The sequence below is a fragment of the Bemisia tabaci genome, chromosome 8 (genome assembly GCF_918797505.1).
Source record: "Bemisia tabaci chromosome 8, PGI_BMITA_v3".
In the NCBI taxonomy this organism is placed as follows: domain Eukaryota; kingdom Metazoa; phylum Arthropoda; class Insecta; order Hemiptera; family Aleyrodidae; genus Bemisia; species Bemisia tabaci.
In genome coordinates this window covers 47422937-47528266 of record NC_092800.1, presented here as the reverse complement: position 1 = coordinate 47528266, position 105330 = coordinate 47422937, and the positions used below count along the sequence as shown (strand labels likewise).

Sequence of the window (105330 nt, the reverse complement as noted above, 5' to 3'; positions counted from 1 at the left end):
TGAAAGTAATCACTTATCGGTTCGAAGGAAATCCTTACTCCGTAAGCCAAACCGGATGTGTCACTTTACAATTGTTGTAGAAGCTCCTAATCGATGGTGAGGCGTAGACTTTGGGTGGTTATTTTTGTGAGAATAGGGGACATTATAAAGTGGGGGATGATAAAAAGGTTTAGACGTGAAAAGAGATGTGTAGCTTTCAGAAAAAGTTGAGGGTTATCTGTTGGGACAGAAGCAGCCGCATTAAGTACTTTCATAGGAGAGAAGGAATTTTTTTCTGGAAAGTACCGTGACACAACGGTGACGCTACGTTAACAAGTAATATGACTTTATGTGTAACTGTCTCCTTTGATGGGTTCCATGTGAACTTTACCCGAAAATTGATGTGTAATGACGATTCGATGTGTAGCTACCCGAAAAATTTGAGGGTTATCTGTTGGGACAAAAGTATCCGCATTACTGAATATCATATAAGAGGACGAATGTCTTATTGGAAAGCACCCGGACACGCCGGCGACGCTACTTTAACAAGTAATATGACTTCAGGTGTAAGTGTGTCCTTCGATGGGTTGCATGTGTACTTTACCAGCAGATGCATGTGCAATGACGATTCTAGTCCAAGCCATACTAAGGCGCACATAAGTATGAAAGTAGAGGATGAGACGGCTAGGGGACCACCACTGAGGAATGGAAGTCCACGGGATGTTGAGACGGAGAACAGGACAAACCATGTTTATTCAGGCATGATGTCGAACAAATAAATGGCTTTACAGAGTTGTAGGAAGGGGTGGACTCATTATGAAAGGAATATTGTATATAGATTTGTCAGAAGGAAGCACCGTTGGGGGGGGGGGGGCGGGGGTAGATGATGTTGTACCAACGGTGTCGCACGACTACTAAGAGAAAGTATGCAATTTGGACGCTTTGCTGTTAGTTGGATGAGGTTGTAATGGTTCAGCTATACTACTCTATTCTATTCATACTTGATATTGTACTTTTACCCTTTAAAAATAAAGGAAGTGCTTAGATATTAGGCACATCAATGTCGAATGAAATTTTAAAATGTTGATAATATAGCAATTTTATCGAAAACTATAAGCAGGTGTATCTTCTCTGTTATTATGATACCAACCGAGGAAATTATCTTTAAATTTAAATTTTGGAAGAAGTTTTTTGAAGCTGCGGATGTTACTTTTTGCCCGCCTAATGTGAAAAACAGGTGGAGAGAACCACATACCAGAATCGAGTTGCCGACAATTTATTTTCAAGTAATATAAGGAAATTTTAAACTTAGCAAAAGACGAGATCTGAAATCTGATTTTGATTATCTTCTTTTTCCCCCTCGGTTCCAAACACAAAGCTCCTTCTTCGTGTCCATTTTCAGGTTCATCGGATCAATATTCGTGACGAAGTAGGCGAAAGTAGATTTACAGTTTTTTGGCAATAACTACGCTAAGAATGGAAACTTCGACAAAAGGAGGTGGAGCCGACGTGGAGGACTAACTGTGTCCCATATCGGAAATATTTCCATACTCTCCCTCTAACGATAAAAGCAGGACAGCATTGTTCGCATTTTTTGGGCTTATGATTTTATGATATACTAAGATACGATTTGAAACAGAGAAGAATAGTACCCTCTGTGCAAACATTATGTTGAGAATGTTCCGCCAATCTGCTGCAGTTTTGAATATGCTGAGAATATTCTGAGGATATTGTAAGCACTTTCTTTGAAAACGTTGAGAACATATTTGGAATATGCTGCACACGGTTTCTGCAAAGAATATCCTAGGGTTATTCCTGATAGGGGGGGGGGGGGGTTCTTCAAATCGATTCTCACAGCATCTCACAGTTCTCACAGCCTCCAAATTCTGCTTTATTTTGGTCTGAAAGAAATGTGAATAAAAGAAGTCTTTCGTTTTCAACGGTAGAGTAAGAGTGTTAGTGTTGTCTGTAATAGTCATCAACTCACGAGCGGAACAGCAAAACAAATCACAAGTGTTAGGTTACTTTCTATTTTATGGACATCAGGACATCAAGAACGATCGAGACAATATGAAATCATTTGGTTTCAATGATTTCAATCCATTTACGACTTCAACGATGTTCGTGACAATCATTATCATCGTGCTTTACAACCTGGAGCAGAAGTTTATCGCCTCGTTGTGAAGTGAATTCTGAATATCCAATCTTACAACTCAAAACCTCACCATTCTATTCTCTCATTGTTCTCTCTTCATTTTTGGTTCAAATCAAGTGATCTTAAGTCGCTTCACTAAAATTATGTGATCCTGAATCCATTCAAGAGTGTGAAGGTCACATTTTTCTGGCATTACAGCCTTTTTTCTCCTCAAATTCTACGGATATGAGTCGATTTCGTTCAAGGCTTCTCTCAGCGATACCAAGTTTTTATACATTTAAGATAAGTGAGATAGTTCTTTTCTTTCTTCTCTTACCAGTTTTAGAGTAAATTAGGTATTAGATTACCTTCATCCCCTTCATCCAGTTTTGTTTCCTTGTTTAATGTTTGTTAAGAGTCTTTCTACGTGAACACTCAAGGACATACATACTTACGCTCAGGTACCAATACCATTGTTTTTCTCTGACGTCAGGATGTACCTTTAAGCTTGCTTATTTACCAAAGAAACTCCCCCACTGATAAATAATTTTAAGCTTCATTAGGAGGTGGAAACCTCTGTGGGGTGTCGCTAAATTTCTCAGATAAGTCTCAGTTTAGACACGTAGAAGGGACGTTCACTTTTGTCCGTTACGATCCCTGCTCTTATAGCTTCACATCTTACTTTCGTCTCCGATTCATCGATTAATGGCACTCCTAGTTTCATTCATCATCAATCAGTTCAAAGCTACCTCAACGATAAATCATCAAACGTTATATCGAAGAAGAAATTTTCCGGTAAAGGCTACGACTGAATTGACATTGCAACTCAACTTACAAAAGCATGAACCAGGACATAAGAATCTGTCTCAGAGGGAATATTTTTTTCAACTCATCAGTCAGTTTGGCAGGTCAAAAACGTACAGTTGATTAATTAAGCATTACCAGATTACATGCAAACTGCTTTTCCAATATTTACGGTAGGTAGGTATGTTTTTATAGATAATGATTAATGACGAAATGAATATATGAGTGCCATGGCTAAACTGGGAAACTACTTACCGCAATCCACAAAGTTCATCCAAAAAGACATTCAAAGTCGAGAATTGACAGGTATTTGAAAAAAGTTAGTGCAGGCAAGAAATAAGGCTTAAGCCAATAATTCCTTACATCTGAATGATAATAAATTTATACTCCACCTACATGGCGATACTGCTTCACGAAGGGGGGGGGGGGCAAAAGAACCCCTGTTTAAAGCCTTCCTTAAAACCTTTGAGTAGGTTAAAATCATATTATTTTCAATTTGCCCAGAATGTTCTCAGAATATTCTTAGCATATAAAAATTGCCATCGGAATGTTCTCAGAATATTCTGACAATGTGCTGGTGGATTCTCGGATTATTCAGAGCTTAATCATAGAATATTCCTTTTTACGGGTAGAATATTCTCAGAATATCCTCAGAACATATGCTTGCACAGGGGGTAAGTTACCTTTATGTACGTGACTAGTGTAGCAGATGAGTTACTGTTTATGACGGCTGTTCACAAAATAGTATTAGGGGTGGTGAGGGGAATTCTTTGACGGGATGTCGATGTTAATTCGTTGTTTTCTCTCATTGCAGGTTGAGTGATAAAGTCACGACAGAGGAAGTGGAGAAGATCGAGAAGGAAGCATCTTTTGTACACATGACGACGTTGTCGTCGGAGGAGAAGGAAAAGGGTAAAGGCGATGAAGCAACAATGAGAACGGTGGAAGAATCCATACAAGCACTCGGGTAATCGTCAAAGTTGTATGAAATATAAGGGTAGCTAGGTACGAGATGACGCCTGCCTATGGAGATCCGAAACGCGGGAAGCGGAGACTGTGTAAGTGGAGGAATTTGCCCGGTTGTCGCCTCCCGTATGGTCTCCTATGGTTACATTTTGGATATGCAATCGAACATGTAACAGTAGGCACCGTTTTTTAGACATTTGACGATTGGATACGTTCCCTTACACAAATGGAAAATTCTGAGAAGTTCGATGAAAGATTTAATTATTAAGGTGAATCCAGGCGTGTAACTTCGCGATTTTGACACCACGTCGCGCTGCTCAGAATAGCCGTATATATTTGCCGAAATAATAAAAACCATAATACTTATTCAAGATTGGGAATCGAGCGGATATAGCAGCATACTTGAGGAACACGCAGTGAAAAAGTCTTCTCTTAGTTCCCAAAAATAATGTCGCAGGTGCCTACGGCGGAAAGTAATTCCCATTGGCACAATCGGAAAGGGAGAGACAGAACATGTAGGAATCGATTGCGCTCTCGCCCGAAGCCGCTAAGATGAAAGTTTCAGCCGTACTTTCTCTGCGCTTGTAATTCTAATTGGCAATTTTTGGGGCTCAAAAATTCAAGGCAATAATAATCTGTATCCTGTGGATCTGGTTCTTGTTATTTGAATAATATATTATTTTATTAATCGTCGGAGGAAAGTGAAATTATCAGTGGTAACGGGTGGCGCTATCTGTAATCTTGAATTATCCCTAATCTAACCCTGGATTCACCTCAATGGGCCTGTTGGAAACTTTTGGTAGAGGAAAAACAAGAGGCTTATCCTATGGATGATGCCTCAAAAGTCACGATGGGCGCATCAAGCAAGACAAGCCCAAGATGATCTTGGGAAAACGATTAGAAGCGGAGTTATGAGTCTTGAAAGTTGACGCGGCGCGCGGGAACCTTGTACGTTCCGAGTCTCAAGGTCACCTGGGCGCCCCGGATTGCCCGCAGGTTGCAAGTTTTTGTGTTTTTATGCTTCTGTAGGTCATTTTTAATGTAAATCATTCAATGAAGATAGAATAATCGAAATTTTTTAATTTTACGGGAGGAGCGAGAGGGGGCTTAGAGTATCAACCATTATGACCATCATACCTCATTAAACATTTGCTGACGATGACGATTCAGCTATTATAATTTAGAGGAAACCATGGATCCTCAGTTCAAATGTACATATCGACGGTAAAACTACCGAACCACGTATCTCGTTTGCGGTGTTTAAAAATCTACGCTCGCATTTTTGAAGTAGACCAAATCAATATCATTCCTTGAGATTTTCACAGAATTTTCTCCGCACGAAGAGGAAAAATCACAGAAATTTTCAAGACTGGACGTTAAGTAGTTTTTCATTTAAAAAATAAAGTATGACAGGAAGTCTGCGACGTCGCAAACCGAGATACGTGGTTTGGTAGTTTCACCGTCGATATGCTCCATACAGAACTGAACCATTTAGAAATTATAACCCATTGATGCCAAATTTTGGGGTACCCCTAATTTTAAATTTTTTTAATTGAGCTATAAGCTACAGCGCTTGACGGAACTCAAATGGTAAAGGAAAATAGTTTCTCGTAGAAGCAGACGAGCTTTGAGCTTCAAAACAAGTCTTAGTTATTCTTGAGGGGGATACTTGAAACGCAGTTAAAAGTTTTCGACGTTAATGAGGTGTACCTCGCCCGAGGCGCATTGTGTAAAATTAAAAAAATTCTGATTATTCTATCTTCATTGAATGATTTACATTAAAAATGACGTACAGAAGCATAAAAACACCAAAACTTGCAACCTGCGGGCAATCCGGGGCGCGCAGGTGACCTTGAGACTCGGAACATACAAGGTTCCCGCGCGCCGCGTCAACTTTGAAGACTCCTTGTTTTAAAGCTTAAACGCTCTACTTTCATTTGAAATTGTTTTTGTCTTAATCCGTGCGAACCGAAAAACCGAAAATCTCAAAAAACGAAAATTTACGAAAGGGGGACGTTGTAAAATGCCCCAAAAGTGGGTCAAATTTTAAAATTTAATTAATTTCATACATATATTCTGAAAGCTCTCATTTTTTTTTGGAAATTTTGACACCAAGATCATCTTTCTACGACAAACCGTGGAGAAGTTATGCCAATTTCACGGTTTTGACTTTGACCCACTCTCCCCCTTTTCCCTGGGGGTTAGGCAAAAAATACACTGAAAAAAAATAGTATGCTCTTTTAGGACCTACGATGTCAAAAATGTGTCTGATGATCCCAAGATGCTGCCTTTACTGCCCTCGCAGTTAACTTTACATCCTACGAATGCAAATCCAACTGCGAGGTCAATCAAGGTAGCATCTTAGGATGACCAGACACATTTTTTACATCCTAGGTGCCAAAACAGCATACCATTTTTTTCGGTGTATGACCAGTTTTGAGTGTCTGGGAAGACCCTCTATCATCCCTGAGAAAATCGTACGATTCCGTGTTTAGGCCGATTCGGACGTTTTGTTGTAGGGTCCTTTCTTACGCAGATTGTAAAGTGATAAGTGCATTTTAGACTTTGCCGACGCGTTCATCGTAACTTTTGAGACATTATCTACAAGAAACAAATCAAAGTTTTGATCTACGAACAGTATGCAGCAGGCGCATATTGAAATAAGTAACACGTTATTGTAATTTGAGGTTAACCAGAGGTTTCGACTGTTTCCGGGAAAATATGAGTTACTATATAACGTATGGTAATTTTAATAGTCTATTAGGGACAGTGTATTCTGAATTCTGGAAGTTCCGTCGAATGTTAACGCCTTAGTTCTTGCGTTAACCGCGGTTCTCACGGCCCAAAGCTGCCAGGAAATCATAACTTATTCTCTGGACGAGAATTTTCCAATAAGAGATCCTTCCCTTAAAAAAAGGCCCTCCTATTAGTGGATCTCGGAAATTGCATCCCTTCGTAAAACATGTCTTAAAGCTCGCAGGCGCCTGTATAAAATGAAAGGCATTTCTAACGCTGAAAGTAATAAACGATACCAAGAGTTCTGAAACTCTCGCAAACTTTGGAACGATGCGATCTACAGATCTAAGACTCGTTGTTGGGATAACCTTCTAGATGAACTCGAGGTTGATGGCTGGGGGAGAGCATACAAAATAATACGCAGCAAGTTCAAGTCACCTAAATCTAATGACAATGAGTTATTATGTGAGGCCGAATTGAGGACAGTCGTCTCTGAGCTTTTCCCATTGCACACCATTATCTCTAAGCAGCAGACTACTGTGGACGAGGAAATTATCCCTTTCACACAAGACGAAGTTAAAACAATCTCTGCAAAGATGGAGGGGTTGTTACAAATCCATGTGCTTTATATGAAACGTTGGGACGAAGGAATGTAAAATAACGGAGATTGGGGGATTGAAGGGTTACTCCATACTATATTTTGTCATGAAGGTATGCATCCTTAGTCGGTTCGATGTAATTTACTGCTGACTAAGTACTTGAAAGCAGAAAGAGATGACGGGTCAGGGTTAAGTTGTTAGATATCGACGGTGAAACTACCAAACCACGTATCTCGGTTTGCGACGTCGCAGACTTCCTGTCATACTTTATTTTTTAAATGAAAAACTACTGAACATCCAGTCTTGAAAATTTCTGTGATTTTTCCTATTTGTGCGGAGAAAATTCCGTGAAAATTTCAAGGAATGATATTGATTTGGTCTACTTCAAAAAAATAAAATGTGAGCGTAGATTTTTAAACACAGCAAACGAGATACGTGGTTTGGTAGTTTCACCGTCGATATGCATTTTGGGCGCCTCAAAACAGGACTGGGAGGAGAGGGTTTCTTTTGACGTATCCCAGAAGGACATTACTTATCAATAGGAGTTCAAAGCTACAAAAATGAAGCAGATGAAATTGTTTGTTTGTTTTATGTTGGTATGCTTATGGATAAGGGGTGGGGCGATGTACGTAAAGGGAATAGAATGTAGTAACGTCCCAAAGGTTAATCAGTTACTTCGTATTCATCCACTTCTTTCGTCGATAGGGGGTCAGAGGAAAGTCACCGACACGCCCACCCCCCCCCCAAAAACCCCCTGTAAGTTGTAATTTTATTTCATTTTTAGGAAATTTTCCGTGGATATTTATCATTTTTAGACAAAGTGGTGAAAAATTGTAAAATCGACGGTTTTAAGCAATAATAGTAATTCTTCTTCGAGGAGACGTATTGGTCGGGAGGCGATGACCCCCGACCCCCATCAGATAGGGAGGGGAACGACAGGTAGTTATATTGCTCTACCTTCCACCCCACTTGAAGTGGGCCACTGCGCTCCTAAGGAAGACAGTTAGTCACGGGAGGAGGTATGGAATTATATGGAATTATTTCCGTAAACCTCGCGCGCGTTCACGAAACCTCGCGCGTGTTCACAAAGAAAGTCGGCGCGTGGTTGCGCCACTGGCGCGGAGCACTTCCATAGCGCGCGACATAGGTATCGCTGCGCGCTGTCAGTATTTCTCCGCGCGAGGTGTAACTCGACGCGCGCGAGAGCAAACCCGCCGCGCGCCATGTAGGATCGCATGGCTCAAGGTTGTATGTTGCCAAACGTCTTTTTAATTTAAGTTTAAAACCTAACCTAACCTAACCTAACCTAACGTAACCTAACCTAACCTAACCTAACCTAAACTATCCTAACACAACCTAACCTAACATAACCTAACCCAACCTAACCTAAAATAACCTAACCTAACCTAACCTAACCTACTATTAAGCTAAAATTAAATCTACATTTGGCAGCCCTGTCTCGACCTTGTTTAGGCTCTGTAGCAGCGGGCGCGAGAGATTTTCCCCCGCGCGAGGTATTGTCGTGACCTTCGACATTTCTTCGCGCGCGGTGAGATTACTTCGCGCGCGGAGAGATTTTTTCGCTCGCGCGAAGATTCTTTGCGCGCGCCGACTCTACTGCTCACGCGACGACTCTGCTGCTCACGCGCCGACTTTTTTCGTGAACGCGGGCGAGGTTTCGTGAACGCGGGCGAGGTTTCGTGAACGCGGGCGAAGTTTACGGAAATAATTCCATAAGGAGGGGCTACAATTATAGTTGGGGTAGCGGTTATTGTTTCGTACGATTTTTTTACCGAAAGCAGAACCGATGCGGATATTTTTCCCGCCTTTCGTCTGTCCGTGCCACTCTGAGTCGGACTTGTGATTTTTTGAAAGGAGGCCTCTTTCGAAGTTTGATAGAGGATAACTCGAGAGGAGGAAGTTTTAGGACATCCGGTGTGGGCAAAAAAATTTTTTTATTTCTTTTTCTTAATATTAGGTATCTTTTGAAGATGTATATCATGAAAGGGGAACATTTTGAAAATTTCGAGATAGTGTAAGGTCCTTGCAGAAGAGGTACTTCCCCCCGATTTTAGATGTGCCGAGAAGTAAGTGTGATTGATGAAGAAGCATCCCGAGAATTTCGTTTAGATAAGTGATGCGTTCAAACCTTAAGAAGGAGGGGTGTGTCTAGGAATTATAGTTCTCCCTGTATGTATAGTAGGTGATGTACATGAGTTCTTGTCTTTGAGATGGAAGAATGCTCGATTCAAAGTAGAAGACGATAAGATCATTTAGATTGTGAAGACACAAGTATTCGTCCGAAATATTTGGCGGAGGATAAATTATTCTTGTGGGACTGTTGTGTCCAAAGGATTTAGTAGTGAATCAATTCGATTCGATACACCCTCCTTCAGAAATGTCTACTCCGATTTCCCATCGGGATACGGGTAGGCTTCGGTTCGGAATGTGGAGGTTCGTAAAGATTTTCTTCTTACTTATAGTTACATGAATCACATTCATACTTTTAGCATCACTAGAAATGTATGTAAACTGATGGACGTGAACACTAGGAGTAGGTTGTTATAAGAAGAGGGAGTCGGTGGATGCCAACGAAGCCTGTATTGAATCTGTATTTTGGATATCCTATCAACATTACACGCTAACTGAGAAGGGAACATAAGCTGACAGTGAAATAGTTGTTTCTCCACTCCTACTAGGTTCGGGAAGAGATTCCTGTGCAAGGAAAGGTACTGATTCATTTTTCATTTTGTGCAGAGACGAGTTCGAAACGTCGTTCACTGTTGAGTTGACGTCAAGTTCAGAATCGTTGTCGGGAATGGAAGCTTCAGGACTTGCCGCATCAACACCGAAAGCAACATTCTCTCCGGCCCGGTGAGTGTTAGCCGCAAGTAGCAATTTTTTAGGTTGGTAATCGTGATTACGTTCATGGCAATTTATGGAGATACTAGCAGAGCAGCTCGTCCTCCGCACGGACAGTTAGCCGTGAATATTTTTGCACCAATTGAATGTAGGCCAATGAAGAGAATATAAAATCAATAATAATACATAGTATTAAAATTATTTTGCGTTTTTCAGATGATTCCCAAAATAAATGGAGAATTGGACAGTTTTATGCAATAAAGAAGTACGGTTAAATTTTCGTTTTTCTTTTTCTTTAAGATGAATTCCGTATCAGGAGGGTATTTACTTACTATTGAGAAAAAAAATCCTCAAAAACGATTTTTATCCGGCTTCAGCGACCCCGGAAAAATTTGCCGTCGCAGGATCACGGGAGGTTCATTTTGCCATTAGGACCTATACTATGGTTCCCTATTGCGTAATGGGAGACTCGGATTACCCATTGTGGAATTCGGAACTGTAGGCAGAATGGCAAAATGCTTTCGCGGCATTCTCGTCTCCTGTTCCATCGATCTTGATGATTTTTAGCAACCGCGGTACTTCTCCGACGCGAAACTGGAATTTCTAGTCAAAATTTAAAAATTCAAAAATCAAAGATGGCGGATGTGGCCTAAAAAACTATCTCGCCTCCTGTTCGATCGATCATGCTGATTGTCGGTATCAGGGAGTATTTTTAGACGGGAAAGTCGAATTTCTGGTCAAATTTTAAAAATCAAAAAATCCAAGATGGCGGATGTGCCTAAATGGTATCTCGGCTCCTGTCGGGTCGATCTTGCTAATATTTGGTGCCGTGGGGTATCTTTCCATGGGAAACTCGAGTTTCTGGTCAAATTTCGAAAATTCGAAAATCCACGATGGTGGATGCGGCCTAAAATGCTATCTCGGGCTGTTCGACCTATCGTTGTGAATTCCGGTGGTTTAGGGGGTATTTTTAGACGGGAAACTGTAATTCCTAGCCAAGTTTCGAAAAATTGCAAGTTTCCCCAATTTTGTCAATGAGCTTGTTCAGTAATTTCTGATTTTTGCATATTTTGAAGTATTTACTACGGATAAGCCACAATAATTTTTACCGATATTTTTGGCATTTCAATCCACGAAAAACAAGTTTGAGGTTGCGACTTCTGAGCTCCTCTTTAAACGCGTGTCTCCGAGGAATGACCCAATCGGAAAAAGACGTTGCATAAATATTGAGGCAAGCTTGAGGAACATTGCAGAATGTTGGTCAAGTAAAGGTAGGAAAAAAAATCTTGAAACAATATTATGAAAACCTTTGAAATCCTCGGTTAGCTAAAAGTTATTGTCTGAATATTTATTTTCCATTGAAAATTGAAGCTTTCGGAAATAATATTGTACCTATATTTTAAAATTTAGAATATTTAGAGCCTGCAATTTAAATATTGCTGCAATACTGTAAATTTGGAACCACTGCAAGATTCAGTATTAATCCTGTCATAAAAATTAATCTTTCAATTCAAAATAAAGCTTGTGTTTTGAAGATTGTGAAGAATGACGGCTGAAAAATGGTGAAAAAACAACAATAGACCTAAAGGTTGAGAGAGAATTGTACCGAGGGACCAATGGGCCTGTTGCAAACTTTTGCTACAGCAAAACTAATAGTTATTCCTTATAGATAATGCCTCAAAAATCACAATGAGCGCATCGGGAAAGTCTGAAATGCACTCATAACTTCACAATCTGCGTAAGAAATTTGCGGTTTTTTGAGCTTCCCGCTTTAAAAACGATACTACAGCATAGATGAACATTTTGTTAGAGGAGTCGTCCCATCGTCGGCAATATTCATCATTGCCGACGGTAATCCGCCAAAACACGTGTGATGGGACGAGATAACACCTCATCAGGATTAGACCAGATAACAATCGGCGTGTTTACGCTCATATTTTCTTCGCCCGCTCCCCGAATCACGCACGGAACTGCGAAAGCAGCGGCCATGATGAATATTGCCGACGATGGAACGACTCCTCTAACAAAATGTTCACCTGTGCCGTAGTATCGTTTTTGAAGCGGGAAGGTCAAAAGAACGCAAATTTCTTACGCAGATTGTGAAGTTATGAGTGCATTTCAGACTTTGCCGATCCGCTCATCGTGATTTTTGAGGCATTATCTGTAAGAAACAACTCTTATTTTTGCTCTAGCAAAAGTTTGCAACAGGCCCATTGTAGAAATGATAGGAAATAAAGAAAAGATGGAATAGGATATGAGGTTTTGAAGTGAGACAAGTGAAGAGCCGTAGCGACCCCCCAATTTGCCTTGGCTCGGAAAATTAGAGTGACGAGGGAAAGATTTGAGGAGACTGCAAAAATTGATTGTAATGATCCGGAGGAGAGCCTAGCTATAGGGGTTTTTATTTTTTCCTGACTCAGAGTGAATCGGCTACTATCCTGTCTTAGGGAACCTGAAAGGTTACCAGGCGTATAGTACCCCGGCTTCTGCAGTGAGCAGGAAAAGCAGAAGGGTTTGAATATTGAACGCTATGTGCTTTTGGACTTATTATAATTTCAGATTCCGAAGAATCGGCTTCTCCAAATTGTAGGTGGTTTACAAACTGTATGAGTCAGAAATAGAGATGACTTGAAGGTGAATAATTTTGAATGCTTGAGATGATGAATTTGCTTCGTTCTGTGTTATGATGACGGCTCGTGTTTTGACTTTGATGTCAACGGAACGGGAAACTGAAGTTCGGTCTTCATCCACAAAACGCCAATTTCTTTCTGAGCTACTCAGGAAGTTTCTTCAGCTGCTTGCTGGGCTTGATTTGACTTAATCCTTGATGAGAGCTTGAGAGTGAGGTGCTTCTTGGTCGACTGCTGCATTCAGAGTGAATTCATTAGCGATTTGTGGGTATACTTATATGCAGATTTCATTTGTGTGCGAATGCGGGAAACCAAGTTGCTTTTGATTGGTCGGTTCGCGAAGCAAGCGTGATTGGGCGGGAAATCTGCCGGTGGCCGCTGAATTTGTATGGCGGGGGCTCTGTTGTGGCGAAGTTCGAATCTCGTGCGCCGTCGTGACTTGTGATTGGCTGCGGCGGGTACGGCGATTGCGCGCTGACTCGTCATTGGCGGCGGCGCTTGCGTGCTGCTGAACAAAAGATCTCATTACTGTGCGGTTGAAAGTTGACGTGTAGTGTAGAGTTGTTCGCCCGATCACCAAGGTTAAGCTACATTGATCATAATGCTTGAAAAGGAGCCCGTTTGGCAACATCACAATTTTACATCATTTTACACGTTTTAATTTTGTGAATTGGTCTGATAAGAGTTGAGATTGCTGAGAAATTAATTTGTAAAAATTATTATAATTATTATTATTTATTATGAAGCGGAAGGCAGACAGATTGAAGCAACGATTATACTTTAAGATTAACTTAACCTTTACATCCCCAGGGCCACGCAAACTTGGGGCAATATTAATGAAATAAGCTTGGTAGTGATTTCCATGCCAAGGTTTCCTCAATATCCTGCTTGTATTGTAAACCTAAACTTTCAGTTTGGACCGTAAAACAATATCGATACAGTATTAGAATTTCAAAGTTGGTTGAGGTTCACTGAAAAATCTGAACTACAAATTGGAAATTAAATCCGAACCGAAGCTGACGTTTCAGAGATGGAAGCAATTTTCAAACCGCAAGTTTACATTAACCTTGGTTTTTCAACCTTGAGGCAATTTTAATTTCGGTTCCTTCTTAAAGTTTTCCAAAACGAGGTTGTCGTAATCAAAAATTTGACATTGGGGAGATTGAAATAATATTGTGGTAACCTTAGCGAGATTATGAGCAGATTTTAACAGTAAGGTTGGCCTGAGAATCTTGGTACAACACACCATTAATACTAAATATAACCTCAGTCTATTAATATTCGGCCATTATTAACAAAATTGGAAATCCAATGTGAGGTATCGCTTGCCGATTCTAATATTGTCACAATGTTGACACGATGTTGGTATACAATGTCGGTAACATAATACTGTCATAACATTATTTTTTATATTGTAGTAATATTCGCATTTTAACATTGCAACAGTATTAAGAAAATTAACATTTTAAGCTTCTGTTTGTAATATTGTCATAATATTGACACAGTATTGTGGACAGCGAGGACAATTCGACGGCGTTTTTCTGTATCCGCCATCAGGGCACGCTCACCGCGGATCTGCCGTTGCGGTTCCGTTTATGGGGAAATTAACGGGCATAAACTGCGTCTTTCGCTTTTTAACGTAGTAGGCACATGATCCACAAGCGTCTAACCCATGTTACCGATATTCTTAGGTCAAGGGCTCAAATGGTGCTTTTTGGCAACGGTCCGCGAGAGGCCGCCCCGTCAATGGGGTTACTTCTCGTTTCGCCTGGGCAGTGCGCTCAAGCCAATGAAAGCAGTCAAGGAAGTAACTGATTTTACTAAGTCTCTCGGCACTCCAACGTTCCGTGTGCCCTCCTTAAGCAGTGCGACCAATACGAGGCCATGACTTTTCTTCCGCAGAGATGCCAGATATGACGGCGTCGGTTTTGTATAAATGTTCATGGAATCTTCGCACAAGATTCAAAGTTCATTGAGATTCCAACCTTTAGACAAGACTGCATCTTCAACTTTGTCCCAATATTCGCCAATGAAGGTTACATCATGGCTAGATTGGTACAGTATTGGTACAATTTTGCCACAGGGTTTTGACTTCGTTCAAAAATCAACCATCTGACAATATTAGTGCATCAAAATTGTCTCAATATTTTCCATCGGCGGATAAAACAGGAACGTGTCATTATTACTACAATATTACTACGATATTGATACAATTTTCCTGCAAGACTTCGATGTCATCGAGACATCAACCTTTTGGCAAGCTTCAAGCACGAACCTTTCAGAAAGCTTCTCGCGGCAATCTTATCACAATATTCCGATCTCAACGATAAAAAATGAACAAAGCAAGATTGTCAAAACCTTGTGACACTCTTGTGACAACCTTCTCTCCCGATCTTGTGTCAGTGGAACCACAAGATTGACACAGACTCTTTTTTCCGATTCCGGGAAACATCCCCCGATGGGATACCTACTCAAATAAGATCATTTTAGGCGACATCCACCATCTTGCATTTTCTAATTTTTCGAAATTTGACCAGAAATTCGAGTTTCCCATCTAAAAATACCCGACGGCTCCAAAAATTAGCAAGATCAATCCAACAGGAGCCGAGATAGCATTTTAAGCCGCATCCGCCCTCATGAATTTTTGAATTTTCAAAATTTAACCGGAATTTCGAGTTTCCCGTCGAAAAATACGTCCGGGTACCAAAAGTCAGCAAGATCCATCGAACAGGAGCCGAGATAGCATTTTAGGCCGCATCCGCTATCTCGGATTTTTGAATTTTCAAAATTTAACCCGAAATTCGAGTTTCCCGTCGAAAAATACGTCCGGGTACCAAAAATCAGCAAGATCCATCGAACAGGAGCCGAGATAGCATTTTAGGCCACAACAGCCATCTGGGATTTTTGGATTTTCAAATTTTGAGCAGAAATTCGAGTATCCCGTCAAAAAATCACCCCCCCCCCCTCCCAAAAATCAGCAAGATCCATCGAACAGGAGCCGAGAATTTCGAGATAGCATTTTGCCGTCCTGCCTATGGTTCCGAATTGCAAAATGGGAAATCCGAGTTTCGCATTACGCAATAGGGAAGCATAGTATAGGTTTCAATTGCAAAATGAACCACGCGTGATCCTGCGACGGCAAATTTTTGCGGGGTCACTGAGACGGTATAAAAATTGTTTTTGAGGATTATCTTTTCCTCAATAGTAAGTAAATACCCTCCTGATACGGAATTCATCATAAAAAAAAAGAAAAAAAAAATGAAAATTTGACCCTAGTTCCTTATTGCATAAAGCTGTCCAGTTAAGCTCTATGAGGAAAGGGCTATGTCTTGTAAGGTGAAGTTGAGTAATGTTAGGTATAATGGGAGAAGGTTAGGTTAGGTTAGGTTAGGTTAGGGTTTGGCTAGATTAGGTTAGGTGAGAGTAAATAACACAAGGACTTGAAATTTGAAAGATGTTATTGAGGCAAGTTGTAAGTTTCGTTGACGTCGTCATCGTTAACACCGTGATCAGATTTAAAAAGAGTCAGAATTTTTTGTTATTTTTGAATGATCATGGTGTCAACAAGAACGAAGAAAAACCGTTTGTTGACACCATGATCGTTGACACCATGCTACGTAATCGTATCAATTAGTGTATATGCTTATGTTGGATATTTTGTTCAGAGAGCAGTCCATTCTTTGTAAAATTTCCGACACTCGTTCGAAACAATTTTAGATGACGAAAACTTGTCAGATGTTATTTCTAGTAGATAAGGATAGTTTCTTTTCTCCTCTAATGGCGGACTGGAAAATCTGTATTCAAATTAATACTTCTTTGAATACTGTGTTTGGTCTGCCCCCGTTAGGGGAAGCAATGAATAAGTTTGTTGGACAACTGAAGCATGGGGGAACGCTCCATATAAGTGACCAAGCGACAAACATTTACACGTGGGATCAATACCAGCTATCTCGAATGTATGGCTTTGCGCCTTGATTATTGTCATTGCGTAGCGTCATTTATTTGGAAAGTGTATTCTTTTCAATCGGAAAGGATAATTTGTAGGTACGATGACTATGGTTGGCGAATATACTGTTTCACCTGCACACTTTCCTGATAAAATTTCAGCTTCTAAGTATTTACCTTTTGTTCATTTTTTTAATGCCTAGTCTTGTACCATTGCACAATGCAGCTGGGTTTAGATTTCATACTAAAATTCTAGGTGCCCTAAAATGTAGATGTCAATTCATGTTGGGGTAATCCTGGTCCTTCCAAAGTATTCAAGAATTCCGTTAAGGGAAGTGTCGAAATTGAAATGATTGGTATTCTAGTTGTTCTATCGCATTTCCGTTTCAGATACGAAAGTGTCAATCGGGCCCGGCGGTACGTTCTTTTCCTGCAAAACATGTATTTGTCGACGGAGGTAGAGTAAGGTCCTTGAATGTATTCTGAGGGGTTATGATTGAACCCGGAGGATAAGAGACGGGATGAATCAGACTTGGGTCCCGCGGTGGAAGAAAATCCAACTTGGGTCGCGGCGGAAATAGTTGAGGGGGCATTTGCGTCCCGCGATGACAGATGTGGGTAGTCACATGGATATGGTTGTGCTCGTATGTATTTTAGTAAGTTTTTAGGTGGTAACGTGGATGGGTCGGAAGTGGTCTCTGCGCACATTTGAGGAGGGAATGTAGCATTTTCTTCAGTGTAAATTCGTAATATATAATCAGTGACTTTCGATATTTATCGGTGTTTTGAGGGGAGTTTGCAATCAAACAGAAAGCTTCACAGTCGCCTACTCCTGGTGGTGGAATGGAAAGAAACCCGAAAATGAGGTTGAAAAAATAACTGTCCCTCAGTTTTCGTCGGTAAATTTCAGTGAAGAGATGGTATTGAATCAAGCGGAACGTAGACAAGTCATTAATACCAAGTAAACGGAGGGGTTCATTTATTATCTATTCAGTAAGGGTCAAAACAACGTACCCAAAAAATCTCTGCGATTGAATGTATTCGTCAGTCAATTTTGAAGATACATTAGTTTAAAAGTCATTCATCAACGTTGCCGCAGTGCAGTTTCTCTTTCTTGCACTTGTTGCCAAGTTATTTTACAGCGAACCCATGTGATGGACCCTTCATTTACGGCGGGAAGCATGAAAGCCCCTCTTTTGGCATAAATGGACGGCGCGAAGCAGAGTAGAGAGGGCTTGATTTACGACCAACTTAGTGATCTGATTGATTATGTGTAATGAATGTAATTAACGGATTTAAGAGGACCAGTAAGCAGTTTCGAAAGGTTCCCATTATGTATTGATTGGATTAACTGCTTCTCCTCGATTAAGGAAAATGTATTGACAGAAATTCTATTTTCAACAGCCGAACGTTGCCTACTTCTTCAGGGCGGAGCGAAACAGGAAACGAACAAGGAAAAAGAAATCCAACTCGAGGAGGAAGCGAAACGGAGAGTGGAAAATTCGGCTCCAAAAGACCGGCCTCCTCCCCTCTTTCAGAGGATACAAGAAGGTAAGCTCAAACGGAAAGAGGGTTCTTAGTTAACGTTTCAATCGTTCATCGATTAAGTGGGACGACGTCGTTATGAAATGAAGCGCAGCAGGTAAAGGTACAATCGGTACAGAGGAGAATTTTCAGTATGTTTTTCTTTCACGATGTGAGGAATGCTTTGATGTACATTGTTCCTGCGTTTTTTTTTTTTTTTTTTCCTTTTTTTTTGGGGGGGGGCGGTCGTTAAGTGACTCATACCTAAACGGGGCCTAACTCGGTTTCGCCTGGAGAAGGTTAGTCACCCTGGCGCTAGGAAGGGGGAAGGCGAGGCATGCAGACGTCGCCCACGCGCTCGTAAGGTGAAGTTGAAATAAAAACGGTAATCTTTAAAACTTCCTCGGTATCCATGGGGCTGCGTCGAGTAATTAGTTTCCCTGATTCACTGAACGTGTACGGAAACGTAGCAACGTATTGAAATTGGAAATAGAAATTCGATTTGTCGAAGAATGAAGTGGGTAGAAAAGTTCCTAACCGTACGTTACCTAAACATAACGTAACCTAACCTAACCTAGGCTACCCCAACTGAACCTAAAGATTTATTTTTGTTTTGACCGTACTCATGAGGATGTGGACGATTTTCTCATACAACTCATGAATATTCGGTAATTTGTATAATTTTAAAGAAAGGCCATTGAAACGGTCAGTTTCGTAAGACAATTAATGCGAGTGATGTATGTGAAAAGTACGAGGCGATGTTTGTGATAGTATCTATTTCAGTTATCACTGCTATTTTAATTTATCAGTCGGAAGTCTTCATTTACCTACAGTCGAAAAAAGATTCGAATCAAAGTTGGATTTACGTACACCTTCTTATTTCCCCGTGCATATACATTATACAATTTACCGATACCTATACCGATATTGAAGCTGATGAATATGGAGCAATATTAAGAACAGGGGACTGATGAGAGGTTCCGAATAAACGAAGAAGGGAAAGGACGATCGATACGAATAAAACTCGATTCATCCAAATTACCGAGGGTTGAACTTAGGGGGATGATGGTAGCCAGGATTGACCTTTATCTTTGATTTTCCGTCCCCACGTACTTTATAAGATTTATTTTTAAATATGCTTCGCAACACGTTTCGGAGGAGGGTGGGTGAACAATCTTCGGGTAGGTAATTGTTCCTACCGGAACCTGAGGAAGAAGATTATTTGTCAAAGATACCCTGTTCTTCATAACCCAACCACGGATATGAATGTCTGATGATAACCCAGTTTGTGCACCTCTCATCAATGGACTCGCTTAGGAACGAATTGCTTTTATCACGCTTTCGGCTGGCACCCTTCATTTTGTGTAGCCGCGGGGAGTAAAGGTAGGACAGATTTTTTTAAGATACTACGGGGCCTTTGGTTACGGGCAAAGTTGCGTGGTAAAGGGAAAGGTCATTCAACCTAATCTTTTCAGGAGAACTGTTCTGATTGTCTTAATGTTACTGCAACAGGTCTTCCCCGGTGGACGTCTCGCTCCTGAAGCAGAACCTGAACGAAAGTTGGAGGGAGGATCACCGAAGAGAACCGTTACGGGCCCCTACTAAGGCACCTGCCGCTTGCGGGGCACCACAAGGTCTGACGCCACTCCCATCTTTCAAGGCATCACCCTGTCGCAAGACAATACCCCCTTACACGGCACCACCAGGTTACAATCCACAACCCGGAATCAAGCCGACAACGGTTGACAGGGGAACACACGTCTTCAGAGTATCAGCTCCCGCACAATCATCGACGTCGTCGTTCGTGAAGCCTACGACCGCAGACAAAGAGGCTGTCGCAGATGGAAAGATCGGAGCAGTCACAACGCAAAGGTACCTATTCCAATAGATAACTTCCTCGCTTCGAAACGGTACACATTTGAGGTTGTGCGTGGGACTTTTTGGAAATATTTAATAGGAATGTAGGTCGGTTACCCGAGGCTAGAGCCTTGCGAGGACATAGAGGTGAGCATATTAGGAAGATGTCCTTTAATCCCTGTATAGAATTTATACGGTATCACGGAACTGAGAGGATCAAGCCGTAAAAGAACGGAGAAAGGTATGAACTGACTGCGGGCAGAGACAAAGGGATCCTCCACGCGATCGTAGACGTTTGAACAGGGTGACGAGAACCCTCGGTAACTCCTGATGGGTGACTCTGTTTTATAGTTTTTCGCAAGGGGTCGTGGGTTGGCAGATTAAGTATATTGGAATGGGCCTGTTGCAGGGTGCTGGGATTTCCAAATTGATGCCTGATTCTTATGGCAAATTTCACGAAAAGAACGATGGCGCTACTAAAAAACCTTGAAATGACCTCTCAAACTCAGGAAAAGCTGTTTTTGGAACCGACCCATTCAAAACGGTCGTTTTTCAACCGCCATACTTGTGATTGGTGGATTCTGTGCTGGTGACGTGAAATGATATGACAGACCTGCTTTCTTCATCAGTCACAATGTATTTTCCCGTAAGGAAATGGCAGCCGCTTTTCAAATGCAAATATCGAGTCAATCGAAAATTTTCTGATCAAAATGGAACTCAGAAATGGATTCCTCGTTCGTTTAAACGTTTAAAACCTTCATCAGATAAATGAGAACCGACGGGATGAACCCTAATTTTAAGGAAGACGGAAGTCGATGGGCGGTATTGTGTACATCTGCTTAGCGATAAAAGACACGGACATTACGTCAATATTTAGCCTTTGTCATGAGATTTTACTTTTTTGTCACTATTTGAAGGTAAGTTTATTTCGTAAATTTATTATTCAGTGCCTTACGATCATGTTAAAAGGTATAAAGGTATACTTTGTTGCTTATTAATCCGAAACACACTCCGGCAGTCCAACGTTCGAATAATGGATGTTCTCTCAATGCGTGTAAATCATTCTCAACTCTTCGACAAGCAAATCAATATCATTCAGAACGTTCCCACATTATGTGAACTTATGTTTTTTTAAAATCCTGTGTGTTTTAAGTGTAACACTGTACAGAAAAATTTATCGATATAGTCTGGTAACCGAAGAAGGATCCCCACGTGTGCTTTCCTTGGCTCCAGCTAAAACATACCAGTCTCCTCATCTCATCACTATTGTCGAAGGTAAGTTTTTTTCATCATCAATGATTCATACTATCATTTTGGTGTCTTCAGTGAAGCAATAAAGGGTGAAATAATAGGAAATAACAACTGACTCGCTACTTCCAGGATTGAGCGTTGGACTACCGGAGTGGGTTCTGAGTTAATAAGTAACAAAGTATACCTTTACAGCTTTTAACATGATCCTAAGGCACTGAACAATTGATTTATAAAATAAACTTACCTTCAAATAGTGACAGAAAAGTAAAAACTGATGAAAATGGCCAAATATTGAGCTAATGTCCATGTCTGCTATCACTAAGCAGATGTAAACAATCGCCCATTGACTACAGTCTTCCTTAAAAATAAAAATAGGGTCTATCCCGTCGGTTCTTATTTATCTAATGAAGGTTTAAACAATTTAAACGTACGAGGAATCCATTTCTGAGTTCCATTTTGATCAGAAAATTATCGATTGACTCGATATTTGCATTTGAAAAGCGGCTACCATTTCCTTACGGGAAAATACATTGTAAGTGAGGAAGGAACCAGGTCTGTCAAATCATTTCACGTCACAAGTATGGCGGACCCTAAACGACCGTTTTGGAAATCCGAATTATGAAGCGTTCTTAAGTTGATTTTTCGGGGTTTTCCGGTGATCAAGAAACTCCAGGAAAATTCCTTTCACATCAGGAGCCTCAGTTCTTTCGATTAAATCACTAAAAAAAATTGGTGCAACAGGCCCATATTACGATTGATTGGCTCGCATAGGGTCGGTGATGGTAAGAGGCAGCACGGGGTAAAAGGCGGCACCCGACTTTTTTCCCGAATTTTTTTTTAGGTTGGCACCGGAACCGTGTCAGTTATGTTCGTAGTGGTGGTGGTGTCGTGTTGACGAAGTTTCGGACGGAACCGACGCGTTCCCTCGAAAATATGAGGAGAGTTAATTTTTCGTGAAGAAAAATCGATTTTTCCAGTTTTATTTTGGTGAATTTCACGTTTCATAATTGATAGAAAAATTCGGACGAACTATGGGTCACTGAACCTTGTTTATTTTATTGAATATTCTGAAAGTACCATGAGAGGAGATAACGTGGTGAATTTTCGGGATTTTCATGGAGCGAAAATCTTTGAGAAACCCGGTTTTGTATGTTCACGCTTACGTGTTTGAGTTGACTGGTTCGTAAAGGACAGTTGGGATGAGAACTTGCCGTGATTCTATTAGAAGAGTAAAGTGTACATTATTTGTTGGGGGAGATTGTCGTGTGGAATTACCGTGACGTGTAGGACGGGAAATACAGAATTTATTCAAGGAGGGAAATTCTTAAATTTAAGGGTGGAAGCCGTAGAGGATATCTCTCTTGCACTGAGCTGAAAATTTGGTTGGTGGAGGAAAGAGGCCATCGAATCGATCAGGAACCCGGTCCATTTAAGGATGAGTTCTTAACTGGCTGATCGAGCATTACAATCACCCGAAGCCAACGGAAATTCACGAATTTATGAGAAAATTCCGAAGGAACCTCGTCGAGGGGCTTACTCTCATTTTCTAAGGGAGCAGGGAGGATCGGAGAAGCTAAGAGCTAGAGGATGGGGCGATCATCTTCGAATAGTTTACTCACACCTTCGCAGCGGATAGGACGGAACTTGAGGGGGGAGTGAGAATTTTAAATTAGGAGTTCACATTTAGTCAGAAATTGAAAAAGTGAGTCGTCACTGCGGCAGGGAAGTGGGGGTCAATATTCCTTTCGCCGGTTGCAGGTTCAGAGGTTTCTTGCCAACGATGCGGTAGTATTTATTTTATAAAGCAATATTTTTTAATATTTAGCAAGACATATTTTCGCATAACTTATGTTCGTAACGTTGAATAAGGTACGGTGTCCTCAGCCAATGATTGGAAGTATGACGCCGTGCAAGGGATGTTGGGAAAAGGATTATCCCACAGGGATAGACGAGTGGATACTGCATTTTATCAGATCACACTAACGGATTGGCACGATGCAGAGGAAGAATGGCGGAAGTTACGTGTTTGTTAAGCGAGTGGTCATACGAGGTCTGTTCAATGAGTTTCAGGAATTTTGCCGAAATAACGCTAATACTGCTTCAATTTTACTTTTCTTGGGGTCAATAAAAAGTAGAAAGCATGACAAATACTATGGTTTTCACAGATTTATTAAATCAATATTGTTTCTCAAGTTACAGCAGCCGAAAGTGACGGACTCAAAGCCACGCTGCGAGTTTTAGGATTCAGAAATCAGTTATTTTTTTTTTCGTCGCCAAAATATTGTAATTTTTTGCTCGGCCAATCATATGAAGAAGGAAAGATATTCACAAATAAATTTTAAAGAATAACCTGATATTTGTGTCCCTTGACTGCTAAACCCCTTCAAAACACTGGACTTGGCCGACGATGCATTGCCGCCATCGATCTGCCAAATCACCGAAGGCTTTTTGAAAAGTCCCCGAGTTGATGTGCCGCAACGTTCGGATCGTGTTCATTTCTACGTCCTCGAGAGATACGAATCTTCGACCTTTTAAGGGTTGCTTCAGTTTTGTGGAGGATGTTCAAATGAACACGATCCGAAGGTTGTGGCATATCAACTCGGAGAGTTTTCAAGAAGCCCTCGGTGATTTGGCAGATCGATGGCGGCAATGCATCGTCGCCCAAGTCCAGTGTTTTGAAGGGGTTTAGCAGTCAAGGGACACAGATATCAGGTTATTCTTTAAAATTTATTTGTGAATATCTTTCCTTTTCATATGATTGGCCGACCAAAAAATTACAGTATTTTGGCGACGAAAAAAAAAAATAACTGATTTCTGAATCCTAAAACTCGCAGCTCGGCTTTGAGTCGGTCACTTTAGGCTCCTGTAACTTGAGAAACAATACTGATTTATTAAATCTGTGAAAAGCATTGTTTTTGTCTTGCTTCCTACTTTTTATTGACATCGAGAAAAGTAAAATTTAAGCAGTATTGCCGTTTTTGTGGCAAAAGTCCCGAAACTTATTGAACAGACCTCGTATAGAGGTCAAGGACGGATGCTAAGCCCATGAAAACGAGATGAAAGTTAGTTGACCTGTATATTCAATAGGAAAATTGTGGGGGCAAAGTGCCTAAAGTCACTGTATGGATATTTTGCGCCTGCTGCCTGTATATTGATGGGTACGTTTTCTTTGTTTTCTTCTGTTTGAAAAGTGGTAAGAGACGGAAGGTGCCGGTAATGATAACGTGCACATTTGAGGAAGGATCAGACGGAGAGTTCCGGGTTGACGAACCTACCTGCTCTGCAGAGGGGCGCCGACCCATTTTACGATGGACGGAAGAAGAGGACTCGAAGATAAAGGACGTCTTCTCCGACATCTTGGAATCGGGGCGGCGTCCCTCTCGTCACGACGTGGCGAGGCTCATGACGCCTGAATTTCTTAGGAGGGAGCTCCCAGGAAGGACAGCAAATGCCGTTCGGCAGAGGATATACTCTATCATCCGGCGGGAAGCGGAGCTGGACGATGATAATTTCGAACCCGACATTTTTATTGGAACGATGGTGTAGATAAGAACCGGGTGTTGAAGTTCCAAATTTATGTTTGGCAGTACCTAAAGTCGCATCAGATAGACGACCCACTTTGAAAAATGTGACAGCGTCGGGGGATGAAGAATTGAAATGTAAGTGATTTTCACATGTTGACGAGACATAAACGTTATTATTGCAATCGACTTTTCTTAGGGGGTTGTATAGCTTTTACTTTAAGAGGAATAACCGTTACACAAGGAGCGGAGTAGTATATGAGAAGATTAGGATTAGTTGAGGAGAGTAGATTCTGACGCTTCTTGGAGGTCTTTTAGAAGTACTAATTTTTGTAAAAGTTTTCTTTATAAGGGATTAGTACTTAAATTTGTCTCTTTACATTTCTATTCGGATATTTATCCTTCGTAACGTTTCCTACTTTTATAGTTTTTATTTCAAATGACGGTATGGATTTAGTTTTTTTCGTATGTACAACTATTATTTTCAGTGGTTCATCGGTTTTATTGAATGGGTTTGTTAACATGGTCTTGTTGCCGCTATTGTGGTATTAGGTAAGGATTCTCATAATTATGAATAATTTGATAAGACTTTCAATTGACATCTATGATTTGACGGTTCGCATAATCTTTTGAGGGATCATGTAATCGATATGGGACTGCTTATATAGGAGACGTGTAAAGTTTCCGTTATAAATGTTTTTACTTCGTCTGTTCCCTCGAGGAAAATTCCTTCGTATTTGTGTCAATGTGCCACTGAAATATCCCTAATGTCAGATGGTTTGTGAGATTTGAAAACATAGGTGGATTGATTGTGTAGTGGTACCCGATTATTTGTATTATTATAAAAAAAAAAAAAAAATAATTTTTATCCCCTTCTTTAAGTGTTGTACATTTATGTTCTTTCGGTGATGTGTCCATGCACCTACAGTTGATGTGGATCTGATCGGGAAAATTTCTTTTAGTGTGAATGATGTTCCTCGTATATGTTATAAGCTCACTTACTCTACTGATATTTGGTTTTGGAATTTCTTCTATAATTTTTATCTTTAAAGTATGGAAGTATGTGATTGTGTTGAATCTTCTTATGATTGTAATTTTTGTTTAGTTTTGCTTTACTTTTATGTCAAATATATTTCTTTCAGAAAACGAATCAAGTAAATTGGAAATTTTCCACAAATAATTCAATACATTTAGTTTCATGCAGAACCTTATATGGGGAAAGTTATTGCTTTATATTGGAGTTTTCTTCCCTCAAGTTTTTAAAGGTGGATTCGGGGATTTGTGGAAGTCGTCACAAAAGAATGAAATACTAGACAATGTACGAATTTAACGGCTGTGATATGTGTTTCTGAAACATAATTTCGCGTAGAAGACGATTGGCCCAACGAATATTATTGACACGAATTGCTAACTAAGATATTGACGTTTTTACTTCGCATTGGTTACGCGTAATTTGAACTACCCGCTCACAAGAAACTAGAAGTTATAGGTGAGTAAAATAGCGCTTCACAACAGTAGTAGCAAGATTTTAAGTCGAGGAATGTCCATTTCCCACCATGTGTTGCTCAAAGTATAAGCAATCTGGTATAGGTGAGGCGAAGCGACAAGATTAAGATTGCCACATTTGTATATCGCGGAGTCACTCATGAAAACGTTTTGAGTGGGATGTGCATCACGTAGAGGATTGAGTTTTCATGAGCGGGTGCTTTGAATTCGAAAATCAAACATCATTAAAAATGTTCGTAAGAAGTTGATAACGGTAAATTTCACGTGGGCATCGTCTTAAACGGGAATTTTGGTTTAAGGAACTTTTATCGGTATGCTGAAATCCGTGGAATGTTTAATGGTCCATTGGGAATAAGGGTGGGAGTTGCAAACTATGATTGATATCCAAATGAGGTTTGTGACACGAGGTGAATAGTAGTAGTAGCTATCAAAACGTACATCATGAAGTAGGAGTTGTAGGCGAAAAGCATGACGAAAATTATAAATCTCACTTTAACGGTGGAAAAGTGAAAGGAAATGTACAATAATGTGACGTTTATAATTTCACAAGAGCGGATTAATATTCGAGAAGGACCTACATTGTTTTGAATAAGGAGGCAACAAATCGATCAAGGGATCGGGTTTTTAAAAAAAAATTGATACACGATCAAATTCTCGAATCGATTACCATCAAAGTGTCGGGACACATCAGGAGTCAAGTAAAAACTTTTTGCCTAATTTTAAAAAGAAAGTTGCCAGATAGGTGTCCTGTGGCAAAAAAATTGAAGAATGAGGAGAGTGTAATTCTCATAAAAATTTGCCAGCCCGTGAAATTTTGATGAAGGATAACTGTTGGATGGTGACGATCAGTCATCGAGAGATCCACTTTGATGAATATTTGTTCGAAATTTGTTGGTGTATCGAGACTTTCGTGAGATAAAATAAGTCAAAATTATTTCCGGCGAGCCTGTGTTTCGAGAAGCCGTATGGAGTTCGATTGTGAATTCCACTGCCTACGACATGATGAAAACGGAGCGGGAGACGTTTGAGTACGTTTCCTCTCGAAAAAAGGGAGGAAAAATTATCTAATGTGACAGTTTCTCCGAATTTAAGGCAGGTGATAGGAAGTGTAAGTTTCAAATTTTACGAATGAACCTGTGAGAAAAATGCTAAAGAGCCGTCTTTTTCATCGCTTCGGAAGAACTTCGGAGGATGGAATGTCCTACGGACCTGACTCGAATGCAGATGATTGCACGGAGTGTTGGAAAATTGACGACACGAACCCAGCCCCCCAACCCTGATTTTTGGGAGTAATCGGGGTAGACATTTAACACTAGGAGTCTCCAAAGGTTGATAGACCCCGAAGTTTTCCGTAAACGCGAAGAGGTCCCTTGTGCATGGGAAGAGGGCAAAAGAGGGAAATTTTTCACGTAAATGGGAACTGATTATCGTAAGACGTTTCAAATTGAGGTCGGCCTACCGTTTAAGATGGCGGAATGTTATGTCGAATTGTTGGTCGAAGGATTTTACTGAAAGTCAGTACTAACAGGTATCTCAACGCTGGACATACGAATTTGAGAATAGATAATCCCAAAAAACAGAAATTATAGAAATTGTGTCTGCCTTGGAGTGAAAAACGGCAGTAAATGGGGGATGTCGGTTATTGGCGAATCAACACGTGTCAGACATCAGGGAAGGGAGACGTTCTTAGGCATGAAATTCATTATTTTTAAATCGCATTTGATGGAAAAAAACGGCTTCTGACCAATTTTGAAATTCAAATAGCGGCAATTTGCTAATTTTTGATAATTTGGAACTTAAAGGTGAAATTCGTTTATGACGTGTTTCAATTACACCCCCCCCCCCTTTCCTGACGGAATACACTGTTTCAGTAAAAACCATAACAGCAAAACATACATGACAATTTTCGGCAATGTTAAAGTTCTACCGGCGTCCTTTCTGAAACAGATGAAGATGTCGACTTCAAACCGACGAACAGTTATAATTCTTAGACTTATTTCAAAGAACGTATAAAAAGGTGTATCTTCCCACTTGAAATGAAACATTGGTGTTGGTATATAACGGGACACGCACGCCCCCCCCCCCACCCACCACCACCATATCTCGGGTAGAAAGTATCTCCTCTTGGCGTAGTAACAATAGGCCAAGCTTCCAAATTCCATATATTTTAGATGGAAAAAATTTACAGGGGGAGGTGACTTGTCGAAGATCCTATGTACACTAATTTACTGCGTACTGAGTTCGATATATTTACTTCAGAAAAGGAATAGCGTAAAATAGCTGGGATGCAGTAAAGGAAACGTCTGTCTTATTAGAAGTCGAGGGAAATATTAGGGACCAACGTTTCGGAAGACGTGTGGGTGGGTGTGGGGGGGGGTAGTTTAAATAGTGCCGAGTTAGGTGGTTTTGATGGAGACGTCTAACGAGTACCAACGGACCCGTAACCCAACACTTGCAACGATTACAGGGTAAGAAGTTGCCTTCACTCTTTTGCAATACAAGTTTCTGGAAGTTTTCCTGTAACATAGTGATAAATATTTATGTATGATTCCACGGCGGAAAGTTGTGAGTTGCATATGGACGGTGTAGGTAAGGCGGCAATCACATAACTCGGAAAAGACGTTTTTTCAGGAGAGGGAAAAAACTCTCTACTTTGTTCATCTTTGAAGGTATAGGGGAAATAATTCTTAGAGACAGCAAAGATAAGATGCTGTCTACGACCCTTATCATTTTGAATAATATTCCCGTCTGTCAGCAGAATTGACCGAAAAACCGAGTTATGTGTTCGTGGAAGTAAGGTCCAACACTGAATTACGAGATACGTGATTGCGAATGACTAATGCGAACCCATTCTTTGCCGAGGTTGACTGAATAAAGACTGAATAAGACTCCTCACACTATAAAAGTAGTCTACAGTTCCTTCTACCAAGCTTTAATTGGTAGCGTATCTGTAGAATGACACTGGAAAACGATTCGACGGTGTAGCTCGGCAATCGCATAGCTCGGTGTACGACGTCGCAGACTTCCTGTCACACTTCATTTTTTAAACGGAAAATTACTCAACGGAAATTCTTTAAAACTGCCGTAAGTTTTCTTTTATATGCGAAGAGAATTCGGTATAAACTGCAAGTAATGATGTCGAATGTGTCGTAGGAGAGGAGATTATCAGCCACCGTGAAGGAGATAATTATGTGATTGCGAACTTACGCCGTCGATTTACGAATTAAAATGAATTGAAGATAAAATTAAGCGGACGATCGATCAGTTATCCGTCGGATTAGACGTTAGTTGGTAAAACAATAAGAATTTTTTGGTTCTTTGAAGATTCCGTGACCTACTAACTTTTAATTTACCCTCATAAACTATTCACGGTTCTTCCCGGGAGAGGGCGCGTTGTGTAAAATTGCGGCGCGACGTCACGAGTTTTGGGTTATTGGAATTCACTCCTAGATACGTGTTTTGAGTTGTACGTTTTTGGGTGGATTCTAGGTTTTTTCCGACAGAAATATTTTCATAGCAGGTAAAGGGCATGTACCGCAAATCATTTCTGTAGGTAACTCAAAACGGCCGAAACTGGAGTTATGTGATTGCCGACTTACACCGCGGATATGGATCCGTGTGGATTTCCCCTCTTCAAGGACATGTAAGTTGTGGACGGACTTTGACTCGGTTCGAGGGAAAGGAGACTCTTCCCCTTTGACTGAAGAAGTAGGTAATTTTCTATTAGGGAACGACAGTAGTAAGGGAAATGGTTGGGGAGAGAGGTTTTAAACTGGTAACGTCAAAACGCAGCAGCCTAATAGGTTTCAATTACTAAGAATGTGCGGGAGAGGCTTCGTAGGAATGAATTCGCATGAGAGTATCAGGATAAGGGATGGTTCTAGAAAGTATGTGAGAATGTATGTTGTTTAAAGGGCCATGGCAAGACGAGTATATTGAGATATCACCGACGAAGATGGGACCGCTTCTAAATGTCGTCCCCCTTCGGGCGTGTGATACTCTGGATACGGTAGGTGGGGGTAAGAGTATAGGCACGAGGTAGAAGTAGGCCCTGCACTTCTTTTTTTTTTTGAATCACATTGGCAATTTGTGTTGGATGCTGGCGGCATTGAGTTTCACATGGAAAATTATTTTCAAACGTAAGGAGAATTTTTTTTTTTTTTTTTTTTCCACACAGAAAGTGGCTGGGCAATAATGGAACCGTTTGAGACGCGTTACAGTCTCTCTCCGGGATGTAACAGCAATTTGAAGGGGAGGATACGTTTTTCGGAAATTCATTGAAACTGGGTAATTTTACCCCACGCATTTTCGAGGTAAATTGAAAGTAGGACAGTCTACAGGGGCCTTGATTCGGACAATGAAGTTGACAAGGTGATGACATTACTTGGTGCAACTCCCGCGCAGTTTATCACTACAGATTTACTAAACGGCGAGGGCTCATTAGAACGATACCGACTTCCCGTTAAATAAACTTCTTCCTAGGGATAGAAAATAGTCACAGACGGATTGAATAGGTACCACTATTCCGATCTTTAATTATTAATGTTAGATTTTGTCCCTCGGAACGGATTAGTAGAGAAGTAGTATGGTGTAGAAGGGTCCTGCTTCCGACAGTGAAGTTAAGATGTTACAATTGGATAGGGTGTGGATGATCGCTTATAGAGGGTGATCGGAAAGTACCTTCCACCCCCTCTAAGTTTTTACCTAATTGAGATAATGATTTGAAATTTGGGGGATATTCCTATACGTTAAAGGGAACTCCGTTTTGGTCCCCTTAAAATTTTCAGGGGGCCCCCTTGGGGGGCAACGGACCCCAACTTTTAATTTCAAATAGGAAGATCCCCTTAGTGATAGCTCGTTCGCAAGAGCATAAAAAAGAAACCTATTCGGGTAAACCCGAAGTCAATATCTCAAACCGTTTCAAAATGGCGGCCTGTTAAATTTCAAAATGGCCGAAAATTCACACCGGTTATTTTTCGATGGATTTCTGCGGAAATCGGTATGTAGGGGTATTTTGACACGAGAAAAACGATTTTGACGTTACATTTTCCAAAAAACCGAAATATTCAAAATGGCCGAAGGTTAAAGTTCAAATTGACCAAACATAGATTTTGTTTTAGAAATCTCGGTTATCAAATTTGTTTATCTTATGGCAAAATACTCTCAAATTCCAAGTTTTAGGCGACTCCATCAGGAACCATGGAGGTGACGATTTTCGTCTATTTTAAACTCGAACCGGTGGCCATTTCGGAAATTTGTTTTTTTTTCTAAAATGTAACGTCAAATCGGTTTTTTTCTTGTCAAAATACCCCTACATACGGATTTTTGCGGAAATCCATCGACAAATAACCGGTGTGAATTTCGGCCATTTTGAAATTTAACCGGCGGCCATTTTGAAACGGTTTGAGATATTGAGTTCGGCTTTGCGAGGAAAGTCTTAAGCGATCAGCTGACAAGCAGCGCTTCTTAATTTCGACTTGACTCTAGAGTACTAGTATACTAGTGGTAATTCGTTTAAATGGCGCATCACCTCATGGATGTGTAGGCTTTTTTTTTTGGGGGGGGGGGGAGGGTTTCCATTTTTAAAATACATCAAGCTGTGAAAAATGTATTTTATGCTTCTAACGTAATGGGCAGGTGGTTTCGATTTCGATCGTTTGTCTATACGACAATTCCTTGGTGGTAAAGTAATTATTATCGAAATTGATCGTTGACATGAAATAAAGCCTAAAAAAAACGCGCCTGATGAGCTCAACGGTGGCTATCATTTTCGGGGAACGAAAATACGTGTCTACGGTTTCCTTGGTAACCTTTGTTTGCTATCAGCCGATGTTTTATTTCCATTTCCCACCCAAGTAGACGGAGTTTATACTTCCTTTCTGCACTAAATACATTCACTAAAACCTGAGCGCTTTTCTAATACGACAGTATTATAACTTTCCCGCTCTTTTTTTTGTATGCTCTTTGGAAGAAGCTTTCACAAAGGTGGTCTTCCCATTTGAAAAAGAAGAGTTTGGGGGGGGGGGGGGCTCCTGAAAATTTTCGGGGAGCCAAAATGTACCTCAATTTGACCTCGGAATATCCCCCAAGTTTCAAATCTGTACCTTTATTAGGTGAAAAGGTAGTGGTGGTGGAAGGGACTTTTGGATCACCCTGTATGAACTACTGGCCCACTAGCGGTTCGTATGGAAACGGTTATTTTTTGTCGTGAGCTGGAAGCGTCATTTTCCTTAATTGGAACTATTACTTATTCAGGATAGTGACGGCTATTCGAGTTATGTGCGTCTTGAATTTTGTGCGGAGTGCATTTTGCAGTAATTTCATCTGGTGCTTCGGGAATTGAAATAGAGTGTTTCCACATCGGCAAAATTATGGATGAATCGTTCACTCTACAGGGTTACTGAATCGTGTATGAACACCCAACCGGTTACTGTATTGCTTAAAGTCACAGTATCAGTAACCGAGCCGGTGAATTTGAGCTGGATGATTCGTTGGGATGATGCTCTGGGAGTTCGTGGAAGTTTCTGGAATTTGAAAGAGGTTCATGAGCAGAGCAATATTTTTGAAGTCTAGGGGGAAAAAGTAAAATGTAGTAATTACCTTTTTAATTTAATAATGTGATATGTGGTACTGAATTCAATGTCAAATAGTTATAGATAAATTTTACACGTATCGTTAAAAGGAGGTATCATCTGTATGTTTAAACGTCGGGAATTATTCTGTTCATTGAAAAGATGTTCATTTGTAGCATCTTGGGATTCCCTCTATATAAAGGTACGTGCATTGTTACTGCGAGTAGTCGCTTTTGGCGGGCTTCTAAACGTAACGGTTTCGATTGTACAATTTGGGGGTCTTTAACGATAGTAGTTGGAGTGAGAAGTTCACTTTTTACAGTATATTTCAAAGTTAAATTTTCCTCTGTCCTAGGAATGACAATAGATTTCCGGCGACAACACGAATCCCGCAACTGAACAGGACGATTGAGCAATCAAAACCAGGGGAGCCTACGACAAGCAGGTAAATTACCGCGTACGACTTGTTTCTTTACGGAATATTCTGCGAGTCTAATGAGAAGTATTGATTTAATACTTCAAAGAGAAGGTCCTACGTTGAAGGCACCTTCATTCTTTTACAAATTTGGAGGTAAAGGAAACGTTTCTTCAATCACGCTCCAGACGCCGTCCCTTCCATAGGCGGATCCCGCCTAGGATGTGGAATTTAAAATTGAAGAGGAGAAGAAAGAAACACACATGAAATAAAGCATGTGTCCGCAGCTCGGCGTGATTTACGTTGCGACAGATCTCAGGGATCGAGTATACAGGGCTAATGTAATCTCCGTCGGATAATGATCGGATAACAGCGTAGCGGAACCCTGAGAGGAAGGTTTAAAGGCCCGTGATACGAGGCTTTGCGATACTTGGTTACTTTTCCAGTTACTTGTCGTAAAAACGTCTTCTCCATAATGATCCTTCTGTACGGAAATATCACGAGGGAGTCTTTAAGGTAATAAGGATTGATAGGCGGAACCTTGCAGCAAGGGGAATATGTTGGCAGGTGTGACGTGCTGGCAAATGGAGGAGTTCGGTGTAAACTTTTCAAAGAAAAGTGTCGCGTCCGTAGACGGAGTGAAAAAGAGGGTTCGGAGGACCGTGAAAAATAGAAGGAGAAAACGAGAAAAATGACTAAAAAGAAAGAGAGAGGATCATCTCGGGGACAACCCAAGGCAAGTAGGCGTACCGCGTACCTAGGCATCCCACCACGAGAAGAATGAAGGAAAATACCGAAACGATGAAACGATAAACTTCCCAGGGGAAAACCGTCCTGGGGAAATGAGCTTCCCACGGAAAATCGTCCTGGGGCAAACAGGGGAATGAGCGTCCCTAGGGTCTTCTCAAGGTATGTGCTTCCTGAGGAAAGTGGAAATCATACCACGGAAAAACGTCGTGGCGAAAATATACGTAAATAAAAAGTGACGTCGAGCGTACCGCGGGAGAGACGAGATCTGCTGCGCCGGCTGGAAACTGAATGCTGGCCTACTCGTCCACGGGCTGCGGTCCGGCCACCGCGAGGCATGGTTGCGCAGAAAAGCTGCGCCGATGTCGGCGAGCCCGCTGCGAAAAGATAAGGCGGCGCGGGTGACAACGCGGGGAGAGATGAGAAGGTGGGCAGCACGGTAGAAATAGCGGGAAGAATCAACTGAAAGTACATCCACTAAAAATGACAAATAAAACTATCCTTTGGGTCTGAAAACCCAACAAAAAGATTCCTTGACAATTGGTGTATTCCCTTTGTAATAGAACGTTAACGGAGACTTTTAACTGTATCAGTGCAAAGCAGTTGGAGTTACGTGTTTTTCGACTGTGTATGTTGGTACCTGTATTCTTTAGGAGATTTTGTATCAAGTCGTTTTGTCTTTTTGTCCATAGGTTATATTTGAAAAAAAATCTGGAAAGGTTCACCTCCACGCCAAAAGGACCCTACTTCATTTGGATATTATTACCCTGCTTATAGAAATAAAACAACAGATTGTCGATCAATAAAAATAAATTAGTGAATAAATCATTGAAATGAAACGAATCCAATTCTAAAAGTCCCTTTTTTTGAGCCGTAATAAAATTGTTTTTTACTCATCAGCCAGCAAGACTGCATTTTGTATCCATCTCCATCCCTTAAAACTGGAAGTAGGTATCCTTTTCCTTCTAAGGTATAGAATTATATCAGTATTAGTAGTGGTAAGTTTATATTTAATAACTAGAGGGCTACGCCCCCTGGCCGCTCCGCGGCCCAACCCCCTCTTGAATTCTGTTAATTAATGATGAAAATATCACATAATTTTTTTTTTATACATCATTGTTTGTAGGGGTTGATATGTGCGATTTAATGACGCGCCTTATAAACACATTGTGTTGGAGTTCACTGCTTGTTTTAAGTTATATTCATAATAAAAAATGTTTTGTTCATAGTGACAAAATTAATTGTTTTGAAGATAATAATTACATACTGCATTCTTCAATTTTAACAGTAGAAAATAAACAAAGTTTTAGCAGAACTTCTTGATACACAATGTTCATTGCTGTGTTTTTATTTTTGTTGTCATCAAAATTAATGATTTTTATTTTTAAACCTTCTTTAGTCCTACATCTAGTCAATGCTACATACAGTTGCCCGTGAGCGAACATTGGTCTTTATCTTACTATAGTAAAAAAAAATAAGGCCTTTTTTGTGTGTACGTCCGTGTCATTTCGCATTCTCATTGGTCTTTCATTAACCAATCAGAAAACGTCATTGAAAATCCCCGGGAAATTTAAAGGTATTCTTCCGTAAATCATTCGATATTAATGATAGGTAGACACGGATAAAAATAGGATGTATTTCTTCTAATTAGCCAGGATAAAATGGAGGAATATTACCTATACAGGATATTCCTGGAAAAACGGGATGTACCTCTATTAATAAACTGGGATGAAGGGAAGGATATCGATCTTTATGTATCGCTCTTCGATATATCGTTTGATTAAAAGGAATATTGACTGGGATAAAAGGTGATTTCTTCTCATTAACCAGTATAAAAGGTAGTAATATTACCTATACAGGATAGTCTTAGAAATAAAGGGATGTAAAAAAAAAGGGAAAATAAAGGGAATATAGGGATGTGAAATAAAGGGATTAATAAACCGGGATAACAGGAAGGATATCGATCTTCGATACATCATTTGTTCTAAAGCAGTATTGACTGGGATAAAACGGGATTTCTTCATAATAACCGGGATAAAAGGGAGGAATTTTACCTATACAGGATAGTCATGGATAAAACGGGATGTAACTATGTTAAGAAACCGGGATAACAGGAAGGATATCGATCTTCGATACATCGTTTGTTCTAAAGCAGTTTTGACTGGGATAAAACGGGATTTCTTCATAATAACCGGGATAAAAGGGAGGAATTCTACCTATACAGGATAGTCATGGATAAAACGGGATGTAACAATGTTAAGAAACCGGGATAACAGGTCGGGCTACTCCGATTTTATCCCGGTCGTGATTTAGGGATTTTATCGTGAAAAAATGGGAAAATTGAGGAGAGGAACGGGTCCGCGGTTGCTAAGCAACCGCAGCATCGCCGTGTTGCGATTATGGATACATTCGATTATCAGTTTGATGTGTTTGATGTGTTTTATCGATATTCGATATATCGTTTCATTTAAAGGAGTATTGACTGGTGTAAAAGGTGATTTCTTCTCATTAACCAGTATAAAAGGTAGGAATATTACCTATACAGGATAGTCTTGGAACAAACGGGATGTACCTACATAAATAAACCGGGATAACAGGAAGGATATCGATCTTTGTGTATCGATCTTCGATACATCGTTTCTTCTAAAGCAAAATTGACTGGGATACAACGGGATTATCCATGACTAACCTGTTTAGGTAAAATTGTCATTGCGATTATCGATACATGCGATTGTCAGTTTGATGTGTTTGATTTGTTTGATTGTGTTTCATGGTGTGTTTGTTGTGTTTGATTGTGTTTCATGATGTGTTTGATGTGTTTGCTGTTTTTCATGATGTGTTTGCTGTGTTTGATGTGTTTGATTGTGTTTCATGATGTGTTTGTTGTGTTTGATGTGTTTGATGTGTTTCATGATGTGTTTGCTGTGTTTCATGATGTGTTTGATGTGTTTGATATGTTTGATTGTGTTTCATGATGTGTTGGATGTGTTTGCTGTGTTTCATGATGCATTTGATGTGTTTTTTGTGACACGAAACACACAACAAACACAAAAAACACATCAAACTGATAATCGCATGTATCGATAATCACAATACGGCGAGGCTGCCCGTTCCTCTCCCCAATTTTCCCATTTTTGGACGATAAAATCCCTAAATCACGACCGGGATAAAATCGGAGAAGCCCGACCTGTTATCCCGGTTTTTTAACATTTTTACATCCCGTTTTATCCATGACTATCCTGGATAGGTAAAATTACTGCATATTATCCCGGTCACTATGAAGAAATCCCGTTTTATCCCAGTCAATACTGCTTTCAATCAAACGATGTATCGAAGAGCGATACACAAAGATCCTTCCTGTTAACCCGGTTTCTTAATATAATTACATCCCGTTTTATCCATGACTATCCTGTATAGGTAAAATTCCTCCCTTTTATCCCGGTCATTATGAAGAAATCCCGTTTATCCCAGTCAATACTGCTTTAGAACAAATGATGTATCGAAGATCGATACACAAAGATCGATATCCTTCCTGTTATCCCGGTTTATTAATAAAGGTACATCCCGTTATTTTCAAGACTATCCTGTATAGGTAATATTACTACCTTTTATACTGTTTAATGAGAAGAAATCACCTTTTATCCCAATCAATACTCCTTTAAATCAAGCGATATATCGAAGAGCGATACACGAAGATCGATATCCTTCCCTTCATCCCAGTTTATTAATAGAGGTACATCCCGTTTTTCCAGGACTATCCTGTATAGGTAATATTCCTCCATTTTATCCTGGTTAACTAGAAGAAATACATCCCATTTTTATCCGTGTCTACCTATCATTAATATCGAATGATTTACGGAAGAATACATTTAAATTTCCCGGGGATTTTCAATGACGTTTTCTGATTGGTTAATGAAAGATCAATGAGAATGCGGAATGACACGGACGTACGCACAAAAAAGGCCATCATGTTTACTTTCCATCCATCATGTTTTATCCCATATAAACCGTTTCAAACAGATTATTCACCTTATCTTAAAATTCCAAACTTAATTGAAGTAAGTTTGTAGCTAAATTGATGATGATGTTTTGAATGAATAAGTATCTAACAAAACTTCAGCAGTATCAATAAAAATTACAAGAAAAATGGGAATTAAAAAAAAATTATGTGATATTTTCATCATGAATTGACAGAATCTACGAGGGGGTTGGGCCGCGGAGCGGCCAGGGGGCGGAGCCCTCTAGTTTATCTATAAAAATTCCCACTCTGTCAAACGATTGCCCTTGGCTTTTACTAATAGTCATAGCAAATGCTAATCTAACGGGGAATTGTTTCCTATTCAAAACAAAAGGTAGGTTTGTTTCTTCTTTTGTGTTAAGTGTAATTTTTGGTAGTGCAACTATTTTTCCTTTATTTTCTCCTTTTAAAACTGAGCAATGCAAAATGCATTTGTTTATTTTTAAGACAATTAATCTTGTCCCATTGCACAATCCATCCTCGATACAAATGTTGCGTAGTAACATAACCACTGCTCCTTCTTTTAACTTTAAATTTTGACTTGGCATTCCTGAAGGGTTCAATGAAACATGCGATTATCGATACATGCGATTATCAGTTTGATGTATTTGATTTGTTTGATTGTGTTTCATGATGTGTTTGTTGTGTTTGATTGTGTTTCATGATGTGTTTGTTGTGTTTGATGTGTTTGATTGTGTTTCATGATCTGTTTGCTGTGTTTCGTGATGTGTTTGATGTGTTTGATTGTGTTTCATGATGTGTTGGAGTGTTTCATGATGTGTTTGCTGTGTTTCATGATGTGTTTGCTGTGTTTCATGATGTGTTTGCTGTGTTTCATGATGTGTTTGCTGTGTTTCATGATGTGTTTGTTGTGTTTGAAGTGTTTCATGATGTGTTTGATGTGTTTGCTGTGTTTCATGATGCATTTGATGTGTTTTATCCCGGTTTCTTAACATAGTTACATCCAGTTTTATCCATGACTATACTGTATATAGGTAAAATTACTGCATATTATCCCGGTCACTTTGAAGAAATCCCGTAAATCACCTTTTATCCCAGTCAATACTCCTTTAAATCAAACGATATATCGAATATCGATATATAAAGATCGATATCCTTCCTGTTATCCCGGTTTCTTGATATAGTTACATCCCGTTTTATCCATGACTATCCTGTATAGGTAAAATCCCTCCCTTTTATCCCGGTTATTATGAAGAAATCCCGTTTTATCCCAGTCAATACTGCTTTAGAACAGACGATGTATCGAAGATCGATACACAAAGATCGATATCCTTCCTGTTATCCCGGTTTCTTAATATAGTTACATCCCGCTATATCCATGACTATCCTGTATAGGTAAAATCCCTCCCTTTTATCCCGGTTATTATGAAAAAATCCCGTTTTATCTCAGTCAATACTGTTTTAGAACAAACGATGTATCGAAGATCGATACACAAAGATCGATATTCGTCCTGTTATCCCGGTTTATTAATATAGGCACATCCCGTTTTTCCAGGACTATCCTGTGTAGGTAATGTTTCTCCCTTTTATCCTGGTTAATTAGAAGAAATCCCTCCCATTTTTATACGTGTCTAACTATCATTAATTCCTTTAACGATAACGATAACGATTAACAATATATCGAATATCGACATATAAAGATGGATATCCTTCCTGTTATCCCGGTTTCTTAATATAGTTACATCCCGCTTTATCCATGACTATCCTGTATAGGTAAAATCCCTCCCTTTTATCCCGGTTATTATGAAGAAATCCAGTTTTATCTCAGTCAATACTGCTTTAGAACAAACGATGTATCGAAGATCGATATCCGTCCTCTTATCCCGGTTTCTTAACATAGTTACATCCAGTTTTATCCATGGCTATACTGTATATAGGTAAAATTACTGCATAATATCCCGGTCACTTTGAAGAAATCCCGTAAATCACCTTTTATCCCAGTCAATACTCCTTTAAATCAAACGATATATCGAATATCGATATATAAAGATCGATATTCGTCCTGTTATCCCGGTTTATTAATATAGGTACATCCCGTTTTATCCATGACTATCCTGTATAGGTAAAATCCCTCCCTTTTATCCCGGTTATTATGAAGAAATCCCGTTTTATCCCAGTCAATACTCCTTTAAATCAAACGATATATCGAATATCGATATATAAAGATCGATATCCTTCCTGTTATCCCGGTTTCTTAATATAGTTACATCCAGTTTTATCCATGACTATACTGTATATAGGTAAAATTACTGCATATTATCCCGGTCACTTTGAAGAAATCCCGTAAATCACCTTTTATCCCAGTCAATACTTCTTTAAATCAAACGATATATCAAATATCGATATATAAAGATCGATATCCTTCCTGTTATCCCGGTTTCTTGATATAGTTACATCCCGTTTTATCCATGACTATCCTGTATAGGTAAAATCCCTCCCTTTTATCCCGGTTATTATGATGAAATCCCGTTTTATCCCAGTCAATACTGCTTTAGAACAAACGATGTATCGAAAATCGATACACAAAGATCGATATCCTTCCTGTTATCCCGGTTTCTTAATATAGTTACATCCAGTTTTATCCATGACTATACTGTATATAGGTAAAATTACTGCATATTATCCCGGTCACTTTGAAGAAATCCCGTAAATCACCTTTTATCCCAGTCAATACTTCTTTAAATCAAACGATATATCGAATATCGATATATAAAGATCGATATTCGTCCTGTTATCCCGGTTTATTAATATAGGTACATCCCGTTTTTCCAGGACTATCCTGTATAGGTAATATTCCTCCCTTTTTATCCTGGTTGATTAGAAGAAATACATCCCATTTTTATACGTGTCTACCTATCATTAATTCCTTTACGGAAGAATACATTTAAATTTCCCGGGGATTTTCAATGAAGTTTTCTGATTGGTTAATGGAAGACCAATGAGCATGCGAAATGACACGGACGTACACACAAAAAAGGCCTTATATTTTTTTACTATAGTAATAAGATAAGATAAGATATAAATAAAATTATTTTCCTCTACTTTAATTGAGTTGTATGTACCTACGTATAATCGTTTCAAAGTTTAACTTCTTTTTTTGTACGTGGTTTGGTCTTCCTAATTTACCTACTCTTCACTCGAGCTGATTTTGCAATGCAAGCAATGATGTCAGAGAAAAGAGGCTCCGAGTTTGGTGAAAGTAATACTAGCTATTTGTAAGTAAGTCCGTAGACTCAGAAATAAAAGAATGATCGTTTCTCAATTTGTGTGAGTTTGTTTTTCCCTCCTCCATTAAAATAGCCTGCGTCATGGTAATGGCAACCCATCTCTTATGGACTGTGACAGTATAGCTCAGTGACTTAGAGGGCAAGTGGAATAACAGTAGATTTTGTTATTTCTAGAAATATATGTTTAACGTTTCAAAATCATGCAGAGCTCTATTGAAGAAAGAGAGTTCAAACTTTGCTAGTTCAAACATAGATGCTAAAAAATTGGATTTCACTTAGTAGTTAATTTTTCGTATGATATATTTTAAGACTAGTTTAATGTGAAATCATTTATACCTATCTCAATTTTTTCAAGAACTGCACTTATGCCACTTTTCTTCCAAGCCTCTTTCCTTAAATACGTAATCTATACTCACTTCTCTAAGTTCATATCAAAATTTTGGAGGAAATCATCCCTCCCTTGCCAGGTTCATAATTTTGGCTTTCAGCTGCTGAACTCCTGTCCTTCCAAAATAAAAAGGAAAGAATTCCTGTGCTAGTATCCAGTCCTGCACCCTTCATAAAAAATTTAGAGGTCTCGGCATCAGTAACAGGACAAGTGAAGTAATTTCTCGTCAAGTGGGCCTTGATTTTTCCCCTCTTTTTCCTAAATTCCAAAAACAGTTCAAGGCGTCATTTGAAAGGAACTTTGGAATAGGTCTTATCTACTTCTCTTATGAGGTTCATCATGATGCATGTATTATATCAGTGACTTTGGCTTGTTACTAAATCTGCGATCATGCATGTTTTATGGCTTTCGAAAAAAAATATAATCAATGTATTTCCTTGAAATCCTCTTCGAATATTTTGACTGAGTGAATAAAATTTACTAAAGCTTCATTAAGAGGTTTTCATTTGTATTGATTTTTAAGGAAAAATACTTGAAACATGAGCAGGAATTTGCAACATCTCAATCTGAGGAACGGATTTTTTTACTTCAGCCATCAGTATGGATATGTCGCAGGCAAATAGTCAAATCAGACATTTCATCAAATGCCCAGGCAGATAGTCAAATTTTGATGGTTTACAAAGACTCGTGAGTTTTTGACGAGGAACCATCTAGTTTTCATTAATTTGAAAATTGAAAGTAATAATTCATCAAAACTACCAACTTATCTTGTATTTTGCGCTCCGGATGCTCCTCGTATATTTTAACTATCAGAATTTTAAAAAGTCTGTATTATATGACATGCTGAAAATCCCGAGATGAAAGCTCGTTTAAGGGGTACCTAGATGTAATTTATTTACAATTGTTTGATCCTAATTTTTACAAAAACTCCTTATGTTCTTGAGACAATAATTATTTTGTGTAAAATTAGCAAAATAATCGGAATTTCAATGGAAATAAGATTATTTGACTATTTGCCTAGGCATTTGTCAAAATGCCTGATTTAGTCAAACAAGACAAGTCCTGCGGCAGATACGTATCCTCATGCTGTTACCACCAACAACTTCTAAAGCATGAACTGGAATGCCTCTCTTGCTTTCTTCCGTTGGCTTTTATAAAGCAGCGAGCATGGATGGAACCAGGAATTACTTTTTTGAGGGAGGGTTAGGAGGCAAACTGACCATCCTTCGACGTCCTATCTTTGTTTATAAAATTGAAACAAATCCGTGTGACCATCTACAGGAAAAGGCACATTGATCCAAGAGAAAACTTTCCAATATGTAGTTGCCAAAGATTGCTCTACCTATTGGAAAAGTTTTTTCTTGGATCAAGCGTACCGTGCCCTCCCCCCCTTTATTTCGTACAAGGGCGGAACTACTTTTGGAGGGTCAGAGGGACACCTCGTCATTAAGGGAGGTCTATGTGACAGTAAAAAAATCATTCCTTCAAAGGGTATATTGGGTTTCCCCTGTTCCAAAGAAGGGCTCAGAGGATTTCCCAAGTTTCCAAGGGGGTCAGGGCCTCCCGCAGGAAAATGTCGAGAACTTGGGTCGTCTCAGGAACAATTTTTTGCTGCTCTACCAACAAGTTTAGAAATGGAATTAAAATTGAAAAGGAAGGTGAAAAATATCCCGCAGCCTTATTTAGAAAAATCTCACATTTTTCGGGAGGGACTGAGTAGATTCTTGGATGGGGAGGGGCGTTTGCCCCCTCCCCCCTAAATTAGTTCCGCCCATAGTCTCCCATCCTCTTCTCTCCTTTTTTTTTTAATTGCTGCGTGTCGTATGCCTCTCATCTATCTTTACCTTCACTGGATTATAACTTATTATTTCTTCATTATCTCTGCTTCTCCTCGCATTCGTTTTTCATAGGCATCAAGGACAGTGAGAAACCTCCCAGGAACGAAGATGGCGGTAAGTTAGCGAGCATAAAACCGATTACTATAAAATATGTGAAGAAGGGCGCGCGGAGACTATGACGAAATATCTCGCGGCCGCACGAATTTGAAGCAGAATAATTTAAATGCTAGGGGAGAATTGTGCGGATTTAACTGTATAGATGACCTCACTAGTCAATGACTCATTGACTCACCCTACCGTAGGACTATACTCAGCAAGCACGAATACGGCAAGTAGGTCGGCTTCAATTTCAGTTCATTCACCATGCTTCATTCATCGTGTCATTTTTGTCCTGATTTTATTCCGTAATGTGCGCAAAACCTCTGTCCAAATGAATGGAATAAGTTATGAGGACGCGGGCAGCTGTGCTCGTTGAAACGTCGAGGAACAAGGACCTGTGTGACGCGCCTGCTGTGGCGACCCCTCACACGATCGAAGTTGCTAGCAGCGCTCCTCCCAAAGGCAATACCTAAGCTTGAGCTCCGGTGGTCATTCGTTTCGTTCTACCAACACGCAGCAGACCTTAACGCACAACTCAACAGGTCTGGAAGAGGTAAAAGTGGAAAGACCAAGGCCAAGGGCAAGTCCAAGACCCGCTCACCCCGTGCTGGGCTCCATCCAATTTCCAGTAGGACGTATCCACCGACTTCTCCGCAAAGGAAACAATGCCGAGCCAGTTGTTGCTGGAGCTCCCGTCTATCTTCCCGCTGTCATGGAATACTTGGCCGCTGAAGTCCTTGAGTTGACTGGAAATGCCGCTCGTGACAACAAGAAAACGAGGATCATCCCCCGTCACTTACAACTTGCCATCCGTAACGGTGAGGAATTGAACAAGCTTCTCTCTGGTGTCACCATCGCCCAAGGAGGTGTCCTGCCCAACATCCAAGCCGCGTCATGGAGCCGGCCGGTTTGCCCTCATGGCACTTCTCATGGCTTATCCGTCCGTACATGCCACCCAGTGCAGCAGGGAGTGGAAACACGTCCACGTTAGGATCTTATGGTAACGGACAGAGTGGCATGAAGCGTAAGAAGGAAATCAAAAATTGGAAATTTCAGTGAAATCTTTCATGAAATTTCACGAGGCAGTGTGAGATAATTCGTATTTTTCAGGGGCCCGAGTATGCAACACGCATTCAAGCACCCGAAAGTAAAAGGAGAGTAACGATTTTTACAACCTTCGAAACATAAAAAGGAACTTGTATTTTTCAATATGTTTCATAAATATCTGAGATTACATGAAATATTTCCCGTGAAATTTTAAGATTTTATTTTTCATGAAATTTGGCCACCCTGGCGCAGAAACGAACTGCACCGTTCAATCTATCAACCGATGTCTTCGAGCGTTATCGCCGTTGTCTCTTAAATGGACTGACAAGGGGAGTCTACGAAGTGACATCCTGGGATTGGGTTCATTTTGCTTGTACATGAAGAAGAGACAAATCTAAGGTTGACGTATTTTTTTTCAGCCGCCACCTCCCAACCGTTCTCGAGATATCGATTTTTAAAGTTACGATTTTTGCACGTTTCCGCGCGGAGTTCCGGCGAGTCAAGTGAGCGCCGGCAAGCTGCACGAAGCGCGTTTCCTATCAGCGCTGCAGACCGGCCATTCTTATAAATAGTTCCGTGGCCGAGTGGTAGAGGGTTCGCCTACCGTTTAAAGGATCGCGAGTTCGAATCCCGCTTTGAGCCGTAGCTTACAGGGTACGCCGCAATGCGTTTTTACAAGTTTTCTTTATTTTTATCACACACCAAGGGGTCCGCCCCCTGGCCGCTACGCGGCCCAACCCCCGTGGCGAAAAGGCGCGCTTCGCGGCGAGCGAAATCATCGAAATTGACCGTTGACGGTTGCAAAGTCAGAGTAAAGAAAAAGTCATTAAGAATATAGTGTGGTGGGAAATTTTTATTTGAAACATCATTTTATCATTCAATTAAAATTATTTACCCAGTAACCGTCAACGGTCGATTTCGATGATTTCGCTTGCCGCGAAGCGCGCCTTTTCGCCCCGGGGGCTGGGCCGCGCAGCGGCCAGGGGGCGGACCCCTTGGTGAGTGATAAAAATAAAGAAAACTTGTAAAAACGCATTGCGGCGTACCCTACAAGCTACGGCACAAAGCGGGAATCGAACCCGCGATCCATGGAACGGTAGGCGAACACTCTACCACTTGGCCACGGAACTATTGATAAGAATGGCCGGTCTGCAGCGCTGATAGGAAACGCGCTTCGTGCAGCTTGCCGGCGCTCAGTTGACTCGCCGGAACTCCGCGCGGAAACGTGCAAAAATCGTAACTTTAAAAATCGATATCTCGAGAACGGTTGGGAGGTGGCGGCTAAAAAAAAATACGTCAACCTTAGATTTGTCTCTTCTTCATGTACAAGCAAAATGAACCCAATCCCAGGATGTCACTTCGTAGACTCCCCTTGTGAGTTAAGCAGAAAGGAGCCAACCTACATTTTGGAAAAAATTGAATTATGAATGGTTTTGAGCTCAACCACTGCTCTGCTATGTATCGCCAAGAAGTCGAAGTTTTTGTTGCAGCAAATTTTGCAGAAATTGAACTTGAAGTTTATCTTTTGCATTGAGTCTTATGGGGGGCTGAACTTTGAACCTCTTTTTCTCGATTCGATCCCGAATATTTTTTTTTTTCTTTTTTTTTTTGCACAATAGAAATTTTGTACAATAAACACTTTTAGACTTCATGTAAGTCTTTTAAAAGCTTGTCTTAATTGTCGAAGTAATATTAAACTAATTGTAGGTACGTTTTATAAAAAGTACTACCTTTATAATATTAAGGAGGAAGAAACAGACAGATTTACTTCAAAGTAAAAAGGCGTTATTAATTTATCTGTGTGGAATTGGGCTACCGGACTCGGTCAAAGCCCGAAAAACCTCCGATTACGTCTTAAGAGCGTAGGGAGGCAGGTGTGGTTTAACTGATTAAGGAAATTTTGAGAAGCCCTGGATTCCAAGCTCGTAGGGCTTGCGACGTCTTAATCTTCGACGACATCGGTCCCATTCCAAGAGCTCAACAGCTTCAGGGTTGTGGTGCCGGTGTAGACGAAATTCGTATGCAGTGTACATCTTGGTGATGTAGTCCTCCACTGAATCAATGTTGAGGTCCGTGCGAATATCTACATTCGTCTCGTACCATCTTGCTTTAGTAATACTTCTCAGGATCTTCATTTGCATGATTTCCATTTTATCTAAATTTGACTTGGCTGCGCAACCCCACAATTGGCAACCGTAACTCCAAACAGGCCTCAACATTGATTTGTAGAGGAGCAACTTAATATTTAGCGATAACCGTGACTTACGTCCGATGAGCCACTGCACATTGGAAAATTTCAGTCGCAATTGTGCTACTTTTTTTTTAATATGGTTGCCCCACCTGAGCCTGGAATCCAGCTGAAGTCCAAGATATTCGGCGACAGAGTTGTGTGGAATTTTATCTTCTCCTAAAGAAAGCGGGATGTGAATATATGGACGATTAGTAAAAATTACTTCAGCTGATTTTGAGGCATTTAATTTTGTTTTATCTCTCATTGTCCATTTATTTATTTTATTCAAGTGTTGCTGAGCTGTATGACGTGCCTCTGTATAGCTTTTAGACATGGCTAGCACGGGAGTATCGTCGGCATAAACTCCCAGTTTCCCCCTCCTTCCAGACTGTGGGATGTCTGTGGTAAAGAGAGAGTAGAGAAGAGGGGAAAGACAGGAGCCCTGTGGAACCCCCGCTCGTATTTGTCTGAAACCTGATGTTGTGTTTTCATATCTGACTCTGAACTGTCTTCCAGTAAGAAAGGACGATAGGAGCACACACAGGTTACATGGGAGCATGGTGAAAAGTTTATCGACGAGCCTCTCATGCCAGACTCGATCGAACGCTTGTGCTACATCAAGGAAACGAACTGCACCGTTCAATCTATCAACCGATGTCTTCGAGCGTTATCGCCGTTGTCTCTTAAATGGACTGAGTTAAGCAGAAAGGAACCAACCTACATTTTGGAAAAATTGAGTTATGAATGGTTTCGAGCTCAACCACAGCTCTGCTTTCTATCGCCAAGAAGTCGAAGTTTTTGTTGCAGCAAATTTTGCAGAAATTGAATTGAAGTTTATCTTTTGCATTGAGTCTTATGGGGGGCTAAACTTTGAACCTCTTTTTCTCGATTCGATCCCGATGTGGCTTGGTTCCTTTCTGTTAAACTCCGTCCGAATCGTCCATGGACAATTTTCCTAGAGGAAATTTAAAAATCATCTTTGTGAACGGTAACTTTGAACACAGGATAAGAAAAATCTTCGATTTCCTGATATGAGAGTTCACTTCTCATTTCAAATTCCTAGTTTCGAAACGTGTTCCTGTTCTTGTGAAGGTGTGGTGGCAACCCACCACTCCGCCAACCACCACAGCTCATTGGCTGGAGCTCGACACTGCCACCACGGCTATATCTAGCCGCGAGGTCATCTCATTTAACACTCCGCGCCCGTACGTCACACGGGACTCACGTCGTCGTACAGAACCCAGTGGACATCATGCAGCCGGCCGGCTCGCCCTTTCCAACGGCCCTTCTTAGGGCCATCAAACGATGAGCACCTCTCATGGCTTAGTCCGTATTAACATAAAAATCGGTCAGACCTAAAAAATACAAATGTTACCAAACCAAACTTGATAAATCCATTGTTATACGATTTTGAACGTCTACGGAAATTTCTCGTAACAAAAATAATATTTATTAATAAAAATAAACTGATTATAAAGAATACAAGATTATTAATGTAATTACAATCTAAAATTAAAACACCAAAAATAACCACTAAACAACGTTTACTTATGAATCCCAGAAAAGAAAGAAATCCAGCAATCCCTAGTCCAGAAGTAAACACTGTAAATTTTTCAGCCAAACTCACCTGACTTACCCGATCCTTCTTCCGCCAGTATCACGAGGAAGAATCATCTCCATTAATAGTTATTATTATGGTACATCTACATGTAGTGCCCATTCGAGGCAAATGTGCGTTTTGGAGCACACCTGCTCACCATTTCGATTAAGGGGTTCAACTGATGAGGCGCGTACGTGTGGAGTAGCTGGAGAATCGAGATAATAAGCGATTTCAGCTATAATCGGACCACATTTTGCACGAAGGAAACATTTTTGAAACAACATGTAAATCATCGGTTACCCTGTGCAGGAAGGTGCTCTCGTGGAAGAGACAGAGATTGTGGTTCCTTATTGCAAATTTTTATCCAGTTATTCTTGAAATATAATCGTGACGAATTCGCTGAAAAAATCCAAGTTTTAAGCATCCGATGTGAGTTCAAACTTCCTTTCTCCATGTAATTTTTTGTATCAGTGCAGTGGTATATGGGATTCCCGCTCGCCGCGCACTCTCGCGCCAACGTACGCAACTGCTTGCTCACGGCTCAACTTGTGTTTCAATTCTTCCCTATTCAGTCGGGCCTAGCTTTGAACTTTGAGATGGCACGAGATTAAGTCATTCCTTTGACTAATGATGCTAATCATGCTAATGCTAATGATGCTTTCTATTGCTAATGATTAATATCTTTTTTTTACTTATAGATTTAATATATTTAAGTGCTGTTTTATGTCAGCACTTAAATATTAATAGCTATATTACTTTATGTATATGTTATTCTACCTCTCCTTCTCTATTGCTAATGATTAATATCTTTTTTTTACTTATAGATTTAATATATTTAAGTGGTGTTTTATGTCAGCACAATCTTTATCTCAGCTTAATCTTTGGGTTCGTGATGGACAGAGACTAAGGAAATCAAACATGATTGTGCGGTTAACAGCTACGTTCCATGAATAGGTGAAGGAAGAATAGCCATTAGCTGTAAGGTTAGAGGTCCAACTCAATGATAGGAAACTGAAACAGAAGTTGAAGAAGTTGCGTACGTTGACACGAGAGCGCGCTAGTACCTACAGCTCGCTCATTGGTCAGTGATGACGCTAACTATTGCAAATCTATTAACGAGTTGCAGAGCTAACGCGCTCTCGCGTCGACGTACGCAACTTCTTGCTTTTATGGCAAATTTGTGTTTCAGGTTTACCCTGTCCAATCGTGCCTCTGACCTTTCATCATACTCACTGGTGATGGAATGGATGGGTCAAAGTGCTCGTAAATTTGGTGGCCCTGAAAAGGGCCGTTCTAAAGTGTGGAGCCGGATGAACAGATAATCTACTTCGAGCTGGTGTACTTGGTGACGGCCTTGGTTCCTTCCGAGACGGCGTGCTTGGCCAATTTTCCGGGGAGGAGGAGCCTGACAGCGGTCTGGATTTCCCGGGTGGTGATGGTGGATCTTTTGTTGTAGTGGGAGAGACGGCTAGCCTCGGCGGCGATACGTTCGAAGATGTCGTTGACGAAGGAGTTCATGATAGACATAGCCTTGGAGGAAACTCCGGTGTCGGGGTGAACTAGCTTCAAATCTTTGTATAAGTAGATGGCGTAGGATTCCTACCTCCTACGCTTCTTCTTTTCGTCACCCTAGGTAATGTTCTTCTGGGCCTTGCCGGCATTCTTCACTGCCTTACCGCTTGCTTTCGGTGCAATTGCGTCACTCTGTTCGGTCCATCTGCAAACGAATGACTGTGCTAGCTCGGCTCGGGTTTTTATATACAACGGGCCGCCTCGCTGCGCCCAATCCCGAGGCGGTCTAGCCGGCTCGCGGTGGGGCGCCAGGTGCTTGCCCATTTCCCCTCTCTACTCTTTTGTCCTCTCCGGTGGCGGGCTCGTATAATATTCCGTTGTACGTTCAGCGCAGACCGCTCAGTCGTAGAGTTTATTATAAATTCCGTATTTAAGGTTCTCATGCGCTACCTTCCGTATCATGAGTACCTCAGCCCGGCGATAACTTTTGTTGCGGACGTCTCGTTCTATGCCGTAAACTGTCCCGGAGTTGATCTGCTCAGCCCGAAACATTCATTCAAAATTTTTCGAAGATTGACCGGGACGCATTCAGCGAAAAGGAACCAGCGCGATTACAGTGCTTTCAAAATCGTGCAAATTCTTCTTTATTTTTAAAAATACTCAGTAAATGTACAGCTTTAAAATTCACAAAATTATTTTCCCTTAAAATCAACAATTTTTTGGGGTTGGAAACGAAAACTATTTATTGCGCTGGTTCCTTCTTTACTAAATGGGATCCGATTAATGTACCTTTGTTGCGGACGTTTCGTTCTACGCCGTAAACTGTCCCGGAGTTGGTCTACTCAGCTCCAAAGAATCATTAATTCCTCAAGTGAGTTTACGATTAAAATTTCAACATTAAATAATTCATTTTGTAAACTCCCGTCAGATCCATAGAGCACAAGTGAACCGAGTTCATCAGAAAGGAACCAACCCACATCTTTGAAAAAATCGAGTTGAGGATGCTTTTGAGTTCCTCTAGTTTCATATTTTCTTCTGCCAAAATATTCAAAGTCGAAAAAAAAATTATCATTTTGTGAAATGAGGCGTTAAAGTTTACTTTCTACACGGAGTCTTTTGGAGGAATAACTCGAAATCCAAGCCAGGACCAATCTGCAGTTTCTAGATGGTTGGTAGTGAATGCTGATTACTGATTATTCCGGTCCAAACCTTGAAAATCACAGGTCTAAACATGCCTTCGGAAGAACGGAAAAACTTTGCGAAACTAGGAATTTGAAATGAAAAGTGAACTTTCATAGCAGTAAATGAAGATCTTTCTTATCCAGTGTCCAAAGTTTTAGCGTTCACAAAGTTGATTTTTAAATTTCCTCAAGAAAATAAATTGTCCATGGACGATTTTAGAGACAACGCTCAAAGACCGTCGGTTGATTGATTGTACAGTGCAGTGGATCAGTGAGTGGAAACACGTACACCTACAAGTTGGGTTACTGTATTTACGGCAGAGAGTATAGAAGGTTAAGGCCTGCATAGACGATCAAATTCCCGAACCAATTCCGATCAAAGTAGCATCAAAGTGTCGGGAGTCATCAGTCTGAAATTCATTAATTTGCTTCATTTTAAAATGAAAACTTGGCAGAAATGTTACCTGTAGCAGAGAATGATGAATGGTTGTACTCCGGTCTAATCTTACCTTGATCAAAAAAGTGGGGCCCGTCCAAATTTGATGGTAGATGGTGACCACCAGTCATCAGCGTGTCTACTTTGATCGGAATTGGTTCGGAATTTGATCGTCTATCGAGGCCTTACGAGCCCGACTGGATAGGGAAGAATAGAAACAGAAGTCATTACCACTGCGCGCTGATCAGTTAAGCGAGAGTTGCCGACGGACGATGTATAAAAAATTGCCTATGTGGAGGTGGTCCGGCAGCAACATACCCGCCGCTAGTCACTGAAAAACAGTAGAAAATAGTAGTTGCGTACGTTGCCAGCGAGCGCTTCTTTTTCAATTCTCTAGCATTGAGTCGGGCCCTTATTATTAACCTTCTATTCTATACTCTCTGATTTACGGAGAGCACATTAATTATTCTACAACGTAAGTTTAAGTTGCTCGAAAATTTGGTGGCCCTGAAAAGGGCCGTTTTAAAGTGAAGAGACGATTGGAGAAAATCAGCTAATGCTTTCTTCTCGGTCTTCTTGGGCAGAAGCACAGCTTGAATGTTGGGCAAGACACCGCCTTGAGCAATGGTGACACCGGAGAGAAGTTTCTTCAATTCCTCGTCATTACGGATGGCAAATTGCAAGTGACGGGGGATGATTCTCGTTTTCTTGTTGTCTTAGCGGCATTGCCAGCCAATTCAAGAACTTCAGCGGCCAAGTATTCCATAACAGCGGCTAGGTAGACGGGAGTTCCGGCACCAACTCGCTCGGCATAGTTACCTTTGCGAAGCATACGATGGATACGTCCAACAGGGAATTGCAGCCCAGCGCGGGATGAGCGGGTCTTGGACTTGCTCTTTGCCTTTCCTCCTTTACCTCTTCCAGACATGATGAATTGAGCGTTTAGATCTGCTGCGTGTCGAGAGAGCGAAACGACAAACGAATGACCACAAGGTACCAAGCTTGGGTATTTATACTTGCGCGACTGCCTTCCGGCAGCCAATGGGAGGAGGGCGCGGCTAGCAACTTCGATCGTGTGAGGGGTCGCCGCAGCAGGCGCGTCACACAGGTCCTTGTTCCTCGGCGTCTCAACGAGTACAGCTGCTGGCCTCCTCATAGCTTATTCCATTTAATTGAACAGAGGCTTTGCGCACATAACGGAATGAAATCCGGACAAAAATGAAATGATGAATGAAGCATGGTGAATGAACTGAAATTGAAGCCGACGTAGTTCCGGTACTCGTTCGATTTCTGAGTTCAGTCCTTTGGTAAGGTGAGTCACTGTCTCATGAGTCCATCTATACAGTTAAATCCGCACAATTTCCCCCTAACATTTAAATTTAATTTCTGATTTCAGAGCGTAGCAAATTAGTAAACTCCACCAGGGAGAGGAAGAGAGATAATCTTGATGTGTTGCATCAATTTGATTTCTGAACGTCTAAGCGGAGAGGTTAGGCGCGGAAGTGAAATGGTTGCATTTGATACTAAATGAGGAGAAAACTTTCTTGAACCAAAGTATTAGAATTTCTTAGATGACTTATGTATCTAATAGCTTCCTTATGAGTATTGTAATTTGTGTGGCGGCCAATCACCGCCTCTCCAGCGCGGCGCATCCCGCGCTCGCCCGTGATCGGCCGACACGGTCGCTCCCCGAGGGTATAAGACCAGCGCCCCCGGCCACCCACGGCACTCGTGCTCAGTCCTCAAGTCAGTCAAGTCCAGTAGTACTAGCCACGCTGCTCCAGTCTTAGCCCGCTCCAGACGCCATCCATCCTGTCTCTCATCACCACCTAAAACGGCCCTTTTCAGGGCCACCACATCACTTGAGCACCCACAAACAAATCTGATACAAGTCTGGTTAGTCATCTGATTGGATAGAGGGTTTTTTTAATTTTTTTTAATAACGTACTGAACATGATCCTGCCAATTTAAATTCTTTTTTAACTTTTAAAGACTCTGTATTTTATGCCATACTGAAGATTTCCAGAAAAATGTTTGTTCAAAAGCTGAACATTGTTGTAAATGCCATCGGGTGATGTACATTTCTACTGAGAATTCTTTCTTGCAGGAGATACGAATTATTTCGTATGATATTACATTACGGACTTAATGAGAATTTCAAGCTACGTAAGAACATTTGGACTACATTTTGCAATAAAGAACTATAAATTTTACCCCGGTTTAAAAACAGCGTATGTGCAATTGGTTTCCCTATCCACAAAAGTGTTTTTTTCAGATGAGCCAGAATTTATAGTTCCAAATTGCAATATTCAGTCCATTTGACTGTCGGTCTAGGCCACAGGCATTTTGTCGAGTTAGTACTACTTTATTGATGAGATTTGATTACTGTTTGGGCGAATTTACTTACTATTCGCCTGCGATGTACTTAAAACCCCCCGCCGCTCGCAGGATTACCGGTTTTCAAATCGAGCGCCACTGCGAAAGGCTCCCATTGGCTGCTGTTCGACTGGGGAGCGAAATTGGCGGGAAGTTCTACTATAAATACTCGGAGCACCCTCCATGCATGCGCTATCATTTTGTTGATTCAGTCTTAGTCATCGCTCGCACTCGCACAGTGAACCATGGCACGTACTAAGCAAACCGCTCGTAAGTCGACCGGAGGTAAGGCCCCTCGTAAACAGTTGGCCACCGAAGCCGCCCGCAAGAGTGCACCCGCCACCGGTGGCGTCAAGAAGCCTCACCGTTAAAGGCCCGGAACCGTCGCTCTGCGTGAAATCCGTCGTTGCCAGAAGAGAACCGAGCTTCTTATCCGCAAGCTGCCCTTCCACCGTCTCGTCCGTGAAATCGCTCAGGACTTCAAGACCGACCTCCGTTTCCAGAGCTCAGCCGTCCTCGCCCTTCAGGAAGCTAGCGAAGCTTACCTTGTAGGTCTCTTCGAAGACACCAACTTGTGTGCCATCCACGCAAAGCGTGTCACTTATCATGCCCAAGGAGATTCAACTGGTTCGCCGCATCCGTGGAGAACGTGCCTGAGCGCTTTCACTGCCCGTGCATCATTATGAAACGGCCCTTTTTAGGGCCACCAAACCGCAGAGCAACCCCGCGCCGCTACAGGGGCCTTATGTATAAGTCCGCACCTCGGCAATGCACGTGAATTCCAAAGCCCGATCTGATATCTAGGCGACGTAAATTCGAATAAGTGAATTTTTGAATAAATCTTAAATCTATAATTTTTATGGGCCTGCAAAAACTCTAAGGAGACAAAATTTGCTCGTGCTGAAAAAGTCAAAACGATCAAATAATGCCTCCGCCCTTGAAAGTTTCACTTATCAGTAGAAAATTTCTGAGTGCAACTTGTGGCGGCCAATCACCGCACACCTCTGGCGACGCAGCCCATGCTCGCTCCTGATTGGCCGACGCAATCTCAACCACGGCTTCATATGCCGTGACCTCACCGTCCCTGGTCCAAGATCCATCCATATAGGTCAGTCATTCCCGAAACCCAAATGAGAATCTTCTGCGCATGACGTCAGCATTACTGCCGCGAAAACCAGAAATGTCGGAAACAATGCTTTTCTTATGGGAGAGGACAAATTTTTCTTAATGAATCATTTAAATTTCTTACTTTTAAATTCTTTGAAGCTTTCTGAGTGTCGAAAGGAACGTTTAGAAATTAGCGTCAAGGGTTTTAATTCAGCTGAATTTGCGTTCTTATATTTTTAAATGATTTTTGAAGTCAGCGATGTAACAAGCCATCTAGTGGTATAGATTCGCGTGTAAAAATGGCTGATGCAGAGTAAACTGTAAAAATGAAAGAACACAAATTCGGCAAAATCGAAACCCTGAATGCTAATGTCTAAACGTTCTTTTCGACACACAGAAAGTTTCAAAGGATTTAAAAGTAAAAAATTTAAATGATTCATTAAGAAAAATTTGCTCTCTCCCATAAGAAAAGCATTGTTTCCGACTTTTCTGGTTTTCGCGGCAGTAATGCTGACGTCACGAGCCAATGGAAAGGGGCTTACCCCGAGCGGGGAAATCTGCGCAATGACTGACCTATATGGATGGATCTTGCCCTGGTCACTCCGCTCCCGTCAACCACACGGACCACATCACCATCCAGCGGACCTCTCGCAGCCGGCCGGCTTGCCCTTTTCAACGGCTCTTCTTAGAGCCACCAACACAAGAGCACCACATCTGGTCTTTGGCCATAAACTCCTCCTTCCGTCAACAGTTGCGCCGCCGCCTACTAGTGCAGGACCTGAAGTGCCGGAAATCCATGAATATGACCCTCGGCTTATGACTTATGAGACTTGTCAATGGCACCCTCACATTAAAGTGATCTACGTTGTCCCTTTTATGAAAACATTATACAATTAAAAACGTCAATTATTAGCAGTGCAGCGGGACCTTTCTATCGAAGATATTTTTTTTTTTAGAGACGAATAGGCACCACGGAAAACAAAGAAATTCGGCACAGACTGGATGTCGAGATTTACTTTTAAAAAATTGTTTTATTTTAATATTTCTTACTGAATATCCCTTCAAATCGTCGTTGTAAGTGCAGATCGCGTCGGAGGAGTCCCGGGTTGATATGAGGAAAATCTCGAGCGGAAGTCGGCGCCGATTTTTTTAATTTTTCGTGGGTATGTGGTATTTTACATTGAAAAATAAGGTTCGAAATTTTACGGCCAAAAAATGGGGGGGGGGGGTTTGCTTTCTGGTGTGTCTCCGTGTTACTTTCCATGCTCAGCCCTTGAAAATATGAGAGATATGAGACTCATATATTTTCACAGCTTCGCGAAATTTCATGATATGACTCGCAAAAATTTCCGATCTTTCAATTTTGCTTTTCAGTTCAATGGGAACCCCGCCCGCCTCTCGAACGACCGATCCGCAATGTGTTACGTTTTTTCGTAGGCCACCACCAAACTACAGTTTCTATATGTACTTATCGTTATCCGTGTGCAATGTAAATAAAATGTTTTCATCCAAAGCACATTTGAAGCACATATTACATGTGGGGAGGGCGTTTTTCTCGTTAATTTTTTCGGAGGCAAATCATTGTAATAATCCCTCGCATGGGTCCATCTTCTAAGCTTAATGGTCAAATTTTCCTGGAGAGTTGTCAAAAATGTCGTCTGAAATGGGGGACTCTCTAAAATGGACGGATCTCTTTAAACTTCCCTTAATTCGAATGCAAACCTTAGGCGACTTCGGGAGCTGTTCCCGGTTTGGAATGATTCGAGGATTTACAATTGCGAGGACATTTTTTGGCGAATGGGCACCAAATGTGAGGAAGGAAAGCCATTTTAAGGAAGCAGTATGATCCTACGAACTGTCGGATCACGCACGCAGCATTTAAAAATCGCGCTGGTCGGAAGAGACTCCCTCTGGAAGTGTACAGCACAATCTACCGACCGTGCAACCCAGCGCTCCATGCGGCTGTTTGTCGCAGTTATTGCTGAGGGCATTTTGTAGCATGTGCACGACGACTCGATCTTTTCGATCTATTTCTTATATCGATTTCTGATTTATTTTTTGGAATTTAATCTGTTCGAAGCTACGGTTTCATCGTGTTTTTCGTGGAGAAAGTCAATTGTTCATTCAAAAAAGCGAAAAAATTTATCTTGAAAAACTTTGAAGCATCAAAACAAGCCGAATAAATTTGCAACACTCTCGGTGGAGGAAAGAGTTTCTCTTTACAGCCGTATCCAGTAGTGACTCTTCCACGGTAATATTAGCGTAGCGTGGGGGTTACCGTGATCAAGAAGGCGACTCCCCCAGGGCGAGGCCCTTCCGCTGCGCTCCGGTCGGGCTGACCCCTGCGAGTATCTCAAATGTGTAGATACGTCGGGCGCGTAATTTTTGGGAGTCGGGACTGCGTTCGCGCTGTCCCGGATATACGAACCCATTTCCCTAGCAGGAAGAGCTCGGTCAATACGTGTTACGCAGTTTCCTTAAACGCAGATCCGACGCGACGATCCGATGTTTCCCGCCGAACAAAACTTGCAAAATAAGCCAATCGAATATGCTGAAATTGTCGCGCGACGATCTTGAATCGGCTTCTTCAACAAATGAACAATGAGCATAACTAATTTTTTTGATAACAGACGATTACTGAACGTTCATTACATTAATATGTAGTGTGTGGAGATTTTTGTTTTGAGATCGGTGCTCAGCAGTGTTTTCCGACTATGCGGAGCTTTTGACGATATTTTCGTCCAATAATTAATCGTAACCAGTATTTTCCCCGACGGAATCTTCATATGACGATCCGGTCTTTCCGATCCGATCCTTGAGGCGTCGGGAAAAATTGAATGGGATCGAATCATTCATGAGAGGCAAGGACATCAGTATTTTCAGATCCCACGATCAAACCCACGATCAGTTTTTTGTAAATATCTCCTCAACGGTTAATCTTACGAAAAAAACAAAAATACCGGCAGAAAGGACATAAAATTTCCTACGGAAACCACTCTCCTTTCCTTTTCCTAGCTGAATTCTTTTTTTTTGGTCGTTAAATTAACGTTTTCGTCAAAAACTAGCTTTAAAAAAGCCACATTTTTGCTAATTTTAGGAGAAACTTTGGTTCATATCTCCAGCCAAGATTATCTCAGAAAAAAATTGTTAAACTCATTGAAAAGAGCGTAAAATTTACTTCTAGAAAACAATGACAAAAGTTTCAAAGCTTGGCTTAATCCTGTAAAACAGCAGTTTATTAACTCCGCCCTTACAATGTGATTTTATCGACCATTTTCCTTAGAATCAAGAAAAAAAAGAGAAAAATATCCTAAAAATGTGCAAAATTATAGATCTCTCGCCTTAATTGTCTGATGCTAATTGCCTGAGGCGAACGCTCTTCCCCGCAGTGTTCCCAGATGAAATGCCGGAGACCCTTTGAAAAAAGGCGGAGTTTTTTACAGAAAGGCCGGAGATTATTAAAGAAATGCCGCAGATTCCAAAAAAACACCTTCTGTTTGAGAAATACTAGTGAAAATAGATGTTTTTCCTGACTGCATCGACTCTAATCGTAAAAACGTAACGCAAGTTTCAAATCTTTAGCTCAATTAAGTAAAAAGTTAGAGGGGGGTATCGATCATACAGGGTGATACAAATGTCCCCTCCACCCCCTTTACGTCGGCATGTTGTATACTTAATAAATGTCAACGGTCGGTCTTGAAGATAATGTTATTATTTGATGCTTTATTATTCAAATTAAATTTGTCAAACAACAAATCTTTTTTTTTTTTTTCAAAGTAACTAGAAGGAAATGAATTAATACGAAATATAGAAATAGGAATGAGACAAGGATTTCTTCGTTTATTACCTTAAGCGGTGGAATCGTTTATTAATACCTATATCGACGGTGAAACTACCAAACCACGTATCTCGTTTGCGGTGTTTAAAAATCTACGCTCGCATTTTATTTTTTTGAAGTAGACCAAATCAATATCATTCCTTGAAATTTTTACAGAATTTTCTCCGCACGAAGAGGAAAAATCACAGAAATTTTCAAGGCTGGACGTTGAGTAGTTTTTCATTTAAAAAATAAAGTATGACAGGAAGTCTGCGACGTCGCAAACCGAGATACGTGGTTTGGTAGTTTAGTGCATTTGGGTAAATTTCTCGTTACGATAAGCAAAGAAATGTACAATTTGAGTCATTTTGGATCACATTAATTTATGGCGTCCGCCATTTTTGGGTCCTAAGGGCTCCATTTAGCCTAAGATGGCTGAGCCAGAGCCAATTAGAGGTGGTAACACCGGTGGCCATACTCTCTCAATATAGGTACTCTAATCTTTGGTGAAGACATTGACCTCCTTGTTCTAATGATAGCTTTGACGCCTGCATCAAGCGACGTCCTATCACTCAAACCAGGTATGAGGGCAAATATGCAGCCAAAATTTTTACCTCAAATCGATTGCGAACATCGAACGTAAATTTGAAGAAGAGCATTCTGTTTATCTATGTCGTCAGTGGATGTCATACTACCTACTTCAGCATTTCGTGGCAAGGGGAAAGGCAAATTTATTAAACTGTTAGAGAAATGTGGCGAAGACTCTTGTATATTGCTGAGAATTTTGATGAAACCGACTGCACTCAAGATGAGCTTTGTTAAGGGGGTGAGCAACTCGTTCTTTTGCTGTATGGTGGTGAAAAATCAGTTACCTACTGCTTTGAACAAATGCAAATATCAGCAGATTTCAATGTTTTAATCGTGCTTTGGCAAGGCAAAATCTGAGGTGAAACTGAAAACGTTGCCTCCAACTTCAGATGCGTGCAAACAAAACTTCTTACGTGTATATTATCAAGTTCAACTCTTGAGAGGAAGAAATCGGAATCCCAAGGAATGGGGGTGGAAATCTTCGGAACTCAGGCTTCTCCTTGTGCCTATGCTCAACCCGCGTGACCCCTCCCCCTCCCCCCCAAGAACTTTTACAAATCATCTCATGTACATGTTCGAAAGGCTGTAGTGCCCACTGCTATTGTAAGAGAGCTGGTGTACCATGCAGTGGCTTTGGTCTACATTCTTCCGGCTTGGGATGCAGGAATCAAGCTGAAACACTGATCGAAGAGGAAGCAGAGGATGAATGTAAACTCCCTCTTTCTATATTCTGTATTAATTCATTTCCTTTTAGTTACTTTGAAAAAAGAGGATTTGTTGACAAATTTAATTTGAATAAGAAAGCCTAAAATAATAACATTATCTTCAAGCGCGACCGTTGAAATTTATTAACTATACAGGGTGTTTCAGACGAACCGAACCAGGCCTTTTTCTCGGTTGTTTTAGGTCGTACGAAGTCGGAGACCGCGGGGCTGAATAGGGAATTGACCCCGAGGAATCCGAATTTTGTGGTCCCGAAACCCCCCCCACCCCCCTTGGGAGGTAAAGGGGGGTCACGATGCTGAAAGTCACGGTTCCCGACCGAATTGTGGATCGATCGTATCAGAATTGAAAAGCACGGAAAATTTCACGTGGAATTGACCCCTAAAAATTCAAAATCGGACCATCCAAGGCCCAAAAATGATCCCCTGAAGAGGGGGACAGTACCCCCCTCCATAATTTCTCTTTGGTCTGAAAATTGACGTAAATCCTCCAGAAAAAGACCGTTTCCCAGGTAATCGACCTCGAGAAATCCAAATTTCGTGGTGCCGAAGCTCCTCCAGCGCCCCTTGGGGAGTAAACGGGGGGTCCCAATTTTAAAAATCGGGGCTCCTTTCCGAATCGCAAATTGATTGCATCCAAATTGAGGGGCAGAAGACATTTACATCTTAAGTGACTCCTAGGAGTTCTAATTGACACCCCTGAACGACGGAAAGTAATCCCCTGAGGAAGGGGGCCTCGCCTCCGCCAAACATTTCTCAGCATTCCTCTTTGGTCGCAAAATTGACTTCGATTCACCAGAAAAAGACAGTATCCCATGTAATCGACCCCGAGGACTCTCAATTTCATGTTCCCTGAGCTCCTCGGGATGGATTACATGGCAGACGGTCATTTTCTGGAGAATCGACGTCAATTTTGCGACCGAAGAGGAATCCTGAGAAATTTTTGACAGGGGCGAGGCCCCCTTCCTCAGAGGATTACTTTCTGCCGTTCAGGGGCGTCTATTAGAACTCTTAGGAGTCACTTAAGATGTAAGTAAGTTCTGCTCCTCAATTTGGATGCAACACATTTGCGAATCGGAAAGGAGCCCAGATTTTTAAAATTGGGGCCCCCGTTTACTTTCCGAGGGGGGCTAGAGGAGCTTTGGGACCATGAAATTTCGATTTCTCGAGGTCGATTACCTGGGACACCGTCTTTTTCTGGAGATTTAACGTCAATTTTGAGACGGAAGAGAAGTTATGGAGGGGGGTACTGTCCCCCTCTTTAGGGGATCATTTTTGGGCCTTGGATGGTCCGATTTTGGATTTTTAGGGGTTAATTGCACGTGAAATTTTCCGTGCTTTTGAATTCTGATGCGATCGATCCGCAATTCGGTCGAGAACCGTGACTTTTAGCATCGTGAGCTCCCTTTTACTCCCCATGCGGAGGTGACGGGGTATCGGGACCACAAAATTCGGAATCCTTGGGGTCAATTTCCTATTCAACCCCGCGGTCTCTGACATCGTGCGACTGAAATCAACCGAGAAAAAGGCCTGGTACGGGTGGTCTGAAACACCCTGTACAACATGCATGACCTAAAGGGGGGGGGGGGGTTCATGATGAAAGGAAATTAGCACATATTTAAATGGATAATATGACTTACCCTGTTAACGGGTAAAACAAATTATGGACTAATAAGCCATGAGAGGTGCTCGAGATGTGGTGGCTCTAAGAAGAGCCGTTGGAAAGGGGAAGCCGGCCGGCTGCATGATGTCCGCTGCGTGCTGCGTGGTGACGTGAGTCCCGTCCCGTGTGACGTACGGGCGCGGAATCACAGGTGAGATGAGCTCGCTCTAGCGGTCCCGCTTGTTCTAGCACCGCTCAGACCTGCTCCATCTCTTCACCCTCTAAAACGGCCCTTGTTACGGCCATCAAGTTTCGAGCACCCTCAAGTTTATTTCTATTTACAAATATTCTTTTCTGTTACGATAACTTTAGGTAGATGATTAAAATGGTACAACAATCGATTTTTCAAGTTTGGTTTTGCAAAATTTATATTTTTTGGGTCTTGTTCGGTTTCACCTACAAAATAATAATCATTAGAAATCCAATCACAGTGACGAACAAGATTAATAATCATTAGAAAGCCAATCACAGTGATGATCCCGGGAGCAATAAGTTCCGCTGAATTCCATTGGCCCCAGCCTCAGAATGAACGCGAGGCAGCGCACCAATAACGAGCCGCGCGCGGGCGCGAAATTCAAAACGCTCAAAAAACTTAGTCTCTCAGCGCCCGCCAAGTTCAAACTCGCAGAACGGAGCTCCCACCAAGTTCAAACTCGCATAGCGGTACTCCCGCCAATTTCTCACACAGCGCGCGCGTCGACCAATCGCAGCCGAGCTCACGGCAAAGCGCTATCTCACGCGACGGGTATGAATACTGTGACGCTGCGCCGCTGAGATGGAAAACTTCATGAAAAATTGAGCTTTTGAAATTTCACTTGAAATTTCACTTGAAATTTCATGAAATTTCATTGAGACCGTGAAAAATTAAAATCTAAGCTTGATTTTCAGTAATTTTTTGATTCTAGTAATTTTTTCTGCCCAACTGCTTGCCACAACAAGACGAATATGCATGGGGAGTATTAGGGAGTCGTATCTCGTGCCCTCTTGCCGTCACGCAACAAAATGGCGGCTAAAATCGAAATGATTCAACCGTCGTTGTTTGTTTTGTCCGCATTCGCGCCATAGATTTTTGGTACTGTAGATTTTTGCCGGGCAACTGAGACAAAATGATCATAAAATTCCTACCTTTACTTTTCGTTGTTCGTATTCTTTTGGCTCTAAACTTCATGTATTCACTGCGAAGAAAATGATTTTCAGTAAAAAAAAAAATAAAAAAAAATAAAAAAAATAAAAAAACGGTAGAAAAAACCAAAAAAATAAAAAACAGCAGAAATATGTACTCCAACCAACGTTACATACAATGCACTGAGTACTGGGCTCTTCATCTATAATTCTTGAAATTTATCATTTAAATGCAAATAAAGTTTAGAGCAATAGAAAAGAAAGGTACTTAGGTACATACTATTTATTCTAATCTTAGAGAAGAATTTTACCTACTGAAATGAATAGCACAATCATGACTATTTTTCGAGGGACACAATTGTTTTACGATGCCATATTATTTATAGGAGAGTAACAAGACTAGCTAATCGGAAAGCAAGAAATAAACAGGCATGAGGAACAACAAGAAAATGTATTATTATTAAATTTAGGAGCATGAGTGAAAAAAAGGAATTATCGGGCAAATAAATCAATTTTTCAAAAAAATTGAAATTTATGAGGTCTTTTGAAATTTCAAGGGCGAACTCAGTGCGCCAGTGATCCGATGTCTAGGTGAATTCGAAATTTCAAATTGATGGATTTCAACGGTCTCTGGTGAGACCAACGAAGAAGTCGAATATAATTGAAATGAAATGCACAATCGTCGAATATCATTCAACGGTGAATGATATTCGATGGCGAAAATTCGCTTACTGTCTCTCTGCAGTTTTTGCTACGCACTCTCTCTCGCTCTCCACCGCTCTCTCTCCCCCTCTAAAGCACGCCAAATGTGGATGCTCTCCTCTTGCTCTCTCTCCCCCCTTTAAAGCACGCCAAATGTGGATGCTTTCCTCTTGCTCTCTCTCACTCTAAAGCACGCCAAACGTGGATGCTCCCTTTTCTTTCTCTCTCTTTTTGAGCACGCCACTAGTGGATGCTCCCTTTTCTTTCTCTCTCTTTTTGAGCACGTCAAATTTGGATCCTCCTTTTTCTTTCTCTCTCTTTTTGAGCACGCCAAATGTTGATGCTCTCTTTTTCTTTCTCTCTCTTATTGAGCACACCAAATGTGGATGCTCCCTTTTCGTTCTATCTCTTTTTGAGTACGCCAAATGTGGATGCTCCCTTTTTGCTCCGTCTCTTTCTCTCTCTGAGTATGGCATCAGATGTGGATACTCTCTTCTCTCTCTTGCACGTTTGAGTATGCCAGACGTGGATACTAGGTTTTTCCTCTCTCTCTTTTCTCCCTGGCGCTCGCTGATGAAACCCGCATGTGACTGTCTCGCGACGTCATCGCGACTCTGAGAAGGCCCACAATCCCTTCGGTGGATAGGCCTGGTCCTCCGAGTTCTCTCTCTGGCTGGGGCCGCGACATTAATAGTCCTGATTTTACTTCTTGTCATATGCGAAGAAGAAATCGTTGAGTGGAAATTTTTTGTTTTTTTTTTTTGACTGAATCAAATGTTCAAACGAAAATATATATTTTTCTCACTTAAATAGGAGAAAGTTTTTCGATGGACAAGTAGATTTTATCGATCAAGTGGCAATAATCTTCAAGTAATCGGAGATTAACCCTTTCGATGTTTTACCCGTATATGCCTCCCGGAGCCGATATCCCTTTAGAGAAGAAATCCTGGCATACATGTGCCTGACTTTTCTTGTGTTGTATGAAAAGAAGAAATGACCGAATGGGAAGTCCTTCTTGTCATTTGAAGTCGTAGAATGTCCAAACAGAAACGGATATTTTCCATTTGAATAGGAACGTTTTTCAATCGACAATTACATTTTATCTATCAAGTGAAATGAATCTGGCAATAAGCGGAAATTGAGAAATTCGTTAAGGCAGGATGTGACGGCAAATTTTCGGTCATCTGATCGGAAGGAATAGTCGATCGGGGTTGTCGGATCAGCAGAGATTGGTCAATTGCTGAACCAAAGTTGTTTACCATCTGAAGATAGGCAACCAGCAATACTTTGAAGTTGAACCATGTTTCGCTTTATTTGCAACTACTTCCGCCGATGCTACCTCCTTCGAGAGCGAGGGTAGGCGCTCTGCACATCAATCTATGAGTTGTAAGAATCGAACGCTTTCGTTGCAAGTTGTTGCAACCTGTGCTACTTGGGTAGATTGATGTGCAGATTGCGTAGTCCCTCGCCCGAAGGAGCTGCGGTTGTCCGAACTAGTTGCATGTAAGTGGAAACATGTCTCAGCTTCGAAGTATTGCTGGTTGCCTGTCTTTAGATTTGTAACGATTGGGGTGCGGCAATTTTGCAATCACGGCAGGTGGTAACTTTGTCTTCCGATCGGATCGCCGAGAAGCGGCACTTAGCCGCTCGTCGACGAAAAGTTGACCGGAAGATGAAAATTTCTTGGAAGTAATACGAAAATTCTGTCAACTTTTCGGAACTTTTACATTCAAAAAATGCAAATCGGTATTATTTGCAAGAATCAAACGCTTTTGTTGAAAGTTGTTGCAATCTCCGCTCCTTGGGTGGGGGGAAAGGAAAGCCGAGTGGTCGAAGACGAGACACGAGGAAGATAGTAAGGAGCAGGTTTTAATTGAAAAGATTTCATTTTCTTTTTACAACACGATGGGATGCCTATTACTGTAAAGGCAATGGTGGCTCACTCCTGGTGGGTGGTGTGACAGAATGTGACAGAATCGTTAGATGAAGGAAATTGAGCATCACCGGAGGTAGACAAGTTTAAAATTAAACGTTGACGATTTGAATGCACATATCATGATTGCGGGATCAGCTATGGAGCTCGGCATCTATGCAGCTTCTGTGAACACATAAGACAACTTCGTTAGAAAGACAATTATTGTATTATCGAAGTGGCAGCAGTACTTTGCCTTCAACAGGTGAACGTAAAGAATGGCAGAACTTGGCGATCTACGGCGCATAAGGAAGTCGATGCAGGTACCGAAATTGAATGGGCCGTAATCCGTACGCTGAAGGTTGACTAGGATCCAACCAAATGGGCTTTATTGCAGCCGCGAGGCGTACCCATCAACTGGAAGGGGAAGGCGGAATGGTGGATGCAGTGATGCATTCCAATAGTCACCTATCCGCAGGAGACACTTGATATGGTGTTGGCTGAACACCTCCGTTGAGTCGTCGATGGACTGAATGAGGAACGGTTGGAAGTGTCAGGACATGGAGTATTTAACATTAATTGTGTACGGTGGCATTTATGAGGTCTCCTCGTTAAGCTTGTACACGTCGAACAGGAGTGTATTCTGTAATTTTGTTTATTTCCGATTGGAAGGTAGATGAAAAGTGTGAGGAATGAGAAGAGGGTGTCTACTTGCATGCTATCGAAACGGTGCACTATGGTCCGAATAGCCGGTTTAAGCGGCATGAAATCGGATATGTATGTTTAAACATCGCAACATGAGTTTTCAGGGGTTTTTAGGGTCGCTGAGTGCAAAAATGCTAATATTCTTCAAGAAAATTCCATTTTTAACATTTTTATACTTTATATAAGTGTGGTAATATTTTGTTCAGAAACCTTAAATTGAGGCGTGAAATTCAAGTTGACGCGGTGGAGCAGTTGACATCGCGTCTCACTGGTCTTCTTGATATCCCGGGTTCGATGCTCGGTAGATTTATTTTTTTTTTTTTTTTATAAGTTTAAAAATTAATTTTACATTGGATGGACTATAAGAAGCTAAAAGTAGAGCCTCGTCAAACACTACTATCAAGGGAAGTCGAAAAAGACAGCTCAGGATAATACTTCTACGTTTCATGGCTCCAGAGGCCTACTTTCAAGTCCCACCGATTAGCCGTTTGAACTTGTTTTCGTCTGCCAAGCTAAACTTAAGCTTAAATATATCCATTTTGATAGATTATTTGTTTGAAACATGGGTAAACGTAAAAAAAAAAAAACGTTTACGGGACCTCAAAGTGGCTTCCTAAGACAATTTCATTGCTCGGGAGCCTTACTTTCAAGTCCCACCGATCAACCGTTTAGACTTGTTTTCGTCTGCCAAGCTAAACTTATGCTAACATATATCTACACTGATAGATTATATGTTTGAAACACTTAAAACGTCAAAAAAAAAAACTTTTACGGGGCCTCAAAGTAGCCTCCCGAGGCGATTCTTTGCTGTTCTTGAGCACAAGTTTCAATTGGTCCCGATCAACCCCATCAACTCGTATTATTCTCCCTGGGCAGATTTAGGCTCTAATGCATTCGATTTGCTAGAATATGACAATGGAACATGATAAAATGCATGGTCAATGGCATATGATAGCTAACAGTGGTGACTGCAAAGAAACGCGAAAACGTCATTTTTCATGAGAAATAACTTGAGGCCATGGTGGACTATGGTTCTGCCACTCAGACTAAAAGGTAGTCTAGAGTCATGACGATAACTTCCGAGTAAAAGTACGGGGTGCTCAGAGGTGCCAAGTATATTTTTTGGGTCATACTTTTGCGAATTTATTGAAAAAAGTGACTATGTCTAAGGGTTAATCTAGAACATTAGATATGAAGAAAAAGAACAGTTTCAGCATGAAACATCTTAAACTTATCTTATATTTTGTGAATCAAGTGCCCAAACACTTTCAGGTACGGTGAAACGACGAAAACAAGCCTTTAAACACACCACTGCCGCTCGTTAACTGGAATCGCACTCATAAAGTGCTCCGCACGCCGCACTTCCCAGGCTTGTCACATCTCTATTAGTGCTTTAATCGAAGTGAAGTTTTACAGGATTCTTCTCTGCTGCATGTACTATCGATCTACCGCTTAAAATCTAACTTTTTCCAAACTTCACTTTTTCGATTTATTGCCGCTTAAACGGGCTATTCGGACCGTAGTGCGGTGTGCTTGACAAGCTGAGGGCATGTCGGTGCGAGGCCGGACAGGTGATTGTGAACGTGATTAGGTAGTTGCGCATTCTTCTGAAAAATTTATCAATCTGCGGATTAGGTGTAAAGCCTCTGTGAAGAATTGGGGATATTTAATTTGATGACAATCATAACATTGTCCTTACGAAATGATCGATTTCCTTGGGGGTTTTCTTGTGACACGTGTAGTGTTGATCAACCGACATATTTCCCTTTGAGGAGTCTTATAATATATGGATGCAGAATCTTGAAAATTGTCAGTAAGTAAGTGGATTATTTAAGAATAATTACAGTACACGTGTCAGAGTCGGTACTCGCTTTGTTAAACGTATAGGTTCCTACTTATGGAACAGGAGATGTCGTGTTTTTTTGTTTCTTGTCGTTTGGAAATTAGAGGAAGCGGCTGCAAAATGGAAGAAGATTTTTGAAGATAATCTTCCCACACTGAAACCTATTCGGATTTTAAGCGCATCGAGTACGAGGTGCACCGAGCCCCGTATGAAATCCCAGTATTAATTAGGGGAAGCGAGCTGCAACGAATGGGTGAAAGGATGAAAATAGTAAAGAGGAACACCGAGCCGAAGCATGTCATGCATTATGCAGGGACAATTTTGCTGGCAATCAGGACAACCGTGGCGCTCCCATACATGTGGAAGAGGTAACGGAATCAACCGAAAGTGTTTAAAAAAAATTCAAACAAGCAGGACTAGAACCAAACGCAATGTAGTCGAGGTAGAAGAGGGAAGGGGAAGGAAAGCGAAATGAACGCCTGGTCTGAGCCTTGGGATTACCTAATTATCTGAGCACCAGGAGTAATCTAATAAAAACACACTAATCCTCAGGAAGGTCGATTCGATGCAGCTTGCCTAAGGGACCCGACGGAACGTCATATGAACTGCATTTTTGAAGTCGGATCTGTACATTGGAAGTCAAGTGGAAAAACTCTTATGTACATAGCAAATCTCACGTCACATTACTTGTTTTTAAGCAGGGCCGGATTTTTCGGTTTATGAATGAGAAATCTATTTCATAGGGTCGTTCGAGGAATTTCGTTAAAGTCAGCGGGAATCACAAATTATAAATCCAAAATCTTAATCTTCATTAAATTTCAACCAACGTACGACAGTTTAGTTGTGTTGACGATGCTGACGGCCGAAACGCGTCTCATGTGAGATCAGCGTACGAAACGGCTGGGATTCAAACGCCGACGTTTCCGGTTCGGGCCAGAATCAGGGGAGTAAAGGGGTCAAGTATTATGTTACCGCGTCAGCAGTATGCGACTTTTTCCTTTGTTCACCCAAACACCGGTAAATGTTTAATTCTAAAAGAAGGAAATGAGAAGGGAAAAGAAAGGAAGGCCAAGATCTTCTCTTCAGCAATAAGTGGGAAGGTTTTGAAAAGAAATTCTCAGAAATGGGTTAAACTGAGAGAAATTCGGTCATATTGATATGACACTCCCTTAAATCACTGAATCCAAACGGGATTGAGCTCATCTTTGTACAGTTTTTTATTATTCTTTCCCCGAGAACCGGGTGTACAGTATTTTGCAAGGGAGGCCTAACCAATCTCAACCAAGATCAACCGAACGAGAGCTAATCCCAACCAATCCTCAACCAAAAAAAAACAAGCTCAACCGAAGCTAAACCAATCGTAACCAAGCTGCACCAGACTCAACCAAACAGAAGCAACCCTAACCAATGCATACCAACCTCAAGCAAATCGAACTTAACCTAAGCGAACGAATCTCAACCAAGCTTAACCGGACCAAACCAATGCTCAACCAAGTTAAACCAACCCCCACCGAACTCAACCGAGAAAACCAAAACCAACCGAACTCGACCAGTCCGAACCAAACCCAACCAAAAGGAAACCAACCCCGCAACCGAGCTTAACCAACAAATAAACCATTCATCAACCAAGCTCAACCGAACAAAACCAATCCCCATCAACCTCAACCGAGCCGAAACGGAACCGAAAACCGACCTTAACCAGCTCAACGAAACAATACCAACCCAACAAAACAAACCTAACCTCAACCAACCTCAACCAAAGACTAACCTTACCCGGATCAAAAACCATCCTGAACCAAGCCGAAGCAGAACCAAAACGGACCTTAACCAGCAGCAAGAAAACAAAACCAACCCAACAAAACAAAAAACCAACCTCAACCAAGCTCAACCAAATCCAAGCTTAACCGAATCAAACCACCCTGAACCTAGCCAAAACCGAACCAAATCCGACCTCAACGGAGCTCGACCAAGCCAAACCGAGTCCTCAGCAAACAAACCCAACCTCAACCAACCTCAACCAAACCTTAACGAAGCTCAACCAAGCAAACCCAACCGAGACCGAAATGTGTGGTTTTTGGTTGGGTTGAGGGACAGGTGTCCAAGGCAGAGATGCATATACACGACCTATGAGAAGTGGAACAAAAAGGTGGTGAAGGCGTCCAACCGGGAATGAACGGCCCCAACGAACCTCAATCAAACCTTAACGGAACCAAAACCAAACCAACCTCAACCAACTCAAACCAAAAACTGAAACAAACCGAAACCAAACTGGTTTGGAATGAACGGCTCCAACGAACCTCAACCAAACCTCAACCAAAGCAAAAACCAAACCAACCTCACCCATTTCAAACCAAACCAAACCAAACCAAGCCTGGAAAACAAATCAACACTCAACCAAACCAAACCAAAACCAAACCAAGCTCAACCAATCAAAATGGGCCCAACCAACCACAACCAATCCGAACCAAACCAAACCAAGTGTGGTTTTGGTTCGGTTGAAGGACAGGTGTCCAAGCCAGAAAATGCATATACGCGACCTATGTGAAGTGGAACGTAACGTTGGTAAAGGTGCCCAAGTACGATTGTACTGGCCGAACCAAGCCGAACCAAACCGAAACCGACCTCAACGAAGCTCGACCAAGCCAAACCAAGTCCCCAGGAAACAAACCCAACCTCAACCAACCTCAACCAAACCTTGCCGAACCAAACCAAAACCGACCTTAACGAAGCTCGACCAAGCCAAACCAAAACCCCAGCAAACAACCCAACATCAACCAACCTCAACCCGAACCAAACCAAAACCAACCCCAACAAAGCTCGGCCAAGCCAAACCAAGTCACCGAACCAAGCGTAACCAAACTGAACCAGACGGAACAAAGCCGAACAAAGCCTAACCAAATCGAACCCGACCGAACGAAGCCTAACCATACCGTACCAGACCGAACCAGACCAAACCGAACCAGACCGGACCTAACAAAAACCAAACCGAACCGAACCAAAACCAAACCGAACCAGACAAAACCAAGACTGACCAAACGAAGCTTAACCAAACCGAACCACACCAAACCAAGCCGGACCAAGCCTAACCAAACCGAACCGGACGGAACCAAGCCTAACCAAACTGTACCGGACGGAACCAAGCCGAACCAAGCTTAACCGAACCGAACCCCGACCAAACCCAGCCTAACCATACCGTACCAGACAGAACCAGACAAAACCAACCGAAACCAGACCGAACCGAACCAAACCAAACCAAGCCTAACCAAACCGAACCAGACCTAACCAAGCCTAACCAAACCGAACCAGACCGAACCAAGCCTAACCAAACCGAACCAGACGGAACCAAGCCTAACCAAGCCGAACCAGACCGAACCAGAACCAGACCGAACCTAACCAAAACCAAAACCGGGGGACCGAACCGAACAAAACCAAGCCTAACCAAACCGAACCACACCGAACAAACCCGAACAAGCCTAACCAAACCGAACCAGACGGAACCAAGCCTAACCAAGCCGAGCCAGACCGAACCAGAACCAGACCGAACCAGACCGAACCTAACCAAAACCAAAACCGGGGGACCGAACCGAACAAAACCAAGCCTAACCAAACCGAACCATACCAAACCAAGCCTGACCAAACCGAACCAGATGAAACCAAGCCGAACTAAGCGTAACCAAACCGAACCAGACAGAACCAAGCCTAACAAAACCGAACCAGACAAAACCGAACCAGACCGGACCTAACAAAAACCAAAACCGGACCGAACCGAACCAAACCAAGCCTAACCAAACCGAACTAGAACAAACCAAGTCCGACCAAACCAAGCTTGACCAAACCGAACCAAGTCCGACCAAACCAAGCTTGACCAAACCGAACCAGACCAAACCAAGCAGAACTAAGCCTAACCGAAGCCGATCCAGACCGAACCAAGCCTAACAAAACCGAACCAGACAGAACCTAACCAAAAAAACCCAACCGAACCGAACAAAACCAAACCGAACCAGACCAAACCAAGACTGACCAAAAGGAAGCTTAACCAAAACCGAACCAGACCAAACCAAGCCGGACCAAGCCTAACCAAACCGAACCAGACGGAACCAAGCCTAACCAAACCGAACGGAACCAAACCGAACCAAGCCTAACCAAACCGAACCAGACCGAACCAAGCCTAACCATACCGTACCTGACAGAACCAGACAAAACCAACCTAAACCAGACGGAACCGAACCAAACCGACAACCGAACCAAATCGAACCGAACCAAACCAAGTGCGGTTTGGTTTGGTTGAGAGACAGGTGTCCAAGCCAGAGATGCATATACGCGACCTATGTTAAGTGGAACAAAAGGGTGGTTAAGTCGCCCAACCAAGAATCTACGGCCCACACCCCACTGAAACCAAACAAAACAAAACCAAACCAAACCAAACCAACCCCGAGATTCAACAAATCAAAACTCAACCAAACCAACCAAAAGCAAACCAAGCTCAACCAATGATAATGGACCCAACCAACCTCAACCGAACCGAACCCAACCAAACCAAACTGGTTTTGTTTGGTTGAAGGACAGGTGTCCAAGCCAGAGATGCATATACGCGACCTTTGTTAAGTGGAACATAAGGGCGGTTAAGGCGGCCAGCCAGAACCGAACGGCCCCATCCACTCTTAACCGAACCTCAACCATACCAAACCAACCAACCTCCACCGAACCAAACCGAACCAAACTGAACCAAACCGAACCAAGTGTGGTTTTGGTTTGGTTGAGGGACAGGTGTCCAAGCCAGAGATGCATATACGCGACCTATGTGAAGTGGAGCATAAGGGTGGGTAAGGCGCCCAACCACGATTGTACGGGCCGAACCAAGCGGAACCAAACCAAACCGAACAAACCTCAACCAACGTTAACCCAACTGGTTTTGGTATGGTTTACGGACAGCATATACGCGACGTATTAGAAGTGGAACGGAAGGGTGGTTAAGTCGCCTAAGCAGGAATGATTGGCACCTATGTAGCCAACCCAAACCGAACAACAGGAATTCGCTTATTGTTATTAAAGGGCAGGTTAGACGCCTGGTGGACAGAAAGATGAAGAACATTAGTCGAGGTATGGTATCGGGACAGGGAGTGTTGTGTGTATGATTTAGGGGGAGGTAGAGTACATTGACTTTTCATTTTTGGGGAACGGGTGCTTGCCGAGGTAAGGTATCCGGACAGGGTGTGGTGTGTGTTTTTTTGTGCGGGGCTCCACAGATGTTAAATGCCCGGTCCACACCGGTTAGATAAGGTACATTTAGATGAAAGGGAAAGAAAATCTGAAAATTGCGAAATACAGCTGTGTGACCCCTTAGCAGGGAGATATCGGTGTAGATAGCCACCTTCTTCGAACCCTTGCATTTTTATGAAAAGAATTCACGAATTGACTCGTCATACCTTCGAAACATGAACAGGATAGTTATGCAGGAAAATAAATCGCCATCGAAGAAGAAAGCTAGGCACCGAATGTAATATTGACGATAAACCTTGGAGCGGCATCGTCTTACCTAATCGCTCCATGTTGACAACATAACATGTCCTTGAGAAGCAAATATACAGCAGTTATTCACTGCGAAGAAATGTTTTCCCCCATCCAAATACTACTACCAACCTAAATAAGAGATAAATTCAAAGAATTACGGCCCACTAGTGGCAAATAAAAGTTATTACTGCTGTTATCCACTCCGCAACAAAAGGTTAAGGCAACTGAAGCGTCATGTGTTTAAAGTTCGACAAAGATTACAGGTTCCTGAACGTATCAGAGCAATGCCCTGAAGATTATTTCCCCGCGAAGCTCACCCTGTTGCTGTTGCGCATGATGAATAAAATGTCTGTACCAATACGTGTTGTTAGCAAAACGCAATACTGCAGTTAATAAGTCAGGGTCAGTCAAGTCGCAGAGAATAAGATGCCGGGATATCAGGTAGCGGTGAAGCGGAGCGGCGGAGGGATTGCGAAGAAATGTGGGTGGCGAGTTACGATCTGACGAACGACGATGCGACCCAAACCTCCTTCTTTGCGATTGGTGGGAGGAAAGCTAGGCCAAAGAAAACGGAGGTAGCCGAAAGAACGTGGTGGGAGGGGTGGCTGAGACCGTACACCGAAAAAAAAAGGCTGATTCACCTCAAAATGACTGGCTGAAACAGCATATCAACAATGAGATGATATAGTCCTCTGGAGGGGCTAGCTACCCAAACTTTTAGCTGGATTTACTTTAAGAGATGGCTGCTTTAGCCACCTGCTTATTGCCTAAACTGGCCTTAAAAAAACATTGCTATTCTAGTATAACAATAGGAAGTTTAGCTTTTTTGTTGAGCTGATTCAGTTAGTACAAATAGTTAAACCACCCTATTTTCAAGATTGCTGTAATAGGGATCTTATTTGAGCTAGAATGGTTTTTTTTTTAGAGGTGATTTGACTATAGTTGTTACAGCTGAACCAATATTTTTAAAATTTGCCAAATCAGCCTTACAATGAGTGTTGCATTAGCATTTTTAACGCTAATTTGACATACGTGTAGAGCTGAACCAACTTCTTCAAAGAATTTGTTGGCTCAGTCATTTTACGTGCTCTAGATAACCTTTTTCTGTTGAAGTGATCTGACCAATTCTAGAGCGGAATCAGTCTTCATTTCAAGAAACGGTCTGGTGTGCGGTGCATCAACTATGGTTAATACATCGCACTTTTTATCAAAGTTTGTATTATCGCTGCACGGAAAAAAAAGATTTCCTGAATTTAAGTAAACGCGTCTACTTGGATTTTTTACTTATTTCAAAGCGGGTTTGACTTGGAAGAAACCAACGGTTTTCTTCATGTAAGACAACATGATTCGCTTGAGACAAGCGAATCGTGTTTTCTTAAATAAAATAAACGTTGTTTTAAAATAAGCCAACTTTTGCTTGAATGAAGAAACCAGTTTCTTTAAAATTAGTAAACGGGGTGAACGCCTTCTGAGTCCGGCCGTTGCCTCTTTTTAAGTCAACAGCATGCTTGGTAGAAGAAAATACGTTGTGTCGAAAGAAGAAACCGGTTTCCTCAAAATTAGTAAACGGGGCTAACTCCTTTCGAGGCGACCGGATGCAATTAGCAATACGCCCGTTGATTTTTTACAATTCAACAGTTTGCTTGGTACAGTGAAACACGTTGCGTTTAAAGAAGAAACCGGTTTCCTCAAAATTAGTAAACGGGGCGAACGCCCTCAGCGGGGGAGGATGCAATAAGCCAGACGCTGTTGCCTTCTTTTAACCCAACAGCTTGCTTGGTAGAAGAAAACACGTTGTGTCGAAAGAAGAAAACGGTTTCCTCAGAATTAGTAAACGGGGCGAACGCCCTCAGCGGGGGAGGATGCAATAAGCCGGACGCTGTTGCCTTTTAATAACCCAACAGCTTGTTTGATGAAAGAAAACACGGTACGTCAGAAGAAGAAACCAGTTTCCTTAAAATTAGTAAACCGGATGGTGACGCCTCCTATGAGAATGATACATGCAATTGCTGCCAGATGCCGTTAGCATCTGCTTAAACCAACACCATTTATGACGGAATAAAAGGAGACGGAAGTTAAAAAATCAAGATGCCCATTATATTTGTCTACAAAATAATTGTTCTTTAGGGAGAAATTCATTTAATGTGTCCTTTGAGAAATCACTCATATGCTCGGCGTCGACAAAAAATTAAATAAATAAAGAAGTAAAGAAGGAGAGGAAGAGGAAATATTTGCGTTGTTTTAAATAGATCGGCACTATGCATTTGAAGTTTTAATTTTTATTTTTAAATGAAGGGGGCCTCATAAAGAGGACTTAAATACTTAAGTAGATTGAAGCCGGGAGTTTTTTGCATTGCCTCAGTTCAGTTTCATCGGACAATGTATTTCCTCACACTAAAAAATCGCAATTTTTTTTACTTATTTTCTTCCTTACTTTTCCTGTCCTGATGAATGAAAGATCCCTCGCAGATAGAATTAAAAAGGGTCAAATAAAATGCATGCTTATGCTAAGGGCCGAGGAAGAAATTAAAAAATGTGGAGAGAATCATACTTTTCAGCATGTCACCCACCAAGTTGACAGATGAAGATAATCGAATAACTCTGCTGCTACGTAGTGTTTACACTGTTCAATATCGATTTTCCGGGTCCCTTTGATTTATGAACGCAACGATGGAGTGGATCGAAAACAAAATACAGTTTTTTCTGTATTTTCGAAAGGAATTTGCGAGTGCAAAATTGTTGATATTTAAAACTTTGATTCATTTGTGTCCGGGGAAATTTTAGGTCGAAGGGCCTGTCGGGACCGATCTTTCCGCCCCCCCTCCCTCCACAGTCTTGTACGGATACTCATAAGAGCTCAACATTTTTTACCGTAATTGAAGCATTTGACCCTTTTTACCTTGTTTCCCTGCAAAATAGGGTGGATCCAGCACTTCTTTACCACCTTCCTATCAACTTTAGAGAGTGTAACGAAAATGAAGTGCAGCTATACAATAAAATATTAGAACGTCACGCGTGTGATTATGTAAACTGAGTAAAATATAAGAGTAATCGAAGATTGAACTTTTTTTATGAATAAATTGTGACTGTCCACGGAAAAAGATGCCTTAATCCAGAAAATCTCAAAGCTTATTTTTCAAATCTTATTTTTTAAAGTAAGGAATTAGAACTATTAATGTTTCTTTTATAGTGCTCACATTCTTCCTTTTCCGCCCGATGTGAATTAATTAGAACTATTGAATAGAACTATTAATATTCTAATTGAAATAGAAAAGTCTAATAAATGGTCCAGAATAGTCTTGAATATTATAATCGAATTGAATAGAACTAGTAATATTTAAAAAATGTAACAATCTCAGTCATCATAAATAAAAATTTATTGTGTTACAAACATTTTCGAAGAGTTTCATTCTTTATTCTTATTTTTTTAAAGTCAGCGATTCTTCAAGAAAAAATGAAGAGAGAAAATTTTAAAAAAGGCGCATTGCTTTAAATTCTTTTTAAAGAGATTAAAAATTAATATAAGATGGGAAAGAAACAAAAATAAACGTAAAAAAAGTGACAACAGTAACACGCGTATTTCTTTTTTGCTCCAAATTCATCTTTTCGGGTTCAAAAAATCTTAACCCATCAGGTCTCACGCATATTCACTATCACAATAATGGTGAGAGCCTAAGTCAATGACTTATATAGTGTAAATTCGGCCGTGGTAGACATAAGCCCCGATGGCTAAGTAGGTAGGGTATTAGGTTCGTAAACTGTAGGTCCCAGGTTCAAACCCCGATAGGTAGGCCAAAATTTGCAAGTCGGTACTTTGCCATGTCGAGTCTTCGATACTTGCAGATATACAATTGAAATTTTTTTTTCATCAAAAATTCGATAAATTAAACCATTTTTTGCTATTATTGATCAATAATAATACATATGATATGGGTGCAGTGTGCATACCTGCAGTGACTATTTACTAAATTTAAAACAACAATTGGCTAGAAATAAGTAAACACGCCTGAGAGTTAGGCAACATCCATTCATGCCGGGCGTCCCCGTTTACTAATTCTAAGACAACAGTTGGTTTCAATACAATAAACGCGCATTCCCGTCCAACACGCCGTTTACTAATTTTAAACAAACCATTAACTTGAAGCCAGTAAATGCACGTGGGAGTTACGCAACTGTTTCCTATTTCTAAGTAAACAGTTTACCTAGATCAATACGACGGATACTCACTTCAAACCAACGATAATTTCTTAAATTTAGGAAATATTTTCACGGCATGGAATGTTTCCTTTTTTTAAGTAAACGCTTTCTTCTTTTAAGGGGACGTGGAGCGTTGGATTGAGAAAACGCTATTTCTTGATCCAAGGTAACTCCGTTGTCTTAGTTCAAACCTCCGTTTCTTGTCGATACTTTTTAAGTATCCAGTTTACTTGGTCTAAGACGGCTCCGCCTTGTATTTAGGAAACATTTTTTTCAGTGTGTTCATCCAACGAGCGCCTGAAGTGGAGCGATTTGTACATGAATGTCATGCAATTTAACGATAATCACGTTTGAAGGCACTTAAAACCTATTCATCCTCATATGTGCCAGTAAATATATATTTCCAACGTACGAACCGCAAGTGTGCAACCTGATTTTTTTTATTTACGTACGTTTTGAAATTATGGGACCCGGGGTCCTGTCGAGGTTCGACACTCGTCGCGAATCTGGCAGCTCGTCAACCTAGCGTTGTGCAGCGCGTTGTGCAACACAAGTCACGTTTGTTGCGTAAGCACAAGTTTGGTTCCCTAGGATTTATCAACTGGCGCTTTTGATTTTTTGAAAGTAGGCCTATTTTAAATTTTGATAGCAAATATCTCGGCGGAAAATATTTGCACAGACCTTCATTTTAGCTTAAAAATTATCCTCTCTCCGAAAATGCAATATAAAATAGGGTTTGCCATTTGAAAAGTCTGAGTTAAGGCCCGCCTAGCAGTCCGGGGCGGTGGCCCCGAAATTTTAATTATGCTCAAAAGTAGGTCTTATTGACGTAGGAACAAAGTAAAAATTTCATTTGGCTAACTGCAACTGTTCAAAAGTCAAGGGAGGAACTGAACTTTTTGAACACCCTGTATGTTGAGGTTAGTAATCATCATTGTTGGACAGTTTCACAGTTATTTTGGCAGTTTTTATTCATTTTTGTGGACCTGAAATTTGAATCTGTCGCATCTGAGTCACTTGCAGATTTGACGAACCACGCAATGTGGCAACAAAGCTCAATTATTGTGTGATGTTAGAAGATTTGATCAACTAGATTTTCTTCACGTATTATTGGACTGACACTGTTTTACAACAATGGAGAACTTCTTGTTCAAAGGGTGTATGAATCTTGCATTGCTGCTAAGATTGTGCAACCTAGTGCATATAATCTGTAACTGACCTATCTCAAGCTCTGCAACTCCTCCCGTCCCCGTCCCCGTCCCCCACTACCCAAAAAAAGCACTGTATCTTTTTTTGTTTATTCATGATAAGCATTTGAGTTTAAGTGTATTTGGGTTGATGCAAATTATAAGCAAAATTGCACAATCTCAGCAGCGATGCAAGGCTCATACGCCCTTTTGCTATTATTTTTTGTCACTTATTTAGCTATGTGTATATCTCTGGTTTTTTCAAATTAAATTACTCTGCATTGAGTCAACCCAGTTTTTTTCTCATTTTCATGCCCGACACTGTCATATTTCATTCTCATCACTTTTCCTTGTCTTGCAATAGCCGGAGAGAAAAATTATTCCATCAAGCAGGCACGCTTGTACAGCTAAGTGTAAGAATGATTGTTTTCTTTGAAAACAAATATACATATTAAGATATATATAAATGTATGCACACATTTATTTAGAACTCTTACAAGTCAATCTATGTGTCTTTTAACCTTCTCAATTAAAACATAGCATGTACTTCCTACTGTAATAATAATGCCAACATCAGAGCCGGATTTTAGTTGTTTGCACCAAGCACTAAAGCTTTTCAGCATCTCCCATCCATAACGGACAGTGCCCAAAAACGAGTGTGGTCTGGATATTAAGTGTACAGTTCTTGCGCAAGTAAGATTCGGATTGAATTCTGCAAAGGTGGATGGGATAAATTGGAGAAAAGTCAAATCCCCCAAAGTTTGGTGCCCTGAGTAGCCTTAAACAGTGCTTGCGGAAATCCTGCTCTGATGATCATTCATCTGGGAAGCGCCATTTTCATCCCTGCATGAACTCATCTGCAATGCGGTGCGTGGAGACAGGATCTTTTGCTCGACTGAGGAAATGCCTTTTTCTTAGATTTTTAGCCAAGGCGTTGCCTTTGATGTAGCGATACCCAGTTCATTTAAGCCCTTGTAAAGAAACAATTCTCAGGTTGTTCGGCCTGTTAAGTCCAAACACCCTCAGATTAGATTCTCTTCATGGGTTAGATTCTCTTCATGGGTTAAATGGAGTAAGTTTTGCTACATCACAAGTTATGCCGTAGCCTGCGATCCACCATTTTTGGTGCCTTCTGGCATTTTGTCAGTCAAGCACAAGATAATTTCTACACGGAGGATTGCCGGTGAGTACAAGACTGCTTTAGTCAATCCTGAAAAGGCTGAAGGAGGTAATTTAAACAAAGGTGTAACAGTCCAGGCAATAATGCTAAACCAGCTTTGATCATCAGCTGAACTAGTGACTTTCAGAAAGCTCAACTGCTCTGTAAACTATGCAAAACCAACTCGGCAGTTGGATTTAATTACTCTCTTTTGATAAAGCTGAAAAGCACAGTCAACGAAGGTCGGGCCAGCCCAACAGATGAGCTGAAATAGCTATTTTGAAAAAAGGCTAAATTACCTCAATCTTTTTTGCCTAAATAGCTGTTGAGTTGGGCTAAAACAACCATATACAGGAGAGCAAAACCAGTCAATAAATAGTTGCTAAGTTACCTCCTCTTCAATTGGCTATTGTAGCCTTTGTTACACTATGCAGGTTTTTAGCCTTTTGAAAAAGCTAATCGAGTCCTCCAGAGGACTATTCCAGCATTTTTTTTTTTTTTCAGTGTAGAGGGGGGGTGAGGTAGCGGCCGGACGACCGCACGAAACAGCTGTACTTTACTCGTCGATGAAAGTAAGAAAATTTGAGAAAATCGAAAAAACAATTACAGCCTGTAAATCTACAGATCAGAAGCTTTCATTTAAAAAAACCCCATGCAAATCCGTCCATAGGTTCTCTCGAAGTTAATGTCCCAAAATTGTGACTTTAGTCTGAATTAATGGGAGAAAATTTGAGCCCAGCTGAACCTCACTCGTCGATGAGAGAAAGAAAATTTGGGAAAATCTAAAAAACGATTACAGCCTGCAAATCTACAGATTAGAGGCTTTCATTTTAAACACAAATCATGCAAATCGGTCCGGTGGTTCTCTCAAAGTTAACGTCCAAAGATTCGAACCTCAGTTTTAATACATCGGAGACAATTTGAGAAAATTATAGGAGAAAGTTTCAGAAAATCAAAAAACAAATTACAGCCAGCAAATCTACAGCTCAGGGGCTTTCATTTAAAAAAATGATCAGGCAAATCCGTCCGGTGGTTCTCTCAAAGTTAACGCCCAAAGATTCGGAACTTTCCATTTTAATATATAGGATTGTTTCTCAGCCACCCACCAAAAAGTATGGAGCTGGAGGCTGAATGCAAATTTAAGAATTTGCGGAGTAGCTTCCATCGTTTGAAATGTTTGAACCTAAGTAAGTTGGCTACGGAATGAAGTGAGTTACGAAAAAAAAGTAACATGCATAACATTAAGAAGTACGATGGAGGGCATACATGAGGCGAAAATGATTGACAGCTGCGCCATTTGTAAGTAAAAGTGAAAAGGGAATAATTTTTTGATTAAGAATGATACGTAAATTTCTGTATTTGAATTGTTTCTTGCCTTTATAATTTTAATATTCGATTCATTTTCGTAAATGAATAACCCGTCACAGAGATTTCTCACTGAAAATAATTGAATTCTAATGTTTTACAATTGACTATAATAAGTACCACTGGTAAGTATAGTGAAAAATGAGACCCCAACCTCACGCTCTAGGAGGAATCTATTCACCTTTTCAGGACCTTATCTGTGACTTACTCCTTATTTAATCCATGCAATTTGTTGTCATGAAAATCTCATTGTATCTACAGCAATTGGATTCATGTAAACTCACATTTCCTCCGTCTCACTCGAAGCATTCCGACATGGTAACACGGCAATCATAGAACTCGGTTTCCAACGTCGCAGACTTCCTGTCATTCTGTATATTTTTAAAAGAAAAGTAGTCAATGGCAAATATTTAGAACTACCGTGATTTTTCTTCTCGATGGGAAGAAGAGTCAGCATAAACTTCAAGAAAGGATGTTTATGTGGTCTTCTTTAAAGAAGTATCATAGAGTCGGAGATTTTAAGACAACGCAAAGAAGATATGTGATTGCCGACTTACTCCGTCGATTTCCTGTACTGACCATATTCAGATAGTTAATGAGAGAATCATTGATCGGAGGAGGGGAAGGGCATGGGCGTACCAGAAGAGGTCCGAACGAAACCAAACTGGTTGTAACCACGGACAGGTGTCCAAACCAGAGCTGCATATACGCGACCTATTTTAAGTGGAATAGAAGGGTGGTTAAGTGGCCCAACCAAGAATCTACGGCCCACACCCCACTGAACCAACCCAAAAAACAAAACCAAAACCAAACCAAACCAAACCAAAAAAACAATACCAAACCAAACCAAACCAAACCAAACCAAAACCAAACCAAACCAAACCAAACCAAACCAAACCAAACCAAACCAAGCCTCAACCAATCAAAATGGACCCAACCAACCTCAACCAAACCGAACCCAACCGAACCAAACTGGTTTGGTTTGGTTGAAGGACAGGTGTCCAAGCCAGAGATGCATATACACGACCTATGTTAAGTGGAACATAAGGGTGGTTAAGGCGGCCAACCAAGAATCTACGGCCCACACCCCACTGAACTAAACCAAACCAAACCAAGCCAAACCAAACCAAACCAAACCAAACCAAACCAAACCAAACCAAACCAAGCCTGGAAAACAAATCAACACTCAACCAAACCAAACCAAAACCAAACCAAGCTCAACCAATCAAAATGGGCCCAACCAACCTCAACCGAACCGAACCAAACCAAACCAAGTGTGGTTTGGTTTGGTTGAGGGACAGGTGTTCAAGCCAGAGATGCATATACGCGACCTATGTTAAGTGGAACATAAGGGTGGTTAAGGCGGCCAAGCAGAACCGAACCAAACCAAACCAAACTGAACCAAACCGAACCAAACCAAACCAAGTGTGGTTTGGTTTGGTTGAGGGACAGGTGTTCAAGCCAGAGATGCATATACGCGACCTATGTTAAGTGGAACAAAAGGGTGGTTAAGGCGGCCAACCAGAACCGAAACGCAACAACCACCAAACCAACGCCTCAACCAACAAGCCCAAACCAACCACTCAAACCAAACCGAACCGAAACCAAACCAAGTGTGGTTTGGTTTGGTTGAGGGACAGGTGTTCAAGCCAGAGATGCATATACGCGACCTATGTTAAGTGGAACAAAAGGGTGGTTAAGGCGTTTAACCAGAACCGAACGCCCCCAACCACCCTCAACCAAACCAAACCAAACCAAACCAAACCAAGTGTGGTTTGGTTTGGTTGAGGGACAGGTGTTCAAGCCAGAGATGCATATACGCGACCTATGTTAAGTGGAACAAAAGGGTCGTTAAGGCCAACCATCCTCAACCAAACCAAACTAAACCGAACCAAACCAAACCATGGTGGTTTTGGTTTGGTTGAGGGACAGGTGTTCAAGCCAGAGATGCATATACGCGACCTATGTTAAGTGGAACAAAAGGGTGGTTAAGGCGTTTAACCAGAACCGAACGCCCCCAACCACCCTCAACCAAACCAAACCAAACCAAACCAAACCAAAACCAAACCAAACCATGGTGGTTTTTGGTTTGGTTGAGGGACAGGTGTTCAAGCCAGAGATGCATACACGCGACCTATGTGAAGTGGAACATAAGAGTGGTTAAGGTGCCCAACCACGATTGTACGGGCCCAACCAAACCGAACCAAACCAAACCATGGTGGTTTTGGTTTGGTTGAGGGACAGGTGTTCAAGCCAGAGATGCATACACGCGACCTATGTGAAGTGGAACATAAGAGTGGTTAATGTGCCCAACCACGATTGTACGGCCCAACCAAACCGAACCAAACCAAACTCGTTTTGGTTTTGATTGAGATCTTGTTTCAGAGTAGTTTTCTCTTTATAGAGGCAATATATCCGGACAGGGAGTGGTGTGTGCGTTTTGTCGGAGAAAGGGAACATCGAGTTCTTATTTTAGAGGAGTTCTTTTTTTTAGAGGCAAGATATCTGGACAGGGGGTGGTGTGTGTGTTTTGTTGGGATGATACGATGGGTCGTGGTATTGTTTTTTGAGGAAGGGTTCACGTGGGGGCAAGATATCCGGACAGGGTGTGGTGTGTGTTTTATTAGTAATGTCAAGCGTTTTGTCGACATAGGTTAAACACGCGGTCCACAGAGGTTAAGCGCCTACTCCACAGAGGTTAAACACGCGGTCGACAAAGGTTAAGCGCCCAGCGACGGAGGTTATACGCCTGTTCCACAGAGGTTAGACGCCTGGTTCGCCTGATGTTAGGCGCCTGGTCCACAAAGGTTAAAAACCCGGTGACAGAGGTTAGACACCTGGTGGAGAGAGGTTAAACACCCGGTGACAGAGGTTAGACGCCTGCTCGACAGAGGTTATTCGCCTTCCTCCGCTGGTGTTAAGCGCCTGGTCCACAGAGGTTATAGGCCTGTTTCGGCTGATGTTAAGCGCCTGGTCGACAGAGGTTAAGCGCCCAGCGACGGAGGTTATACGCGTGCCTCGACATAGGTTAAGCGCCCGGTGGCTGATGGTCCACAAAGGTTAAACGCCCGGTGACAGAGGTTAGACACCTGGTGGAGAGAGGTTAAACACCCGGTGACAGAGGTTAGACGCCTGGTCGACAGAGGTTAGACGGCTGGTGCACAGAAAGATGAAAAAGAATAGTTTCGGTATGAAATCCGGACAGGGAGTGTTGTGTGTGTTTTGTTCCGGAAAGTAGGATAAATGGACTTTTCATTCTTGAGAAATGGGTGCTTGTGACTGTAATATATCCGGACAGGATGTGGCGTGTGTGTCTGTGGTGTATGTTATATAAGAAATCTTAAGCGCTTGGTCGACAGAGGTTATTAGCCTGGCTGAACTGATGTCAAGCGCCTAGTCCGCAGAGGTTAGATGCCTACTCCACAGAGGGTAATTGCCCGTTTGCAGAGGTTAATCGCCGATTGTGAGACGTTAAGCACCCATTGGCAGAGGTTAAGCGCCCATTGGCAGAGGTTAAGCGCCCATCGGCAGAGGTTAAACCCTGATTGGGAGAGGTTACTTACTTGCTGCAGGGGTTTATACTCCCTTGACAATCACAGAGATGTGTGAAGCGGACAGGGTGTGGTGCGTGTGCATTTTCCGGGAGAAAGAAAAAAAGGAAGACATAAACATTAAAAAGGTAAGTAAAAATTATGCATTGAAATAGACTTTCATTCCAAAAATTGATATTGGAACGGGATTTTCCGAGTATTGAATCGCAAATTTAAATAAAAATTCATGCTTGTGAAAAAAAATGTTTTTTTATTTAAATATTTTATGGCAAAATTGGAAGACTATTCTGGTGAAAAAAACATTCGGGTTTCTTCATCAGACATTAAAATTAAATGTAATGCAGAACAGTGGGAAGAAGGGGAAATAGGCAATTGAATTGGTTAATACGAGCATAATGGATACATGAAAAAGTGGAGGTTCATGATGACGTGACGAAGGTAAAGGAGGAACTGAAACTATCTTAAATATAAATGAAAAACAACTAATCACTCTAGCTAACAGCCTAACCTAACCTAACCTAACCTAACCTAACCTAACCTAACCTAACCTAACCTAACCTAACCTAACCTAACCTAACCTAACCTAACCTCACATATAGGCGTAAACGTAAAGCATCCTAACCTAACCTAACCTCACATTACGTCATGACCTAAAGTACATTAGGTCATACCCTAAAGTACATTAGGTCATAACCTAAAGTACATTAGGTTATCCCCGACAGCATGTCCTGCATCCGTCACCCATACATCCTGACTCCGCTGACGGAGGTCGGATAGTTCGTGACGTAACCACACCACCGGTAACTTGTGACTCCGTGCGAAAGCATGCATCTCTTGACTCCGGTTCGAGCCTAAGCCGAAGGTAACTTATTACTCCGCGCAAGTAAGGGTATCTGTTGACTCCGTGTGGGACATGCCACAACTCGACTCCGGTTCGAACCTAAAGGGCATCTCTTGACTCCGTGTGGGAAAACCCACAACTCGACTCCGGTTCGAACCAAAGCCGAGGGTAACTTATTACTCCGCGCGCGCAAGGGCACCTCTTGACTCCGTGTGGGACATGCCACAAATCGACTCCGGTTCGAACCTAAAGGGCATGCCTTAGTTTGACAAACTTAGTCTTTATTTAAAATAATTAATGTGCCCCTGCAATATAGGCATCCCCTTAAATACTCGCTTATGTAACTATTCGTGGATTTAGGCTTATATACCTGAGTTTGTCAAACTGAGGCTGCACTTAGGCTTTTTAGAATGCCCCTAAAGTATAGGCAACATCTTAGATGTCGGATAATAAATATATATATATATATGTATATATTTATTATAAAATAGCCTATCTACCGCGGTTTGTCAAACTGAGGCTGCACTTAGGCTTTTCAGAATGCCCCTAAAGTATAGGCAACATCTTAGATGTCGGATAATAAATATATATATATATATATGTATATATTTATTATAAAATAGCCTATCTACCTCGGTTTGTCAAACTGAGGCTGCACTTAGGCTTTTCAGAATGCCCCTGAAATATAGGCAACTACCATGATGTCGGCTAATAAATATATATATATATGTATATATTTATTATAAAATAGCCTATCTACCTCGGTTTGTCAAACTGAGGCTGCACTTAGGCTTTTTAGAATGCCCCTAAAGTATAGGCAACATCTTAGATGTCGGCTAATAAATATATATATATATGTATATATTTATATTATATATATAGTTTCCTCAAGTAAGAGTTATTGCAACTTGAGCGCATATGGAGTAAGCGTCGTTGCACCATGACGGAGTCGTTGCACCATGGGGGAATAGTTGCACCATTTAGCTTCCCAGAGTAGGAGAACTTGCACCCAGGGGCCGATTGTACTGCAGTGCCCTCTATATTAATTTTAAAGTGTTCCAGAGTTGTCCCAGAATTGCCTGCAGACTAAAGTACAATATTTTCTAGTGGTGGGCAATTTTATTTTTTATTTATTTTTATTTTTTTCTTTTTTACTTAGGTAGGTATTTATTTTTTATTTATCTATTTTATTTATTTTTTTTACTTATCTATTTTTTTACTTATTTATTTTTTTTTTACTTATTTATTTTTTTTATGTATCTATTTTTACTTATTTATTTTTTTATTTTTTGTAACGTGATTCAATTCCCTCATGTTCTTTCAAATGCTTACATCGGCCCTTTATCGGCCCAAAGTGAACCGAGGGGGGGGGGGGGGGGGTCCGTAAGATCTAAAAATTTTGGAAATTGGAAATACAATGAAGTGCTAATGTGAGGTATGTAAACAAAACTCATAGTTCCGAGCGATTTCCAGTGGTTTACGAGGTTACACATAATTTTTGAAATTAATTAACCCCAAGGGGCTTAAAAGCTAAAAATTTTGAAAAGGCATAGCTAAACCTACTATATAAGTGTGACATGTCTAAAAATTCCTCCCAACGACGGCTTTAACGTGGCCAAAGTGCATACTGAAAATTTTGAACTCCAGTGTCCCTAATGGGAGGGGGGGCGGGCTAAGGGCTCAATATTTTTGAAAATCGAAAAATTCAAAAACGTGTAAGTGAGGCGTGTCCAAGGACTCAAAGTACCGGACGTAGTTGCACAGGTAAGATGGTTACAAATGATTTTCAAAATTGACTGCCCCCGAGCGGTTTGATGCCCCAAAATTTTGAGAAATCACAGCTAACCCTACTACATAAGTGTGACATGTCAAAAAATTCAGCCAAACAACGGCTTTAACGTGGCTAAAATGGTTACTGAAAATTTTGAACTCCAGTATGCCTAATTGGAGGGGGGGGGGCCTAAGAGCTTAACATTTTTGAAAATCGAAAAACTCACAAACATGTAAATGAGGCGCGTCGGAAGACTCCGAGTGCACAGTTTTAGCGTAGGCTTTTTAACATTAAGCTCTTAGTCTCTAAATGCACCAACACCCCTCGGTTTTTTGATTTGCGAAACCGACGTTGCAAAATTTACCTCGAATTAGTAACAAAATACTTTCGTCTTTGCCGCCAGACCGTTTATCCTGCTTCAATCTCGGCAACTATTGGACCGATTTACCTCGGATTTTTGCAAATGAAAGCTCTAGGTCTCTAAATGTACCAACACCCCTCGGTTTTTCGATTTGCGAAGCGACGTTGCAAAATTTACCTCGAATTGTTAACGAAATATGTTCGTCTCTCCGATCGCTAAGAGATTGTCCTCCTTCAATTAATTTGACCTTTACTAAGGGTCCAAAGAGCGCTGCGGTCGGAAGCGATTCGATTCTGATCGGCGGATCCCGGTCCACGAGGTAGGGTCTTTCTTCTTTGTGAGATCTTTAAAGTTTTTCATGGAGCTCTATCCTTCGATGTGGGTATGAAAATATCCGAAAATATCTCTGCATGTCCAAATATCCATGCAATATCTAACGCTGCCGCGCCACGGCCTTTGATTTTGCGTCGGGCCCGCTTTTTTATAGACAACCTTACATACTTCCTTTTTTTTTGTAAGTAAACTACAACAAAATTTCCAGATCAATAAAAAAATCACTTGACATTCTCCCCTAAAATTAACGGTTTCAAAGAAGAATGATCAGAAAGTTCGTTGATGATAACAATTTTGTCGCCGCTCTTTTTAAGTCCTGCAATTTTGGTTACAAGAATATTTTTAATTAGATTTTTCCGTAAGTGGTCACTACCAAATTTTCCGCTCTTTAAGGAGATTTACAGACATTTTCCTCTTTAATCAATGGTTTAGAAGAAAAAGGATAAGCAAGGCGCTCATCGTAGAAATTTTTTCCGCAGTTTTCTTCACACCACAAATTTTTTTTATAATTTTTCCCTAAAAATCGATAGCTTTTAAGGGTCAAAATCGAAAGTTCGCCAAACGAGCTGAAACCAAGCATGTTCGCTTGAAAATGACCCGCTGAGTGCGATTTTCCGGTCGGAAAAGCTCCTCGAGTCCGCTGCTTGGCTCTATCTCCGAAAAACGCCTGGCAAAAACGGTGAAAAACGTGCAAGAAACACTCGTTTCAGACCAGTTTTTCGCTGTTTCTCGGCTCAGGAAGCCCCGCAGAGCCGCGGGATTGTGCGCAACCGATCCAGCACTTTCATCTACTTAGGATCCGACTGAAATCTCGGAATTTTTTCTCTGGACGAGAATCAAGAAAAATTGACAGGGGTTACATGGACTAAATTTTAAGGGTCAAAATCGAATGTTCGCCAAGCTGAAAACAAGCATGTTCGCTTGCAAATGACCCGCTGAGTGCGATTTACCGGTCGGAAAAGCTCCTCGAGTCCGCTGCTTGGCGCTATCCGCGAAAAACGCCTGGCAAAAACGGTGAAAAACGTGCAAGAAACACTCGTTTCAGACCAGTTTTTCGCTGTTTCTCGGCTCAGGAAGCCCCGCAGAGCCGCGGGATTGTGCGCAACCGATCCAGCACTTTCATCTACTTAGGATCCGACTGAAATCTCGGAATTTTTTCTCTGGACGAGAATCAAGAAAAATTGACAGGGGTTACATGGACTAAATTTTAAGGGTCAAAATCGAATGTTCGCCAAGCTGAAAACAAGCATGTTCGCTTGCAAATGACCCGCTGAGTGCGATTTACCGGTCGGAAAAGCTCCTCGAGTCCGCTGCTTGGCGCTATCTCCGAAAAACGCCTGGCAAAAACGGTGAAAAACGTGCAAGAAACACTCGTTTCAGACCAGTTTTTCGCTGTTTCTCGGCTCAGGAAGCCCCGCAGAGCCGCGGGATTGTGCGCAACCGATCCAGCACTTTCATCTACTTAGGATCCGACTGAAATCTCGGAATTTTTTCTCTGGACGAGAATCAAGAAAAATTGACAGGGGTTACATGGACTAAATTTTAAGGGTCAAAATCGAATGTTCGCCAAGCTGAAAACAAGCATGTTCGCTTGCAAATGACCCGCTGAGTGCGATTTACCGGTCGGAAAAGCTCCTCGAGTCCGCTGCTTGGCGCTATCCGCGAAATACGCCTGGCAGAAACGGTGAAAAAGTTGGAAGCTAAAAAGTTGGAAAAGTTCGATTTTGAGTTGGGCCCAGAAGCGACGGTTGATCATATTCAAGTATGTTACGTGTCTAGGTGTCCTTGACACCATATTCGAAGCTCATCATTCGTCTCCTTTGAGCCCAGGTCGAAATCTGAGGTAGAACCGCGAAAAACGCGAAATTTCAGCTATTTTCGCCTTCGGTGCCATGTTTAGGCCCCTGTTTCGCAGCCAAAAAACGTGAGTAGGTATCGGCAAAACTCGATTATTTCTGTCAAATATGCACCGTCAACTGCCGTATATCCAAAAATTTCTCAATTCCGTGGAGTGGCCGATTTCGGCCCAAGTCGCAACCCCTCCTTTGACACTTCTTTAAAGATATTTTAGAATATTTTCTTCTGAAATCAACGGTGTATTAGAAAAATGAGAAAAAAGGGCGCTAATCGCAAAAGTTTTGGCCGCAGCTTTCTTAATACTCCATATATTTGGTCAAAATTATTTTTGCGATTAGACTTTTTTTTTAAGTGGGTGAAAAAAATGCTCCGATTCAATAAACGATCAATATGAAGACATACCTACTCCTCTAAAACAGGTGGTTTGAAGGAAAAATAAGAAAACATGTCGCTGATCGTAAGAGTTTTTGCCACAGTTTGTTTTTAAGACCCATGTCCTCAGTCCCGAGAATTTTTTTTTAAAAATTTTTGTAATTGACTACTAGAATATATACACTTTTTGAAAAATATCAAAAAGGCGAAAATATGTCGTTTTCGATCCGAGGGAGATTTTGCAACGAAGATCATGAAAATTGAATAACTTAAGAGTTATGGCTCATCCAGATCCCAAGAGCTTTCGTCTAAAGCAAATCCGAGGTAAATCGGTCGAATAGTGGTTGATATCGAAGGAGGACAAATTGCCAAGTGGCAAAATCGAAATAAGTGCCCATCAATTCCAGGTAAATTTTGCAACGTCGGTCATGCAGATCGAAAAACCGAGGGATGTTGGTACATTTAAAGACTAAGAGCTTTCAGTAGTAAAAATTCGAGGTAAATTGGTCCAATAGTTGCCAAGATTGAAGGAGGACAAACTCTTAGCGGTCGGAGAGACGAACATATTTCGTTAACAATTCGAAGTAAATTTTGCAACGTCGGTCACGCAGATCGAAAAACCGAGGAGTAGTGGCACATTTAGCGGCTAAGAGTTTTTATTTCAAACAATTTTGAGGTGAATCGGTCCAGTAGTTTTCGATATCATACACGGAGAAAAAAACTTCGTGCGTGGGACCCGAAGTTTGTAGGTCATATGGTTCTCTGAAGTTTTCAGATTGAGCATCTAAACACTTTAGATCTAGCTGTCGAGGTTCGGATCACACATCTGAAACTTCAGTTCTTACATCTTAAGTACTTCAGATGTGAGAACCAAAGTTTTTCGGATGTGAGAACCGAAGTACTTTAGATGTAAGAACTGAAGTTTCAGATGTGTGATCCGAACCTCGACAGCTAGATCTAAAGTGTTCAGATGCTCAATCTGAAAACTTCAGAGATCCACATGACGTAAACTTCGTATCCCACGCACGAAGTTTTTTTCTCCGTGTAGAAGGACAGGACAAACTGTCTAGCGGCAAAGGCGAAAATATGTCGATTTCGATCCAAGATAAATTTTGCAACGATGGTCATGAAAATTGAATAACTTAAACGTTATGGCTCATCCGGCAGCCTGATTGTTGAATTTTTTGGTTTGTCGGGACGACATAGATGACACAGGTTAAAAGAAGGAGCGAGATTGGTCGGCTATGTCTTATCGCTGCTTTGTCGTGCCTTTGTCAGGTGGAATGGACGACATGTCGGAAACTTAAGAGGTGCCGTTAGCTTGTCGTGAGTTCAACCCGACATAGGCACGACAAAGCAGCGATAGACGTAGCCAACCAATTATGCCCCGCCATTTAACCTATGTCATCTATGTAGTCCCGACAAGCAAAAAATTTCAAAAATCAGGCAGCTGATCCTAAGAGCTTTCGTCAAAAGCAAATCCGAGGTAAATAGGTCTAAGAGTTGTTGATATCGAAGGAGGACGAATTGCAAAGTGGCAAAATAAAAAATTTATGGTTATCAATTCGAGGTAAATTTTGCAACGTCGGTTTCGCAAATGGAAAAACCGAGGGTTGTTGGTACATTTAAAGACCTAGAGCTTTCATTTGTAAAAATCCGAGGTAAATTGTAGTCCAAAAATTGCCAAGATTAAAGGAGGAAAAAGTCTGGCGGCAAAGACGAAAGTATTTTGTTACCAATTCGAGGTATATTTTGCAACGTCGGTTTCACAAATCGAGAAACCGAGGGGTGTAGGTACCTTTAGAGGCCTAGAGTTTTCATTTGCGAAAATCCGAGGTAAATCGGTCCAACAGTTCCGAGATTGAAGGAGGTTAAACGGTCTGAGGGCAAAGACAAAAGTATTTTGTTCCCAATTCCAGGTAAATTTTGCAACGTCGGTTTCGCAAATCGAAAAACCTAGGGCTTTTGGTAAATTTAGAGACCTAGAGCTTTCATTTGCAAAAATCCGAGGTAAATTAGTCCAAAAATTGCCGAGATTGAAGGAGCATAAACGGTCTGGCTGCATAGACGAAAGTATTTTGTTACTAATTCGAGGTAAATTTTGCAATGTCGGTTTCGCTATTCGAAAAACCGAGGGGTGTCGGTACATTTAGATACACTGAGCTATCATTATCTAGAATATGAGGTAAATCGGTCCAATAGATGCCGAGATTGAAGGAGGAGAAACGGTCTGGCGGCAAAGACGGAAGTATTTTGTTACCCATTCGAGGTAAATTTTGCAACGTCGGTTGCGTAAATCGAAATAGCGAGGGGTGATCGTACTTTCAGAGACTTAGAGCTTTCATTTGCAAAAATTTAGTGTAAATTGTTCCGAAAAATGCAGAGATTGAAGGAGAATAAACGGTCTGGCGGCAAAGACGGAAGTATTTTGTTACCCATTCGAGGTAAATTTTGCAACGTCGGTTGCGTCAATCGAAAAACCGAGGGGTGCTGGTACATTTAAAGACACAGAGCTTTCATTTGGTAGAATATGAGGTAAATCGGTCGTATAGTTAACGAGATTGAAGGAGGATACGCGGTCTGGCGGCAACGACGAAAGTATTTTGTTACCAATTCAAGGTAAATTTTGCAACGTAGGATTCGCAAATCGAAAAACCGAGGGGTGTTCGTACATTTAGAGACCTTTAGCTCTCATTTGCAAAAATCCGAGGTAAATTCGTCCAAAAATTGCCGAGATTGAAAGGACTATAAACGGTCTGGCGGCATAAACGAAAGTATTTTGTTACCATTTCGAGGTAAATTTTGCAACGTCCGTTTCGCTAATCGAAAAACCGAGGGGTGTGGGTACATTTAGAGACACTGAGCTTTCATTTGTCTAGAATATGGGGTAAATCGGTCCAATTAGTGCCGAGATTGAAGGAGGTGAAACGGTCTGGCGGCAAGGCGGAAGTATTTTGTTATCAATTCGAGGTTAATTTTGCAACGTCGGTTGCGTAAATCGAAATAGCGAGGGGTGTTCGTACTTTCAGAGACTAACAGCTTTCATCTGCAAAAATTTCGGGTAAATTGGTCTGAAAATTGCAGAGATTGAAGGAGAATAAACGGTCTGGCGGCAAACACGAAAGTATTTTGTCCTCGATTCGAGCAAAATTTTGCAACGTCGGTTGCGTAAATCGAAATAGCGAGGGGTGTTCGTACTTTCAGAGACTAACAGCTTTCATTTGCAAAAATTTAGTGTAAATTGATCCGAAAATTGCAGAGATTGAAGGAGAATAAACGGTCTGGCGGCAAAGACGAAAGTTTTTTGTCCTCAATTCGAGGTAAATTTTGCAACGTCGGTTGCGTAAATCGAAAAAGCGAGGGGTGTTCGTACTTTCAGAGACTAACAGCTTTCATTTGCAAAAATTCAGTGTAAATTGGTCCGAAAATTGCCGAGATTGAAGGAGGATAAACGGTCTGGCGGCAACGACGAAAGTATTTTGTTACCAATTCAAGGTAAATTTTGCAACGTAGGATTCGCAAATCGAAAAACCGAGGGGTGTTCGTACATTTAGAGACCTGCAGCTCTTATTTGCAAAAATCCGAGGTAAATTCGTCCAAAAATTGCCGAGATTGAAAGGACTATAAACGGTCTGGCGGCATAAACGAAAGTATTTTGTTACCATTTCGATGTAAATTTTGCAACGTCCCTTTCGCTAATCGAAAAACCGAGGGGTGTGGGTACATTTAGAGACACTGAGCTTTCATTTGTTAGAATATGGGGTAAATCGGTCCAATTAGTGCCGAGATTGAAGGAGGTGAAACGGTCTGGCGGCAAGGCGGAAGTATTTTGTTATCAATTCGAGGTTAATTTTGCAACGTCGGTTGCGTAAATCGAAATAGCGAGGGGTGTTCGTACTTTCAGAGACTAACAGCTTTCATTTGCAAAAATTCAGTGTAAATTGGTCCGAAAATTGCCGAGATTGAAGGAGGAGAAACGGTCTGGCGGCAAAGACGGAAGTATTTTGTTACCCATTCGAGGTAAATTTTGCAACGTCGGTTGCGTAAATCGAAATAGCGAGGGTTGATCGTACTTTCAGAGACTTAGAGCTTTCATTTGCAAAAATTTAGTGTAAATTGTTCCGAAAAATGCAGAGATTGAAGGAGGACAAACTTTTAGTGGCGGGTGGGACGAACATATTTTGTCCTCAATTCGAGGTAAATTTCGCAACGTCGGTTGCGCAAATCGAAAAACCGAGGGTAGTTGGTACATGTAGCGACCTAAAGCTTGCATTTGCAAAAATCCGAGGAAAATTAATTCGAAAATTGCCAAAATTGAAGGAGGATAAGCGGGCTTGCGACAAAGACGAAAGTATTTTGTTACGAATTCGAGGTAAATTTTGCAACGTTGGTTGCGCAAATCGAAAAACCGAGGGGTGGTGGTTCATTTAGAGACTAAGAGTTTTCATTTGCAAAAATACGGTGTAAATTGGTCCGAAAATTGCCGAGATTGAAGGAGGATAAATCGTCTGGCGGCAAAAACAAAACCAAGTCATTATCAGTTTAAGGTAAATTTTGCAACGTCGGGCATGCGATTCGAATAAGTAACGGGTGCTGGCAAATCTGCAAGTTTGTAATTTCCGAGATCGAAGGAGGACAAACAAATCTTAAAGATTTAATTTTACAGATAGAAGATATCGTTATTGAAAACCATATCTTCGTTCCCAAGCATTTTTAATTTTAGATTTTTTTTTTTTGTAATTTGCTTAAAAATAAATAACCACCATTCAAAAAATATCATTAAACATTCTTCTTTAAAATGAACGGTCGATATCATCAAAACCTGAAGTATGTTGATTATATAAATCCCGGCAGTGGAGTACTTGCACCTGGTGCAATAACTCCTACTACGTAATGCTTCCACCATGGTGCAATAACTCCTAGTACGTATGCGGATTTTTAAGTTGCAAATGTATAATTTTTAAGGAATATATTGATCAATCATCGAAATTGGGTCTTTATAATAAACGGGCAACAATGTTTTCACTCCCTCCCTCGTTATATATACGGGTTTCGACGATGGTGCAACAACTCCGGAAATCTTGCATGGTGCAACAACTCCTAATCCATAAGAATATATATATTTATTATAAAATAGCCTATCTACCGCGGTTTGTCAAACTGAGGCTGCACTTAGGCTTTTCAGAATGCCCCTAAAATATAGGCAACATCTTAGATGTCGGATAATAAATATATATATATATATATATATGTATATATTTATTATAAAATAGCCTATCTACCGCGGTTTGTCAAACTGAGGCTGCACTTAGGCTTTTCAGAATGCCCCTGAAATATAGGCAACATCTTAGTTGTCGGATAATAAATATATATATATGTATATATTTATTATAAAATAGCCTATCTACCTCGGTTTGTCAAACTGAGGCTGCACTTAGGCTTTTTAGAATGCCCCTAAAGTATAGGCAACATCTTAGATGTCGGCTAATAAATATATATATATATATATATGTATATATTTATTATAAAATAGCCTATCTACCTCGGTTTGTCAAACTGAGGCTGCACTTAGGCTTTTCAGAATGCCCCTGAAATATAGGCAACTACCATGATGTCGGCTAATAAATATATATATATTGTATATATTTTATAAAATAGCCTATCTACCTCGGTTTGTCAAACTGAGGCTGCACTTAGGCTTTTCAGAATGCCCCTAAAGTATAGGCAACATCTTAGATGTCGGATAATAAATATATATATATATATATATATATGTATATATTTATTAAAAAATAGCCTAACTACCGAGTTTCGCGCACAAGTCCTAACGGGAGGATCCTCGAAGGGACTCCGGGGAAGTCGGCGATCGGGTGCGGCGTTGCCAAATTTCCTGGAAAATCATTAATCAAACGCTGCCTAGCATAATCTACGCTTAAAAACTGACAAAAAACGTCCGATTACCGAATTTCGCGCACAAGTCCTACCGAGAGGATCCTCTCGCAGACTCCCCCGTCCGGGGACCGTCCCCTCCGCCCTCGCCCTCCATCTTACCTTCCCCACCTTGCGCCCGCGCCCACTTAGCGCCCGTGTATCGCGAATGCCGCGGCAAGCCTTCCCGGAACGCCTTCTACAACCTCATACTTAGCCCTCCGCAAACTGGAAAAAAATTAAAAATTCACTTTTCCAACCCCCCGAAAACCTACCTACACCTCTCCCGCCACCCGCGCGCTACTCCGGCGTCCACCCCGCACCCGCTACGTCACTCCGGACCACTCTAAGCCCACGTCCGACTCCAGTCATGACCCCACAGACACATAATAACCACTATCTTAAAAAAAAAAAAAAAAAAAAAAAAAAAAAAAAAAGAGTCCACAAAATTTTTCAATAGTTTGACCTCCCTACAACCTGGCACAGTTTCGGCTCCCTCCGACCACTCTATCAAAAGTTACACTTTTTTTTCAAACTCACCGCTACACCACGCCAGCTTTTCAAAATCCTTCCGCGACCTCTAGATACCTTCCCAAGGGTCCCCCCTACCCTCCCAGGGCCGAATCTTCCGCCTCCCCACCCCTCCTCCCAGCGCAAACCGCTCCCGAAGTCGACTACCTCGCAAAGTGCCCTCCAGGGCAATTACAGCGCCGTAAATTCGCGCCCGAAGTTTTTTCCAAATAAGAAACGCCTCCCAGCCCTTCGGCTCCGGGCCCGCTGGATACCCCTACCGGTCCCCTAAAAAAACTCAAATGGGACCGCCCTCCTCAGACCACCGCAAAAGCCCCTACGGCCTCGTCCAAGTTGACAACTCCGAAAGTCCTCCGAAGGATAAGTCACCCACTTCCCACCGCCGAAACCGCCCTGAAAACCCCTTTCCGCGCCTCGCCACCTATCGCGATCGAAAGTACGCATCTTTTTACGTAGGAAACCGTCCGCTTCTCCTTCCTGGACCATCGGTGGCCCCCGCTGCAACCCCGTCAAAACGGAGGGGAAAAAAAATCGAATTTCCCCTTTCCGGCTCCGTTTTTCGACTCTCCCGGCCGACCGACCGCTCCGATCGCCACCGGACCTCCGCCATCCTATGCGTCTTTTCACGCCCGACATTTTCGGTCCTTATCGATTTCCCCGTCCGGCCACTCCTTAGCCGTCAAATCGGCCATTTTTCGGAAAAATCCCGAAAAAAAAAAATCAAAAAAATCGATAGCCCCCGAAAAACGCGTCGGACGGAAAAACTCTATTTTTCTCTCACCTTTTCTGCTCCTCCTGACGAGAGCTAACCTAACCTAACCTAACCTAACCTAACCTAACCTAACTCGAGGTTGACAGTAATTCCTGCTTCAGCTAAACGTCGAAGTACTTCTTCCAGAAGTTTGAGTAATTCTTCTTCAGTTGAGGCATAAAGTACGATATCATCGAGAAAATTCACCAGTCCAAAATATCGCAAGTCAGAGAAAAGTATATTGGTGAGACGCGTTAATACCTGGGCACCAGTGGCGAGCCCGAATGGGACACGAAGATATTCGTACAATCCCCACGGCACACAGAAGGCTGTTTTAGGTATAGAGTCCTTTGCCAATGGGATCTGGTTGTAGGCAGAATTTAAGTCTAATACACAAAAGAACTTCGCTCCTTTGAACCATGAGAAGGCAGTGTTTATGTCAGGTAAAGGCACAGCTTCAATTTTGATTTTCTGGTTCAACTTTCTGTAGTCAATGACCAACCTATGGTCAGTTTCTCCTTTAGGTACGAGAAAAGCTGGCGACGCATAATTACTTTTACTGGGCCTAATGACCCTTTTCCTTTCCAAATCTAGCACTTTCTCTTTGAGTATCGCCATTTTTGGAGGGAGAGCAGAATAAGGATGAGATCTCACTGGGGAAAGGTCTGTCATCTCGATTTCATGTTCTAACAAGTGAGTTGCTCCTAACTCAGGGGTGAGGACTTGCGGGAATTTTGCCAAAATTCTGTTAACTCTGGTCTGCATCTCGGACGATAAATGGCTGAGGTCAACTTCGCATGGTGATGAATCCTCTTCCACGGTCATGGGGAGCACTTGGTCTTCTATCTTTGCTGCAGTCGGGGTTGAAAATGTAATCTGCTTTCTGGGTTGATTCCCATCTCTGCCACAGAAGGCAAAGGCAAAACTTGATGAGTGGATGCTCAGGACCAGACCTGAGTATCGCATGAAATCTATGCCTAGGATAGCATCGAGGTGCAAGGAAGGTACCACTAGGAAATCGAAATTCCAGGAAAAATTCTCTATCTTGAAATGTAGCTGGGCAATGCATAAAACAGACATGGGTTCATCGGAAGCCGTGTAGCATACCATGTTGGTCTCCACTTCTTTCTTGAGACAAAAGGAACCTTTAAGTTGTTGGTAGATTCTCTCAGAGATAAGACAGCGAGCACTTCCTGAGTACAAAAGCGCAGAAACACGCAAGTCACCCAAATTTATAGATGCATAAGGTAGAGGAGCGCAAGAAGGTACCGACACCTTGAAAATTTGATGAAGGTGCGGATCAGATGGATCCACATCACGGCCGCTCCATGCAGGATGTGGAAAGTCTAGTTTTTTGGAGGTACATCGTCTAATTTCGATCGGCAGAAGCGAGCGGTGTGTCCGATTTTGTCGCACCGGAAACATTTAAAAACTTTCTTTTCTGCTCCAAATTTTGCTGGTTGTGAGTTAACAGGGTCCTTGTTGTTATCGACTGTCGGATTAAGTTTAACTTCTATGGGTTGCGGGTCGATGTGGTTCGTCGAGATTTTATTCGGGAGTATGCTCTGATAGATACTGTTCTTTGCAGCCTCTTTTGGTCTATTTTGATCCGCCAGGTAGATGCTCCCACGTCCATCCGCGGAGCGGGGTCTGCGACGTAGACTTCTCTGTTTACTTCTTTTTTTTTAAAATAGTCGTTATTATGTGTCTGTGAGTAGATCACTCGAGTCGGACGTGGCCTTAGAGTGGGCCGGATTGACGTAGCGGGTGCGGGTCGGACGCTTGAGTAGCGAGCGGGTGGCAAGAGAGGTTTAAGTAGGTTTTCGGGGGGTTGGAAAAGAGAATTTTTCATTTTTTTCCAGATTTTTTTTTTTTTTTTTTTTTTTTTTAAACCTATTTTTTTTAAGCGAATTTTTCATTTTTTTTCAGTTTGCGGAGGGCTAAGTATGAGGGAGGTTCGCCCCTAGGGGCGAATTTTAAAAAATGGCGTAAGCTCCGTTATCGAGGAGGGATACCTGTCTACGCGTATACGCGGTGGGATCCGATCCAACCCCGTAATTATCGGTCGGACAATTTCTCGGGGTCGACACTTTGGAAATCCCTTCTACAAGACTCTATCGTGATAATATAAAACCCCCCGGAAGATGCTCCCACGTCCATCCGCGGAGCGGGGTCTGCGACGTAGACTTCTCTGTTTACTTCTTTTTTTTTTAAATAGTCGTTATTATGTGTCTGTGAGTAGATCACTCGAGTCGGACGTGGCCTTAGAGTGGGCCGGATTGACGTAGCGGGTGCGGGTCGGACGCTTGAGTAGCGAGCGGGTGGCAAGAGAGGTTTAAGTAGGTTTTCGGGGGGTTGGAAAAGAGAAATTTTCATTTTTTTCCAGATTATTTTTTTTTTTTTTTTTTTTTTTTAAACCTATTTTTTTTAAGCGAATTTTTCATTTTTTTTTCAGTTTGCGGAGGGCTAAGTATGAGGGAGGTTCGCCCCTAGGGGCGAATTTTAAAAAATGGCGTAAGCTCCGTTATCGAGGAGGGATACCTGTCTACGCGTATACGCGGTGGGATCCGATCCAACCCCGTAATTATCGGTCGGACAATTTCTCGGGGTCGACACTTTGGAAATCCCTTCTACAAGACTCTATCGTGATAATATAAAACCCCCCGGAAGATGCTCCCACGTCCATCCGCGGAGCGGGGTCTGCCGCGTAGACTTCTCTGTTTACTTCTTTTTTTTTAAAATAGTCGTTATTATGTGTCTGTGAGTAGATCACTCGAGTCGGACGTGGCCTTAGAGTGGGCCGGATTGACGTAGCGGGTGCGGGTCGGACGCTTGAGTAGCGAGCGGGTGGCAAGAGAGGTTTAAGTAGGTTTTCGGGGGGTTGGAAAAGAGAAATTTTCATTTTTTTCCAGATTATTTTTTTTATATTTTTTTTTTTTTTAAACATATTTTTTTTAAGCGAATTTTTCATTTTTTTTTCAGTTTGCGGAGGGCTAAGTATGAGGGAGGTTCGCCCCTAGGGGCGAATTTTAAAAAATGGCGTAAGCTCCGTTATCGAGGAGGGATACCTGTCTACGCGTATACGCGGTGGGATCCGATCCAACCCCGTAATTATCGGTCGGACAATTTCTCGGGGTCGACACTTTGGAAATCCCTTCTACAAGACTCTATCGTGATAATATAAAACCCCCCGGAAGATGCTCCCACGTCCATCCGCGGAGCGGGGTCTGCGACGTAGACTTCTCTGTTTACTTCTTTTTTTTTTAAATAGTCGTTATTATGTGTCTGTGAGTAGATCACTCGAGTCGGACGTGGCCTTAGAGTGGGCCGGAGTGACGTAGCGGGTGCGGGTCGGACGCTTGAGTAGCGAGCGGGTGGCAAGAGAGGTTTAAGTAGGTTTTCGGGGGGTTGGAAAAGAGAATTTTTCATTTTTTTCCAGATTTTTTTTTTTTTTTTTTTTTTTTTTAAACCTATTTTTTTTAAGCGAATTTTTCATTTTTTTTTCAGTTTGCGGAGGGCTAAGTATGAGGGAGGTTCGCCCCTAGGGGCGAATTTTAAAAAATGGCGTAAGCTCCGTTATCGAGGAGGGATACCTGTCTACGCGTATACGCGGTGGGATCCGATCCAACCCCGTAATTATCGGTCGGACAATTTCTCGGGGTCGACACTTTGGAAATCCCTTCTACAAGACTCTATCGTGATAATATAAAACCCCCCGGAAGATGCTCCCACGTCCATCCGCGGAGCGGGGTCTGCGACGTAGACTTCTCTGTTTACTTCTTTTTTTTTTAAAATAGTCGTTATTATGTGTCTGTGAGTAGATCACTCGAGTCGGACGTGGCCTTAGAGTGGGCCGGATTGACGTAGCGGGTGCGGGTCGGACGCTTGAGTAGCGAGCGGGTGGCAAGAGAGGTTTAAGTAGGTTTTCGGGGGGTTGGAAAAGAGAATTTTTCATTTTTTTCCAGATTTTTTTTTTTTTTTTTTTTTTTTTAAACCTATTTTTTTTAAGCGAATTTTTCATTTTTTTTTCAGTTTGCGGAGGGCTAAGTATGAGGGAGGTTCGCCCCTAGGGGCGAATTTTAAAAAATGGCGTAAGCTCCGTTATCGAGGAGGGATACCTGTCTACGCGTATACGCGGTGGGATCCGATCCAACCCCGTAATTATCGGTCGGACAATTTCTCGGGGTCGACACTTTGGAAATCCCTTCTACAAGACTCTATCGTGATAATATAAAACCCCCCGGAAGATGCTCCCACGTCCATCCGCGGAGCGGGGTCTGCGACGTAGACTTCTCTGTTTACTTCTTTTTTTTTAAAATAGTCGTTATTATGTGTCTGTGAGTAGATCACTCGAGTCGGACGTGGCCTTAGAGTGGGCCGGATTGACGTAGCGGGTGCGGGTCGGACGCTTGAGTAGCGAGCGGGTGGCAAGAGAGGTTTAAGTAGGTTTTCGGGGGGTTGGAAAAGAGAAATTTTCATTTTTTTCCAGATTATTTTTTTTATTTTTTTTTTTTTTTAAACATATTTTTTTTAAGCGAATTTTTCATTTTTTTTTCAGTTTGCGGAGGGCTAAGTATGAGGGAGGTTCGCCCCTAGGGGCGAATTTTAAAAAATGGCGTAAGCTCCGTTATCGAGGAGGGATACCTGTCTACGCGTATACGCGGTGGGATCCGATCCAACCCCGTAATTATCGGTCGGACAATTTCTCGGGGTCGACACTTTGGAAATCCCTTCTACAAGACTCTATCGTGATAATATAAAACCCCCCGGAAGATGCTCCCACGTCCATCCGCGGAGCGGGGTCTGCGACGTAGACTTCTCTGTTTACTTCTTTTTTTTTAAAATAGTCGTTATTATGTGTCTGTGAGTAGATCACTCGAGTCGGACGTGGCCTTAGAGTGGGCCGGAGTGACGTAGCGGGTGCGGGTCGGACGCTTGAGTAGCGAGCGGGTGGCAAGAGAGGTTTAAGTAGGTTTTCGGGGGGTTGGAAAAGAGAATTTTTCATTTTTTTCCAGATTTTTTTTTTTTTTTTTTTTTTTTTTAAACCTATTTTTTTTAAGCGAATTTTTCATTTTTTTTTCAGTTTGCGGAGGGCTAAGTATGAGGGAGGTTCGCCCCTAGGGGCGAATTTTAAAAAATGGCGTAAGCTCCGTTATCGAGGAGGGATACCTGTCTACGCGTATACGCGGTGGGATCCGATCCAACCCCGTAATTATCGGTCGGACAATTTCTCGGGGTCGACACTTTGGAAATCCCTTCTACAAGACTCTATCGTGATAATATAAAACCCCCCGGAAGATGCTCCCACGTCCATCCGCGGAGCGGGGTCTGCGACGTAGACTTCTCTGTTTACTTCTTTTTTTTTTAAATAGTCGTTATTATGTGTCTGTGAGTAGATCACTCGAGTCGGACGTGGCCTTAGAGTGGGCCGGATTGACGTAGCGGGTGCGGGTCGGACGCTTGAGTAGCGAGCGGGTGGCAAGAGAGGTTTAAGTAGGTTTTCGGGGGGTTGGAAAAGAGAAATTTTCATTTTTTTCCAGATTATTTTTTTTATATTTTTTTTTTTTTTAAACATATTTTTTTTAAGCGAATTTTTCATTTTTTTTTCAGTTTGCGGAGGGCTAAGTATGAGGGAGGTTCGCCCCTAGGGGCGAATTTTAAAAAATGGCGTAAGCTCCGTTATCGAGGAGGGATACCTGTCTACGCGTATACGCGGTGGGATCCGATCCAACCCCGTAATTATCGGTCGGACAATTTCTCGGGGTCGACACTTTGGAAATCCCTTCTACAAGACTCTATCGTGATAATATAAAACCCCCCGGAAGATGCTCCCACGTCCATCCGCGGAGCGGGGTCTGCGACGTAGACTTCTCTGTTTACTTCTTTTTTTTTAAAATAGTCGTTATTATGTGTCTGTGAGTAGATCACTCGAGTCGGACGTGGCCTCAGAGTGGGCCGGAGTGACGTAGCGGGTGCGGGTCGGACGCTTGAGTAGCGAGCGGGTGGCAAGAGAGGTTTAAGTAGGTTTTCGGGGGGTTGGAAAAGAGAATTTTTCATTTTTTTCCAGATTATTTTTTTTTTTTTTTTTTTTTTTAAACCTATTTTTTTTAAGCGAATTTTTCATTTTTTTTTCAGTTTGCGGAGGGCTAAGTATGAGGGAGGTTCGCCCCTAGGGGCGAATTTTAAAAAATGGCGTAAGCTCCGTTATCGAGGAGGGATACCTGTCTACGCGTATACGCGGTGGGATCCGATCCAACCCCGTAATTATCGGTCGGACAATTTCTCGGGGTCGACACTTTGGAAATCCCTTCTACAAGACTCTATCGTGATAATATAAAACCCCCCGGAAGATGCTCCCACGTCCATCCGCGGAGCGGGGTCTGCGACGTAGACTTCTCTGTTTACTTCTTTTTTTTTTAAATAGTCGTTATTATGTGTCTGTGAGTAGATCACTCGAGTCGGACGTGGCCTTAGAGTGGGCCGGATTGACGTAGCGGGTGCGGGTCGGACGCTTGAGTAGCGAGCGGGTGGCAAGAGAGGTTTAAGTAGGTTTTCGGGGGGTTGGAAAAGAGAAATTTTCATTTTTTTCCAGATTATTTTTTTATATTTTTTTTTTTTTTAAACATATTTTTTTTAAGCGAATTTTTCATTTTTTTTTCAGTTTGCGGAGGGCTAAGTATGAGGGAGGTTCGCCCCTAGGGGCGAATTTTAAAAAATGGCGTAAGCTCCGTTATCGAGGAGGGATACCTGTCTACGCGTATACGCGGTGGGATCCGATCCAACCCCGTAATTATCGGTCGGACAATTTCTCGGGGTCGACACTTTGGAAATCCCTTCTACAAGACTCTATCGTGATAATATAAAACCCCCCGGAAGATGCTCCCACGTCCATCCGCGGAGCGGGGTCTGCGACGTAGACTTCTCTGTTTACTTCTTTTTTTTTAAAATAGTCGTTATTATGTGTCTGTGAGTAGATCACTCGAGTCGGACGTGGCCTTAGAGTGGGCCGGATTGACGTAGCGGGTGCGGGTCGGACGCTTGAGTAGCGAGCGGGTGGCAAGAGAGGTTTAAGTAGGTTTTCGGGGGGTTGGAAAAGAGAATTTTTCATTTTTTTCCAGATTATTTTTTTTTTTTTTTTTTTTTTTAAACATATTTTTTTTAAGCGAATTTTTCATTTTTTTTTCAGTTTGCGGAGGGCTAAGTATGAGGGAGGTTCGCCCCTAGGGGCGAATTTTAAAAAATGGCGTAAGCTCCGTTATCGAGGAGGGATACCTGTCTACGCGTATACGCGGTGGGATCCGATCCAACCCCGTAATTATCGGTCGGACAATTTCTCGGGGTCGACACTTTGGAAATCCCTTCTACAAGACTCTATCGTGATAATATAAAACCCCCCGGAAGATGCTCCCACGT

The 105330-nt window shown here is 41.6% G+C and overlaps 2 protein-coding genes, 1 long non-coding RNA gene, 1 other non-coding gene and 3 pseudogenes across 4 annotated transcripts in view; 5 read left to right on the top strand and 2 right to left on the bottom strand.

Annotated features, from left to right (window-relative positions):
• The first annotated feature begins 9998 nt into the window (after positions 1 to 9998).
• Positions 9999 to 21012, top strand: LOC140225329 (uncharacterized). The gene is made up of 3 exons (XM_072303857.1): positions 9999 to 10092; positions 18060 to 18206; positions 19692 to 21012. Exons 1-3 carry the CDS (start codon positions 10037 to 10039, stop codon positions 20065 to 20067), a joined length of 579 nt encoding a protein of 192 aa, XP_072159958.1. The 5' UTR covers positions 9999 to 10036; the 3' UTR covers positions 20068 to 21012.
• Positions 21013 to 41252: 20240 nt separating this feature from the next.
• On the top strand, positions 41253 to 52867 carry LOC140225328 (histone H2A-like; annotated as a pseudogene).
• On the bottom strand, positions 49828 to 50209 carry LOC140225277 (histone H2B-like). Its single transcript, XM_072303561.1, has one exon. It carries the CDS (start codon positions 50041 to 50043, stop codon positions 49840 to 49842), a length of 204 nt encoding a protein of 67 aa, XP_072159662.1. The 5' UTR covers positions 50044 to 50209; the 3' UTR covers positions 49828 to 49839.
• On the bottom strand, positions 52077 to 52573 carry LOC140225264 (histone H2A-like; annotated as a pseudogene).
• Positions 52868 to 54266: 1399 nt separating the features above from the next.
• LOC140225219 (histone H3-like) lies at positions 54267 to 54678 on the top strand (annotated as a pseudogene).
• Positions 54679 to 57382: 2704 nt separating this feature from the next.
• LOC140225338 (U1 spliceosomal RNA) lies at positions 57383 to 57546 on the top strand. Its single transcript, XR_011900464.1, has one exon. It is a non-coding gene; the product is annotated as a U1 spliceosomal RNA (small nuclear RNA).
• Positions 57547 to 97960: 40414 nt separating this feature from the next.
• LOC140225291 (uncharacterized) overlaps positions 97961 to 105330 on the top strand; it is a 145090-nt gene continuing 137720 nt past the window's right edge. Inside the window, exon 1 of the long non-coding RNA XR_011900417.1 lies at positions 97961 to 98016. This is a non-coding gene — a long non-coding RNA (uncharacterized lncRNA). The remainder of the gene's footprint in view (positions 98017 to 105330) is intronic.

Excerpts from the sequence above, each read along its gene's own strand:
- LOC140225277 (XM_072303561.1), bottom strand. The coding sequence starts at position 50,043 with ATGTCTATCATGAACTCCTTCGTCAACGACATCTTCGAACGTATCGCC.
- LOC140225329 (XM_072303857.1), top strand. The coding sequence starts at position 10,037 with ATGGAAGCTTCAGGACTTGCCGCATCAACACCGAAAGCAACATTCTCT. Across the intron at positions 10,093-18,059 it reads GCAACATTCTCTCCGGCCCG|CCGAACGTTGCCTACTTCTT; the intron begins GTGAGTGTTAGC and ends TATTTTCAACAG. Across the intron at positions 18,207-19,691 it reads CTTTCAGAGGATACAAGAAG|GTCTTCCCCGGTGGACGTCT; the intron begins GTAAGCTCAAAC and ends TTACTGCAACAG.